Source organism: Symphodus melops, assembly GCF_947650265.1.
Source record: "Symphodus melops genome assembly, chromosome: 1".
In the NCBI taxonomy this organism is placed as follows: Eukaryota; Metazoa; Chordata; class Actinopteri; order Labriformes; family Labridae; genus Symphodus; species Symphodus melops.
In genome coordinates, this window is record NC_136691.1 from 30,127,564 (window position 1) to 30,271,742 (window position 144,179).

Sequence of the window (144,179 nt, forward strand, 5' to 3'; positions counted from 1 at the left end):
CTTTTCTCTCTGTGGATTAGAATATAAGTGAAAACAGCCTTCCTTTGGAGGATTCTCAATATCCTTAAAAAGAGAAGCATTCATCGGTAAAAATAAACAGCTATAATTATGAGTGGACTTTCCTTTTTACTGCTGCTTAGATAAATAATGGGAATATATAAAACACATAATGATTTAGAGTCAGAAGCTTTGGTCTCTAAATACAAACTGTTTGAATCATTTACATGGTTAAAAAGTGTTTTATTGGCCTCTAAATTCTGCTCTTAAAGTCTGTGATGGGTGTTTTGGTATGAGAGTCACGGCTTGTATCTCTCCTCGGTGGAGAAAAGGAGACAAGTAATCCTTAGCTTCCTTTCATACTCCTAATCCCTCCTTTTTCAAATTTCTATTCTCTGAGCATCCACCTGCTTTGGGGCCCAGCGTCCCCTGCAAGCTGCACCAGTGTCCACCTGCCCCCTGGTACCCTCCCCTCTGTGACACACACACACATCCCGCCCACCTGATGCACAGCAGCACCTCCTGCTCTCCGGGCCTGCTGTTGGGCCTGCTGGCTCTTGCTCTGCTCCGATTCAGCCTGCCTCCGGTTCAAAAGCTGGACCTTTGCCAAGTCAAATAAACTCACGGCATCCCTTTCAGTCAAAGAAAACATTTCATGCATGGACAATTACCACGCCTGCTTCGTTGTTGTTTGCTGGTCTTTTTATTACCTGATCTTTTATGGTGAGTTGGTCACTTTCCATGCAGTCTTAAAACATTTTTTTTTCCTGTTCTTTCAAATCTAATGCATGTCAGATGTTATTGTTATTGTCAAAAGCGCTCAAAAGAGGATCTAATGAGTGCCTGTTGAGATTCACTTAATATAGATGTTTACATGTAGCGTGCAGCTGCTTGGCTGTGGGGGCCATTTTCCAAGAAAGTCCACCTGACAAAGAAGTGTAGTTAAAAATAAAGTGTTTAAAGGGCACATTATGAGAACTTCAGGATGCTGCAGAATTGAAGGGAAGTCAGGAAAACAGTGCACAACTCTTCTTTACTTTTTCAAATACAGATAGTTGAATGTGGCGTGCAGCTGCGAGGAGGTAGCAGTGCGTCTCTGCCACCACCCGTGCAGAGCTCTTTTTTTTCCTCGGTTCCTGTTTTTTTATTGGTGACAACTGGAGTGCTGCGCTCAGATAGCCAGGACTGCTTTTTTTTTGTCCGTGTGAAACTAGCAAGCTTCCTGCTGTGGCTGGCTGGCTGCCAAGTCCCCAAACCCCGTCCTAACCACCCCCCCAACCCGAACGCCAAACACCTCCCATCCTGAACAGAGCTGAAACATACAACGGAAATTTCCAGGGCCTGTCCACCTAAGAGCGCGCCCCCCACCCGTCCCCTGACCCCCACCACCCTCCAGACCCCTCCTCCCGCTCCCTCCCTGCCTCCTTTTCTCCCCGTGGGCCCTGCTCCCTCCCCTGCCTTCAATCCAAAGGGACAGAGAGCAGCTGGAAGGTGAAGTGCAGCTTGTTGGCGCTGAGCTCTAAGTCGAGCCAGACACCTCTCGCGCTCCCTCCAAATCCTCCCGTCTGAACCCCCCCTGAAAACACGCCTCCTCTGTCACTTGAACCCAGGAGTGCTTGAGAGGGCCTCAGAGTACACTTGTAGGCCAGACATAAGCGCTGAAGAGACGGAGAGAACTACTCTGTTTGACAAATCAATTGTCCTGCTGTGGTTAACAGTGGTTTTAAGTGTAAGTACAATTCAATAAAGGGCCTCTGACAGGACCATTAAGATGCACAAACAGCTCTGACTTTACCACCATGAGGTGAGAGAGAAGGAACCAGAGCTGTGGAGTGGGCGAGCTCATGACACACTGTTAACACAGGTGACAAAACAACCAATCCACAATGTGCAGATGTCTTTGCTACCCTTTATGTAAGGGCATACAGCGCTGTCCTTTTGCAATTAACCCTTTGTTGGCTCTCTGATTGGTCCGCTGACCTACCAATCAGAGAGCCCCCTCTCATGATGGACAACCTGAGGAGTGCGAAGGAGAAATCCTTCCTGCATGTTATAAAGTGTCTCCAGATAACACTTGATATGAATACAAATAATGATTGATTGATTGAATGATCAGAGCAACCGTTGCTAGGCTACTTCCAGTTACACAAACCAACGCCTGGGCCAAGGATTAGGTTAGATTAGATTTATATTAGTTTCAGGTTTTTATTGTTTTTGCTGCTTAAACAGTTAATGAGGTGCTGTCTCTTACGGTGAAAATATTGAATCTAACTCCACCTCAGAGGGGTTTTTTCGCTTTCACACAACAAACGGAAACTAAAGCACATGATGCAGTGTTTGACAGTGTGGTATCCAGACCTCCCACATAACAGATTCCTTCACAAGTCCAAGCCTCAAAGTCTCAGAGTTCTGCGGCTCTGCAGTGTTTGCAGAGCAGGATGCACCGCAGACAACAATGCAGCCTCCAGGACTCTCTGAAACACACACACACACACACACACACACACACACACACATTCCTGTGGGCCGAGTGGTGGTGTTGGAAGGGGGGGGGGAACTTAACCTCTGGAGCTCAGTAGGCTTTGTCTACTTTTCCCCCACCTCCATGCCTCCCGACTACAGACCACCCCCACTCTTTTTTCTTTTTTTCACAAAGTGTTCACTTACACAACGAGCTTTTCTCCCACCACAAACAGAACATGAAAACCTTAATCTATTCCATTAAGAGTCAGGAGCCAGATTTATTCATGCCACAAAGGATATGTCTGTTAATGGATCAGTGAACCGAAACGATGTGATTCCTTAATTTCATCAATGTGAGCCATGAAATATATATTAAAAGCCATTCATTTAGCAGTCAATTATATTAATGATAGCACTCGGCGATTACTGCGGGGTAATGGGGGCAACAAAAGCACATTCCCATGAATGATGAGCCCTCCGCGGTCGTCCTAAATTGCATTACAGAGGTAGTAATGATCTGTGTTGTTATTATGTAAACCGTGGTGAATCAGTTATTCGTTCAATATGCTCTCTAATTGAATAATTAGATTCTTGTTGGTGCAAAGATGTGCATGTTTGTCTCCCCCCTGTGCTCACAGGAGGCAACAGATGGAGCATGTTATGTAATCATATTGATGTAAATTAAAATCACAGATTATCCTGAGAGACGTGTAACAAAGTGATATGCACACACATCACACGGAGGCTGATAAATACCTCGGCTCCTTTGGGAGAACAGCATCTATAGCATGGGCGACAATGACGGAGGGTTTGCTGGGTTTTTTATACGGCGTGAGACAACAGAAAGAGTGACGATTAAGTCATGTCTCATCCACCCAGGCCGTCGGCACATGTTCTGCCTGCAAACAGAAATCTATCTGGACGGAGAGGAGGGATCGACGAGTTGCTTTTATTTGCAGGGTATTTAAATCCTAAAGAGAATGCAATGGTGTTTTAACACATGCACAAAACTCCTCCACAAAATGTCTGAAACAAAAACAATAAAGTTGGGCATCATGTGACCCAATGTGTGGCTTCAACTTTAACTGGCATTGTGCCTGCAAGCTGGTAAAAGTCTGGGGGAATTCACTGATTATTTACAGTATATTCCAGACATAGACTGTAAATATGAATGGACAAAGCCTGAGTGACTTCACCCGTGTGTTCCTGCAGGGGGTGCTGGAGTCCCCTGTGTGTTCCTGCAGGGGGCGCTGGAGTCCCCCGTGTGTTCCTGCAGGGGGCGCTGGAGTCCCCCGTGTGTTCCTGCAGGGGGCGCTGGAGTCCCCCGTGTGTTCCTGCAGGGGGCGCTCTGCAGAGTTTTGCACTTTATCATCAGCTATCAACAATTTATATTGTTACTTTCTGTTACCTGCTACATTTTTATTTTTATTTTTACTTTTATTGTACATGCTGCTGGAACCTAAATTTCCTGAGGGAGTCATCCCAAAAGGATCAATAAAGTTCAGTCTAAGTCTAAGTCTAAGCTTCATTTTTGGTTGCTGCTTGTTTGTGTTCTGTCCTCTGCTAAGTGGAGCCTTATTGCTTGTCTTTATCGTTTTTATGTTTACCACTACAGATGGAAATTAGTGACTTACTAAATCTGGTGCGAACATCTTTTCATTTTTCAAATGATAGATGTCATTGTACAATGTTGGCTGAAATAACTCCCCACTAGGCAAAGCGTCGGCATGCCAACCTGGATTTTCTCTGCAGTTATTTTAAATGGTAAATGGACTTGAGCTTGTACTTTTCTTTTCTAGTCTTCTGACGACTCAAACCTGCACATTCACACACTGATGGTAGAGGCTGCTGCAGAGTAAAGAGTCCATCAGTATTAACTCATCCATTCATACACATTCACACACTGATGGTAGAGGTCACACACACTGCCAACAAAGCAGTGGGAGCAATTTGAGGTTAAGGGTCTTGTGACATGTGGCGGCAGGAGCTGGGGATTGAACCCCCGACCTTCAGGTTGAGACGACGACTCTACCAACTAAGGCCACAGCGGACGACGTGCTTTATGAAAACCCGGCGTGTTCCTGTTTCTCCTGAATGAACGTTTGTAAAAGCATGAATGAAACTTTGAGCTCTAACCAGAGCTGACTCCGCCCCTCGAGAGTCAGTGACCTTCTCTCCTTTGAGGTCATCTGTCGAGTTACTCAACTTAACCTCGGCATGGCAGACTCTCTAGCCAAGCCCCCCCCCCGAGGCACCGAGTCCTTCACTGACCCACAGAATCACAACATCCCCTTTGACTGCAGCGGGGCCTGGAAGTCATCACAGGGAGCTCTGAGGTCATCAATAATGAGTCCATTTACTTAACACCGACCCAAACACCTGATCATTTATCACGGCTGAGACATGTCAGCCGGCCTCTGATCGTGATCAGGTCACCTCCGGCTCTGTGACGGCTTCACTGACTGGATTAATACACTGAAAACACGCAGAGAGTGAAGTGTAAATGGTTTCCCAGTCCGGCTCGTTCCATGGATCATGAACGCTGCCAAACCGCGTGGTAGTTCGGTTTGTCTGTTGTTGTTTTTCTTCCTGTGCTGTTGGTCCTTTTGGACCTGTCATATAATGTTGAAAATGAAAATAGAAAGATCAAAAACAGAACATGTGAGCAATAATGTGGCAGGTACAATAATCTGGTTAACACTCAGAATCAGATAAGATAAGATAATCCTTTATTCATCTCGCAAGTGGAGAAATTTACAGAGTTACAGCAGCAAAGCAGGAAATCACACAACATTTAAAATAGATAAAAGTAGAAAAAAATAAACATGAAAAACAATAATTAAAGAGCTTGTGAAATATGCATCAAAAAAGGAACAACAGCTCCATTGATCAGGTGAGTTGACGTACACACAAGGAATTATAAACTGGAAATGAACTAAATCTCAAAGGAAGGAGGAGGAACCGAGTGTGAACTGTTCTTATGACGGGTGTTTTGGCGTGCAGTGATCTGCAGCGCATGCCGGAGGGGCGGAGCTTGGACAGGTTGTGTCTGGGGTGTCTGAGGCTACCTGCCTGTTTCCTGACCCTGGACCGGTATAAGTCCTGGACGGGGGGGAGGTCGACCCCGATGATCTTTTCTGCCGTCCTGACTGTCGGCTGCAGTCTGTGTCGGTCCAGTTTGGTTGCAGATCCAAAGCAGACAGTGATGGAGGTGAACTTCCTCAGCTTGCTCAAGGGCAGCTCAGCAGTGCTCAGGAAGCTCCAGACTTTAACCCTTCGGTCCCCACAGACTGAGCTGCTGCTGCCCAGACGTCTTCTCTCCCATCAGGAGAACGATTCCTGACATCTGCACGAAACACACCAAGGACACAGAGGGACGTTCTTTCATTGTGTTCCCTTTGGCGACGCAGAAGAGATCCAAACGCTTCAACAACGCGTCTGAAGACGGACTTTATTAGACCAGGAACACGGCGGCCTCAGTGAGTGTGGCTGGAGCTTTTCGACCTCTTCCAGCCTTTCTCTCTCTCTCTGTGCACCTTGGTCATCGGTCAAGTTGAGCCAGAAAAACTCGACTCCGCTTCTCCATTTGACAATGCAGAAAAATAAAATGTGAAGAGTTAAGAATTAAAACGGAGAACATCACTTCAAAATCAATCTTGCTCGAACCCGAGGTTTTTGTGTTGGGCTCCTGAAAACACTTCACACAAAGACAGTGAGTTTCATTAACACGGAGAAACATGTTCTCAACAGCAGAGATCTGAGAGCTTTACGTTGAGGGTTTTATTATCCTCCTGACCTGGCTGTTCACAGCGGCTGAGGCTAAGAAGAGAGAAAGAGAGCGAGCGAGGAGAGAGAACCACCTGGAGATGTTCTTCAGAACACATTGAGACGTAACACCGCAGAAAGTCGTCTAACCCAAAGACAGCTGTGCCTCAGGTTTGATAAATTATTAAATAAATCCACCTCACACAGAAAGTTGTCTCTACAACGAGCTGCAGACGTTAGCAGTCATATTAGTGTTAAACATGGGTCCTCCGTGACAGCGTCATATTTTACTACAGTGCAGTCACCCAAAGCGCACCAAGTCCAATCCTTACATAATGTTTCTTTGACACAAAGTTGTCGAGATAATTCAGTCAGGACCCAAATTTGAATTTTGCAACTGGCCAAAAGAAATCTGCACAACATGCAGGCCATTAGTTTGTTTAGTTTCCTGTTCTTGTAAATTCAAGGACATTTGGAAAAGAACACCGACGTGTAAGGAATGCTCCTGTGAGAGGGCGACACAGCCGAGGTTATTGCTCTTCTTTAGCGAAGTCTCTGAGGCCCTCCAGCAGAGCGAGTAGTAGCTGCCTTCAGCGCCCTTCAGCTCCATGCTCACACAGCTGAACAGTTTAAGGCGGTCGTCTCTTCGGGGACTTCTGCACGACGCTGCAGCACTTCTCTTCTTCCAGCCGTGATGGCAGAATGCCTTCTTTCTCAGGAGGCATGATGTCGATGATGTCGGCTCAGTTGGCTCCTCGGATGGACTAAGCTTCTGATATCACTGAGTCAGACCTGCAGTGTCACAGTTTGACCCAGATTCCTGTTTATTTGTTTTTAAATAAAGAAAAGGGAGTGGGCTTGGAATGAATCTCAGGCAGAGCGAGGGAAACACCCCGGACAGGTCAGTCAGCCAACACGCGCTTACACAACCCGAACGCTCACATCCTCCGATCCTCGCCCAGAGGGAACACATGCTTCTGGAATGTGAAGGAATCTCTGAACTCTGCACACCATGTCAGGCACAAGTTTCAGCCTTCTTGTGTTATGTAAAAAGATGATATGAGTCAGGACTCTGTTAACAGGCTGCATGTCAGCCCTCACTCTGAACACTGCCCGTAACAACTTACATGTTGCTGATGTACGAAGGCGCTTGACTCCTGATGCAGCCTCTACCATCAGTGTGTGAATGTGGAGGTGCACCTGGACCTGCAGTGTGAAAGACTGGAACATTAAAAACACACTGGACTGGACTGGACTGCAGAGGCTGCAGTCCTGATGGAATAAAACTGATGAAGCTGGGTCATATGTATGTGTGTGTGTGTGTGTGTGTGTGTGTGTATGTACTGTATGTATGTATGCATGTATGAAGTATATCCATGAGGGAGTTCCCTGAGAGCTACATACTGTGTGTTTCTGTCTGCATTCACATCAACACCTACTCTGCAGCAGGAGCTCAACTAGTTCATAAAGCCCCTGTAAAAACAGTTTGTAAACGTTATTTTGATCAATCATTTTGCTCCTTTTGTCAAACTACTTGGTGTTGTATTATATATCTGTGGCAAGCCGGATTAGTCACCTTTACAATGAGGTCTAACTTGTAAGGATCGTGCATTCGTGGTACGAGCAACACAGCTGAACGTGTGGTTAGCGCCCCCCAAATCCCCTGCTGTCTTCTCTTCTGGACGTCCAGGATCCAGTGGCCTGACATGAGTCCAGACCTGATCCTGATCCATCACTCGTGGGATCACCGTGGGCGTTCATGCTGGTCGACCTTCAACATCCTCTGCTTGAGGAATGGGACGCCACCCCCCAGCGAAATGTGACCAGCATGACGAGGAGGTGCTGAGGTCGTTCCCGAGGTCCCCGACCTTCTTTCCTTTCTTACTGTCGCAGAGCGCCGTCGTCCATCCGCTGCACCGAGCGTGACCGTCAACCAGGTGCTGCCTCTGATCAGCACAGCTGGAATGGCTGACTGGAGTCTGACATCACAGATTTTAAATCCCAACGAAACCAGTGTGTGTGTGTGTGTGTGTGTGTGTGTGTGTTTAGGAGCTCAGGTAAGAACACTATCATTTGTCTGTCCTGGACTTGATTCGATTCTTAGATGTGGGCTGTTCGCTGACCTCTGGAGAAGCGTGAAGTCTGACTGGTGTTGCTGGACCGGGGACGTAAACCACCACATCCTTGTTTCAGATTTTTACTCAACATTTTACAGATCTGACATGAAGAAATAAAACAGATAAGTTTAATAATGAGATCATCCTTTAAAGTCCGAAGAACCCGTCCTCATATATATTCAGAAACAGGCCCTGAAAACCATCAGAGAGCCTGTGTGTGTGTGTGCGCACTAGAGGCAGCTGTTTGAAGCAGCCACAGCAGCAGACAGACACTGAGACAGAAAAGCAAACTGAGAGAGTAGCTGGAGGGTCTCTTGTTGTTGTCCTGCCTTTGTTTGTTGCCCTCCTCCTGCTGTCTTCAGCTCCATAGGAGAGCATCAATAATAGAGGCTCACTGCATCGAGCTCAGACAGGAGCAAGGCAGCGGGACCACTTCATACCATTCAGCCACTAATTAACTAATTGGAGGAGGAAAGTCTGTAAATCTGGAAGTACAAATAAGTGATGCTGGCTCTTTGTGTGTTTGCAGAAAGTGCTCATCCGTTTCAAAACGAGCCGTAAAATCAAGAGTACAGTGAGTGTGAAATCTCCAGGCTCAGCCCCGAGTTTGTCAATGAGATCAACGCTCTCTTATTACTGACAGCAACAAGAGCCCATAAAGCGTGGATTTATTGTCTCTTTAAAGTCCTTTATTTGTGCGTGAGGCTGTAGGTGGCGAGTCAGGCGCACGAGGTCAATCAGATGAAGCTGTAAAATGAGACGTAGCGCTCATTCATGAGGACGACACAGACGACGTGTAGAGCCGCGGAGCCTCGCCACTAAGAAATGTGGACTCCATTTTTTGTGAGTCGTCCTCCCCAGCTGTCAGCTCGCTCCCTGTCCCATGGGGGGGTTGCCACGGTGACAGGAGGCCACATGTCTTGGGGGCGTCGTTTTTGGTCAAAGGACCCCATTGTTCCTGTGTTAAGCCGTCTTCACTCTGCCCGTCTGCCAGGGACAGACAGGGGCTTCACACCCCTCTCCCTTTCTCCGTCTCACACACACACACACACACACTCTCTCCCGCTCTCTTCTCCGAGGCGCAGAAACACACCACGCCCGCTAGTATAGAGGGGCAGCACACACACACACTAAAAACACAAGGTCGCTCTTTTTTAAGTTTTCAAATCAGACACACACTCATACACATGATGCCGTCGAAACACACACACAGAGGATTTGAGTGATTCTTATCCAGACGCTGCAGCAAACAAACACCTCCTTTGTTTGAAATGAGGCGCCTCAGATTTTAATTCACCCTCCTAACGACATCATCAGCTCCACTGACTTATTTTGTCTCCACGGACGAGTTTCTCAAGTTGGCAGATTATGACGAGTGACTGCAGCTGCTCAGCTCGACCACAAGATGGCACTGTAGCCCTGCGGTGTCCAGTCGGAGCCGTGTTATTAGAGGCCAAACGATCCTGTCCATTTGTCTTCCAGCGGGGAGACAGAGGAGACCTTGGCACTCGCTGCAAGCCAGAAGCCTCCAGTGTCCTTCAGCCAAGCGACTGGATGTAAAGGGAGGGAGTCAATTACCCCGTGATGGATAGATTACAGTCATGCATCATTCTGGGAGCCAACGCTCCGATGTGAACTGAATTTTGAAACTCAATTTGTTAGTGCTCCCTCCATCGCCTCCTGACAGATGGATGAGGCAGCACTGAGGAGCTGATTTGAATCTGTGGCTGCAGCAGTCACAGGTCAGAGGTCAACTTACTCCAGCTCTGACTGAAGGTCCTGGAAGAGAGAAGTGACCACACATCTCAGATGCCACATGTACGAGGGATGGATTTTATTATCTGCTTTAATGAACACGAGTCGATCTAAAGAAGAGCGCCAACATTCAGCCACGGAGCTTCATCACAAAGGTACAATTCAACATTTTAGGAAACTTTGAACTGAGGACAGAATCACACACAATCTTCGTGTTTAGTAGATTTATTCTCAGCTGCTCTCCTGAAGTTGTTCCGATATGCTCGGCACAGTGGTGCAGGTCTCCCGAGTGAAGACGTGACGTAAAAGAAAAACGACCCAGAAGGAGAGGACCAAACAATCCTCTCAAAGCGCGTCTCTATCAGTGCTACGAGGAGCTGAACAGAATCTGAACTAAAGCAGACGGTGAAGGACAATCTTCCTCCGTCCACAAAGAGCAGGTATCGACTGTAGGATGTTGATCCGGTGACTTTGGAGAGTCAGACTGAGACGCTCTGTGATTACCAGCTGAGTGGTTGGGTATTGATCAGGAGGAGGTCGGCCCAGATGATTGGGCTCTCAGTGCATTGATCCACTTGGTTAACGGAGGGAAACTGGTGGGCTCTGATCAGTGACGGGGAGCGTTGCAAAAGAGTCACACGTGGTCATTTTGAGGTCTCATGACGCGTTTTCCGGCGTCTCCTCCGGGTATGAAGGCTGGACGGGTAAAGCCGCACTGAGCCGCCGCCCCCGCGTCCTCCTGCGGGACTCTTTAGAGGACTCGGGGGAGGTCCAGGGCAGCCAGGCGAGACCTGCACAGTCGTTGGTGTTTTGGTTCCTCAGGCTGCGGCGGACTGAACGCTGCCCTCTAGTGGCCACGGGTTTGAACACATCTTCAAAGTTGAAGTCAGCCTGCCACGGGGCGAGGTCGAGCTTCGCTGCTTCTCCTTCCTCCTGGCTCTCAGAAGTCCATCTGCCGTTGTTCCCCTCCTGGGATGCTGCTGCGTCTCCCTGGCCGGACTCTGACTCGTGCACGTCACGGCTCAGCTGCTGCTCCTCCACCTGAAGAAATGAGCGGTGCAAGGAGCTCCTTCGGCCCTGCTTGGATTTTCTTCGGGTTACTTCTGGTGGCGGACTGAGACCTGAGTGGAAACACTCGAGCTTATTAGCAGAGTCTGTGCAGGTCGTATCTGCAGAGGTGTGGGCTCCTCCCTGCTCGAGCTCCGCAGTGGTTTGGTCTTCACAGGGCTCCTCCGTCTTTCCCCCAGTCTGCATCCGAGTCTCCTCGAGGAACAGGAACTCATCAGCAGCAATGAGGACGTTCGTCTTCTTCAGTCCTCCCCCCGACAGCCTCCTGCCCCTCCGTGTGGCGTTCACCTGCCCGCAGTCTGAGGACGGGCTCGACTCTTCTGAAGCAGCGTCGTCCCCGATGGCCTGATGGTCCGTCAGCTCAGCGTTGATGTTTGTCTCACCGTTTGGTGCTGTTGGGAGAAGCTACGGTCACCACAAGTTCTGACTGTTCAGAAAACTAAAACGTGTTCATGTCGAGCGGTCTGCACGTTCTACCTGTGGTTGGAGTCGGCGCTGCAGCTGGAGACTTGGCGTTTAAAGACGACCTCTCGGTGATGGGGCTCAGGGTGGGGTCCTTGGAGGCGTACGCGCGGGAGCCGTACAAGGAGCGGTCCACGTCCCTGTTCCAGCGACGCCCCGCTGCAGAGTTCACCTGTGGAAAGACCATTTGGAGATTTGTACCCTGAACTGTGCTGTATGATCTCAGGGTGTAACCCCGCCTCTCACCCAACCACAGCAATGATTGGTTCCAGAGACCCTGAACGTGAACAGCGTTATAGATGAATCAAAGGATGGAAGAGTCTGGAACATCGTCAGTTCGGACTACAAGCAGCCACATGTTCCACCAGCTGTTTTCTTCTTGTGTCTCTTCAGCATTTTGTCTCCACTGACCCAACTTTAAAAAACTCATTTTAAACGCGTCTCTTTCTTCAAATTCAGAGTTGGACAAAAACAGTAACCCACCTAGTGTTTAAAATGAGTACTGCAGTCTAAACTCTAATCATCACAGAGAGCTGTCTCCCCCCCTCCTCTCACACAGGTCAGCATGTGGTGGACACTGTAGCTTCAGTGTTTAGCCAGGTCAGCATGTGGTGGACACTGTAGCTTCAGTGTTTAGCCAGGTCAGCATGTGGTGGACACTGTAGCTTCAGTGTTTAGCCAGCTCTGCATGTAGAGACACTGTAGCTTCAGTGTTTAGCCAGCTCTGCATGTGGTGGACACTGTAGCTTCAGTGTTTAGCCAGCTCTGCATGTGGTGGACACTGTAGCTTCAGTGTTTAGCCAGCTCTGCATGTGGTGGACACTGTAGCTTCAGTGTTTAGCCAGCTCTGCATGTGGTGGACACTGTAGCTTCAGTGTTTAGCCAGCTCTGCATGTGGTGGACACTGTAGCTTCAGTGTTTAGCCAGCTCTGCATGGGTCTGTAAAGCTTTCTGCGTTCTAACCTCTCTCCATGTTTCATCTCCAACATTGATCCTAGTTTGAGCAGCTTTCTGCTGCTGGAGCTTATTAGAAACATGCAGAGGCTTTTTAGCTCGGGTACAATCACTTCTCTCTGAAGCAGTTCCACTGCCCGCTTCCATCGCTGCAACACCTGTTGACCTGATAACTGCTCTCATATCTGGCAAACCCAGGGGCGTCCAAAACGGCCTTCAAAGCCCCGCCTACCTTCTCTGGTCCAATCAAATCCAGAGCATTCAGGAGCAGAATCTAAAGTTAGAAGGAGGACATACTGGCTGCTGCATTGTTGTCAGAGACGACAACATGACCACACAGGAAGAGAGCGCCATCATGTTTGCTGATGATGTTTCCTTTACTCGTCACGCTGCGGCGTGGAAACAGAAACAGGCGGTTCTTGGGAGTCGCGTGGTCGGACTGAGCGGTGAAGAGGTATACAGAGAAATCAAAGGAGCACACTGGAGCCGCTCACCTTCATCTTCCCAGAGGCCGACTTGGCAGCCGAGCGCGTCGACCTCTTCGCAGGTTGGCTCTCCTCGGGCTGCTGAGGGAACACAGTTGGCATGAGGATTCATTATATGGAGCGTCTCTCTCACACACATTAAGTGGATAACCTCCGACGTGATCAAGTTCACATCCAGTGGAATTAAACAGTAGATTAGATGGGACCATGTTCTGACCCCTGAATTATTAAGAAGACAATCTGGTGTAGTACGCCGAGGTGAAAGCAGCGTGCGCTGATGAGTGCAGACCTTTCTTTTCCGGCTGCTGGAGCGAGCTGGAGCCTCGCCGCCAGATTCCCCCTTTGGTCCCGGCTGCTGTGGAAGAAAATAGTCACAGGACATTTACATGTGACGTGTTCTCATGCCCTCAAGAGGAAGGAGAATTCAGATTTGACCCTGCCGACCTTTCTCTTTCTGCTTTTGGATTTAACCACGGGAACGCCGGCGTCCAGCTGCTCCTCCTTCTCTGGCAGTGATGGCGGCTCCTCCAGCCTGGACGCCGTGCCGGCTTCAGAGTCAGACGCTGAAGAAAAACAAATCACACATCAGATGGAAACTCTTTGACACAAAAGTGACCAACGGTCAGCTCAGGCCTCGTCAACACGAGAACGATCCTCTGTTGCAGTTCGCGGTTTAGCCACTCGATGTCGCTGTTGTTACATTGACCTAGCTTTAAATAGGCTAATGTTTATGTGCTTCATTAATCAACATGTTTTTACTCACGTTAACATTGATGTTTCTGAAGAGTGTATGCACAGTCACGCTACAGTAACGGATGTAAACTGTGTTTTCAGCCGTTAGCCAGTTTGTTGCGTTCAGGCTCGAGAGGCAACAACAAGCGCTGCGTTAAAAACTGTTCATCACTGATTGGCTGCAGGATGTTTTGGTCAGTTTGGACGTTACCGTGCACAACGACACAACTTAAGTTAGAACGTTTAGAACTGTTTAGTGTGGACTTTACGCCATAGCATGTGTGTAGCTGGTGCAACAGGCCACACAACTGGAACATAACTTCATGAAGAGTACTCAAACTAATCTAAGTAAAATCTCATACAAGAACACAGTCTGGGATTTCATCTCGTAGCGTACGCTTGGTCGGTTATTTTTTGCCTGCATACGATCATCACGCCATGAGAGAGCGAGCGAGTGAGCGAGGTTCACTGGTACACCTCTCGGGTCAACAGAAGGTGTGATGCCTCCTGAAGTCTCTGTGTGCACCTGGCTGGTTGCAGCTCACCTGGGAGGACCTGAGGGAGACACTCCTCCTGGAAGGCGTCGTTTAGATTCAACGGCTGGACGTCCCACGAGCAATCTGCAAACAACAAACACAAGAAGAGTTCATAACGGAGACACAGAGAGAGAGAGAGAGAGACAGAGACACACACACACACACAGAGAGAGAGAGACAGAGAGAGAGAGAGAGAGACAGAGAGACACAGAGAGAGAGAGAGAGACACAGAGAGAGAGAGGGAGAGAGAGACACAGAGAGAGACAGAGAGAGAGACAGACAGACAGAGAGAGAAAGAGACAGAGACACAGAGAGAGAGAGAGACACAGAGAGAGAGAGACACAGAGAGAGAGAGACACAGAGAGAGAGACACAGAGAGAGAAAGACACAGAGAGAGAAAGACACAGAGAGAGAGAGAGACAGACAGACAGAGAGACACAGAGAGAGAGAGAGAGACACAGAGAGAGAGAGAGAGAGAGAGACACAGAGAGAGAGAGAGAGAGACAGAGACAGAGACACAGAGAGAGAGACAAAGAGAGAGAGAGACAGAGACACAGAGAGAGAGAGAGACAGCTCCTCATCTGCTGTGATCACTGACCTGTATCCGCCGTCACAGCCGAGTCCACTTCCTCCTGAGAAGAAACAACAACATGAAAAATCAGAACTGTTCACTTCTTACATTAACTGTTTTCATGTGGTTGTGTCACACGCAGATATATTTACACCCGAGAACACACGCCAATCATTTCTTTTTCTGTATCCGAGGTCGAATGAACTCTCCTTTAACGCTGCGTCGTGTTTAATAACAAACATCTAACAACAAAGAGCTCCACAGTTTGGTTCAGGAAGTGAAACCATCAGCCATGATGTCATCACCGCCACAGCTTGTTTAATGTTCATGACAGACAGAAACAGGCGTTACCTTTTCCTTGCCCTCGCTCGGCGTTCTGAGCGTCACTGTGAGTGTCGGCGAGGCTCCAAACGCGCTGGGGCTGCTCAGGTCCGACTGTGTTCGGGCTTCGCTTCCTTGTGGCGTCTTGAGCAGCGAGCGCAGCTGGAGGCGTTCTCCTGGTGTCTGCGCTCGGGCCGGCGTGCCCCCTTTCTGAAGCGGCGTGCTGGGAGGAAGGTTCTTATCAAAGAACTCAGGGGAGAGCGGCCCGCCAAAACGAACCCTCTTCTTGGTTTTGACGGTGGACGTTTGTGAAGAGTCGTCCTCTCCTGCAGGGACAACGAAACCTTTCATGCACAAATTACCTTTAACCCTTTGTTTCCTTTTTTGCACAGCCAATGAAAAGACAGGAAGTGAACCTCTTGGATTAACCTGGACGAGTTATCGATCATTTCAGATCATTTACATTTATAGCTAACGAGCGCTAACCAGTTAACAGCGCTGAATCATGGTGCTAAATCTAATTCATCACTGCATGCAGCCCACCTGACGACAGGCCGACCTGGAACTGAGCCGTGTAGCTACACGCCTAACTGTGCACAAGTCGTTCGCTTCAATCCGTCCATGTCTGCTGTAAAAAAAAAAAAAAAAAAAGACTTCCTGTGCTTCTGCAGCCAGCCTCTAGTGGACACTTGAAGAACTGCAGCCTGGTATCGCGGCGTGTGACACACTCCTCACTCGTGCCTTTATTGTGAGTGACGGGAGAGTGATTCACACGTGGAACGCCTTCTTCCTGGTGAGCTAATCACTCGGGCGCCATCGCCCCGATAATTATCTTTAAATGGGGATTACTTTGTTTTCATGATTGTGAGAAGTCATATAGACATCAACATGATGAAGCTGTTCCACACTGATCTGTCTTTTTCCGTCTAACCACTAAAAGTAACTTCCGAGCTTAAACAGCCGGTCCTCCAAGCACTGAAATGACAAATGCTTTGACTCGTCTCTCTGAAAACACGACCCTGAGCGTCTCCCTGTGTGCAGCCAGGATACAGCTCTGTAAACAAAGCCTCAAAGGCAAAGCTAAGCGAGGATAAAAGAGCCGTTATTGTTGCATGACCGCTGCGAACAGTACGTGTTTACCTGTGGGCTTCATCTCCAGCAGAGGGCTGAGGGAGGGGACGTGCAGGGAGGACGCCGGCTGGGCTGGGGAAGCGGCTGCAGGATCATCAGGTGGTGGATGGCGGGAGCTCTGGAGTTCAAAGACGGCGTGCTGTTTAGAGAGAACACACGAGTTGCTTTGGACGATAGTTGAAGGAGCTTCAGACAACACGGCGTTTCATAGGAGTGAATGTTGCTGCACTTTATCTGACTTTAGTGTGGTGAATTATTCAGAAGAGAAGACGACGTTTGATTTGAAGGTTTTCAGCGGCACCGAGCGATGTCGCTAATCTGACTGAAGACGTTTCTATGAGCCTAAGGCCCGGTCTTTACCCAGCGTTTGTTCCAGGCAGAAGAGTGTTGGCTCGAGCGTGCTTGCATGAAGACAGACGCTGATAAGAGGATGTGGGTACGAGACACGATGTGTAGGTGGTCAAACTGCGGGGAATGTATGAGGAAAAGAGCGCGGGGTACTGTGGCCGCTTTCTGCTGCAAACTGTCCTCGTCGAGATCATTTAGAAAGATGATGAAAAAGTTCTTTTTTTTCCTGACCAGTCAATGCAAACTGAGAAGAGAAGATAGAAGCTCTCGGTCTTAAACGCTCCCACAGAACGTTGTGTGGGACACGACAGCGTGAGTAACGTGCATCACGGGGGGAAAGATAAATCCTGAACCTGCCTGGAGTTGAGAAGCACAGGATCACTGGCTGCCACCATACCACGAGTTGTCTTAGCCGTCATGGTTAACGAGAAGAGCGACACAGCCGTATGCAAACGCAGGAAGACCTCCAAGGTCAGGTCTGACACCAGTGGGACTTTTATTCTGGATCTCACGGGGGCTCCTGTGGCTGGGGGGTCGATTTACTCGTAACAAGCCCAAACTGTCCGTGGCGTTCTGAACAACATCGACAGGAAGAGGAAAGCTCAGAGACGACATCTACAGTATGTGGTTTAAGTCCTCGTGTTGATCAGCTGTTTATTTCTGAACGTCTTTGTCCCTCACAACCTTTGTCTCTGCTGTTTCTTCCTCCTGTGCAGCATATGAAAAGAAAAAAGAATCACACTGCTTCAAGTCTATAACAAACAACAAGAAGAAGACGAAGAAGACGAAGAAGAGGAAGACGAGTCCAACAGGACAGGAAAGTAAACTTTACAGAACTTTGTTTTGCTACGCTTCAAACACACCTTCAGAGTTTGGAGAAGAAAGTTGGGAGAGGAGTTGAAAGGTGAGAGAGAAGCACTGATAAATAAATAAAAGCCTGTGATGAACAACACTTGAATGGAGCTGGGAAGTGCTTGTTTTTCTCTTTTCAGACACTTGTAGTCAAAACAGCCCGTGTAGCACGGAGCTGCAGCATTTATAGAGGAGTTAAAAATAATCAGCAGTTTCAGCGGACGCCAAGAACTGAGCGGTAAAACCTTTTAGTTAAATTATTTACGGCTGTCAGGGAAGCGGGCGCTCAGAGTGAGTGTACCTCGCGCTCCTTCAAACTGGAGTGGAGGCGAGGAGCGCTGGCCTCTCTAATCTCCAGCTCGCAGCTTTCCAGGGGGCCCAGGCGCCTCCTCTTGCTGGGCGTCACCGCCGGTAGGTGGTTCTCTTTCTCTCCATCACTGCTGGTCCCATCTGAGGGGCGAGACAGGAGCGTCATGTAAACACAAACAAACAGGACTTGGAGACGTCTCAGCTAAATTAAAACAGACTCGTCGGGTGTTTAATAAACATATCGTGAAGAAGCAGCTTGATAACAACACTTTTGACCGTGCCGCCGATCTGAGACAAGGCGAGAGGCGCGTGGTGTCGTCAGAGTCGGGCTGCGTTCATCTGAAACCCTACTGGCCCCGATCCTCACGGGGGAAGGAAGCCATTAATCGTGCGGGCTCACCGGACAGATAATCTCTTGTCTTGATGCGTCCTCCAGTGTTGCTGTCCTGCGCTGGCACGCCATCACAGCCCTCGCTCTCCGCCACATCCATCAGGTTCTGGAAGGAGGCCATCTTCTGCCTCAGCGTGGACGCCACCCGGGGAAGGAAGGGGCTACTTTTAACCAGCTGGGAGTTGAGACAGCAAAAACAAACATATTCGCTCAGTGATGCAGTTTGACAGGACGCAGACTTCTGCAGTCGCTCGGGCGCTTTCACTGAGACACCGCACATCTATCTAACGCCATCCAGGGACGTCAGGGTTTGCTGAGCTGTGCACTTTCTGACGGCTGCATCACAATAAGTGAAAGTATTCCGTCATTATATTGATCGTGCACTCGTACATTCCCTCAGACTTACCTGGAGACTGTCCCGCTGGACGAAGGAACCCAACGACCACAGAAACCTCTTCAGCCCCCTTTGCAGCATGATGAGCGCTTACACGTATAAACATGCAGAGTTTAGCAGCACGAGGCCGAGTGAGAGCTGACTCATTCTGACGGCTGTTATCTGTCATAAACACGTTATCAGAGGCAACGAGGAGCTGTGGAAGTGGTGAATGATCTCTCTAGGTCTCGACTCAAACAGCTTTTATACACGAGGGGAGGAGCCGGCCGTCCCGTCCATGTAAACACAGCTCTGACAACAACACAGCCAGACAGTCAGGACAGTAGTCCTTAGTTATGATACGAGAACACCACTTTCACACCGCTGTCGACAGCTGGAGATAAACAGAACCTCTGAACTGCCAATCACAGAAATCCTTTTTAGCGATGCCCCAGACGGGGGCCGGCGGGCAGCGGCGGAGCTGGACACGACGGCGGCTCACTGATGTCCTTGATGTGTCAGGGCCTTTCGTCTCTGTTTTCATGGTTCCAGTCACAGAACGGTAGCTGAGCTGTCCGCCTGCGGTGAACGTGGTGAAGTAAAGAGCCACAGCTGCTGGTCACTCGTTACCTTTAATAAAGGACTCCTTCAATCACAACCTTTGTTTGGTGAACAAGGCACCACTGTCTGTGATAAATACATGATAATAATGTGGCGTGGGAGAATGGATGTCATGAAGTCAGGCTCGTCTGTGTCACTATGTTTCCCAGCACAGCGTGCAGCACACAATGAACCGAGGGGAATGTTTAATCAGTGTGTGTGTGTCAGCATTTATACTGCTGCTGGACGACCAGAGAGGCACAAACAGGTGTGCGAGGTGCGTCTATGGTAAGACAACACAACAATCATGTTCAATGAGTCAACGGTCTGATCTGGTCACACATGATCTGTTGACAGTGTAAACATCTGTATACTTCTGCACCATCACCATAGATGTTAAGAACAGCATACAGTTGTTTGCGTAAAGAAGGAGCTCTCCTGTGACCTCGCCTACACCTGAACTAAACTCCTGAAGAACTGCTGCCTTCTGTTTCCTGTTCTCCAGGATGTTCTTCTCCTCGCGTTGGTTCATGTTGTGATTCTGTATAACTACACGTTTGATATAAAGACACATATTCTCATTATAGGGTCGTGTAGCGGACTCTCCCGCTGTGAGGTGCATGTGTGGGAAAAGGCTTAACCCCATCATGATGTGGAGGGGTTGATAAGAACATAAATCCCTCACCTCTGGAGCTTTGAGGGCTGGGGGAGTCTTCATCTTCTGCTGAGCCATGAAGCGGATCAGGGAGTTGGTCTCTGGGGAACCCCGGACTCCGACGCTCGACCTCCGTCGGGCCTTTATTTGTGCCACACGAGACTTCTCTGAATGAGGAGGGAGAAGAGTGCTTCATTATCAGTGTGATGCATAAACAAAATAAAAACATAAACCTGATGTTTTCACCAGGTTTTTGCCTTATTATTTGAATCTTCGTGTGGTTTAATGAGTGCGACAAACCCTTTAACACTAACATTTAAACAGAGGTCAGAGCGTGCGTCACTGTGAGGCTGTGAAGGTGAAACAACCTCTCCCCTCACCTTTGCAGGTTGGCAGCGATGCCGGAGTAAAACTCTGGACAGAGATGCCGAACTGGCGCGGCGTGAGCGCAGAGAAATTCAGGGCTGCTGCTGATTTTCCATTCATGATTTGAACAGACTCGTCGTGGTGCGAGGGGGAAAGAATCTCCTCCGGATCCTTCTCTGGGCTCCAAGTCTTCGTCTCCACGGAGGCCATCTGCAGACACGCGTGAATACAGGTTAAGATTCAGCTGCTGCAGAGTGACAGAAACATGAGCAGGGTCCACAGCAGATATCGTCGGACACACAGGATTCATTTTTCAGAGTACTGATGGGAATCGTGACGCCTTTAATCGATTAATCTGTACATCCCTACTGAGGGTTTATTAGTGAAATAGACACAAAGGTGAGAAGCTGACGTCAGCATGTTCAAACTGAACAACCTTTTGTGCACATTTGTACAATAATGGGTAAAATGTGTAGGTGAAAACATTTTAATGTTCTTTTTTTTGGTGGACGGACTCTCGCGACATTCTCCTGTAGTCTCGTGACCCCCTTTAATAAGAACAAGATAGGAGACTGTTTTTATGGCACTAAACAAAGTTATCAACCCCCTCCTGTTTTAGCAGGATGCTAACACATGTAGCAACACAACACTTAGAGTTAACTTGGAGTTTCCTGCATATCCTTCCCATGTAAATAACTGAAAGTGTTAGTAGTCGACATGTTTATATCTTTATGGTGAAATATTTTTGTTACTTTAAAGATCACCTTGTTGCTAAGCACGCGCTGCCGGTTAGTGTGCAAACAGTGAAAACAGTCAATATAAAACTTACCGTGAATCTCAGAGCTTACTGGACTACTTCTCAGTTACATATAAAACCCATACGCAACAATTTAATTTAAAAAGTCTTTTAAAAAAATTAAAAAATCTTGGTCGTATATTTAAGAAAAAAAAAAACAGTTACAAATAAGCGATTCAAATTCCGCTCCACGACAGAGGTGTGTGATGCGTCGGCTTGTATCCCTGCGCGGAAAATAAGGACCCAGCTAAACTCTAATACAACGTTTCAAAAACAATCTTTACACAACACCTTCTCACTGAGAGAAGTAACACTTTGATAAGTGGCGCAAAATTTATATTAAAAAGAAAAATTAAAAACCACAATGAGTCAATAAGCGAGCTGTTTCACTTGGAGGAACTAACTTCCGTGTTTTGAAAACGGACTGAAAGCGTCCGGAACTCGTTTAATACGAATCCACCAATAGAAATACCAGACAGAAACCACGTGCTCTCCGACAGCCAATAGAAGATGTTCTGTGATCATAGATTGGTCGACGGAGGGCGAGATAGACAGACAGACAGACAGACAGACGGTATGTACGGTGGCTGGGAAGTGTTTGACAAAGTTACGCTTGAGACATACATTTAAGAGAAAAAGGTTTTGACATTTAATGAAACAAGTTTTTAAAACCCCAGACACTTTTCTCAAGGATAAAACAAATTTAGGCTACAAGTGTGTGTGTGTGTGTGTGTGTGTGTGTGTGTGTGTGTGTGTGTGTGTGTGTGTGTGTGTGTGTGTGTGTGTGTGTGTGTGTGTGTGTGTGTGTGTGTGTGTCGGGGTGAAACACTGCCCCATGGATGACCTCGGGGGTGCAGACCTCTGCTGGACTTTGTTTACTTTAACGTCTTCTTCTTTGTTGAATTTATTGGAAGGCCATACTGTGTCAGGCTGCAATGATTCCTGTGTATTATATTGCTGACGTAGCTTGCTATGGAGATCCGGCTTACAGCCCCCTTACAAACTAAGGGAATGGTTGGCTGTGGAAAGTTCAGGGTGTACTGTACCAAACTGCACTAAACAAAACCGGACCCCCCCTCCACCCCAGGGATAATGTAGTTCTCTCAGTCTTGAGTCTGTCAGCCAGTTAAAATGATAAAATAGTTTCATAACAACCCCTACTCCCTGTAGTCAAACAGCAGGAGTTGAAGATCAATGTGGAAACAGAAAAGGGTCAAGAGTCTTAAATGTCACCGTTTATTAACGTTCATCGTTTGCTGAGCGGGCCACTTAAACAAGTGCAAGTTATGCCCACTTCTTCAACAACACCCCCTGTCAGAGAGATAATGAACACTGGCTTAATGTAGAAAGAACAGAAATACAACGAAAGCCTGAAGATCGTTTACACAGGCTGTGATTCATCATTTCTTTTATGGTGGAAACATATTCCCCATTTAGTTCAAATGAAATGGATAAATCACATTCAAAGCCCACCATGGATGCACAAAAGGAAAGCAATATCCATAATTTTCATGTTCTGTGGTAATTAAAAAAAGAAAACAGATTCTTTTTCCAGTAATCCAGCTGGACGGGAACGTTCTCCCTTGACTGCACGGCCCCATCTGCTGTCGGATGTTCTGAAAGCAAACAGCTGGAGCCCGACTGCATCCCTCTCCCAGGCTGCCGTCTCATCGCTGACCTGATGCTCAAAGTTAAAACACCCCAAAAAATCTGTCAGGAAGCTAAGCCATCAATAGATAGGAGTTATGAAGGGTGACATTGAAATTATTTGTTTAAATAAAAATGCACAGACTTTGGGCTTCAACAGCAGGATCAGAGAGGACTTTTAAAACAAGAAACTTCACAGATATGTTGTGGAGAACTCTGTCACTTATGTAAACTGGTTGAAGAGGAGCAGAATATGTGACCAAATCTCCCAACCTGCTGGTTACATCCAGTCTTGACATCCAGAGGAGAAAACTATCAAAACAAAGTAAATGGCCTGTAAACAAGCACAGCAGATTCCTAGAGTGAAAGAGTTAGATTCCTGGAGTTTATTCACACATTTAACTGTAGTCTGTGTTAAGTGATACTTTTGGGCGGTGTTAAAAAAAGTAGTTATTTCACAAGGTGTTGAGGACGGTGAATCAACGCTGCTCCTGGGTTCATTCTTAGCGGCGCTCACCTGGGACTTCATTGGTGGAGACAAAGGTGAATGTGTACTTTTACGTCTCTTCCTATATGTTAATGTAAGGAGTTTTCTGTTAATATAAAGTTGTTGGGAATATTTTCATCAACTAAATAAAATATTTGCCATCCCCTATCGATATTAAGTTGTGACATTTTGATACTTAATTTTCTGTTCTTTAGGTGCAGCAGGGTGGAGTGAGGAATTGATCTTTTCTTTCATCAAAGTGTATTTATGCTTCATGACGGTTGTGAAAGTTCACATTTTATGTTCACAAAATCGTTTACAAAGAAGTCACTGGGATTAGACTTTGAAGGTTTCTCAAGCAGCATTCACACTGGATGCATTTATTCTAAGTAAGTTGTACAATATGAATAGACCTAGTTTGTTTCTGTTCTTTTGAAATATTGAAAAAAAAAAAATTCTCAGCTGTTTTTTTTTTTATTTATGATTTTTATTGGATGACAGCACAATGCCACTGCCATTGAAGCTATGTTATTTAAGAACATATAACTTGTTATACATATGCAGCAAAGGTTTATGAATGCAATGTCTGTTTTTAATTAAAAAAAAGTTATATACTCTAAGTAATTATAAGTGTTAAACTTAAAACAATATTTAGTATTGACTGTTGGGCGGCTGTTGCTCAGCATGTAGAGTCCTCGTCTCTCAATTGGAAGGTAGGTTGAGGGTTCAATACCCAGCTCATGCGAGCAATATGCCTGTGTGTCCTTGGGCAAGACACTAAACCCCCAATCCAACCAGCTCAGGAGCTCAGAGAGTGAACACCTCATTTCCCTTTGGGGATCAAAAAAACTATATATATATATATATATATATATATATATATATATATATATATATATACACACACACACACACACATATATATATACACACACACACACAGCTAACACCTCTACTACAATCATTTAATAACTCCCAGGTGCTTTGTGCGACAGGTGGGTTATCTGACGTCAGTCTTGAGGAGCTCAGCCGTCACACACACAAACAAGCCACAAACACACTTACAGCTCTTTTTTTGGGAAACACAGCTGAGTACTCTGAGATCAGATGCAGCTGAGCCTGTTTCCTGAGTCGGGCTGTCGACCACATGAAGCATGTGGCTTCTTCTGTTGACACCAGGCGAGGAGAGGCGATGGGAGCTTCACTGTTGTTGTCAGAGGCTGGGGAAATGAAACTGCTCCAGACATCAGTCCCTATGTGAAATAATCTTATTTGTTTATGAGCTCCTGTCCAAAATTTGATGTTCACAATCTGAAAAAGATGTCTGCTCTGAGCCACCAATAACAACGCTCAGAGATGTTGAATCCTTTGTTTCCATTCAGTGATTTTCAATTTTCTTTGGTTTCAGATTTCTGATTACCTCCTCACTTTGGAGCACACAGGGTAACATTTCTTTAGGATAGGAACAAAAAACATGAAGCCACTGCAGAAGTGCAAACCGCAGTTCCTGGAGTGTCCACTTGAGGGTGGTGTAAAAGCCAAGGGACTGTCGGTCTAAATGTTAAAGTGCCCTTTTTAAAGGAGAATTAACACATAAACATGTACGCTACCCAACCCGGAAGTGATCCCAACCACATGTCCGATGTGTCCTTCAGCAAGACACCATTTTTCAGATCTTGAAATTCAAACTTTCATCTTCTCCTGTTAAGATTATTGTAACTCTTTCTACACTTGCATCAGTCAATCATCACTGAACCGTTTTAGCCCAAAATGCAGCAGCCAGGTTATTAACACGACGCAGCCGTCGTTCCCACATGCCCCCTGTTCTAGCCTCCCTTCACTGGCTTCCAGTAAGATTCAGAATCCACTACAACAGGGTTTCTTAACCTTTTTGACCTTGGGGCCCAACATTTTCAGGGCAAGGTAGTCTGGGGCCCAATCGAGTGAATGGTTCTGATTTAACTTTTGCGGTCATTTTTATTTAATAGCTATTTGTGTCACTATGTTGTAATAATGAATACTGTTCTTCATTTGTATGTTTTTTAATCAATATATCAACCTATACATGGGCTAATTATGCATAAAACCTTGCACAAGTTAAGATCATTTAATTAATTTTGCTCATATAAAATCATGTTTTAGTGCATGTTTGTCAAACAAGTAACCCAATATAAACTTAGCAACAAAAGCAATAAAATTAGGTGCTCAATGAAGTTAGGTAGATTTGGTGAAATTAAAAACAGCATTCTGTTTTGTGTAGCGCTGCCCCCGTTGCTGTCATTATTTTTTCGTTTTAAGAACCTCTCCATGACGTTTCCATTCAGATTCAGGCCCCGTTTACACGGAGACGCTGTGACAGTGAGACGAAACATTTGGACATGCGCAGTATTCGACAACAAACAACAATGGCGGCGGCTATGTGCTTCAGCAGCTATTGGCGTTGTATCGTCTTTTCAAACAGAACCTTGATATGAGACATCGTGTGTCGCCGCCGAAAGAGCAACGAATACTTGCAGCAAATAGTTCAACCTTTACCCAAGCACAGGGCGACCATACGCAGCGTTTAGGTAAGACCTGGGAGAGCTAGCCACTAAACAGGATGTTGTGGAGGAAGTGGTTATACTGCTGAGTGTCGCGTTGTAAAGTTCCACTACTTCTAACTGATGATACTGCCTCTGGTGGTCGGAGAGTATATTGCAGGCCAACGATCACGGCCCTTACGGCCCACTGATGCAAACATATTATCCCCTCGCGGCCCTGCAGGTGGCGCTCGCGGCCCTTCGAAGGGTTTGAATTGTTTGATTGCTTGTCTTTGTGAAACACTTGTGTTTTAAAAGAGCTCTATAAATAAAGTTTTACCAAAAGTTAAACTTCCTGCTGAATGTGTGTGAATGTATTAGTTAATGGGCTGTCAGCATTAACTAGTTAATTGCGATTAATTACCAGCTGCAAATGAATGAATGAATAATAATTAACGCATTATTTTTAAAATCACAATTATTCTTATGACATTTTGTCCCTTCAGGCTCCCCGTAGATAGTAGTCCTCAGTGTCTCCGTGATGTCAAAGAAGGACTCTGCTGCGTCTTTGAACGTCTCATTTCACTTCACCAAACTCTCAGAAACTGACCAGTCAGCTGATGACGTCACACATGTACCTTTAAAAATTCTAAATAATGTTATTTCAAACATGCGACCAACTAATGAAATTTAGTTTTAATTGTTTGACAGCGCTAAACTGATGGACTCGTTCCACAGCAGCCTCTACCATCAGTGTGTGTGTGTGCGCGTAAGTGTGACCTGCAGTGTAAAAGGGCTTTGAGTATTCAATTATACGAGTCACTGAGCAGACAGGCAGCTGATTGGACAGACTGGTGCTGATCAGTGGGTGTGGACTGTAGCTGTTTCCGTTCTACGTTTGTGAAGCTTTTTTACGGCCCTCATGGGCGCTGTCATCTTGGAATTTTGCAACCAGAGTCTGCGCAGTAGGGTCCGGCGGGAGGAGCCCTGGCAACACGCCCCGCCCACTTTGCGTACCGCTCTGATAGCTTACGCAGCCCAGCTACGCCAAGAACTTAAGAATCTTTACGGAGAGAAATTCATCTACCGACCATAAACGTGAGTACAAAACCACCATATATTTCATGTCAAATAACCAAACGTAGTTCATTCAGAAATTAAGAAAATCAAATTTTTATATTAATTATTGAATTTAAACGTTTTTTCGTGTCCTGTATGTCTTGTTTATTGCTACTGGATGCCTTGAACTTCCCTCAGGATCTATCTATCCATCTATCTATCTATCGATCTATCTATCTGTCTATATATCTTCTTTAACTCTGTGGGTTATTAAACCTTTTATTTTTGGCAAAAAACGAACTAAAACTATTTTAGCTAAGTTAGCAACATAAGCTGTGTACAGATCTAACATATGCTGGTGAAAATATGTTATATGATAGAAAGTAGTGGTGCACATAGTACTTAAGTTATATCTGCTGTCAGTAGTTACTTCAGTTTTATGTACATTTACAGAGTATATGTGTTTCTGTGCATAACTGTGGAGTTGGTAAATGAATCTGTTTCATTAAGGTTTCTGCTTGTATGGACATTTTCTCTGGTTCTTTTCCTTGTCTAAGATGTTTATCTCATTGTTTTTTTATTATCATCATTTTAGACACAAGGAAGAAGAAAGATGGCTGATAGATACCCCTGCCAGCCCACCTGATGGTCTCCCTTACTTTGTTCTCCTCTTGGTGAACACCTTTGGACTGTGGAGGGAAGAGAGCATGCAAACTCCTCACAGAGAGACTCCTGTCAGACAGGGATTCAAACCAGTAACCTCCTCACTTTTATAACTGAACCACCGTTCAGACTATGTGTTATAAATCAAATAAAGTATTTATTGATTTAAACCTTTTCTCTCCTGTTTTAAGCTGTATAAACATAGAACGTCTCATGTTCTTGTAGGGCAATCACAGAAGTCACAGCTGGGAAACAAATAGCTTTAAAAGTACTTGAACACTCGAGTGCTGAACATTTAATGCATGTTAGTGTTAAAGACAGCATGCACATAAAGACAGTAGAGTGGTATGATACAGACACGACTGAGAAGGCAATTACATTATTATATTTTACTCAATCACATGAAATGTAACACTAGTCTTGTAACTTTAACAAATACAGGTTGTGCTTAAAAACATAGTGTGGTATTTTAAGCTACTTTCTTTCACTTGATTGTTCAGTTAGATGGAGGTAGTATTTAAGGTTTTTGTGGGTTATACAGGTTTGAAAGAGGCAAATGAATGCACAGTATTTTAAAGTTAAAGCAGATTAATCTAAAAATAACAAAAACAAAATGTGGCTTATAAGAAAAACCTCGGTATTAAACAGCCTCTCTTTTCTTCCGTTCATGTTTTGAATGAATTGTCAAACATTGCTCAGGACGTGCGAGCTGCGTCCTCTGTGGCTCAGGTGTTTCACATCAGACCGCCGTCCAGTGTAAGATCAGACCAAACGCCCTGGTAAGAGAAGCAGTGGTCAGGTCCTCCAATCCTCCGAGGACGAGCTGGAAGAGAGAGAGAGAGAGAGAGAGCACATGAGAAAAAGGAAATCCTCAGTTTAATGTATAATATGTTGGTGAAAACAGGGAAATACCTATTAAAAGACATAAAATCTTCATTAATGATTATAGATGCAAAATAAAAAACATTGATATATAATTTTGGGAGAAACGTGATCTTTATGCCTTCTTTTATTGAGCCTGTCTGTCTCCTCCTAACCACCATAACAAGCAGCCTGTTTTGTAGTCTGTGTCAGGTTTTGTGAAGTTATAACACAATTTATTAATAAGCGTCATTAAATGTACAACATGATCAACATGTGATTATTGGATTGGTAGTGTGTGTGTAAACTCATGCTGAATATTTGACAGGTTTAAACAGCGTGATGCTTGGTTAATATTATATTACACCACCGCTGATTGTTTGTGTTCACGTTTCTGTCAGTCTCTTAAATCAGACAGAAGTTAAATCAGAGCTTACTTTAGTTTTATCCTGATATCTAGAGAAATATTCTCCCTCATTATACAGTATTATAAATATCAGCCTGCATGGTGACATGTTAATCTCTGTATAACACACTCTTTACACAGACTGTAAACATGTACACATCAGTAATTATACAGGACAGATTTATAGTATTTAGCTTTGTCTTTGTCCTTGATACTTTTTTAAAAACCTTACCAGACCTATTTCTTATTTACTGAAACATAACTGTACAGTCAATGAACGACATCTATGAGCTGATTTTAATTAAGATGTTTTGGTTTTAAATACAATTCCACTCACAACAACGATATAACAATATCAAGAAACACAGTATGTCAGTTATTAGGTTTGCTCATGTTAAAAAGTAAAATAAATAGATAAATCATACCTGATAACTAACCTATCTTAGACTGCTAATATGTTAGCTCGCTCGATAGCGCTTTAAGCAATGACACATAAATCAAACTTTATTACTTACTGTAAAAACTGCAAAGCTCCCTTAGAGTTCACAGGTCCGTGACATTAGTTTACTGCAGAAAAAACAGCTTTCACCAGCTCAAAAAAGACGAAAAAACTGAACAGAAAAGCTCCATGTCGTCCCGGCTTCACTTCACGACGTAACTGCTTATTTACAAAGAGCGCTACGCAAGATCCGCGGCTGTCAATCATCGCCATGTATGACGTCAAATCCCGTTTTTTAACCTCAAATAACTTATTTAAAACAAACTTCACAGAAAAATGAGCACTTGAACACCATGTAGGGTGATATTATCTAATGATCACAGCAGAGTTTTGGTCTGGAAAAAAATTATGTGACGAGTATTTTAACTTAACAGTTTGACCCAAGTCCCGTCTGTTATCATTGAGGAGGCGGGGTTTATGACCTATACTGCAGCCAGTCAGTAGGGGGCGATCTAAAAAAAAAAGCTTCACTTCACAGGGGACCTTGTCCCGTCCATTATTTTTACAGTCTATGGTGCTGATGGGCAGGGATCATTGATGGCAGTTCTTGAGAGCTCTAACCAGAATAGAAACCATCTTAAAAGTCGTTGATATCAAATAAAACCATCGTCGTCTATTTGAGACCATCGTCACCCTGGTTAAGGTCCAAGGTGTTTTTGAAAGTGCGGGGTCTGAAGCTTTTTCTTAAAGGTGCAAATGGACTCTACACACCGAATGGAGTTTGTACGGTTTTTTTTCCCAGGTTTATGTTTGGGCTTCTTATTCTTTTCTGCTGTTGTGTTTTGTTCCTCTGTCACTGTGTTTGATTCCCCACAGCCTCCGTACATGTGTCGCCCACACCAACCACTCCGCCCCTGTTACGCAAAGAAAGTCACACACCTCAATAATATCTCTATTTTTATTTGTGTATATATACACATATAAAAAATAAGGACATATGTACAATGATAATAAATATCAACATGTTTTTACAAGTGAAATAAGTTACTTAACATATCTTAAAACAAACATAAAAGATCAATTAACAAGACGGGCAAAAAAAATGGGGCAAAGTAGAACCAGAGCGTTAAGAGAAACAAAAACTGTGAGCAAAGAAAGCCGAACTGAAAAACCTCCTTGGAGGAAATATTACAAGCAAACACGAGTAAGAACTGAACGAATGCACATAAAGTACATCAAACATGCATTTCTCACCAGCAGAGACCTGCACACGTTTGCATTCGTAGTCTTTGCATGGTGTTGTTCAAAGAGAAAGTGTAAAAGGGAGATCTCTGAAGACAGTCTGAGTACCGGTGTGACGAGCTCGCTCGCTCCTTCAGGACACAAAGTGGAGCCAATCTATCGCTAGTCTCTGAATCAACAGATACTTATTTGGTTTTTAGGGTCAGGCGAATTAAACAGTGACTCCATGTTTTTGGTTCATCATCTCATAAAGCGAGGGGGCTAAAGAACTGGAGCTGGCAGATCACGGCTGACGTTTTAACAGAAAGTGAAAACAGGAAGTCGATCAGCCGTAAGCGATTTCTCTGCGTCTCGCTCGAGGGAGAATTTAGACCGAATACAATATTCAGAACAAATCTGCAGACATCAGCTCGGTGAAGTAAAAGTGGACGGACTGCTGAGACTTCAATATTGATCTGGAATCAAATTAATTTAAAAATTCCAAACTAGAAAAAAAAAAAAAAAAAAAGCAACTGCAGTCTACTTTGGCTTATCCGAAAGGTGAAGAGAGGCACAGAAAAAGGTTAAACACGAAATCCTGTACAACCCTTTGAACCAGATAATCAGACATGTTGAGCGTGTTTTTTTTCATTTTTTTCATTTTTTAAATAATCCAAAGAGATCATTCGTTCACAATAATAGCGTCTGTAAAAGTCTGCTCAGAATGAAAACACGCCACGAGGATGGCTGTATCAAAGACGTCCACTTGAAGAGGATCATGCAACACTGGAGGGTGGAGTGCTGACGGCTGACCAACACCTCCTCTTCATCGACGGGCTCATCTTGATATTCTACAACTCTCTCAGCACTCTGTACACAGTTGGAGAAGTGTGTGTGGGGGGGGGGCAACAGGGTGGAGGTTCTCCCCCCCCCCTTCCTTCACTCTGGACTCCTCTGGGCCAAAAGCACAGAGCTGACCCTGCTGGACAGAGAGAGAGGACACGTGTTCAGCTGGGTTAAAATGACATCATTTAGCAGGATGGAGTATTTCTTTTAAATGAAGTTATCAAAACACAACATCACAAAAAGTTTTTAAATAACTTAAAAGTATCAGTTTAACCTTGACACCACGACACAAACACGCCGCTGTTTGCTTTTTGTGCAAGACGCAGGTCTTAAAGGCACGACGTGCGTCTGCAGGTCTTCATTGAGCCGGACTGAGTCATGATGTAAATGTTATGTAAGGGTGATAGTCAGTGTGGAGGATACAGTCATTGTTTGACACAGACAGAGGTCTCCCTCAGTTCAACTCTTTTATTTCCTTTTCTTGTCACTTTCTCCCTGTGATAAAACGATCACAGCTTCAGGCAGAGCGTCTTATCTTTTCACAGTGAGTGTTTTGTCCTCCTGATGCACCTGTCCCTTCAGACTGCACGAGGTCAGCTCTCGATAAGAAGGAGGCGGAGCTACTGGTGCAGCACGTGTGATGTAACAGAAGTCGGACCAGGCCGATGACTCGGTGCTCGGAGCCCGGGCTTTCAGCTTAAACACTGAGTGAACTTCTCTGTTAGAGAGACACAAGCAGGATCTGTGGACGTGCATGTGTTGGATGTCAAGAGTGGGTGCACCAGCCTCCATGCTCAAGGACACCTCTGCAGTATCTCCCCAGATTACAGACCCACTTCCAGGTTGTTGTTTTTTAAATCTACGACTCTCTGCTTCCCGACTGAAGACGCCCCTCCAGGCTGAGCTCCTGCTGATTTTGGATTAAATCAGATTATTTAAAGTGGAAACAGGAAGTGTGTCTCTGTCCTGCGGTTCAAACAATCCACCTGTGAGCCGAGCTTTCCAACTCTAGCGCCAACACGAGGGACCTCAAAGAGTTGAGTTTGTCTTCCTGGCGTGTGCACGTTGTGATGTTCTCATGCTGGTTTGTTGCAGGTCAAGCAAACACAACGTGGAGTCTATAAACCGTCTGAACAACCTTCATGGCTTCATTTGTCCAGACAACGACGAGAGAGCTATTGATCTTCTGATCTGTTCCTCAGTAAGAAAGTAATTACCGGTACATCTTTTCCATTTTTTCCTAATTATTTAGTGATAAGTTGAGCAGCCAGATGAAATGAGGTAAATATTTGTAGCACTACACTAAGCAGCCAAAAAACTAAATAGGAAGTCGTTGAAGGTTAGACCTTCGCTCGAGTCTTTTTGCATAAATTTAATTAAGGGGAACAATACCTCTCAGTGGTGCAGCTTCCAGCCCGGCAGCAATCTGTGCGTCCATCCACGCAGTGAAGGCCTTCTTCCTCTGTCTGTTTACGTCCACAGTGGCCCGGGGTCATTCTCTGGGCGTCGGTCCGAGGGCAGGGGGGGGGGGGGGGGGAGGTGTGCGTCACAGGCACACTGATAGTCCAGGACTGTTGGCATTCAGAGGACTGAGAGTCTGTGTGTGTATGTGTGTGTGTGTGGGAGGGCAAGTTTCCTTCCTGGCAGTGCGAGTCACCACCCTCACCGAACACGTGAGATATAAAGCACTTATTGAGACATCCACAGCGGTCGTAACAGTGAGGGTTCAACTACATTCTCCAGGCCTCATGTCTTCACCTCAGCTTCAGCCAAGAGCTGGATGCAAGGGGCCTTTTTCTGTCTGAAGCCGTGAACAAACACAAGTGTTCCAACCTGCGGCTGGACAAATGTCATTTGGAGTGTGTTGGACTTGAAGGTGCGTTGGCGGGTCGTCGTGCGGAGGGGAGCCGTCAGAACACTGACGTCGTCCGTGAGACGGGAAAAGAACAACAAGAAACGTCTTCATTCAAAGCAACCGTCACAACAGATGGAAGTGGAAGGGATGGGAGATAAATACAGGGGCAAAGTCTTGAGAGATTGTCCTTCATTCAGAAACCCCCTCGCGTTTCATTTCCTCTCTCTTTGTCTCTCGCTCCTCTCGGTCCCACGCACAGCTCCTGCTACGGGGACGTGAGTGATTGTCGTCTTGCTTCCAGATTAATTAGTCTTTTTTTTTTTTTTTTTTAAGACCGCTCTCACACTCTCTCGGCTCTCGAATACTAAAAAGGGAAGACACGTGCTTCCAGTTCTTTAAGTGCAGTAAGCTGAACAAAGTCTCGAAGGAAAAGAAGGACACGGAATCAGACGGGCTCCGAGCCTCACCTGCTCCACTTAACAGAAAAAGAAGAAAACTTGTTGCGCCGTTCATTTGATTTCCATGCTTGAGGTGTTCTTCTCTGCGTTCAGCCGCTTTAAATACACAATGTACACATGTGGCGATCGCACAGTGGAAGAGGAAAAAGCCACGGACATGAGCGCATGTTGCTGGGAACACAATACTTATAGGAGCGCGTGTGGAGCGACTCTGTGAATGACTGTGTATATTCAACATGCTGTGTGCTATAAATGTCTACAGTGAGCCGACTGGGCATCGGCAGAGCGAGAGCGAGGGAGAGAGAGAGGGAGAGAGAGAGAGAGAGAAAGAGAGAGAGAGGGGAGTTGACAGCGTGTCACTGAAAGAGAGAGAGAGAGCAGGCGTCCTCGACAAGAGGGAGGTAGGTTGGTTGTTTTGTTTTCCAACTCGGGGACCGGAGACGCAGGAGGACGGGCCTAGACGGACGACTCCTCAGGATTGGCGTCCGGCAGCACGCTTCTCTGCTGCAGAGTGCGTCTCAGCTCCTCCTTAAAGGGGCTGGAGTAATCGTTCCCGCTCATGCCGAGACCCCCGAGCCCGCCGCCCCCAGCGCCGGCCCCGCTAGCCCTCTCCTCCCCTGCTGTGCTCAGGTTGAGGCGGATGTAGCCGTTGCTACCCGAGCCTCGGATGTTGGTGAGACTGAGACGGCTCGGGGAGTGGATGGGCTGGCCCGGGATGGCGCTGGGTGACGCCGTGCTGCTGACACTGGTGGGCCCCAGGGCGTGCCCGGGAACGATCTTCAGGGAGCCGTCTGAGTAGTAGTAGTTTCCTCCGGTCTCCCAGAAGCGGTCCTCGTCGCTGGGCATCTTGCTGGGCACGAAGGTGGGCGGCTCCTTGGGCAGGGTGATGGGGTAGACCAGGGTGCTCTCCAGAGGCTTCATGTCGGCTCCTTTACCCAGCGCCAGCTTCAGCCTCCTGCGCAGGTACAGCGCTGCTACGAGGAGCAGCAGGCACGCCGCCCCAAGGGTGATGACCAGCACCCAGAAGAGCCCCATGCTGCTGTCAGGAGCCCGGGCCTCCATGAAGACCGGGGCGCTGGCCACCACAGCCACCTGGTAGCGCTCGGTCTGGAACTTAACCCCTTGCTCCTCCGAGTAGCAGACGTAGCGGCCCGCTTGCATCTGGCCGGCTTCAGGAACGACCAGTGCCTTCAGGGTGCGGTCGAAGCGGGGCCCTCCCGCCTCGGGGTCCCCCAGCTGGAGCTCACGGTCGTTAAGAACCCAGAAGGGCTGAGCCAAGTTGGAGACCAGCTGGCAAGGCAGCACCATGTCAGAGCCAACCACCACGGTGACGTTCCTCAGACGGGAGTGCTCTGCCGAAGAGGAGGAAGGAGAGACGCTTTAATATCATCCATATTAATCCAATTCGTCCTAATGCTGCGAGTTCTCTTCTGCTTAATTCAATTTATTCAGCTCAGACTTAATGTATTCACTCGGTGCAGCTCAAGTCTCGACTCGCCCCTGCACTGACACTCAGTTCCCACAAGGGGCCACTCCTGAGGCGTGACCCGTACTCACCGGGGCTGGGGATGGAGACAGGCTTATCGAACTTGGCTTTTCCCCGGCTGAACCTCTCCAGCATGAGGTCCTGTGACAGGGAGGAGGTGGAGCTGCAGGGGAAAGGGCAGAACAACACAGCCCAGGGTTATTAATGCTCTCTTACTGGAACTGATGCTTGGATGGATCCACTCTGAGCCGTCTGTAATATGATCAAACTCAAAGCAACCTGGATCGATGGAGCACACACACAGCAAACCTTTTTTCACAATTACGCTGCAAATAAAATGTCAATAAGAGAAAATCATCCGTCTTTTTTTCCTTCCTCGTGAGTGTAAATATTGTCATATTCAAGTTTATGTTTGTTTCATGAGCCGGCCCGAGACATCAGCGTGTAAATCAGGAGGATTTTAGTGGACACCTGGAGGGCAGGAGCATGCAAAACAGTCTGCAATGAAGGAGCTGCTGGAAGACTCTCGTTCTAAATCGCTTGTCAATAAAGCGTTCAGGGGGCGAATGATAAGTGTTGCTCCAGAGGAGGGATGAATGTTCAGCCTTAAAGCATATATGCTGATGTGGAGTCGGTGTGTGAATGCACAGGTGCACACAGGTGCTTGACTTACCCGCGGTGGAGGTCGATGCGCACACAGGCGCGGCCCTCGCTGTCCCAGGCGCAGTACGGGTCCCGGGCCAGCAGACAGTCTGGCTGTGACTGATAGCGGCTGCAGTTGGCCAAGGGCAGCTGGAGAACCTCCGAGCGAGAGCCGATGTATAAGTACTTCTGCAGAGAGAAGAGGAAGAAGAGAGCGCGCCATCAGGCAGAGAGCGATGAAAAACAAAGATAAAGATAAACAGAGAGAGAGAGAGAGAGTCTCAGTTAGGGGTTAGAGGAGATAATGGGATAATCACTCTCAATTACAATAACATTCACCCCCGACCCTCGTCCAATCCAATCTGGGTTGTGCTCTTTTTCAGAAAAGCTGCTCTAAAATGGTGGCAGCTAAGCCGGCATTAATGAGATAAGCCGGGGGCTTCCCCGTCAAAACGCCATCGATCGGAGACCGTCGTGGAACCGTGGGGACGCGGGCGACGTCTGCGCGCGGGCCGAGCTGACGGGGAAACAACAGGGGCAGAGGTTCAATCCCCGGCGGCGTCCACGGCTTGTAATTACTGTTCCAGTGAAGAGGAGGTTTTGTATTCATGGGGCGACACTTGATCTGAGAAAGGCTAGCGTTGGTAAAAAACATCTGCAGAGAAGACTCTGTGAGGGTTTGTCTCAACGCTGCTATGATTGTGTCTGTCAGAGAGAGAATTAACAGATCAGCAGAGTCCCACTGCCGCCTCTGAATACCAATGAAGGAGTGATGCAACGGCACAGCAAGCTCCAGGAAGACCTTCTGCTAGCGGGAGACACGAGCACACGTGTGAGGCCTCGCTCACACCAGACCAGCTCATCTGACCGGTGTGAGCGCTCGGATCTGGGCTCAGTCGTTCTGGCTGTATGTGATGATGGAATACTTTTCCAGACTATATAAAAACGTGTGAGTCGTTTGGTATCTTCAAAGCTAATCTAAAAAACTCTGAAGAATGCACTCACTGATTTTCTTCAGTCATTTGTTTTCTTTTTTCTCTAATCCCCCCATGTGACTGACAAGGCCTGTTGTGTGTGTGTGTGTGTGTGTGTGTGTGTGTGTGTGTGTGTGTGCAAATTTGATGTATATATTGCTATTTGTTACATGCTGAGTGATGTATACTTTTATATATGTTGTTTTGTTACCTGCAGATGTAAATTAGCTTCAGGCTAACTCTGGTGCAATGAATCAGATGGTCTCACTTATGTTTTTTTGTTGCACATTGTCCCTCACAAATAAAGTTGAAAATTGAATTAAATAAAAGACTCAATATAAAGCATGCAGTCAGTAAAGTAGCGGCCGTGTTCTCTCTCGTGTGCATGTGTGTGAGAGGTGTGCTCACTGATGTTATGCACACGGCTTAGTAAGCTCATTCAGAAACTCAAATGTTGAGAAGCAGAAGAAGAGCTGCTCTCTCTTTGTTCACTTGTGTTGTGCTGCTGTCTGTCTGCTGTGTACACACGCACACACATCCAGACACACACCAACAAACTGAAGTGATAAAACAATACGTGAAGCAGGTTCATGATGCTTCTGTTGGGGATGTAAGGCTCCTCCTTCTAAATGATCCTGACATTTGACCTTGAAAGGTCAATAACGGACAAAAGAATGAATTTCCTTCGGGATCAATAAAGTATCTATCTATCTATCTCTATCTAAGAGGACATGTTGGAAAAACAAGGGAGGAGCTCCCGTTTTCATTCTTTCCATGAAGTTGTTCATTTTTGTCGGGGAAAAGCAAACCCGACAGTATGAATTTCCTCTGCACATTTGAATGATTATCCCGTCTGGCAAGCTTTCTCTGACTGCCAGCTTTTAATTCATTTTTTAAACACATTTGAGGCTTTTATCAGATAGCGATATGAGCGAGTAATGACACTCAAAGAGGGAGGGCGCAGGATAACACAGCCCTCTCGCTGGCTTTGAACCAGGAACGTGGCTGCTTTCTTAAGCCAGAGAAGATGACAGCCAGTTTCTCAAGCTGGCTCGGAGCGTGGCAGTCATGGATGCATCTCTTCTTGGACCAAGCGTTCGGCCCCAGCCCGGTCCAGAGCCGCCTGGGTGACATGAGCAGACATTCTGCCACATTCGTAAAGCTCCTTCAACACTTCCTCCTCGGCCTCCGTCTTACCTTGGAGTGCGAGATGGTCAGGCTGTCCACCGGCTGCACGTTGTCAAACAGCTGGATCTCCTCGATCACGTGGGCCTCCGAGCCGAAGATCACCACTCTCTGCAGCCAGCCCTCCGCTGCAGAGCGCAGGAAACACAGATTCAGTTCAGCTCACTTGTGCTGCGTGAAGCCAAACTTTCAAGTTCACTTCAGTGACATACGCTTTCTTCTTGCCCCTGGGGCAAGTTCTTCACCGCATGCATAAAAACATAAATCTTCAAACAGCTCGAGTGACTCAGGATACAAAACACACCTGACAGCAGGACAGCTCATTTAAATACCACTGATATGATATTTAACATGTTTACACACACACACACACACACACACACACACACACACACACACACACACACACACACACACACACACACACACACACACACTCATTGGAAGAGTAGAGATGTGAAACATCTGCGACTGTAAATATTAATGAGTGCAAACACACATCTGTGATGACAGCACCACATCTTACCTGGATATTAATGACATACTCAAACATTCACAAACACACACACCTGTGCATGCATGGACGTTCACACACGCTCTATTGATGCCACCAATATGAATCCAAACATTACAAAACAAGCTCGTCTGCTTCCAGCTCGTTGGTTCAGCTGCTGTCCTGCCCAAGGACACGTTGGACATGAGGCTGCAGGAGCCGGGGATCGAACCCTCAACCAACTCTACCACTAACCCTAACCCACAGCCGCCCTTTACTGTTCACACTGTCTGCAGTGGCTCTTTAGAAGGCAGGTCTTCTTCAGAGCTCTAACATTGGAATCAATGAATACAAACACTGGAGCTGTCAAAGAGAGGAGAACCATCTCCTTCTCCACAGACGTACAGCAGCTTACAGCTCAGTCCAGCTTGGTGAGGAACTGTCTAAAGGTGACTTTAAAGGAGGTGTTCCAGGTCCTTCAGGTAAGGAGACATCTGAGGACGTTTTCCAGAGGTGTGTGTGGAGCTGAGATGAGATCCTGCACTCCTTTCATGTAGGGCATTGTGAGCGAGTTTAGATCCCCTGTGATGAAAGGCGTTACAGGCACAGCTGGTGGGGTGACCTTGATGTGTGTGTGTGTGTGTGTGTGTGTGTGTGTGTGTGTGTGTGTGTCTTTGGAGGGAGCAGTATTATGTGCAGACGAGTAAAGAAAACTGTCCCAGATTATATGAAAAGCTAACCTTGTAGCTAATCGGAGGCTTGTGAGAAGGAGAGACTTGTATGTACAGCAACACAAAAAAATCACACACACACACACACACACACACACACAAACAGACACACAAAAACCTAGAAGCCCAGGCAGCAGCCTGCATGTCATCACACCCGTCTGTCGAGGCGTCAGGGACCAGTGTAGACTAATCCCTCAGTCCTGGTTTTCTAAAAAACTCTCTCCACAAGTGCTGCCTCTCTCTCTCTCTTTCTCTTTTCACATCAGCTGTCGCTATGCTGCAGCTAATAGCTAATCAAGCCCGCAGCCCAATTGGCACTATGAACGCCCGTCTGCCAAGGGGCCTGTTGAGTTTGTGCTGTGAAGCACGACAAGCGGGGATGACTGCTCTTGGCTCAGGGAGCGTGAGCGTGTGCATCTCGCTGCGTGTGCATAAATCAATTTGTGAGTGTGTTTCTCATGTGTTTGTGTGTGTCCGTGTGTGTGTGTCCGTGTGTGTGTGTCCGTGTGTGTGTGTGTGTCCGTGTGTGTGTGTGTGTGTCCGGGGGTTGGCCTCGCTGCTTGCCAGTGGAGGAGCCCTGAGCCCGCTGTTGTCGCACTCTGTCACAGTTGCCACAGTCACTCTGCTGCAGTGATCAGAATGGTAAGCGCTGCAGTCTCTCTCCATTCAGGAGCTGAGCTGCATTCAAATCCACATTCTCTGAAATCCACTGTCAGATCTGTGCTACTCAAGATTAGGACTCCAGGAGGAGCAGCCGCGCTGACATCACAGCCCGAACAGGACACCTGCATATGGGCCCGACGGCTACTGAGTGGAGATATTAATTGAGTCGCACATTGGTAGGCGTTTCCTTTGATGCGTGAAGACGGATCTCAGCATGCAAATCAGGTCCTTAATTGAAACCCAGCTGAAGTGTGGCCAGATGGCAGGTTGTTTTGTGCCACCGCATCTAATGCCAGTACCTGTCCCTGTCTGCCTCCGTGGTCTGTGTGCTCTCATCTCTTCAATGAATGCTCACTGCGAGTCCCTTCAACAGCTGCACACACACACACACACACACACACACACACACACACACAATGGGGGAATATGATGAAAGACTGTGTACCTAGGACATATTTTCACTGCCACACTGAGAACACCACACTGCAGCAGGTAGGCAACATTATGAGAACAACATAAAATACCAATCTATGCAACAACCCTGCGAGCACCATATCAGCTGTAATAGTGAGCTGAAAGGGTTCTTTCAGAACGTTGTGTTGTTGTCATCATGAGACCTCAGTGAAGTCTTTAAAGGCTTAATGACACTGGGATGTGTTTCCTCAAGTTCACAGCCACAGAACAATGTTGTTCGTACCCGTGCCGATGAAGAGCATGTTGTACGCTCGCTGGTCCAAGGCGTTCACCCGATCCACCGCCAGCTTGGTGAAGTTGACCCCCTTGGTGAGCAGCAGAGGGCGAGCCAGAGCCTTGTCGTCCATCAGCGGGTGCTTCTTGGCAAAGTTCAGCGTGGCGTCAGGCAGCTGCAGGGAGCTGTTGTAGCCGTCATCCCTGTTGGAGTTAGTAATGCACTGCAGAGGGCAGAGGAGGGAGTGACACAGAAGGAGGAAGGAGAGGAATAAAGGAGAGGATGAAAGGAAGAGAGGGAAAAAGGAAAGAGGAAGAGGAGGAAACTTCTTAGCTGCAGCTGGCACAGGTTGGCATGGCTTGTTGGCTTCGAGACGACGGCCCTCCTTCCCTCCTTTTCTCCATCTTTCTTTCACTCTCGCTCTCACCTCCGCCCGCCATCACATCTCTTTCTCTGCATCCTTTCGTCCTGGATCATTACATTCTTTGCTTTTTGTGTCGTGCCAGCTTTTGCTCCAACGCTACAGTAACCCACGCCTCCCGTTTCTACCTCCCTCCTTCTTTCATTAAACCTCCTCTGCTCTCTCATCTATTCTTGTTATGCACAAAGCAGAGCTGCATAAAACCCTTTCTCTTTTTTGTTTCCTGGGTTCTTTGGAAATATTGAAATGACTAAACATCATGCATCATATTTGTCAGCACAGACGTCTTTGTCTCTTACCGATCCAGGCCGTGGGACGGGGACAGCTCCGGTGTAGCGTCCCCACCTTTGTGATGACTCTCTGTACTCTTTGTAGGATCCATCAAACACCTTCTTCACGTCAGTGATCTGGTACTGACACACCGCTGACACGTCCACGTCACCCCTGAAAGATGGCGGCAAGGTGAGAAATAAGTGATGTCTGGCACTAAGAACTGTCAGACAGATTTCCTGTCATCAGCTTATAGAAAGTGTGACTTTGCAGGAGCAAAAATCTCCTGCTAGACTAGACTGACAATTTAAATGGATACAGAAGAAAAAAAAACATCTCTTATTTGTTAAAGGCATCAAAAAGAAACTACCGTAAATTCCGTACTATTGAGCGCACCTGGATATAAGCCGCACCGGCTAAAAATAAGTAAATAAATGTATTTGTACATATATAAGCCGCACTTGATTATAAGCCGCAGGTGTCCACGCTATAACAAGAGCTATTTACACAGACGTAGGCTACCGGTAACATCCGCAAATACTGTAGCGTCCGTACGGACGTTAAAGGACGACGAATAATAACAAATAATAACTTAATAACCCGATCACTGTCGGCCGTGACCACGCTGTTTACAGCAGAGAGCAACACATAACTTGCCGTAACAATCCAACTCTCTCCCACAGCGTTCTCTCATACAGCCACTCAACACGTTCTCGCTGGTGCATTCACTGACTCTCCACATAATCGGAATTATGAACACATTATCAACTACTGACTTTAAACATGAACCGTTACAATACGAAGCCTAGCCGACGGTGTCTGTAACACGGCTGATGAAAAAGATGACCGTAATATATTTCACAAGAAAAAGTCCATCCATTCACTGCCTCAGAATGACTTCATTACTCACTTCCTCAGTCTCTGTTGTCGCTGTCAGTGTCATCTTAACGTGCAGCAGCTCTGTTAGCTTCTTTGACAGCCAGGTCGATCGCCTTTAACTTGAAAGCTGCATCATATGCATTTCTCCGTGTGTTTTCCATGATGAGGGTGCGTGCATGAAGCGCAAAATGACTGATATTAAGATCCGACGTGACGAAGTCAAATGTTTTTGCGGCAGAAGCTCATTGTCCCCCATAAAAAATCCATGCATTAGCCGCACCGGAGTAGAAGCCGCAGTGCTCGAAGTGTGAGAAAAAAGTAGCGGCTTATAGTCCGGAATTTACGGTAAATCTTTAAACATTTTTCCTTAAAAGTCACATGATCTCCTCCTCTTGTTCAGGTGAAATCAGTGTCCTCACTCCTCTTCATCATGTGTGTGAAGTGTGTTGTTGTAAATCCACTCTGATCCTGTATTTGATCATGTCTATAAACCCCTCTATTTCAGCCCTGCTCAGAACAGGCTGTTTCTGTGTCTGTAGCTTTAAATATGTAAATGAGCTGTGTCTGACCACGCCCCCTCTCTGGAAGGGCTCGGGTGTACTCGCTGCTTTCTCGCTCCATGTCCTATTGTTTACGGTGAGAAGGCAGACTCAGAGGGCAGAACAAACACCTACTGTAGCTGTGGGAGTGTCACCCACCTGGGGGAGGGGCTACTGCCCTTTGTGATGTCATGAAGGGAACATCTCCAAACGGCCTGTTTGAGCACACATTTTCTGAAAAGTGGAGCAGGCAGAAGACGGAGAGGATGGACTTCTCATCATTGGGGGGTTAGGGTTAGAGGAACATGGAGGAGAGGAGTTTAGATCAAATGTGACCTTTAAGACTCGACAGCCTGAACTGTCTTTTATTGAGTGAGCCAAAACAAATAGCTTTAAGTAAAATCAAGTACAAATTAAAGTTAATGTGACTGACTTCCTTGATAGGCTACACAAATCAATCAGTTAGTGCTGTGACTGAAGAAATGCATTTAATTGAATGGTAAGGTTGTGTTTGTGCTATTTTAATGTTTTCTTTTCAACCTCAATTTTAAAGCCCAAGTGGATAGAGGTGAGCATTGACGCATGACCGCGGCACATTAACTCGCCCTCGCTCTCCTCGTCTCATAAATAGATTTGATTTTCAGGCTTTTTCACTCGTGTGAAAAGAACTTTTTTTTTTTCTGTCTCTCAAACCGAGTCACTAACAAATTAAACCAACAACATAAAGTGAGAGATGAGGGAAACTTTTTGCACTGAGATGTTTTTTTAAAGATATATTTTTGCCTTTATCTGGATGGAATAAATCTGGAGAGAGCGATGCAGGGAAGGCGCCACAGGCTGGATTTGAACCCAGGCCGCCTGCTTGGAGGACGATTAACCTAGAGTCGTAGTCAAGAGCACACTAATTGAGACCAAGACAGACCTGAGACCAGAGTGCTGCCAGACCGAGACCAGACCAAAACATTCAGGGGTCGAGTCAAGACGGAGACCATAAATATCACTGAACTCAATGAAACTGTCACAGCGAGAAGGTCGAGGCCGTGATCGGAGGCTAAACAAATGAATTTATATTATTTGTTCTTCTTGATAGAGCCGCGTTCCTTCTATACAATGATGATGTGGGAAAATAGTCCATCAGTGGTGGACTTGACCGGTCATGTCCACCCAGTCTGAGACCAGTACCAGCACCAGTACATCCTCCGTACATGGGCAAGCTAACCAGGACTAATCAACAGAAAGCTGTGGACCTGCACACAAGTTTCCCCCCAGTTTATTCGTTTTTTTCTTTATTTAAATGGAACCGATCTGCGGACCAGGCTGGAGTTGGACCCTGAGCCGCCAGTTGAATCAGCCGGCGATACGCCAACAGAAATACATTTCATCAGGAGGTGTGTGTGGACATGTTGCAGTCGTGACTTTTGAAAGTTTCCTTCAAAAGTGCAGATAAGTGCAGAGTCTGCTTTCTGATTCAGGATCAGCATCGTTAATGAGCAGCGCCTCCCTGACTGCTAAGGTGAATATAAAAAACAAAGGACAGCACGGATTTCTTAGCAAATTTAAAACTCGCCTATTCAGTCAGATTATGGCTCCAACTCCCAGTCATCATTTACATAATGTCCAATTATCTTAATGTTATCTCTATCAAAGCCGGGGGGGCTTTGAGGAATCCCCCAGCCAGAGACAGAAGAAGTGCTGAATGAAGAGACAAAGCTGGGAGTTCAAAGCGGCGTCTCTCTGCGATAGGATATCTTATTAAAGAGCACAAAAGACTTCAAAGGGCCAAAGACGGAGAGACGACAAAGTGTCCAACCTCCCTCCCAAAGAAAACCTCCTGCCAGCTTTGTTGATCATTAACTCATCCCTGTGTTAAACGTCACCAGTCCTCATCCCAGAAACGATACCAGCATCATTCCTTCAAACTCAGTGACCATTGTCACGAGCCGAAGTGTAGTTTAATTATCCCCTTTTTAAAACGAGTTTCCTTTAAAGGACCAATCAGAGAGCTGTGTCGAGAGATGAGTGACACTCTGTCATCAATCAGCCAATCGGAGAGCTGCTCTCCTCCTCTGTCATCAATCAGCCAATCGGAGAGCTGCTCTCCTCCTCTGTGATCAATCAGCCAATCAGAGAGCTGCTCTCTCCTCTGGGATCAATCAGCCAATCAGAGAGCTGCTCTCTTCCTGTGTGATCATGAAGGAAACCTGCTGTGTTGAAGCTTCTCTGACAACAATGCAGCAGCCAGTATGTCCTCCTTCTAACTTTAGATTCTGCTCCTGAATGCTCTGGATTTGTTTGGACCAGAGAAGCACACACACATGCACATATGCACACACACACACACACACACACACACACACACACACGGGGAACTGTGTTACTTTTGCTCGTCTACATTTCAAAGATAAACGTTGTCCTGCTGACTTTCTGGGAACGTTCTCGTCATTCCCGTCTTTTCGCTCTGAAGAAAGCTCATTTATTTTCTCTCCTTTTCTTTTATCCCATCAGAGAGACAGTGAACTGCCCTCCCGCCCCTTCCTTCTTTTGGACTGGTGTGACGAGGTTGTGCTCTTTGTCCCCCGCTGATTTTAGATAAGGAAGCAGAGTTTGTTTACCTGATCAGCCTCACTCACGTGCATTTAATATTTAATGAAAGTGTTGGCGTTAAAACATAACGCCAACATAACGGGTGGGATGAAGACGAGAGCTCACAGCACTGCAATGAGAAGAAGAAGTGGAGAGTTTATTCTAAGTAATGTGACCACTCTTACTCTGAGGGAGGGATTTTAAAAAGCTTTGGGACTTTTAATGGAGACGCGTCCTCGTCTTATTGATGTCTGCAGCGAAGGGGCCTCATTTCATTATCAGTCTGGTTCAAACAACATCGAGTTCATGTGACATTAAACCGCTAATGAATCTGAAAACACATTCAAGCACTCTGGAGGTGTATCCACTTAGAATCAGACGCTTAAAGGCTAAATGACACGGTGAATACCTGAGCACATCAAACGCATGATTGGAGCGTTCATATCAGAGTGGCTGGCTGAGCCGTGGTTTTCATAAAGTATCTGACACGTTGGTCCTTAACCCAGGATGTCATTAAGTCACCCTGACTCACCACTGGGCGTGAAAGATGCCGTAGAAGGTGGTTCCTTTCCAGTCGGGGCCCGGCAGCGTGAACACGGCCCTGAGGTTGTTGAAGGAGACGTGGCGCTCGGGGAGCGAGCACACCAGCCGGGCTTTCTGGAAGGTGGTCCACTTCTTCTGCAGGGTCCTGGTACCGCCCAGATCCCCCTGAGAGAGGAGACAACAGGTCACCATCAGAGGACTCTTTGACACCTCCACATTCACACGCTGTGGTGTAAAGTGAACATCAGACTTCTCCCATTCAGACGCCTCCATAATGTCACAGAAGGCCAAATAAGCCAATCGCCTCAGCTCCTCCTTTGTCTTCTACAGGACTTCACTTCTGCCCCTCGTTAATTATGTCACTGCTTCTTGAGCTGCCTTGTATCGGCCGCCCCTCCTGGAGACTAAATAACGGTGAATCGTCTCTCTCTTGCCTTGTTGAGCGATCCTCTTTAGAAGCATTCAGACCCTGAAAAGTCTGAAACGCAGGCTAACAATAACGCTAATGTTGGATGAATCAATGAACATTGCAGCGTGCTTCATATATTGATGAGAAGCGCTAGTGATATATCTCGTCATGATTACCTCAGTAATTAGAGAAATTGTAAAAAAAAGGAATTAAAAAATGCAAATGTGAACATCACAGCCGTGAGATTCTCAACATTTTGCTTCTGTTGCAGAAGCAACAACAGCGCGACGGGCTGAATTAGTCAGCGCTCGTGTGTGAGCATCTGTCTCTCATTTCATTCAAAGAGCGTTATTGTTCATCACGGCGCCGACGTTAAAGGGCACATCCCGTAAAAACGGAGCCTTTATGGTGCACTTGATTACACACACACACACACACACACACACACACACGTCCTCACACTGCTCACCATCTGTGTGTGTTCGGCTCGGCTCAAAGGTTACTGTAGTGATGTTGTAGATGTCAGTGTAACACGACACCTGACGTTCAGACTGACATTACAAGCCGCCATATTTACCCCCCTGTGACGATTCGCCTTTAACCCTTTACAGGCCACTCACTGAAATACTTTGAAATTCAAATATTCACCCTCAGAGTTATTGGGGGACATAACAGAACTTTATTTCTGTTATAACATCTTTCAAACGTTTTTAATTTCATTTATAAAAATAAACATTTACAAAGTTACCATATTTGGTTCAAACGCCACAACAGCAGGATGAGTGAGGTATTGTGGTCTCTTCTGATTGGCTGAGAGAAGATCACATGCTTCTCAACCTTACTGAGGTGCAGAAGGGTGGACATATGTCATGTGTACGGAAATTATCAAAAAATAGTCAGTTGCCTGATAAAGGGTTAAAGTGAACGTTATGGAGACGTAATGGGGGGACGACGTGAACCCCCCTCTGTTCTGTGTTTGGACGTAACCAAGGCGGGAAGAAGAAGAAGAAGTTCAATAATGACAAAATGTGAAACCACAATCTATACGTAAGTCAAAGTATACTGTTGGAAATATGAAATCTTTGGAAATGTTCATCATAATCTCAATCTTAGCTTCGGCATAAAGCACTTCCTGTTTGGGCAGCTGTGGTACAGGAAGTACATTTCCCTGTTTCGAATCCTCCATCGACACTTCACAAAATCCTGATTTGAATTTTACTCCTACCACCCGTCGACCCCGACGCTCAGCCACCATCGGGCCGTGTCGCCCTCCTCCGTGCTCCGACCTCCACCTCAGCGCCATGGAAGTGTGGACACCATGAAGGAGGAGTCCTTCCTGCATCTTTACTGAAGCGTCTGACTGAATATTATCAATCGTCGAGCCAACCCAAGCGGCTTCCTGCCTATGAAACGTTTGATTAAAGTACAGCACTGTACAGCTCAGGTCCTGTTTGTGGGTTCGTGGTTTAAGCTCAGTGGGCCGGAATGACGTTACATCACAAAGTAAAGGTTAACCATTGACAGACAGGGAAGCGTGGAGGTGTTGTTGCAGGTTGATCGTGTGTTTTTACATTTAGGATGGGTTGTGTTCATCTAACTGGGCCCGATCAGTCGCTGAGTGAGGTCGCACTGACACTCTAGGATTGTGGGTAGTGTAGTCATTTTCCCCCTCGATGGTGAACCAACCAGGTTTTTTACCTACAGGAGCGCAAACACTCGTTTTACACTTGTGGTCAGTCCTACCTGTGACGGTTAAGACATGATGACTTTGAATCAAATCTGTCTGAGATGCATTTTTTAGCAGTTTGTATCCATCGCCTGGAAATCGACTATTAAAACATCTGAACGTTGTAGGATCGTAGTTCTGCTAACGAGCGTTCGAAGTAACAGCCGCGTGTTTCCAGCGTGATTAACCAGACGCACAGTTTTTGTTTTACATGTGTAGTGAAACAACTTTACAGATGATCTCCTTATATGGACATCTCCTGTTGAAGTTTACAAGCCCCAAACGGTTAGCAACTGCTTTCTCACATTAGCATTAAATGTTCAGTACCAGCTGCCAAAAACAGCTGGAGAAAACAGAAAACAGCTGGCTCCAAGCCAAGCGTGCAGGAATCCCAGAGTCTGCAGTCAAAGCTTGTTTTCTGTCGCCGCGCTCTTTGAAGAAGTCCATCACACTTTGAACGCATCGTTCCCCTCATTGACCCGGTTCAGAGTCAGGACTGTTACCTTGCAGACGCGGGCCACTCGGGCCACAGTGAGCTCCGTGTCACACTCCAGCTCCAACGCTCGCTCGCTGAAGAAGAAGTAGATCTTGTCGTCGTCGCCTTCTTTGCTGCCGCTGCTCTCCCTCACCAGGGCTGAACCCACGAAGTCCGGCTCTGCACACACACACACACACACACACAGCAGTATCAGAAAGTGTATTTACACGCCACAGTAGAGACATACATCACACATCTGAAAGGACAATCTCAGCAGCCTGCAGCTGTGTTCGGACACCACACACAAACAGCAGCACACACTTCTGACACCTCTGTTTTGTTCCGTGCCGTGCGTTCTGACCTCGCCATCTATTTTCTATCATCACTTCTCTCCTTGGCCTCATCTCTCCTCCAGTCATTTCTCACTCTCCGTCGCTCCAGTCGCTTCCTGTTAGTAGCCCATTTTGTGTCTCTGGCTTCCTCGAGTCTCTCTCCACACTCAGTCCTCATTAGTTTGTGAATGATATGTTTTTTTTTTTTTACAAAGGCAAATACAGAATATTTTCCACTGAGGCTGCTCGGGGCTTTTATTTCAAGCATTTTCAAGAAATAGTTTTCTCTCTCTTTAACAATCAAGAGCACTTTTCTTCCCCAGAAGGAGCATCATTTTCAGCATGACGGTATCTGAAGCGTCACAGGACACAGAAACGGCCAATTAACATTTTCCAGCTGCACAGACGCTTTTAAAACTGAGACAAGGTCTGAAGATTCACTCATTTATCTCGGTGTAGTATTTAATACAGACAGGCACACACCTGAGCCTCATCTGTATCCTCCTCTCCTCTCACCTCGCCCTCTACCCTTCATCGCTCATCCTAATATCTCTTCTTTCATTGCCCATTTTCTCTCTGTGACTTCATCCTCTCCGCTCTCTCATTCGTTCCTTCCCCACGCTTGGCACGCTGCTTCCCTCATCTCGTCCCTCAAACAGATAACAATCCTTCCGCTGTGGCCAAGTCCTGGGCTTCATTTCCTGAAACTCATTACTGCTTATTTTGCATGTTTCTGGCTCTTAATTTTTAATGAAAAATTGTTTAAAGAAGTCAATGGTGTTATCAGCCTCGAGTTTTATCTGAGTAAATTTTAATTTGTGAACGTTCCCAGATCCTGGAAAGTGTTTGAATGAGAGCTGTGAGCAGTGACACATTAATGGCTAAATAACGTCATCATTCATCTCAGGCTATTTTGTCCCTTTAGCCGCACCGTAGATTAGCCTCCTCAGTGTCTCCCTGGAGTCACAGTGATGGAAACGTACGACACTGTCGCGTCTTTGAACGTCTCATTTCACTTTTCCTTTTAACTTTATTCGTAAGGGGACCGTGCACAATATTAAACATAACATGTTGCCATTTCATGCACCAGAGTTAGCTCAGAGCTAGCTTACATCTGCAGCTCTTGATGGTTGAAACAGTCCAGCTGCTTGCAGGGAACATTTCTTTCAGTAAACACTTGAGGAGGCGCTGGTGTACTCTGTGCTGAAGCACCAGTTAGCTCTTGCACACATCGTTGTAATCCAACACGTGCACGGCTTCATGTGAGGATGAAGCGTGCTCAGCCTACAGGTGAGTCCACGCCCACACCTCGGTGAACAACGCAGAACACGACGGCGGATTCACTGACTTTGTGGCCTTTGACTCGATGCTGGAGGCGATTAAACGATCAAATGTCTTGTCGTGCTTTTGCATGAACTGTACCGTGTCGAAGCGCACCTCTCCCAACCGTGCCAGAGCCGAGGAAGTGTACCATGCTTGACACTACATGCGCCGAGCACGGCAGAGAATTCAGCCCAAAACTGTGTTGTTTATCCAAATGTGTTTCTCTGTAAACTGCCGCCAAAGCAGGCAATGTCAGAACCAAATGACTTTGTACTGAGTTCCTTTATATGAATCTGATGCTTTACTATCACACTGTGCAATACAAGAGCAACACTGCTTATTTCCAAACTTAGTTATTCTACAAGGCCTACGGGAAAGTGATGAGGGAAACAAAAAAACACGGGTTTTCATCCTTCTTTGCTTTTTCAGTTGGCAGGTCCAAACCAACTCACCATTGAGCCAAGCAGGCAAGTATTCACTCTTCATGCTGTAGTGCTGTTGGCCCAGATTCCTCAGGATGACTGGCTCTGTACCCAGGAAGTTGTTGAGCGTTGCCGAGTACAGCTCCTTATCTGGACAAACAAAAAATGCAAGCTTTAGCTCAGGCCTGTATTTCAGCTATTGTGCAGGCTCACAATGAGAGAAGGTCAGTGGTTCAGCAGGGAGGACACAAAAGAGCGCGGAGAATGGCTGCCTGTAGGTTTAGTGAAGTGAATGCAGCATGCAAAGTTTATTGTACTTCTGGGCTCCGAGTGTGCGTTCGTGTGGCGACAGAGCAGATGGGAAATGCTGCAGGAGCGTTTTGTGCTGATGTGATGGGATGTTTTTTATGCCTCTGTTTGAGCTGTAAAAACAAGCTGCTGTTCACTTTAATATAAAGGCTGCAGAGAGGGAACAACAGGAAGGAGCTGACTGTGATGATGTTCTTATCAGTGTTTGTCTAACTGAGGACTTGTCATTCAAGACGTACCTTCATGACCGATACAACCCGTCAGAAAGACGTTCACATTGAAAAGGGCAGTGATTGTTTGGATGGTATTCATGCAAAATATGAAATAAGCTCAAAAATACACACAGTTCTACTCACCCACTATCAGGCCCGTATGCCCCTTGGCTGGGTCATATGGGCATTTACCCTTGCCATCTTCCAGGGCCGCCGTGTTGAGGGCAAAATAATCAGCATTCTGCACACACACACACACAGTTTGTTCATGGTCAGTTTATCGTGAACTACATGACACAGCTGCAAGCTCTTTCTATTGCTAGAGCCATCGCTATGCCCTCGCCATGTAGTCCTTTCACATCAGTGTCACGTCACCAAACACGAGGCAGCATTTACACGTGGAGCTAACCCAGCAGGACACGCTCGATGTTTTTCACTCTTATTCTTCTCACTGAGGTTTTTACCTTAAGGTCAGAAGGCAGACATCTCACGTCAACACCTGCCAGCCTTCGCTCGCAACAAGTCAATGCTGAGGGAAGCACACGTGACACACACACACACACGTACCACATAGGTGCATTTAGGCTGGAAGGCGTAGGTGCCACAGGTGTAGAGATGCGTGTGGTTGTAGCTCTGCAGGAAGCGGATGTAGTTGAAGCACTCGGTCTGTGAAGGGGGAAAGGGACAGTTGTTAGAATACCGTTCTCAAACCCAGAGGAGCCTGAAGTTCTCATATTAACCAGTAGGGGGCGTCTCTACTGGCTGCCCCTTGTACCAGTCTCATTTGTTATTTCTTACTGATGCAACATAATGTTTAATTTGTGAACAATAAAGTCAAATGGCGATACCGCAGGGTTTCATTTACGGCTTGGCCGAGCGGGATTGAAAAATGGAGCCGTTTACATCATATATTTGTACACTGTTGTTGACTCGGGCCCTGGATCTGTTTTTTTGTGCCTCCATTGCAGAGACCGGACAGAGTTGGAAATCACAGTTAGAGAGAGTGGGGAACGACATGCAGGAAAGGGTCCACGACTCGGACCCAGACCTGGCCCGCCCGCCCGGAGGAGCACAGCCGCCACACATGGTGCTGCGTGCACCGACCACATATCGGCGCCCCAGGCCGATTCAAAAGATCAGAAAACGGCCTTGTTAGACTTGTTGTGTTAAAGTTGGGGCTCATTGATTGCTGGTGTTAGCGTGTGCGTCAGTGTTAGCTCTTCAGATTATCCCCCCGGTACAATCGCGGTCACTACATGACGACAGCAATGCACAATAAGATGGTCCACTCGCCATCGCTAACGTCACGGTTGTTATGTCATCCCATTACATACTATTTCTTTTTCATCAGGCAGGCTTTCAGTAAGCTCCCACGTTCCTCCACAAAACACAGATTGCTCCTAATGCTCCACTGTGACTCTTTATAAATCCTCGTTCACCTGAAATTACTCCATAACCTCTGAATGCGTTCATGTTAAGAAGATAAGACCCGTTTATTTCAAGAATCTTTTCCTTGTGCACAAACTGACAAACACAAGAAAACAGTCTCCCACGTCTTCGTTTTACTCTCATGTCTCAAGTTTCTGATCTCAGCCTGTCACTGTTAAACAATCCTTCCCCGCCCTGTCCTTAATAGGCGACGTGTTGATTATCTCAGTAACCTTCCAACTGAATCCGAAACGCGACAAATTGTTTCCATTCAAAGGATATGTGCCCAATTAACTGCATAATATATGCAGTGTTTTATGGGAAGTGTCCTTTAATGCCTGCACAGTGATGAACAATAAAGCTCTTTGAATAGAATTGCAAACAGATGCTCACGCACGATGCTAGACAAATGAATAATTCAGTGCATATCCAGTTGATGCTTCAGTGCCAAAAACAATATCTGTAAGTGACGATTGAAAAAAATAAACATAAAGAGTGATTTTATTTTTAAATGCATTTTTTTTTACAGCGCTATAGCAATCAGAGAGGATAATCAGGGTGACATATGTTTGGCAGACGGGGGTTTTTTTATCAAGCTGACACGACCCAATCGTTACAGAAAGAGACTCGTCATTAAAAGTCACTGCAGGCTGTGTAACATGTGGTTCTTCTCGCACATTAAGTCAAGAGAGCTGTAAGAGTTTGAGGGCTGCAGCTATTTAAGTCGCTGAGTGAAAGAGGCGTGCAGAAGAGGCGTAACCTGCTGAATGTTCTGCACAGCCCATAATACTCCATATAGAAGAAGCCCTTTGAATGCACGTTCACGTCTACACAGTAGTTTATATCTTTTTCTTTGCTTGAAAGTTTTCTTCATGTGATGCAAAAAGCGTCATATAGCATCACATGGAGAAAACTTTCAGGCAAAGAAAAACTTATTTTTCTCGTCTCAGGGCAAAATGAGGGCTGGACTCACGACCATTCAACACTACTACCATGTTTCTAATGATACACAGCTTCATGTAAATGGGTGAAGTATCCCTTTAACATGCGTTTCGGTTGCTGCTACTGCAGAACTGTTTCCCCGTTCGCTTTCACGCCACATCAAAAGTTCCTGTCGAGCAGTAAAAGAGGTTTTACCCACATTTCCAAAAGCTCCGGGTGTTTCTATAAAGTATAAAAGAAAGCTCCTTGAAAATGCACATTATGCTCCCAGTGAGAAGCTCTTACTGGGAGTAGAATGATGAGCTGGGACCAGTTTACTGCCTGCGTTTACGAATGGAGGGAGGGAAGGAGGATGAACTTTTTCGACCTGATGCTGACGTTGCTCTGCTGTTTAATCTCATTTTAGAACATAATGAGATTTGTGATTGTGACGTCTGTTCCTTTGACGTTGATACTTCAACTGTTTAAAGGTCATTTATTATTAGAAATCCTCTTCTCCATGTTCCTCTGACTCTAACATGTGTCTCTAGTTTGCAAATCCCTTGTCTTCTGCCTGCTCCACTTTTCAGAAAATGTGTGCTCAAACAGGCAGTTTGGAGATGTTCCCTTCATGACATCACAAAGGGCAGTAGCCCCTCCCCCAGGTGTATGACACTCCCACAGCTAGGTGTTTGTTCTGCCCTCTGAGTCTGCCTTCTCACCGTAAACAATAGGACATGGAGCCAGAAAGCAGCGAGTACACCCGAGCCCTTCCAGAGAGGGGGCGTGGCCAGACACAGCTCATTTACATATTTAAAGCTACAGACACAGAAACAGCCTGTTCTGAGCACTCTGGTATTGACACCTGTCCCAAAGAAAGGAGGTGTTATTTTAAAAACTGATGGAAATTAAAGCATATTACTTAATGTCTGACAGTATGAAAGCCACTAGTTAGCTTAGCTTAGAGAGGAGTTGTACCTTCCATGCACTATTAAAGGTAAACATTGTTCACAATATTAAAAATGACTCCCTGGGGTCCAAGTGTTACTCTGACACTAAATGAGGATGCATTATGTTCCATCTTTCATATTTCATGAACACCCATGTGATATTTTATCATCCGGATCATTTTGCCATAAAACGTGTCCATGAGAGACACCGGCATCAGCAGCTTTAGCACAGATCTGCTCTCGCAGCATATCTTTTAAAAACATGTGGAAACCTCTCCCGGAATCGAAGCGCCTTAAAAGCTGCTGATGTGAACCTCGTCTGGGAGAAGCACTTCGCTCCGTGCTAATGTAATGACTGCACTTTTTCCAGTGTGCGCCCGCAGACAGACTTGACAAAGTGCAGTGAGTACAGTCCTGAAAACTAAAGCTGTGAGCGCCCTTGAGCCAGGCAGGTACATCTCTGACACCCTGTCGGCGACGAATCCATGTTACCTGGTTGTTCTTCCCCTTGGCAACACACTCCCTCTTCTTATCCTGCGGAGCGGGCCAGTCGATCTGTGGAGAGAAGAGAGAGAGAGAGATGTGAAGTGGGTAACAATCCATGAATGAATGATGCTTTCTGCCTCTGGTCAACTATACTTTATTATGTATCAATAAATCATTTTCATTTTTATGACACAGAACATGCTGAATTTTGAAAACATCGTCTTCCACATGAGAATACAAAACGGTGTGTTACGGCTGCCATCGTGCTGATCTCATGTGAACTACAGTGACAGAGTCTGTTTCCCCCGTCTGCACATAAACGCCTCAGTGTCTGAACCTCTTCGTCCTGGAAGTGTTCAGAGACCTACAAGACCAAAGCACGCAGAATAAGCTGCCCATTTAAAAAAACACTCCTCTTAATTCTTTGCACTGGTTTTGCTGAACTCGATCTATAGATTCTGAAGTTTCGACCTGGAGATGTCGTTACCATAGCAACAACCAGAATCACAGCTTTGCCCGGGGCACTTTTAAAGTTTTCATTTCTTAATTCTTTGAACAAATGAACACACTTTAGAGAAGGTGATAATAGGCCCTCATGTGAACACACAGGCTTGTTGAATTAAGCGTATAACATTACACCCTGAACTTAAGACGGTGTCTCACTGCCAGGAGCTGCAGGGACACAGCACCCCTACAGAGACCGGGATCCTTGGCAGCAGCGATTTAAAGTCGGCCCCATCAAACACTCTCCCAGGTAGTAACTGTGTGGTCCTTCCTGCAGCAAATCCCCTCATGATTATAGCATTGTTTAAAGCCTCACAGACACACTGTCATAATGCACCTGTGTGTGTAGCTTTTGTCCTCTGCCAGGTCGGACTCTGCTGAAACAAGCAGGAGGGGAGCCAATAAAGCAGAAATGTGCGGGCTCATCTCCCTCTCATGTGCTCACTTGCTCTAACCGATGGCCTCTGCTTTTTACGATGATTTCAGGAGCTCCTCTCTTTAATGACCGTGTGACACATGGCTGAACTCGGCTGCGTGGACTGAGGGCCAAAGTATGAAGTGTGTTTACGAAGAGGTTTCCACACCATTAGAAATAATTACACTGGTCATTACAGGCAGATCGCTGCTGCAGACTCACTATTAAACTCTGATATACTCGACTGGAGACAAACCAACAGCAATCAAACAATGGAGTGATCGTGGCCGTATACTGAGCTGCTTAAAGCTCATTGTGTTTTAATGTACTGCACAAAGAAGCTTCCAGACACCGTTTCAAGCTGAACATCAGGGGGGGTATCACCAACACCAGGGTCTAGACTCCATCGGGGGGGATCATCACCACCAGGGTCTAGACTCCATCAGGGGGTATCACCACCACCAGGGTCTAGACTCCATCAGGGGGTATCACTACCACCAGGGTCTAGACTCCATCAAGGGGGTATCACCACCACCAGGGTCTAGACTCCATCAAGGGGGTATCACCACCACCAGGGTCTAGACTCCATCAGGGGGTATCACCACTACCACCAGGGTCCAGACTCCATCAGGGGGTATCACCACTACCACCAGGGTCTAGACTCCATCAGGGAGTATCACCACCACCAGGGTCTAGACTCCATCAGGGGGGTATCACCACCACCAGGGTCTAGACTCCATCAGGGAGTATCACCACCACCAGGGTCTAGACTCCATCAGGGGGGTATTATGCACCACAGAGGTTTTAAAGGGAAGTAAAGTGACGTCTGCAGTTCATGGTCTCTGAAAAGGATTCTCAGTCACTACAGTCTGACTTTATTACACTCGTACTCCACGAGACCAACAGCCGCAGCAGGAAGTGGACAGGTGGCTCAGACTAATTGCAGAGGATTTAACGTCCCCTTGCTTCACATCAGGAGTTTTGCAGTAACAATGAGAAACTCAGATTTCTCTTCACTCAAACAGAACTTTCACACTTCACAACTTCAGCTTCGCTTCATCCTCCTGCACAAAGTCCGACTGAACTGATGTGAGAACGCCGCAGGTTATAATCCTTACAATTCACCTCGAGCATGTGTGTGTGTGTGTGTGTGTTTATTCCCTGTGGTCCGTGCATGGCCTGTCTGCACGCCACAGCTCCGACCTCTGTGCACGTAATGGAGCAGTCCTCCTGAAATGATAACATGTGATAACATATTCTCACAAGTGCTGAAAGTAAAAATGACTTCGTCCCGCTTCCTCTGCAACCACCTGATCCGTCATTGGATGTAGTTACAGAGGCGTCATGAGGGGAGGATGGCGGCGGCCTGAGCAGCACTGTGTGTGTGTGTGTGTGAACTTCCTGCTCTGTGTTTACACACTGTGCCTCTCGTTCCTCTGTAACGCCACGATGCAATGTGAAACCGGGAACGATGGCGTGATGATGCCGGATCTTCGTTATGGTGCTGTTGCATCGTTTGTGTAAAGGAGCTGTTACCACGAGTGTCTCTTATAAATAATAACTTTGCCTGAGATTCATTGCAGGGAGTCATTTTTTGAACCAGTTTGTTAATCAGTGAAAGGTCTCAATCCTTCAAAGTGAAGTGGGAACTTTTCCTTTTTTTTTACCTCCCTGGTGCTATTACACGGCTGCTTTATTTCAGCACTTTAAAAAGCTGGTGCTTACATGTTCTCTCATGCATATAAATGATAATAATACAGCAAACGCTTTTGGCCACAAGCAAATGAGTTTAAAAAGGCTTTAATTGGACACTGGTGCTGCACAGAGTACACGGAGGTCCTCACAAAATTGTAGAGGTGGGGGGGATATGAATATGAGAAGCAGATAGGGAATGACTTTTTGTCACATTTTGCACCTTTAAAATGCGTCTGTGTTTTACGGAAAAACTATGTAATGTAAAAAGGGAGCACGACAGAGAGGATTAAAAAGTCCTAATCCAGAAACGAATATCTCTGGAAAAAAAAAAAAGAAATGCAGAAATACAGCCGTGAAAGTAACGAGGAGCGACAGCGAGTTTGACAGCAGAGAAGAAATAAAGCGAGGTGATGTTAAAGGAAAGGGGGGGGGGGGGGGAGTGATGGGCAGATGAGGACAGAGGGTACGGACTAGTCCCTCGTCCTCACGCTGTCATTTCTCTGTGTTGGCTTCCTCCCTGCACATTGCACACCAGGGGCCGACAACAGGTGGTGCTATCATTACTGTAAGACCCATAACCCTCGCTCCTGCCTGTGTGTGTGTGTGTGCTTCTAATAACTGCTCATTAAGGAGCTAAATCAGATAACAATCCCCCGAACCGCTGCAGGCTGCTCACTACACCTTCACTGCACGGCTGTAATTGTATTGATTGCAATATGGACCAATTATTGAAGGAGAAAAGAGAAACTAGACGGAGTCTCTGAGGCTTTGCCCTCAACGTCTGAATAAGGAAGTGTCCAGCTAAGTCAGAGGTATTTATAGGGGTTTGTCCCAGAGCAATCACAGAGAAACAAGGAACTGCAAATTAAAACCAGGATAATGAAAAAACATCAGATAAAAAGTAGGATAAAAAGAGCCACAGTGTGTGTGTGTGTGTGTGTGTGTGTGTCCTCCCACACACTCACAGTGGATACGTTTGTGCTGAGAGAAGAGAAACATGGAGCCAACAGCCTCACACTTTACGATCTTTAACGTTGGCAGCTCACTAACACCATCACTGTTGGAAGCGTTTAGCAGCACAAGACGTCCAAGAGAAGTTTTAACTTAGCAAATCGTTAGAAAACATTTGAGCTCAGGCCAAAAGAAGTAAAAAAAACAAACCCATCAGTCCTCTGTGAGAGTAATAATCCTGACCTGAGAATCAACCCCATGATTCATGGAAGGAGTTGTTGGACTCCTGTGACAGGAGAAGAGAACACAACACTTCTACCACCTGACGTTCATCAGTGAGGGATACACTTCCTGCATATTATCATCTGCTCTTCAGTAAAGCTTGTTGTAAAATGGAGACTGACTGACTGATTGAACAGTCACATCTTCTCACATTCAGGTGCACAAATCAGGAGGCTCATATTTCTACCGCCGTTGTTAAAGTGAATTTGCATTCACACACTTTTGCACATGTACCTAAAGCCCCGTTTCCACACAGCAGTCCGGTACGGATCGGTACAGACCGGTACGGTTTGGTTCGATTAAACCAGATCCCGTTTGTGTTTCCACAGCCACACGTGCACTATTTGGTAGGCGGCGTGTGAGCCGAATGACGATAGCTGCTATGTAAATAGCATCACATGATAGCAGCTAACAGCTAACCGCTAACAACTAACCGCTAACAGCTAACCGCTAACTAATAAATTCAACAAAGGAGAAAAATGCTACACAAACAAAACCAACACTGGAGTTCATCTCCTCTGTCACTGTCATGTGACTCTTTATTACAAGAACTCAATCCACAAATACACACGTAAACAATCAGCTGTGTTACACTCAATGCTTTAAACACGCCAGAGTTTTGTTTGTCAGGTAGTGAAGATTCTTTCAACCAATCAGAGGACTGCAGTGTTTAGCTCCACCTTTTGGGGTCGGCTCCACATTCTTGGCCCCCCAACGGAAGGGTCCCAAAAAGTGGGACAGTACGGGTCGGTTATTTGGGAATCTTTCACATCTCCATGTATTTGTACGTGTTCACAGTCTCCACAAACACGTGGTGGAGACAAAGTTTTTCAGCCTTGAAACATCAAATTGTAAAACAGATGCAGGTCAAAGAAGAGGCGAAACCACTCTCTGCGGTTTTCTCAGCTAAAGGCAGCAGTTAATATTTTTATGATGGTTTCGACCCTTTGCTTCGATGCACTTTCAGACTGTATTAAAGCGCTTGACAGTTGTTACATTGAAGCTTCAACGAGGCCTGAACATTTAATAAAAGGGCCAGACCAATAAAATACCCAACAGCTAGACGCGTGACTCAGCGGACTTCATTATGCTTTTCTTCGGTTCTTTGATTATCTGCCAGCGTTTTGTGTGTTTGTGGCTTTGTAAAAGTCCTTGAGTCCATAAACGAGTTAAAGTCAGACGAATAAGGTCAGTCCGCCCGTTCAGCAGGCTTTTATGTGTCTTTTCTTTCCTGCTAATCCGAGCAGAACCTCTGCAATACTTCATGCTCTCCTGTAATAATTATATCACAGTTAATATCGTAATTGAATTGGGCGTGTTTAAATGGAGTGTTTGAAATGTGCCGTCGCTCCGTATTCAGCCTGAGATGAAGCTCTTTGTTCCCGAAGCGTCCGTCATGAAGCGGTGCGATATTAAATCTTGTGTCTTATCATTTCATTTCTTGCATTTCTACAGAGTCCTCTCACACTGCGTGGGCGTTTGCACTGACAGCCAGTCAGGCACTGATGTGGTTATAATTATTTTTCCTAAAATCCTCTCTCGCCTCGTCTCTTTAACTTTTGTAAATGTTAATCCTCTTAAGTGGCACAAAATAAAACCTTCCAAGTGTGTGTGTGTGAGTGTGTGTGTGTGTGTGTGTTACCTGTGGCCGGAGCTGTCTGCTGATGTCGTTGGGGTCCAGGGCGAACAAAGCCTCGCGTGCTCCGACGTACAGAACCCTCTCATGGTCGGACAGAGTCAGCATGCTGTAGTTGCAGACTCCCTGGACGCTGAACCTCGCCATGCTGTCCAACACGTCTGCGTGGAGACACACGGAGAGAGGCATCGTCACATAACACATCCGTCACATAAAGCTGCACAACACCTTTAGCTTCATTTCTTTAGCAGGATATCCTGATTGGCAGCAGGATTAAATCTCAAATGTATCCACAAAGCAAGTCGAGTGAGCTGCACAATCAAACGTAATAAAAGACGGTCAAACACGAAGGTGACTTTAAAGTCAAAACACGGACAGGAAGGAGTAAAAGGCCAACTGGGCTCAGAATGCACAGGCTCATGGCTGCCCCAGGAGGACACATGGACATATGTCTGAAGAAGCAGGGGATCAGATCCTCGACCACCGACCAGCTGAGCCTCAGTCCAGGAACCAGACGAGATGAGGTGTCCTTCTGCCGCCCAGCACACCAAGCTGGCAACATGGACTGAATCCAACAGCCAGTGGTGAGCTGACAGTGAGTGTGGAGAGGTCTTGGTCAGAGCTGTCATTAAGCAGAAGAGTCCCCGGTTTGCACTTGTTTCTCAGCTCAGTGGATTCGGGGTCAGCTACTCCTCCATAATCTGATTCTGCCTTTTCACCCATCTTTCAGTGTTTTTGTGAGCAGCACATTGATGTTATTGTTCTTACAATGTCGGCAGTTTGAATGGTGCTTTAATACTTAAATTGGTTTGGTTTTTTTATGAGCAGCTCCTGCTTTTAAAAGTTTTCAGTTGAAATTAGAATTGAATGAAACGCTCCTATTATTAACTCTGTTGTCCTCCTCTGCTTCCTGTGTGACATACTGCTCTGCATCCTAACGCACACACACACACACACACACACACACACACACTCGAGTCCTCTATTCAAGAAACAATTAAAGCAAGAAATGATCAAGCTGGAGTTAGCACAACAAGCATGCTTTTGTATTGAGAGCTCCCTCATCGTGCACTAATGAGTTTGCTGAAACCACACAAGGTATCTCGTTCAAAGATCTATTCCTGTAGGACGCAGCGCTGCACGGAGGAAAGCTTCCCAAGCTCAGTGTTTACTCAGAGAAGCTGAAGCGCCGAGGCCGGTCCTCAGGGCGGCTCTGATAACTTCCAGATCTGCACGTCACCAGTGAGATAAGGTGTTCTGTTTAGAGAGAGCTGTGCAAATAAACAAGAGGCAGCGATGCTCTGGCTCTCGTTTTGATGAAGAGCGGCGGGGCGTGTGCAGCGAAGTGACGGCAGCACGGAGCGCTCTCAAATAACACAAGAGCTTTGAATCCACACGATGCAAACATAATGTAAGACTGATAGAGATGTATGCAAGTCAGCACAATCTGCACAGTCTCCATCTTTTTACTTTGGAAGCGTCCGTCAGCTGGACTCAGTTGGTGCTTTGATGTGAGTTTGTCACGCAGCCAGATGCCAGGACGTTTGTATTCAGACACCCGCTCAATAAAGAAATCCATCACGCCGGGTCGTTGTTTGACGGAGAAACATCGGCTGAGCTTGTTTTTGGAAAACAACCTCGATTGTGTTTCGCCTCGAATCAACACAGCTTCTCTCCAAAATATTGTGAAAGGACTCGTCCAATCAGCGCGGCGGCGCTAAGAAAGAGCGGCTTAATCGGGCCAGACGGAGCATCTGCGTACAACAAAACAGGGATTTAGAGCCGGACTAAGTTGCATTACTGCAGAATGAAAGTGGGATCTGAGCGACAACGTGGACTGAATGCAAACAGCTTAAGACTGCTTATGAAGGCGTCCTAATAATGGGAGTAAATCTGCAGAGGTGATGAGATTGTTCATTTTCTGAGGCGCACATTCAGATGCAGAGCGCATTTGAATGCACGCTCTAAATGAGGCCTTTTCCTCTGATTAGACTATTAACAGATACGTGAGCCTCCTATTGATTCTTTAACAGCACACAGGTGGATCTGTGTGACCGATCTCTCCGGCCCTGCGGAGTGCATTCGAGGAATTGCAAATATTTTCGGGTTGATTTTCATTATCCTGCTCACACGCCGACAGGAACAATCTAGAAAAAGATTACAACGACATCACAAAATGTCCTCTCCACGGTCCCATCTGCAGAGTGTGTTGAAAAAGCAGACTTTATTTTTTTTTCATCAACATTTTAAAAGGATGCACCCCGTGTTGTGTTGTTCCCTCTCAAACACTCCCACATTCACACACAGGCACACACTGTTCAAATCCCCTGACTAGCATACAGACAAAGTGGTGGTGCAGAGCAGATGAGAAAGTAAGACAGAGACAAGAGAAGGAGAGAAAGGATGGTGTTTAGTTTCCATTATCCACACTGGTGTTGCTCGCAGTGTCACCTTGTTCCCCCCTCCTCCCGCTCTCACTTTATCTGCGCTGATAGAATGTGTGCGAAACGCGAGAGGACAACATCCGTCTGCACGTTATGCCATCTCCCAAATTGAATATTTCTCTTTGTTTTTTTTTTTTCCACAGCATGAATATTTTCACTTCCCTCGCCGTCTGAAAATAGCAGCCCCAAAATCCAGGGAGGCAACAGCAGGAAGTGGTGTGATTCATGGTGAGACTAACCGTGCATGGGAGGCTGCTGTGGCCTAGTTGGGACTGAAAAGACTTACACGAGTGTGTGTGTGTGTGTGTGTGTGTGTGTGTGTGTGTGTGACGAAAGAACAGAAAGTTAGTAAAGTGAGTCTCACACTAAGAGCCTGATGGTTGGTGTGTTTAAATATTTAGACGCCCTTGATGTCACAGAAAAGAAGGTCAGTTTAAGATCTTAGCAGATTTTGTGTTTGCAGCTTCAGATAAAAGGTGAGCCCTCTCTTTCTTGTTTTTACACAACAACAACCTTTTTTTACTGACTTCATGGTTCTGCACCAAACCTATAAGAAAAAAAAAAACAAAGAACGAAAAGCTCCACCTCTGACATGAAGGCGATATGAATAAGTTGTGAAAGTGACGGAGGAGCTGCGGCAGACATGCGGCTCTTCAATCCAGCAGGGGTCGCCCTTGAAAACCAAAACAAACAGCTGTAAGGCCACGCCTCCTCCGTGCTCTGTGTGTAGTTAAAAGCCTCAGAGGTGGATAATTAATGAAAGCGTGCAAAATGTTGATGAAAAGTTGAGAATAAATCGTAAATATATTTTTTAATGTTTTATGTTTTTAACATGTTTGTGAGATCCGACCCTTCACAGCTTTTTGTTTTTGCCAGATGGTATAAAACAGAATAAATGATGGATCGCTCGTTCACAGTGAATCAGTAAAACTATCAGCCCCAAATAAAACCAACTTCAGCTGATAGCGTGATGATAGTGTTTTAGCCTCAGACATGAAGAACTGTCTTTAATCTTTTAATATGAAAAACACCTGAAGAGTCTCTAACGCCTGTGGACAGACACTTTCACGTCACACACATCATGTGACGTCCCACATGATCTCATCAAAGGAAGGAAGGAAGGGAGGGAGGAGGGAAGGTTGATAAGTATAGAAGTATTATCTGAAGAGCACAAGTGTGTGTGTGTGGGGGGGAGACAGAGAGAGAGAGACAGAGAGAGTCAAAGAGAGAGAGAGAGAGAGAGTGAGTCAAAGAGAGAGAGAGAGTCAAAGAGAGAGAGAGAGTCAAAGAGAGAGAGAGTCAAAGAGAGAGAGTCAAAGAGAGAGAGAGACAGAGACAGAGAGAGAGAGAGTCAAAGAGAGAGAGAGAGAGAGAGTCAAAGAGAGAGAGACAGAGAGAGTCAAAGAGAGAGAGAGACAGAGAGAGTCAAAGAGAGAGAGAGAGAGAGAGAGAGTCAAAGAGAGAGAGACAGAGAGAGTCAAAGAGAGACAGAGAGAGTCAAAGAGAGAGAGAGACAGAGAGAGAGAGACAGAGAGAGTCAAAGAGAGAGAGACAGAGAGAGAGAGACAGAGAGAGAGAGAGAGAGAGAGAGACAGAGAGAGATCCTCAGGGGAGAACTGAGCACATCTGCTGCGTTCCACACAGCCGGGCAAAAAACTCCAGAGCTGACACACTTTTACTGAGCTGCACCCAAACAGACACACACACACACACACACACACACACACACACACACACACACACACACACACACGGTGGCTCTTCACACAAATCAGAGCACAATGAACACACACTGAATATACAGAGCTCATGTGTGATCTGACAGACACAGTGCATCTGAATAAACACACACACACACACACACACACACACACACAGACCCCAACATGAGCAGTCCTCAGGGGAACCTGCTCGCTGACTTGGACGTCTCTGCACCAACAAACTGGCCGGTTTGGAGTGATGCACTTACAATCTGCCTGCACACTGTGTCTGAGGCCTCCTGCAGCGCTGTGTGTGAGGCGTGTGCACGCCATGTGGTCCATCTGTGTGTGTGTGTGTGTGTGTGTGTGTGTTATCTTAAAGACAGTGTGTGGGTGCTTAAATATGAAAACACTGATGGAGAATATGATCTGCACAAACACAGAGGAGACAGATGTCAGGTACGAACAGAGCAGAAAGAGACGCGCTACTTTTTACACATAAAACAGAACTCCAGCATCTCCTCTGTGAATGAGTCACCACTGCTGTTTCCTGAAAATGAATCTGCACGTTGTCGAGTTTATGTTCCACATTTAAAAGCTGTTCTAAGTTTGAAACTTTGGCATGATAATAAGAAGCTGGAGAGTGTGTTTATCTGTGTGTGAGTCAGCGTGGTGTGAGTTCAATCAGAGGCCTCTGATGCTCTGAGAGACAACGCTTCGTAAAGATGATTCAATTAAAAAGTGCAAATAAAAGACATTGTGTAGAGACGGGGGGACAAAAGACAAAAGGTCAAAAGAAGAAAAGGCAGAAGATGAGACATAGTGGCTCCAGCAGGCCTGAGCGAGGTCAGTGCAGAGATCACCTGTGTGTGTGTGTGTGTGTGTGTGTGTGTGTGTGTGTGTGTGAGACTGTGATAAAACCACGCTCATAAAAACCGACACAGAGGGAGTCAGGCTCTGGCTGGGTTACATTATGTCCACAACAACACAGATAAAGAGACGTCGAGCTGAACAACTCTTTTGTTTCCCACCTTTTCTGAGACACTGAATGCATCGCAGCAGCTGACAGCATGTATGGCTGTGCACGTTCACCTTTCTGGGCTCATTAAACACAGACTCTTGACATTTCCTCGGGTCATTTCACGACGTCCTCACCGTGAGCCAGCTCCCAGCTTTCTTTTATGTTGTTTCTAACTTCTGCTCTGTAAAAAGTCTTTTTTTTTCTGCAGACGCTCAGCGCTGACATGACAGCGAGCAGGATGAGTGGGAGGGGGAGTGATGTTTATGTGCTGGGATCAATACACGACCATGTCTGCACGTAACGAGCCGGCTACGTTCTCCTCTCTTCGGTTCACATTGTGACTCCGTTGAATGATGATATTCTCATTTCAGTGTCGAAGAATCCGTGACTCTGTCCGCCACTCGTGGGTCAAGTCTTGACTTGAGCTGAAAATGGATGGATGGATGGATGGAAGTCCTCTCCCTTGGTGGACGCAGCTGTTGAGGTGATGCAGCTCATAGACAGGGCCTCCTGGTGGTGATGCAGCACAGTGCTTTTTCTCCCTCACTATCAGATACTTGTTGTGTCTGTGAGGTTTAACACTCGTGAGCGAGACGATTAGGAATAGCTTTTAATTTAATTCAGGACAGGAAGTCATAACATCTTGAGACTTGAGACGGGAAGCTGCTGCCTGAAACTCCACATTTCCCCTCAGACTTCTCTCGTTGATTTGTTAGTTTTCTCGCCGTGTGTGTGTGTGTGTCTTTTAAATTCGCTGTTTACCAGACTAAGTGTTGGCGTGTCGGACGCCGGCGTGTCCTTGAGTGCAACCGTGAGGGAGGAAGCTTCCACTAAGTCCCTGTGCGATAACGCAGCTTCAGATGAAACATCAGGAGGATAATACAGCCCAACACAAGCAGAGTGTTTATGAAAAGGATGACGTGACTGTGTGGGATTCTTGCAATCAAAAGAAACCAGACAACACTTAGATAATGAGTGTTATCACCAGAAGCAAAGCTCCATGTAGGAACCCAGATCTGATGTTTAGAAAGAGTTTAATTATCACCACATAGGCTGAAGAGAGAAACGTGCAGTGCACACTCTCTCAGATATGTCATCCAGCCCTGCACAGACTGGGCCAGACCAAACATACTTCCCATACAGGCTGAAGGAGGAGGAGGAGGGGGGGACGAGGGGGGGGGCGAGGGCCATCTGAGACGCTCCCTGATCGGAGCCTGGCCTCTGTAATCTGCCTCCTTCAGCCTTCCAGCAGAGCTCCAGCCTCTCCCTGTCTGCTATAAATACAGCAGGCCTCTGCTTATAGCTGCTAACCGCCGCTCCACTCACACACCAAGCTGTGATTAAAGGCCTATTTTGGGTCGAGCTTTGAAGCAGCGACAAATGCAGAAGGAGAGGCAGAGACAGACAGACAGACAAATACCCGCTGTGTGCCGCGCACAGCCAGCCTTCATCTGAGCAGGTACCCTCTTTGAAGGGGAGGGAAAAAAAACAACAACAACCACACAACAAGGCGCGCACGGAGACGCACACTCCCACGTGGAAGCTGCAGCTTTGTCTGCTGAACAGACGAGGAGTTCACAGGAGAGGCAGGTGTGAGACAGAATGAGAGCAGGGGAGATGTGAGGAGACGAGACGAGGAGAGATGTACGTCTTCGCTGGATGCATCCGCACACACACACACACACACACACACACACACACAGACACACACACACACACACACACCTTCAGCTCATTATAGATGATAAACATTATTGATATTACAAATCTGCACCAGAGATTTATGGGGATTCTCCAAACAGCAGCACGAGGGCTTCATGTGATCGACAAGCTCGTGACTGAACGATTTTAAAATAAAAGATGAGAACTAAACGTTTGTAAGCGTGTTTACACGGCTCCGGTGCGTACAGTAAGCTCATGCTTGTTGCCTCTGGAGCATTTTGTGTTTCCTACACAGCTTCATTGTTCTTGATAGACATGTCACGGCAATAGAGCCACTGAATGCCACTGAATCAGAAGAGCAGGATGACGGGCCGGGGGAGTGGGAGGAGAGGAAGTGGTTAAAGTGGATTAACGCAGCGATGGTAGAAGTAATGGGGGGGGGGGGGGGGGGGGGGGGGTGAAAGAGGGAGGGGTGGAACAGCCTGGCTCGGTGGGGGGGCCGGCATTGTAACCCACAACAAGCAGAACAAATCAAGAGCTGGTTGATGCCACAAGTGAGCTTTTTCCATTCCAGCGTCATGGTTCAGCTTCTCAGCCTGCTGCAGCAGCTGGAGAGAGTTAGAGCCTCTAGGAGCGCACACACACACACACACATACACACACACACACACACACACAGATAGAGGGCAGCCTGTAGGGCAGCATGGTGCTGCTGATGTATGAGCATACTATGACAAGTATTTGATGAGTCACAGGAAGGGGGGCGAGGAGACAATCTCACGCCGCATCGTCTAAAGGTCTTAAAAAAGGATCAGAGTGAAGCTCCTGAGTTTAGTGCGACCAACACCCAGGCTCCTCCAGCGTTCCCATAACGTTGTTACGAGACATTCGCTGGATTTCAGATCGCGGAACAACCGGAGGAATGTGTGTGAGCTTCCCAGCTGGGACAGCGCCACACATGGCCGGAGTGGAGACGAGCCAGCTTGGACCAGAGACTATCCACGTGTGTGTTTACAAGCTTAAAGAGGAGCACAAACACACAGTCCAGCACGGCATTCACCAATGACGTGAGACGTCCACCTCGGGCCTGACTTCTGAGAGTGAGACTGACTGAGGGTCTGTTATTGTATTTAACTCATCAACACTACATGCACTTGAGGACTTTATCTATGAAAACGTGCAGGAACACGGTGCAGGCGGGTCAAAGACACCACACCTTTAAAGGAAATAGACTTTCATTACAGTTTGATGGGTTACCACGGCAACACAATGACTGAAGTGTTTAATGAGTGCATTAGTCCAAAGCATAGTGACTGTAGGTATGAGCGACGTCACCCGTCTGTTCCTGCAGGGGGCGCTGGAGGCCGTCGAGCTGAGGCTAACTGTTACACCGCGCCCGCCTGTCAATCACGTCAGCTACACGACTCACTGAGGATCACACGTGTCGTTCATGAAGTCCAAACGGACCCGTTGTCCCTGTGAGGACAGGAACTAATCAGACCTCTTTCATTTGTTTGTAGCAGGATGTAAACATCTGTATCTGTGTGTGTGTGACTTCCTGTGTTCCTGGAGCCAGCCTCTAGTGGACACTCGATGAACTGCAGGATCTCAGAATCCAAACAAACAAGGCACTGATGCTACAAAAAGGAGCTTTGGATGACAGCATCGCTGCAGCTGCACTTTTCATTTGAACGCACGGACGCCCACCCGGCGACACATGAGCGCACACAAAGAGCCGCTATGACAACAGAGAGCACGCCGGGTCCCGATATCTGGACCCGGCTGTTAATCTTCACTGACCAATCAGAGCAGGGTCAGGGAATGAGTGACACTCATGGCAGATAAAATGCCCCCCCACCCCCATCTATCCTCCCAGTCACGCACAGCCTCTCTGCGCCTCGCTCTCAACCACTCATTACTGTAATTGGAGGGTTTGGAGCGATACGGCGGGGAGAAGGACAGAAGAGAGGAAAAAGAGAGAAAGGTTGAGAGAGAGGTTTCTGGAGGTCAGACGGCCGTCCTCTTCTACTTTCTTTCCCCTCTCGACATGTCCCGGTCATTTCTTCTTCTAAATCAGAGCTGCACATTTGCTTTGGCTTCTCCTTTAAAGACGCAGGCCTCGTTTGGAGCTTCAAAGCCGCCTCGATTTTCAAACTAAATATCAAGTTTCCAAAGGGCTCAATTTCGCCTGCCCTCTTCACCTCCCTCTTTCTCTCTCTCCTTCTCCTTTCTTCCCGTCTCTGTTCCACCACAGCTGCTGCTTTTTATCATAGTTTTGGCTTGCTGGCCTCTGTCATTGGCACAGGGCTGAGATGTGCATGTGTCATTGTGTGTCGGCGTGTATATTTGAAACCATCAGGAGGAAAAAAAAAAAACACAAAGCAGTGAGAAAGACAAAAGGAGCAGGTGATGGTGTTATCGACAGAGAGGTGAGAATAGATTAAAACAACACAATCAAGCTGCAGCCATTTCAGGAAGAAATGGAAGAAGAGAGCAGCGTCTGATCGTCTCCGAGGGGAACTTGATAAGAGTTTGAATTAAAGCTTGTAACTCGGGTACAAACCTGCAAACATTACACTGCTGTAATGAAAGATAGCCTCGCTCTGTTCACGACGCTTTTTAACAACCATTCTCCAAGCTTCTTTCAGCGAGTAAAGGAGATCGAGGATCACAGCACGCTCCCTGATTGTTTTCATGCCTTCGTGTCTGCTGTGGTGACACTGACCATGAGGAGGCTGAAGTCAAATTCTCCACCTCTAAAGTCACGTAACAAAAAGCAGCAGAGGATTAAAACGTGTGTTTTAAAGTCTCTTGTTTTTCCTGACAACAGATGGTGCTTGAATCAGCCTCCAGCAGCAACACATGCGGTTCAAAATCAGGAGGGAAGCGTGGGATTATCAGATTCAGGTATCAGGACGGAGCTGTGGTGCACACACACGACGGCAAAAAAAATCACACGTGAAGACATCGGATAATAATAATAATAAACTATGAAAAAATAAATAAATCTGAAACCGATTTATGGTCCGGTATCTTTCTTGGATCTGCAGATTTATTGTATTGATCAAACATGGTGAGATAAAGAACGTAGATCAGGTCTGAGCATGTACGTGCATCAGCGCCGGACTCTGGAGAGAGAGAGAGCGTGTACGATGACGCTCGGCCCTCTGCTGGTGACAGCCAGAAAGACAACATGCTGTGTGCCTATCTGTCTGTTATCATCTTAAGAACTAAGTCATGTCTCCATTTCAAGTGCTCACATCTGTACTCGGTATCTCTGCAGACAGGAAGACAACAGGAACTGCCACATTTTGCACTTTTGCGTCGGCCTCATTTTTTCAACGCTGCAGGTCGCCGCTTTGCACCGTCCAGTTGCCTTAGAAACTACAAAGGAGTATTAATCTGCCATAAATAGTCCCTTAAAGCACAGAGAGCACAAGGCAGCACACAGAAGAGAACAGGAAATGTATGGATGTGATGGATGAGGATTATGTGCTTTACATTTGATAAGAAGCAGAAACCAAATAACATGATATCAACATACGTGTGTGTGTGTGTGTGTATACATATCTAGTTTTTTTTGTCTCCTCCCAGAAGTTGGTGAAGGAAAGAGAGTCGGAGAGAGTAAGCAGGATGTTTGTGTTTCTTCTTCTGCAACCTCATGTAAGCCTTGTGTAATTGCCGGGTGGGGGTGGGGGGGTGGGGGGGAGGGGTAAATATTATCTCTTCTACCATCTCTGCCCTACCACCCAACTCCCTCTCTCTCACACACACACACACACACACACACATACATACACACACACACACACACACACACACACACACACATTCACACACACACACACACCCCTCCTACACTCCCCGGACTTCCAAATCCCCCAGACTGCCAGCCTAAGCAGTACACACACACACACACACACACACACACACACACACACACACACACACACACACACACACACACACACACACACACTCCCACATATATAAACAAATGGGGATTAGATAGACAGACTCACAGCTACATACACACACTCTCTCTACACAAAGAGGTATAAACACACACGCCCTCTGTGCCCCCGAAATGTTATCTCACTCCACTTTTTCAGCACTTGTCTCGTCGCTGTCTTGCAGAACCTCTCTCTCTCTCTCTCACACACACACACACACACACACACACATTAATATAGATGCTGTGTGTGTGTGTGCAGGGAGACGGCTGCATGCAGAACAGTGTGTGTGTGTGTGTGTGTGTGTGTGTCGTTCCTCTTGAGCTACTTTCAGCCCTTTTAAGCAGTTAGTGACTCGCCTCTCTCTCCCACTCTCTGTCTCTCTCTCTCTCTCTCTCTTTCTCCATTATACATCCTCTCTCTCCTCTCCAGCCCGCCCTCCCCCTCCTTCCCTCTCTCTGCAGCTTTGTTTTTCCATTCCGTCTCTGTCCTATCTCCTCCCCAGCACTGTAGCGAGAACCCATCCATATAAGTCATTTAACCAAGTATTGAGCCCGCAAAAATCTCATTTTCCTCTAACAAAGTGGAGAAACCTGTCAACGGTTGCCATAATCCCACTTGTTACCAATGCAAATCAATTTGTGTTGAGAATCTTTCTGCGCTCGAGTGCGACACTCGAATCGAGTGTGATTGAAGTGACGGGATCTGCGTTCTTCTCCTTTCATGACGAGGCTTTTTATTTCCAAGACGTTCATCACAGAAGGAGAGAAAGCTGCTGGAGAAGCGGGGAGTTATCTTGTCTCTACAGGCAGGTTTACTCTCCGGCTTTACAGAGGGGGGAAAAAAACACAACTCTCAAAGTTAGAGTGCTGCTGCAATTTGGGCTTTTTCCATACGAGACCATGTGTTTGTCCCAGTTTGCCCTCCCTGGTTTCACTTTACCAAAAGTGTGTTCCAGCCAAAGTGCAGCACAGCTCTCTCTCTCTCTCTCTCTCTCTCTCTCTCTACCCGTGTTAGCTTTGCTGTGTCATACTGGAGTATTGACGCCCTATTGATGTTTTTGACCCCATTTTTGTGTCCTCACATGCCAGTGCGAGTGCAGCATGGAGGAAGGTGCAGCTGTGCTGGAAAAAGAAGAAGAGGAGGAGGAGGGGGGGGGGGGAGAGAGAGAAAGCAGCTTTTGAAACACACCGCACACCCCTCCACCGGGCAGCATTCTCCTGGAGAGAGGCTGAAATCTCTTTGTGGAAATGCTATAAGAGCATTTCAGGCTCACACGATGAGCTGCAGCATACAATGCGAGAGAGAAAGGAAGGGGAGGAATAAAAGGCCGAAAGAAAGAAAGAGGAGGAAGAGAAGGGAAAGAAGAGAGTCAGCGATAAGAGGGGATAGGTAGTACAGAGAGGTGAGATAGCTTCTTTACTATATTTTCTACCTCTCTTTAAAGTATTCCCCTAATCCCTAAGAGAGAGACAGCAGCACTTCCCCTTGGAGGGATTAAAATAAAACAGACTATTTCTCAGCTTGCAACAATTGGGATTGTTGGGAAGAAGAAAGCTGCTGCTGGCTGCAGAGGAGGGCCGAGATAAAAGAGTGCAAATACAGTTGAGCACGAGGATTAGACGGATGTATTGTCTCGCTGACAGTCGAACACCGCCTCTAAACAAAATCTGAAATCATCCACTGATGGTATAATGGCAAATCTGTGCCTGATTGTTATACTGGAAGACATTTGTCTCCACTGTTATTATTAAGCAGACAAATCGTCCCAGCGACTAAACATGGAGGTTTCAAGCAACAGTTGTCAGTTCATGAAATCTGTGTCAACGGCTGGCTGCCGACTTCGTGCTGCAGGAAGAAAATCTCCAAAGCAAGGTTCAACACTTCGGTGCACATGGATGGAAAATGAATATGTCAATACTGGAGCCATGCGGAGAGCAGAGGAGCTTTAAATGTGAGGCAGCTGCTTTATTTAACTATGTCAGGTCCTTCTTCCTCCGTCCGCCTCTGGAGTGTCAAGCGCTTTAGTAAAGAGGATTAGTTTGAGACAGGTCTGAATGCATCCTTGAGTCAACTGTTTGAGATTATTGTTCTTTTAGTGAGCATGCTCACAAGCCTGTGACTGCACAGTACAGAGAGAATTAAAAACTGCATGGCTCACATGTTGCCCTCTGAACACGTTCATGTAAGATAACATCTCTACACACGTTACCTTTAAACTAACTGGACTCACTGTCAACATGTTTCACTATGAGCAGCGAGCTCACTCCGCTTGTCAAACTGTAAATTGGCAACTTTTACAGTTAGACTGTAAATCGCACCGACCCATTTCCACCCATCACTCAGAGGGGACATGCACAGCAGCCGCAGGAGGCTGCACGACACGGGGATCGAACCTGACCTATTCAACAACTGAGCCACCGCCCCACTTTAGGCACGAGGGCTGCAGGTAGTGATCAACAGTCTGTATAGGTTTATGTTGGGAGTCACGTGTTGGCTCAGAGGGAGTCGAAAGATTCACTCACCGTGGTATCGAACAGTTTTACGTGGGACCGGGTTCCAGTTGAGACCCAGAGACTTCTCCCATCCCACCAGCAGCACCAGGAGCAAGACCCTGGTCCCGCTCATGGCTCCCGTCTCAGCTCCCTTTTGTCGGACCTGGCGTTGAGTAATAGATGGAGGGATCGATCAGATGATCGGGGGGACTTTAAGAGAGCAGCTCGGCTCCTGGCGGCCTGCCGAGAGAAACAAAAAAAAAAAGCAACACATCAGCTGGAAGCTTTTATTGGCCTGGTGGTTTATCAGAAAGGACTCTGTCGGAACGCGAGTTAAAACTGTAAAAAAGAAAAGTCAGTTCACGGGGAGATCTATTTCTCGCTTTCAAAACATGTACTTTAAATTGAACATGGTCATCAAATTCAAAAATAAATGTAGAACAAAAATGAGTTATGCAAATCGTTAAAGCCACCCAGGACCAGCACTGTGTGTGTGTGTGTGTGTGTGTGTGTGTGTGTGTGTGTGTGTGTGAGCCAACTAAAACAAAGCAAACATTTTAATGACTTTTGGCCAGGGTTGGGTGGGGGGGGGGGGGGGGGGGGGGGGGCAGGAAACTTTTACTCTGAGTGATAATCCAGCTATCACCACTCAAAGAGCTCTGCAGCAGCTTATCGCTGCTCTCTTGTCTCAGGCCCGTTCAGCAGCACCGTATTAAACCGCCGCTCAGTTATCAAAGTTAATTGGCGCTGGCGACGCATCAAACAGCAATGTGTAGGGAAATGAATGTCAAGCAAGGACAATCCTGCAGCTCTGTGTTGTAAGTGAATCAGTTTATACCTAATGAACATGTCAAGTGCCGGGGCTACAGAGCCACATCACGGTCCAATCACAGCGCAGGATGATTGACTCGTCACGCCGCTGCATCCTGCATCCTCACCACGCCGTGGATCTGCATTTGTATTCCCCCGAGGAGCTGCCTTATGTCGTTGATTCATTCTGGATGAACTCAGTGACATCAATTTGTGGCGTGCATTTTTCTGGAGTGCCTTTAAAATTGAGCTGAAAACGACTCTTTGGACAAATGGGCTGACGGTCGCCCGGGAACAGCGTTATTTAAATTCAATTCTCTGTCATTAGAAGTTTGTTTTATTGCATGTAGAAAGTTGAGCTACGAGAGTAACTTTTAAAAAATCACTATATTTTTTTGGTAATGAGCTGCAGGGTGGTGCAGTGGTCTTGTTGCCTGCAGCGAGGAGGTTGCTGGTTTGAATCCCCGTCTGACAGGAGCCTCTGTGTGGAGTCAGTGCATGCCTGAGTCCTCGGCTTCCTCCCACAGTCCAAACACAGGCTGCTTAGCTTAACTGGTGTCTCGCTCTGTGATTGACAGGTGAACCGTCCCCCCCCGACCCCGAACAGAAACAGCCATATGTACGTAGATGATGGATGGAATATTTAGATATAACGAGCGACTGCTTTCTGTAGTTTGGTGTTTGCACCCACCTGTTGGAACAGGTCCTCTGCTTCCTTCAGTGACAGTGAACGCTCCTCTAATCAACAATCTGAAGAGTTGAACAAAAGGCGGACTCACATGGTCACCCTGTGCAAATTAAAAGATTCACCGCAGACAAGAAGGTCGAATTTCTTCTTTCTTTATTTAATCAGTTTCGCCCGCGTGGCTTCGTCAGGTTTGTGAATTAATTCAACCTTCCTGTGTACGGTGAGTCTTCTTGACTTTTTGTAATAAAAGGGTCCATTCAGTGAAGTGACAAAGACACAGTTCATCCCTGACTTTAAAGCTCCACTCAGACGCTTTCTGATTCGAATGAACGCTCACGCTGCTGTGTGACGGACAAGAGCAAAAGAGATATTTGAGAAGTGATTTAAATGTGTGTTAAACTGCAGAGTGAACCATCAGCTGTCCACACAGTCCGTGCACGCTGCGTCCGAGGAGCACAGCCATGACACGCGGCTTCGTCCTGTGGACGCTTCAGTTTGTAAAAGATGTGAGATGATTCTGAAATGTTTGCTGCTGTGTGCGTTTTTGTTTGTTTGTGTATCTCGAAGCAGGAAAGTCAAACAGCAGCATCCGTTATCCAAACAGTACGGCTCAGCTAGCTGGAATAATAATAAAGTCTCGGACTGTTTTTTTTTTTTTTTTTAAGTCTAAAATGTGGAGGAGAAAAAAGAGCCTGCAGCCGCCTCCTCCTTTATCTCTCTCTCTCTCGCCCCTCTCCCTCTCTCTCTCTCCCCCTCTTTCTCTCTCTCTCTGTCTCTCTCTCTCTCTCTCTCTCTCTGTGTTTTGCATGTCTTTGTAGTCTCAAAGTAATTGAAAGAACAAATGCGCAGCACGCTCTCCTCTGAGGCGTCCGTGGCGTCCTACTTGGTCGTACCGGAGAGTTTCCCAATAAAGTGTGGGAAACATGTTCATCAGATCCTGTTTTTTTTAAGAGTCACTAAACGCTCTCTCCTGAATGTGGAGGGAAACACTGCCTTTGATGACGCTCACTGGAGAAGGGAATCTGTTGACTTTTAAACAGGCACAACATGTCACACTGCATTTACTTTAACACAAAACACAGACCGAAATAAAAACTGCCCATACTTCGAAATGAAGTCTCCCACGCCGCCCACCGCCATCTACTCCCACACGTGAATATTTAATATCAGCGCTGGCAAACAAACACTCGGCCTCTTCGCCGGATTGGCAGGAGAGGTAATTGAGATCTGGAGATGTGTGTTAGTTTGTGCATGTGTGTGTTTGTGTGCCCACGTCCAACCAATACGACCGGTATTGATTGGACTTTTGGAAGGAAAATAAGAAGAGGCAAGAAAATGCAAACGCCCCCCCCCCCCCCCCGCCCCTGCCCCGCCTCCGGCTCCTGATCAGATCACGGCGACGTGCTGCTCAACGAGCGTGCTTAAACACTGGGCTTTTGCTGAGAGCTCTCCAGGCCTCGCAGTGCTGACGATACCAGCTTTATTGGATCGATGCTGGAGGCCAGGACGGCCAACGCTCGAGTGAGCCCAGATTGAGATTGAGATGGAATGAGGGAGCGAGGGAGCGAGGGAGGGAGGGAGGGAAGGAGGGAGGGAAGAGTTATAGTGAAAGAAAAAAAACATGTTTGAAGCCATCGCAGGAGAATTTCTCCTTTTTGTTCCTCCCTCAGCATCCGCTCCTCGGTCTCTGTGCCGAGCGGCAACACAGTGAAGTGGGCATCCTGAAGGCCGGATTAAGTGAAGAGGCTGCGTGTCAACACTACAGAGAGGAAGAAGAGGAGGAGGAGGGAGTGAAGGCTTCTACTGAGCCTGAACATCTCCAGTCTGCTCCTCACTCTCCCACTTTCTGCTCTTCACATTCTGTCGCCGACTTTTCTGTCTTTGATCATTTTCACTTTTGATCATTTCCTGTTTTTGCCTCGTGTGTGGAGCTCATGTTGTACTTCACAGACTAGGCCATCAATACCTGTGGTGTCTGTTTCAGTGTCAGATTAAACCTGCTGACTGCTGCAGCTCAGGTTCAGACCATATCACAATCACCATGCTTCACTTTGACCGCTCGAAAGACAAACATCTACAGATCCATCCAGTTCTGAAAGTCCACCTGCAGACTGGGTTTCCAGTGAAACCAGCCTTTTGTCTTTTTTCTCCTCTTAGAATTGAACATATTTTTTCTCCACACTTTAAATCCAGACCACCACTGGCAGACTGTTTCTGTCTCGTCATCACTGTGAGTGGATAAAAAAAGAACAAATAACTTCCGTTCATCTGTATTTGGATTTTCCTCCCTCAGTTCCGTGACGTGCTTCCTGCACACGAGTAGATCGTCTTATCTCCATCCCTCGACGTCTTGGTCTCTGAGCAATCTGGACTGGGATGTTTTCTTGACTACGACTCCAACAAAACCACTCATAGTCCACTACATATCCCATAATGCACTCCATTCATTAGTATACAACTGTTTGGCTCAGTGTGAAAGGACACACTTAACTGCTTAGTCCCACTTTAGAGGATGCATCCTTCGAAGGATGGATCGTCGCCTCCTTCTCTTCCTGAACTCGTCCTCATCCTCCTGCTGCGCTGCCACAAACCAAGGCTGTTTTAGTGAACACGCACGTGATCAGATGTGCACTTTACATCACATCGGATCTTTGTTGTTATTCATCCCTGAGGGGAAAGTCTGATTTTACACTCTGTTATTGAGAGACTTGGCTTGTTGGGGGTTCGGTGCCTTGCACAATGGCACCTCAGAAATGACCTCTCCAGCCACCAGACCCTCCAGACTGATCTCATAAACCTCTCCAAATAATGCACACATGATTATTGAACAAATATCAGACGGTACTGCTCATGATTGAAACGGATACCAACATGAGATCGGAGCGGCTCGAACAATCAGCTGAAGACAGATGAGCTGCTGCTCTGTAGTTTTCTCTCTGCTGCTGAGATTGCACACTGAATCTTGGAGTCACATCAGCTGAGAACTTTGTGAGAAGCCGCGGGGAGACGGCTGGAGTCGGTCTATGATGTGTTTTTCTCTTCTTTCTATCAAACCGGCGCTGATGATCCCCTCGCTGTGTCGTAAGAAGCCAGATTGAGTCTGGCTCTCCCCTGGTGAAATTAACTCTCCGGCTCCGTCTCTCACCACGGCCTCTTTAAGGTCCCGCCGTGTCGCATAACTCTGCAGGCGGTATCAAATCATCTTTTTAGCTGCTGGTGTTGTTGTTGAGCCTGGTTTAGCTAATGAGCTGAGACACGGCAGCCTAATAATATCAGTCAGCACTCCACAACGGAGAGCTCGTTAAAACATGGAGAGAAATAGGCCACATGTTCTGATTAGCTCGCTGAGCTCCTGTGTGTGTGTGTGTGTGTGTCTGTACTCGCACACAAACACGTGTGTGTTTCTTTTCTGAATGATCGCTTGTGTGTATTTCTTGGGATTGTGAGAGGAGTCCCCGTAGGGAGGAGCAGGCGGCGGGTCGTTTCTTCGAAATGAGCGAATCTCAGTGAAAACCTTTTCAACCCCCCGTCTGTCCTCTTTTCTTCTTCGCTGCATGTCTGTGTTTTTCATCGTCCTCTTCCTGCCCTACATTTACCTCACCCCTCCTTTTTTTCCAGCATCCTTTTCCTGCCCTTCCTCACACGTTACTAGTGCGCGCGCACACACACACACACACACACACACACACACACACACACACACACACACTGACCTCTGGTGCAGTCCCAGCTGATTGCTAGTCCTTTCAGGCTTTGTTTGACTCCTAACCCGGGCCTCTGACCCTTTTGTGGGTTACACAGAGTCACCCAACGCCCTCCACTCCTGCTATCACAGTAGGACAGACTTAATGTGCATTAACCCCTGACTTCCCCCGTACACACACTCAAATGCAGACGGATGGACCAAAGGACAGCTCCTGCCCTTCATCCTCCTCTCTCGCCTCCCTGCAAAACAAACATCAGCTCTCTTCCTTCCTTCCTTCCTTCCTGCAACCCCTCCCCTCCCCCTCCCCCCTTTACTGTGCCGTGAGCATTTAAAAACACACAAGTGCAAACTCTCTCTCACACACACAAAACAAGCTGTGTCACCTTAAACAGAACAAAGTGGATCAAACGATTTCACACCTCTGTGAATGGATGGGAGGAGAGCTGCTCCAGGAGTCTTAATGCCCCCCCCCCCCCCCCCCCGTTCCGCTCACTTTTAAATCTTTATTAAATGTATCTGGAGCAGCTCTGGCACACTCGTTTTTCACGTTTTCACACGCATGTGTTCAACAGGGGATTATTTGAGAAAAGGGCCTCGAGGGACAAACATGAAGCCGTTAAGCGGTTCAGTTTCATAAAGGCGGGAAAGATCCCCAAACTACCGAGCCGTTCCATCCTGCTTTTTGAGACCCTTCTGTTGGGGGGTTTATCGATCCGACCCTAAAAGGCGGAGCTAAACCCTGCAGTCTGTTGATTGGTCCTGTACGACAGCGGTCAGTGACAGAGAAGATGAACTGCTCCATGTCTTCTTCATTAGTTTTGTTTGTGTCACGTTTTTCTCCTCCTGTTGAATTTATTAGCGAGTTAGCTATTAGCGGTTAGCTGCTATGCTAACCGCACACCTGCGGCTCTTGTAAACACACTTGGTACGGCCTCAGTGTCGGACATTTCTTTTCAAATGGGAGATTTCTCTCCCATGTGCTGCACACAGTGCGACACCTCTGGTTGTGATCTGAGCCACCCTCCTATTGGACGCCTAGGAGCTGCGCTATACTTGACGGCGTCCTATCTGAAAGGCACTTTAAAACACAGATGACACTCAGTTAAAGTGAACACTAAACTGAAGGTCGTGAAGAAGCCTTCTGAGATCCAGGCCAGCTCCTTCCCATGGAGCGCTCGTGAACGCGAGGGACACACTGCGTACAGGCAGATTGTGTGACTAAAAATACAACATGTGGGTCTCATAAGAGGAACATAATGATTGCATGGTTCAGCTCTTGAGCTCTTAAAGAAGCTGAACAGTTCAAAACATGATCTCCCTCCACACAGATGGATTCCTTGCCACATGATAATTTTTGACCCAGGTTCACCCACTTTCATTTTTTGTGATTCAAATGAATCCAGAGAGTTCAAAATGTTATCTGGGAGTCTTTGAACTCGGCAGAGAGCCTTGGGAGGAGATGTATCATATGATAATTCCTCCAATTTGGATGAATATTTACAGCAGAAACGTTTTGATCAGGGATCAGGCTTTTAAAAAACGGAGGTCTTTTTAAAAACAGTGCTGGTGATTTAAATCTGAGCTCACACGCTGAGAGTCGCTTTGTAGGACAGCTTACGCATAATGTCTGGAATATAAATTCTAAACTATACAACAGATCCAGTTGTGGGGGTGCATCAAAGAGCAGATTTTTAGGGCTCTGGGTTCAAGTCCAGAGTGAAAAATATCATGTTACAGCGCTCGCTGCAAAATTGATGACGTGTGGGATGTGAGGGAAGTCAACATGGATCTCAGCCTTTTCTTGCTATTTCTTCTCATTTATTCATGCAGCGCCGCAGCGCCGCGTGAGCAACGAGGCTGAGAAACACAACTCCACCTCGCACCCAGAAGCTAAACAGCTTCACAGAGACAACGAGGGTGCAGGCGACCGAGCCGGTGCACCGGTTCTGTTCAGTGAGGAGCTAATGGAGCTAACGCAGGGACGCTCGGTGCAAGCACACTCCCGCACCCTGCAGAGACAGCAGGTGTGTGTTTGTACCTGGTTTGAAAGGTGCGTGTCAGTGATAGCATTCTCCATGAGGCGTGAACGCACCGCGCTGACCGGCTCGCATTAAAGAGCAGCGCGGTGTGTGTGTGTGTGTGTGTGTGTGTGTGTGTGTGTGTGTGTGGGCGATGTGTGCCGGAGCTGGCACAGATGAAAGACTGGTAATCAAAGAGCGGTTTGATGGGCCGCATGAAGAGCGTGCATGTAGAAGATGAATGTGCGATCACGCTCGCTGCAGCTTCCAGCGGTTCTTTAAGACATGTGAGCACACTCTGACAAGTGTTTGAAATCCTCCTTTAAAAACCGCTCGCATCAATATGAGAGCCACCCATCAACTTTCACGCTTCTGAGCACATGATTTCCCAAATTTGCACACAATTAATAATTTCCTCACCAGCGGCAAAGCACCAAGTTAATGTCATTGACTTTCCCTTCACATTGTGATTGGAATTCACTTCCCGTGCTAATTATCTAAAATTGAGGCGGAACCGAGCGCCGCATTTGACTTTAAACAACCTATTTCCACTCAATGAAAAGGATTAAAAAAAAAAAAAAAAGGGAAAAAGTCCCTGAAGAGCTGGCAGGGTAACATCTGAGCCTCCCTGCTGCCTCCCTGCAGCACCCTGCTCTTTCATGTCCCTCCCCTGGGAGACTCTCCAGGCCCTCAAATCTCCCTCTTCGCTCCTTTCATCCCCTGGAACTCCTGCTCGCTCGCCCACATTCGGCCCAGCTGCCCCTCCCCCTCGCCGCCTTGTCTGTGTCATGGTCGGCTGGCCAGGCGTGGTCGGCTTATAATACTTTGATCGGGGCTCTGATGCTCTCCATCAGTGCCAGGGGCTCCAGCTGATTACAGATGAAATGGATCTGATTTGGACTCTGACTGCGGGCCAAACACCTGCTCAGACCAGGAGACGTGATGGAGGAGGAGGAGACGGATGTCCAGCTGATCACAGAATGAGACCATCTGTGCTTTCAGGGGTCGGTGTGAAGGCACGGAGCGGCGCTCGCTCTGAGATGTTTCTCTGTTATCATTTACTAACGACTGAAGCTTCGCTACAAAGCTTCGTTAATTTGACTGATCGAATCAACCGAGTGTTTTGGAGGCAGAAATCAGGAAGCTCTGTGATTTTGGCATGATAGTTGATGTGTTTTATGATGTGATAATATAACCGGAATAAATCTGGCAAGGAAAGATGATCTGATATCAAAGCTGCATAAACATTTTAGATGGTTACAGAGAGTTTGGAAAGAAGCCGCTTAATGTGCTGAATTATAAAAAAAAGATCCATCAGCTCTCTTACACTTTATCTCTCAGCTCCTGCAGGCTCAATGCTGGCCACACAGTAACAATACTGGGGTGCAGATGGCTTAGTGGTTAGGTCGTGTAGCCCCACGTCCTGAAGCTTTAATAACACGGTTCGAGTCCGACCTGAGATGTGATGACGGCTCCCTCTCGGAGATATTTCTGCTCGACCTTGCCGGCTGTCAGGCTGCTGGATGCTGTTTCTGAGGATAACACGGAGAGACGATCACGTGCTCTCTGCCCCGCGTGCCGGCCGGGAGGGAAGCTGCTCACACACGTCATCCATGGATACGTGTTGGTGTGCTGGCCCATGATCAGCATGTGGTCACAGGTCAATCAGCCTCGCCTCAGGCAAGGGTCTGGCCTCCAAACAACAGGCTAACACACACACACACACACACACACACACACACACACACATGCATCGACACACTGAACCCATACTTTAAGTTCTTTCACCTGCAAAATGCAGGCATGTTGATGAATATGAAACTTAGCCTATGTCATTGAAACAATGCTCTGTTGTGTCATTTGCACACCTACACACACACACACACACACACACAACCTGCTCCTCACACACCACCGCTCTCATCAAATCACTCCTGCAAATATGCTCTTTTCCCTCCGCCAGCCACATCCAGACAAACATAACGGCAGACAAACTTTGTGTGTTGTATTTCAAAGCTCATTAGAAAGTATTCACTGCTGTACCATTTTGCGCCGTAATCAGCTCTGAATAATAGAACTGGTCGTATTGACGCCCGCGGGAAGCCGACGTACTGTCTCATTTCAGAACAACAACCGCTGGGCGTGTGAATGCAAAACACGATGACGCACACACACACACACACGCCCACACACACACTGTCTCCTTCTCGTCTTGGCTGCTCTCGCTGGCTGTCAGTCTCTCAAACACTCACAATGTGTTCTGGCTTGGGGAGGCCGCCTACAAAGCACCTAGGGGGGCTAATTGTCCGGTACGGCTGGTTCCCTCCCACATGCTCCGTCCTCTCCTCTCTCCTGAGCGCCGTTCTTTGTGTGTTTCTTCGGAGAGAAGTTCAGGAGTTCACGCTGCGCTCAGAGCCGTACATCCCAGCGAGGTGCCACAGGGCAGAAAGGTTACACCTAGATGGACTCCTATAGAAACGACCTACACTCCTCCGTGGAGGGGGGGGGGGGGGGCTACACTGACATCCAGATGAATAGATTGACAGAGGATGGAGGAAAAACAGGACTGAGAGAGAAACACACCACTGGCTGTGGTGTAAATGTTGAGCGGTTTAAGGGATGAAGCTCGACAAGAAGAATTCAGAAACATCTACTGGTCCGAATAACAACATGAGATCAATATTCATTATGCAATTCATTGACCCTACACAGAGCTGTTACACAAATCATTGATGTATGCAATAACCTACCAAACATATAAGCTGTTTTTACATATGCACTAAGTAGGGGGGGCAACAGAGTCTGCTATACGATGATAAAATTAGAATATTTTCTGTCAACGCTCCGTAGTTCGACAGAATCACAACATCCTGTCGTGCACCGTGCAGCAGTATTTAAACGTCACTCCCCCTCCTATCGGCTGGAGGTGAATTCTCCGGTGAATGTCCCGCTGCGTTCTCATATCAGCTCTCACTTCTGAAAGTGTGAAAGCACGATTAGATTCATGTGAGTCTCTCTCTTGTCGTGCGTTTGTGTTTTTTTTTTTTCCAGACGTTTTCTTTGTGTCTCCGGCTGTGCCATGAGCTCAGGGACAAGTCTGTGTCAAGTTTAGTCACATTTTCCCAGACTTTCATCTGAGAAGTGCCACATCTACAAACTGACATTCGTATTGTGAGAACGCACAAAAAAAAACAAGTCTGATGAGGCAAGAAGCTCCAGTTAGTCATTCAGACTGTTTTTTAAACAATCCCTGGTAGAGCCCAGTTTGTGTGCAAGACAAAACAACTTCTCCATGTGTGCTGGGATCTATTTATATCAGGGCAGGGCTGCAGGCCTGTGACGGCTAACAGGCACAAACATAAAGACTGTAATTGTATGTAGACAAAGATTCACTTTGAAATGAGATTTTTAAACAAGCTGACTTTTGTAAATGCCTGTTTAGATCAGAGGGAAGTAAACACATAGGTGTGAGCCGCTGAGTGTGTTCTCCTGCTTTCATTTCTTGTTTGTCGCCTCCATTCCCTCTGAATCCCCCTCAGGGACCTGGAGCCGCAGGTTGGGTACCGCTTGTTTCAGATAATCCTGCTCATCTTGTTTACAACCTTTGTGAAAGCATCCTGCTAGAATCCTATCACACATTCTCACATTTGTGCAAAGACTCCAACGATGATATCAAAACATTTTAAGCAGGGGCGTGTCCAGAGGCGTGTCCAGAGGCGTGTCAAGGGGCGTGTCCAGAGGCGTGTCCAGAGGCATGTCAAGGGGCGTGCCCAGAGGCGTATCTAGACAGGTGTCCAGAGGCGTGTCCAGGGGTGTGTCCAGGGGCGTGTCCAGAGGGGTGACATGGGAAGTCTCCTTGGCCACCCCGGATGCTACAGCAAAATCCTTATTGGCTATTTACTTTGCACAGAGGCGGGACTTATGTTGAAATCCACCAATCGGGTTTGATATGTGTATCCCCTTTCCTTTTCTACCAATCAATGCTAGCATGTTTTAAACTTTCTATTCTAATACTTGAGAGAGCAACTGTGCTGTTTCCATGGTAACGTTAAGTGACATCATATCTCGGTTTATAGGTCACAAGGGGGAGTTTTATAAAGGTTTTAACATTTACCTCATGCTTGATAAGGTAAGCTAGCAAACAAGAACTACGAATGCTGATTATTATTTGAAACATCGGAGGAACGAGGACTTCAAACCTTGCAGCGTTTGACCTCTCATTCTTCATTTCTGCTGTTTTGACTTTTCACTCGCGTGTCCTTCAAATCTCTGGATGGCGAGCAGAAGTTGCAAGGTGACAATATGAGTGGCACTTTGCCCTGAATTCTCTGCCACATGAAAAGAGCGTGGCCTTGAGCAAGGCACTTAACCCAGCTTGTGTCAATGTGCTCAGTGACTGAAAGAAGTCTGGACACAATGTAAAGCCTCTGGTTCTGGCCGGCTCCCAGTCGGCAGACTTAGCAGGCTGTGGGCCTGTGCATTAATGTAAGCTGAGACATGTGCATGCATGTGCACACTCAGCAAATCCTTCCCTGGATGAATACATGTATGCAACACACTGATAGCTTCAGATCAGTTAGCGAAATCAGCCTAAAAAAGCGCCCGGTGGCAGCGTGGACGGATATGATTGGAGGAGACGACAGGTGGAGTGAAAGGTGAGAGGAGTGAGCAGAGAGTGTCAGGACTGGAAGCTCTCACACACGGTCTATTAGAGTCTGATTGGGCCCATTAGGAGGGAGAGACGATATGCGGCGCTCCTCCAGCCGGGCTATGCATTAACCAGCCTACTCTCTATTTTGTTGAACACACGGGCTGATCGATGGCAATGAAGAGTGAGGAGAGGAGGAGAGGAGAGGAGGAGAGGAGAGGAGGAGGGGAGGAGAGGAGAGGAGGGGAGGGGAGGAGAGAATAGAGGTCCAGGTTTACGGGAAGATAAGGCGGGATCGATAGATAGACAAGGAGTGCTGCTGCGTGCAGAGAGATGACGGAGGAATGCGAGATGCAGCAGATTCACACTCGTTCACCTCGTCAGAAGTGATGGAGGGGAACCTGTGAGTGTGTGTGCGTGTGTGTGTGTGTGTGTGTGTGATAGGCTGTGTGTTGTACGCTGCCCTTCTGAACATGTGCTGCTTGTGTTGAGTGGATTCTTTACTTTCATTTTGAAGCTTTGCTGCTGTGAGCCTCATGACTGCTTGTTCCTCTGTCTCCGTGTTGATTATAGACTTTTGTCTTTCTTCTGTCTTGTCTGCTCTCATTGTTCTGACTTGCTGCTCCGGGGACAAATACAGTTAAAGCTGAAGTTGATGAAAATAACTAATCACACCTATCCAGTTAGTTGTAAACATGTTTATGTCCACTGTAAAAAAGGCTTGTTCAGCCTGCAGGATCTCGCACTTCCCCATTGGCTTCATCATTCAAGGCCGGAGGTTGCCGCTTGGTTACTCCATTACTTTCACAGACAGAAACATGGCAGAGGAAGGGTGTTAAGTTTCCAAAACTCAAGTTGGGGAATGAAGGTCTGTCTTTAATAAATAAAAGTGCTGCTGCACTTTGGAAGGCTCTCAGTGCAGCGTGAGGATTTACAGCAGCAGCAGCAGCAGCTTGTGTTGTATTACAGGGCTGTGTTAGTGCTCCGTAAACACAGACACAGTGATCGGCTGTGGTTCAGGGTGTGCCATAACTGCAGTACATTCATCCGTGCATGCCAGACACCTGTCACCCTGCCTTGATGTACATAACCTCAGCCTCCATCCTTCGAGCTCTTCCCCCTCCCTCCTTTATTGCCCTCTTTTCACTGTCCCCCCCCCCATCCCCCCCCCCCCCTCCAGGATCTGGGTGTCTGTGATGGCACCCTGTCAGAGAAAAGCTATTTATGATCGGCAACCAATATCCTCCCAGAGATAAACACACACGGCTTGAGTGAAAGCTCGAAGGAGAAGGAGAGAGGGCGAGCGAGATCCAGAGTTATTAGAGAGAGAGAGAGAGAGACAGAGACAGAGACAGAGACAGAGAGAGAGAGACAGAGAGAGAGAGACAGAGAGAGACAGAGACAGAGAGAGAGAGAGAGAGAGAGATAACTGTATTGTGACAGGATGTGTGTAAAGGATAAGGAGTTTTCTTCCCCACACATTTGAGTTTTAATATGTGTGAATGTGTGTGTGTGTGTGTGTGTGTGTGTGCGTGCGTGCGTGCGTGCGTGTGTGTGTGTGCGTGTGTGTGTGTGCGTGCGTGCGTGTGTGTGTGTGTGTGTACTTTGTCTCGACACTCTGCGGGCGATTTGGAAGTGAAGATATAAACTACTTTTATAACAGGAAATGAAGCGAGGTAGCACAGAAGCAGCAGCTTGACCGACACCGAGCTGACCGACACGCTCCTGTTTGATCTGAACACAAGATGGTTTCTGATCATTTGTGATGACATCATAAAGCGGTGACGTCACGTGTCGTGACTTCCTCTCGTTTACTTTGTTTCTCCTTCCTGTTTTATTTTGTCTTTCGTATCTCTGTTTCCTGTGTTTTCCTGTTTTAATTTTGAGGCGGAAACAGAAGTGAGAGACGCTCCAGCTTCAGTCTGAGCATGACTTTGACTCACACACACACACACACAAACACACACACACACACACACACACACAGCCTAAAGAGATCCACATTTACACCATGTCACAGCCCTTACCTTACATTCAGCAGCCCTCCTAACAAAGATGCAGTGAAACCTAATATCCTACCCTGACTCAACGCTCTGCTCCCTTTCCTCGACTTTTTGTTTGCTCCTCTCTTATCTTCTCGCCGCTCCTTCTCTTTGTCTCGCTGCAGAGTCTTTTCGCTCTGGCAGCACCTGAACACGTCTGTAATTTTTCCACTTCGTGTTACGACAACTGCCATTCTCTTTCACGTCTTTTGAATTTTCACTCATTTGACTTGTTTTACACACTACTTTTCTCTCGCCAGTTTTGCCGCCTGCAGAGGAAGGCACAAATATCCTGTTGTGTTTGTTCGTCTCCACCCTTTGTTCCTTTTTTACTCTTACTTGCTTTTGTTCTCCTCCCTCGTCGTGTGATTTCTCCTTTATCTCTGTTTCACTCGCCTTGCCTCAGTCCTCCTCGTGAATGTTGAATAGACGCACTCGACCCAGATGAAGGTCACATCGGGCTAAAGGAGAGAAGGAGAAGAAGAGAAGGGTAATGAAGGACGGGCAGGGGGGCAATCGTGTGTTGTTGTTTGTTTGCACGTGTGTCAGTGTGAGATGATCTCAGCTGCTGTAATCAGGGGAGAAACCCAACGACTGTGCTGCTCGCATACACAAACACAGATTCACATCCACGAGCAATTCAGCATCATTTCATGAGAGACAAATCAACCCTAAAAAGATCTGTGCATGATTACATCACAACGCAGCACAGTGCACATCAGCCGTCTATACATAGACTGTTTGATGCATCCTTCACTCTGGAAATCAAAGCCAGCGTGGAGCAGCTTGCAGCGCGTCCATGAGGTTAAACTCGTCATCATGGTGACCCCTCAAACCAGCCAGAGAAGCATCATATAGAAGCTTTTTTTTAATGTATTCAGAGACAGGAGAGAGGGAGAGAGAGAGAGAGAGAGAGAGAGAGAGAGAGAGAGAGAGAGAGAGAGAGAGAGAGAGAGAGAGAGGGACCTCAGCCTCTGTACACAGGACGTGCAAACGAACCACTATGCCACCGGCGCTCCAAACCATTTTGCATGAACATGAACAAATGAACATCTGCTTTGTTTTTCTGCATGAAGGAGATAATTATCCGTGGATAAGGAGTTACGAGCTCCTTGCATCACTGGCTCCTCAGTTACACTCTACATTCATTGTCTCTGGAGCCTCCACGTAGCGCCTGAATGCATCACGTCATCTCCGTGAAGCGAGTCTCATGGGCTCAGTTAACCGGACAGATCAGAGTGAGGTGTAAAAACATCATCTATATGACCTGAACATGCTTCAATATACTGTTTGATTCTTCTTCAACGCTAGCGCAACGAAGGCTAACAGCTAAAGCCTTCATCAATGTGTGTAATTCGCTTTAGCAGAGCATATCAAACAATAATCCTTCCTCATATGAGGAGAGTCACAAGAGTAGACGTGGACGATGATAAGTGTCCCTGTGAGGACAACGACAGGAAGTCCAACCTTATAAATCTTTTATTTAAGATCTGACTTACAAAGCAACACGCACCTGAAGCCTCAAGGCGCTCTTTCAGGGTTCAAGCTGCATATCACATAACTAACTGCCACACTGTGTGTGTGTGTGTGTGTGTGTGTGTGTGTGGAGGCAAAGATTCATGTCAACATCAATGGCTCACTAATCACAATGAGAGCGCCGAGGGCCGAGCAGACACATACGGGCCGGCGTGCGTTACACAGAGCCTCTGTCATAGTTCATTCAGCGCAGTCAATAAAGCAGACACGCTGCACACGCTGCTGCACTCTATCGACTGCAGGGAAAAGCTTTGATGTTCATCATCATGTTCACTATTTATCGATCACACACAAAAGCTTCATGCAACAGGAAATCAGAACTCTCAGATTCTCTCTCAGGTTAAAAAACAAAACAAACACTGTGCTGTGAAAACCTCGGATTCAAACCTCGTCTGATACGCAGTTCATTCATAGGGGCGGCTGTGGGTCAGTGGGAGAGAGTTCGATCCCCAAGCTCCTGCAGCTAAAATGTGTATGACTGGAGTCGAAGCAGTGTGTGAGTGTGTCGGTGTCCAACCGATTAATCAGCTGATACCGACCGATCCTGTGACTACCGTTATCGGCTAATTCTATCCCACATATCTGCCATGACACTAGACGTTTAATTGTATTCAACCAGCAGTTGTCTTTCTTGCTGTCGCCAGCAGAGGGCGCTGTATGGATTACAACAAGCAGCATCACTCTGATTCGTGTATTTTCCAGTTGAGTGACCATCTTGTCTTCATAATATATCGTTACTGCGTCTGAGGGATCACCTCAAATAGACACGTCTACGCATCAGCTGAGATTTCACTTTCAGGTTTTTGTGTCGCTCCACAATATGGATATCGGTGGAGCCCTCGTCTCCAAACAGAGCACACGTTTCGACATGGCTTTAAAAGAGAGACGAGTCCAGAACGGTTCTGGTTCGCCCCGTCAGTGTCAGTGTGAGTCCTGCTATTGACTCACTTTTCTAAAGGAAGAGAGCACCCACCCCCAGGAGGGATTTCTCCTCTTCTCATTCCTGCGAGAATATAAAAAGCTGTTCAAGTAAAGATGAGGACCTGTTTGACAGCAGGTCCTCCCAAATCAAGTCCCTTTAATTAAATGTGCTTGAAAGTGAATTTAGACGTAATGAGGAAGCTCACGGCTATGAGTAACACACCGTCTGAGCACGGTGTGTGTGTGTGTGTGTGTGTGTGTGTGCTGCCTCTGCTGGAGCGTTTAACCCTTCAGAAGCGTCTCCACCTGGGACTGAAGCTTTAACAGCAGAATAACTTTAAAGGCTGGGAGGAAAAAACAGAACTTCAAAATGAAAGTACTTCTGCTTCTGAGGCCACTGGCTGGCTTACCTACACACACACACACACACACACACACACACACACACACACACACACACACACACACAGAGCGGTATGTGACAGCGCAGCAGCATACGGGACATCATGGAGGATTTTTCCGAAATAAGTACCGTAAATTCCGGACTATAAGCCGCTACTTTTTTCTCACACTTCGAGCACTGCGGCTTCTACTCCGGTGCGGCTAATGCATGGATTTTTTATGGGGGACAATGAGCTTCTGCCGCAAAAACATTTGACTTCGTCACGTCGGATCTTAATATCAGTCATTTTGCGCTTCATGCACGCACCCTCATGATGGAAAACACACGGAGAAATGCATATGATGCAGCTTTCAAGTTAAAGGCGATCGACCTGGCTGTCAAAGAAGCTAACAGAGCTGCTGCACGTTAAGATGACACTGACAGCGACAACAGAGACTGAGGAAGTGAGTAATGAAGTCATTCTGAGGCAGTGAATGGATGGACTTTTTCTTGTGAAATATATTACGGTCATCTTTTTCTTCAGCCGTGTTACAGACACCGTCGGCTAGGCTTCGTATTGTAACGGTTCATGTTGTAAAGTCAGTAGTTGATAATGTGTTCATAATTCCGATTATGTGGAGAGTCAGTGAATGCACCAGCGAGAACGTGTTGAGTGGCTGTATGAGAGAACGCTGGGGGAGAGAGTTGGATTGTTACGGCAAGTTATGTGTTCTCTGCTGTAAACGGCGTGGTCACGGCCGACAGTGATCGGGTTATTAAAAGTTATTATTTGAACGCTCTCGTCGTCCTTTAACGTCCGTACGGACGCTACAGTATTTGCGGATGTTACCGGTAGCCTACGTCTGTGTAAATAGCTCTTGTTATAGCGTGGACACCTGCGGCTTATAATCAAGTGCGGCTTATATATGTACAAATACATTTATTTACTTATTTTTAGCCGGTGCGGCTTATATCCAGGTGCGCTCAATAGTACGGAATTTACGGTAAGTCATCCAGACCTCAGCTTTCCATTCGCTTCATCCAGGAGAACACAGCAGCCAAAACCCTGCAAGGTTGCACACACACACACACACACACACACACACACACACACACACACACACACACACACACACACACACACACAAGCATACCCATGAGGCCAAAAAAGAGAAAGAGGGTTTGATTGGAGGGGGAGCAGAGGGGTTTTTGGTTAAAAAGCAAGGTTTCAAGACACCCGCGTACACACACACACACACACACACACACACACACACACACACACACACACCTACACACAACGTGCACCTCCTGCTGCTGGCTGGCTGTGTGTTTGACAGGCAGCACAGTGAGGAGCTGAGTGGAAGCTAGCCAGCTGCTTGTGAATCAGCGGTGACTAACGGTTTAAACCTGCACATCTTCAACTAATCGCCTGCATGCTTGTTGTAAACGTGTGTGTGTGTGTGTGTGTGTGTGTGTGTGTGTGTGGGCGGTGTCTTACATATCAACATGTGTGAGTGTAGCACAGTGTGTTGATGTGCTAGCCGACGTGAGTCTTCCCCATCAGGCTCCATTGTGACAGGCCTTTAATTGCTCAGCTCCAGATTTGACATTGTCAGAGTCGACAGCGTCCTGATGAGCCGAAGAAAAGTGAGGACGCATCCATCACTTCCTGCTGTATGCCTCCACCACAGATACTCTCTCTATTTGATGGCTGCACAAGACAACGCGAGGGGATGCTAATCACATGCAAAAGGCTCAAGCTTTGAGCACTTGCCAAAGTGTGTGTGACTGCCTTGTTAGAGTGCACGGGTGTGTGTGTGTGTGTGTGTGTGTGTGTGTGTGTGTGTGTGTGTGTGTGTGTGCCAGTAATGGCAGCTCTAATCAGCAGCAGGATTGGAAGAGGCATGTGGCAATAAAGCCCAACAAAGTGCCTGCCAGTCCCTATTAGAGTCGCGCAGCCTCCCCAACCCTGCTGAGAACACACACTCATACATGCACACACACACACACACACACACCGTGCTCCATCTTGGTGGACATCTGGCCAAGGTCGGAGAAAGATTTGAGCGATGAAAGCCAACTTTCAACCCCCTGGAACACGTCACCACTTTAACAGAAGCCCACCTCCAAAGAGAGGGAGCTGAGCTCTTTGTCTTCCACGGCAAATTTAGTCCCCAAACTCTGACCTCTTTAAGTGCGTCCCATTAAAGCTGCTTGTGATTTACAGGCTGAAATCAAAAGGCGGAGGTTACTCTCTGGGACCATAATCCCCGCCGAGGGACAGCGGAGTCCATTCCTCGGCTGAGACGCCTCACGAGAGCCCGATCGATGCACGACGGAGCGTTCAGCGTCTGTCTTCATCGTGCTGCCCTGCCTGTGAAACATCCTGTCTGCTGTAATAGGTCTGATAAAGATGTAGCTTCAGAGATTAGCATTGACTAGTAATAACAATAAATAGTTTACAGATGACTTATAAAAGACGTGTGAGGGACGCTGCTGGGTTGCGAGCGGCAGAGCGTCTGGACCAAAAGCAACTGATGTTCTTCTTTTCAACACTTTTAAAAAGTCGGTGTAAAACAAGCATGAAGCAACATTTATTTTTTAAACGCTACGATCCAAAACAAGTGATTTATTTACACGCCAGCACACTGCAGTCACTGGCTGAAGTGAAGTCTCATGAGTAACTGGTGGTGTCACTTGAGTCAGTGCTGGTCCAAACATAAAGCAGGTCTGAATAGAAGACATCATGTGACCACATCTGATGCTAACACTTTGAGGCTACATTAGCTGCTAATACATACTAATACAAAAAATCCCAGTCTGAAGATTTGGTTGTGGAGGTGTTTAAGCTCGACGATGAAACGTGCAGTGCTTTATGATCACAGTAAATGAATAATGAATCATGAAGAGGTGCATTAAGATTCCCCTGATGGACGAGTTCAGTCTGCGGGCACTTTGGGAGGAAACCAGAGGGTCACCGGTTCAAGTCCCATCGATGATACGGTCTGGAAATTGATCTGGAAGCGTGAAAAGTTCCCTTCCTGATCACTGCAGCCCTGCACTTGAGAAAGGCACACACACACACACACACACACACACACACACAGGGTCCTGTTTGTGCACGTGTTGTTTTTCTTCCTGAGAGTGTTTAAAGTCGACTAAAGCTGAGGCGCTTTAACTCCCAGAAGGAAACAATCGTAGAACGCTTGCACCCGTTGTCAGGAAGGATAGTTTCGTACTGCCACACCCCTAACAAAGGAAAACTGTGGAGCTGCGGCTCACGACACAGATGCTATCGAAGCCTGTGGCTCTGCAGCCGGTCAGAACGCATGGACCGCGTCCCTGGCAGAGTGAACGTGCGAGTTTGAAGCCCGCTTGTCTCTGCAGCGTGACAAGAAAACCCCCTCTGAATGTGTTGCTGTGGGCAGATAAAGCGATTTTGAGTGGGATCCTTCCACTATCATCCACTCATTTCCTGTGTGAGGCGCAGAGCCTGCGTCGGGCGCTTTTGGCAACACATATTGGTTCGAGCTGAGGAGCTGTGATTATTATTCTTGCTGTGCCAGAACACACAGAAACCACGGAGGACTGAAAATACTGAGCGGCACCTGCACGTGTGAGAGCTAAAAAACAATAGCTCACATTTGTGAATCCATCCACAAGACAAGCACTTTATATCACAGGCAGCGAGTCCTCCAGCTTTTATCTGCTTTATAAAGTTGAAAGGAATCAAATCCTCCCAAAGAGAGCAGCAAGTTCATTCAGCTGAATGAGGATAAGTCTGTTTCTGAGTTGGTGTATTAAAGGACAGCTCTGAGAGTGCTGGCAAATCTTCATCTCTGCATGTATGCATCTGTTGACCTGAGCGGGACAATGTGACGGTAAAGCTCCTGCTGCGCTCCAGTCCCAATATTTATCTCTTAAAGAAATGAGCCAAACAAATCCCCCGTGTGTGTGTGTGTGTGTGTGTGTGTGTACGCACTCTGATCAAATCTGCAGCGCGGTATACTTGACCACTTTCAGCCCGTGAGTTCTGCTTTTCTCTCTACGCCGAGCCCTCGTGGGTTTAGAAGACACCGGAAAGTTCACCATTTCATAACGTAACAATCAAGAATTCAAAGTTAATGTATTATTTTAAAAAGAACTTCCCCCACACCGTGACCCCCCCCCCCCACACACACACACACACACCGTGATAGCCTTGAGTGCTAGCATGAAAATCCCCCAATAAAATCAAGAGGACTCAAAATGTTTTAGCACCGATATGCAAGTGTGAAAAAAACGTGTAATGGGTTGAACAAATACAGACATCTGCACACGTTTGTGTCACATGTCGACACGAGCTGAATACACATGAGCTCTTTGCAGTTTGAAACACACCGATGTGGCAGCGCAGCGCCGTGACCTTCTGAGTTTCAGAGCACAAGCGTCTTTATTTTCTTAAATGTTTGAAAGAGCAACGACAAAAGGCAGAATCCATTAACACCCTGGATGGATTTCACAGCATTAGTTCTCACTTTACATGTGATTAAACCCAGAATAAGCGCAGCGGCGACGTGTCTCCCTGAAGGAGACCCGTACAGAGGAGGTCAGGATGTCGAGTCCTGACTGGGTGATGGCGTCGGGCAGTGAAAAAGTAGACCAGGTGCAGCTTTGCTTTTCTTTTAGAGGCTCGTTCAAGGTCAGCACCAGAGCGATTTCTCCTCCTTCTCTGCTGAATAACCAGAGGCGGGGATATCCTGTTTCATTAGCTTTCCTCTCACTGCTGCTGCCGTCTGTCCGACAAAATGTAACTGACTGAGGGTCGGAGCTGCAGCTGAAATAGCAAATAGCAGAGGGTGGAGGATTATTGGCAGAAAGGAAGGTTAAAGCGTTATATACATGAGCGTGGATCAATGCATGATTCTATCCCTGTGAGTGTGACTGAGTGTGTGTGTGTGTGTGTGTGTGTGTGTGTGTGTGTGTTCTGACATGCTCCACACACGTATTCCCACTGAGCGTTCTGTGCTTTGAAAGCATCATTTGTGTCCGCCTCTGCATGCGTGTCAAGGTTTGCGTCAGCGTGCATCGTGCATTATCACATGAAGGCGCTCTACCAGCCTGCAGCACGACCCCGTCCCTGATGGCCTCTGTGCTTCTGGTGCAGCCCCCCCCCCCCCCCCCCCCCCTCTCCATGGTAACCTGCAGGACCCCTGGAGGCCCATTGTTTAGCTGGCTGCCCCGCTCAGGCTCGTGCTACAGCCTTGTGGGACGGATACAGAGGGGAGATCTGACATCACCTCAGTGTTCCTCAAACTCACCTGACTCAACACACCAAGGAGTGACCTCGCTTCACTCTCCACTGACTGACAGTCCTCATCATCGTTCGGCTTGCTATAAGACAGCTGGAGGCCTTAAGTGCTGCTGCTGCTGTTTGAGCCCTGCACTTTAAATGAAGTCCATGCTGCTGTTAGAAAAGCTGCACAAAGCATCCTGTTAGGATGTGTACTGCTTGATGAAATAAAAACAGACACAAAGAACCCTTTAAAATGATGTTGGGCACAGATTCCATTTGACAGGCAGTGTCGGGCTGGGGGCATCAGCTGCTGTTCAAAGAGCCAAATCGTTTTACGTGTTATGCATGATGCATGTTTTTGTTATTAATTTTATTAAAGGAACCAAAACCAAATCATCCACACAGCAGGAAAGGTTGAAATACGACTTTTCCTCATTTGACTGCTCGGGTCACACTTGAGATCGATTCTGGAGAGACTTCAGGGAGCTCCTGAACGCTGAATGATATTCCTCATCTATCTACTCTTGTGAGGACATCTGTGCTACCTAATACACAGCAGGTGGCTGACGTCTGCACACACACACACACACACACACACACACAGTGTGCTCACCCTGTTCAACCTGACACAATGAAGCACATAATCACATCGACGGACGCTGGGACACAAAGGAGTTAAATGAAGAAGGATAATCCGTACATCCCATCTACACACACACACACACACACACAAATCTGCATGCACGCAGAGATGCTTAACGAGTGCATGAAAACACAGCGTCAGACTGTTGCAACAGACTGACAGAAGAAAGAAGAAGGCATTAAAATGTATGTTTGAATACATTCAAGTGGAATTCCTCTCCTCTAAATAATACTCATTTGACTTGATCAAGGAGTCACAAAGGGAGAAGAAAGAAAAAGACTCTCTCTCTCTCTCTCTCACACACACACACACACACACACACACAGCCTCTGTGCTGCTCTGGATGAGGTCATCTTTATTAATAAACCCCCTGACTACAAACACACTCACATCAAGGCCCTCAGCCTCCCTCCACCCTCCCCGCCTCCCTTACCTCCTTGAGAAATGGCATTCGCCAGACAGACACAGTAGGGGGGTTGTCTGTAACCCCACACATACACACACACACACACACGCACACACACACACACACACACACGCACACACACACACACACAAACACAGTGCAAGATGGCCAAGAGACAGCATGTCAGTGATCTGTCAGAGGGTAACAGTGCAGAACAGGTGTGTGTGTGTGTGTGTGTGTGTGTGTGTGTGTGTGTGTGTGTGTGTTTTGGGTGGAAGCAGAAGAGAGGAAGGCCAGGAAGACAGGAAGTTAGTCCTGCATGCACACAAACGCACACACACACAGTAAGAAACATGCCCCGGCTCATTTGTTCACTCTGATAAAAGAGGAGAGGATCTCCAAAAGTTGGGCCTGAGGGGGGAGGACAGGTGTGTGTGTGTGTGTGTGTGTGTGTGTGTGTGTGTGTTGGAGGAAGAGTAAAGCGGCTTATATTTGCTCTAAATGAACAAACGGGTGTCTCAGTTAGCGTGTGCTCACTTGGTCTTGGTATCTGCTCGTGGTGCGATGTATGATTTGGGATTTCTGCAGGTCTGCAGCCATTTGGCACGCGTGAGCGCCCTTCAGCCAAAAAAATAAAAATCTTTCATTACAGCGAGTGGATTTTCATTTTTTGGCAGCAGGTGCACAGACTAAAATCAAAGCTGTGTGATAAATACACAAACGACTGTGTGGTTGTGTGCTGCTGCAGGTGCAAGTCGAAGGAGGAAAGGTTTCATCACTCCTCCAAACGATGCACAAAGGGTTTAAAAGACAATTTAAGATTTGAAGTGCGTTTGTATCCACGACCTGCTTCACATCAAAGTCCAGGTTATGCTAAGCTAGCCTGCTTCCTGCCTCCAGCTCTTTGTGCTGGATTCTGCGGAGACAAAGGCCCATGTGTGATGCCACACCGTGGTTTAACAGCTGGACCTGACCCAGCACCAGGAGGAGCCAACCAAAGAGCTTCCTACTCAACGACTTCCACCCTCATTTAAATCCCAGCAGACATTTCAAGCTCTTCCTGTTGATCCAAAATCTGTCCCCAGAGGTCCGGTCCTAGACTTCTCCAAAGGGCCTTTTCCTTTAGAGACGGCTCCTCTTGTCTCTGGTAGGACGTCCTCACGTGTCTCTAACTCAGTTCATCTACATGCACAGAGGTCAATTTCATTGGACGGCTGTCTTCTTCCCAACAAACTAAGGGACAGAGACAGAGTAGAGTTAAGGACATATGTCTGACTCCACTACAGTAAGGGCTGAAATATCCTTTTTCAACTAATTACAAGTAAACCGAGAACATCATGTACAAAAGCAGCTGTGGCTCAGAGTCGTCTCTCGACTGGAAGATTATTCCATCCCCAGCTCCCGAAGTGTTTAGGTGGATCCTAGTCATGAGTGGATGAGTTAATACTGATGGACTCTTTACTCTGCAGCAGCCTCTACCATCAGTGTGTGAGTGTGTGTTTGAACTCACTAACTAGTGAAGGAAGCTAACGGATCTTTGACGTTAACACATGGTACTTCCTTGTTTGTCTGTAAATGAAGTCTGGGCTTCTCTCCCTCTCTCTCTCTCTGTCATGATGAACAACACTCTTCTTGTTATTCCTCACTAACTTCTGTTGCTGCTTCCAAATTCAAGACGCGATACTTCCCATGATGCCACTCGTCCCCGAGGCTCCTCCAGGGACTGAATTACATAACATCTGGGTGTTTACTACAAAACAAACCAATGGACGCTTCATGGGCAGAACATTCGTTTAATCAGCCTTTCTCCTATGATTCTGAGGAGGACAAGGTGTGAATGACCACCAGGATGTGAGCTTGTGTCATGTGACGTGATGAACATCCTGTCACAGGATGAACTGAAAGTCACGCTGGATATTACAGGGAGCTCAGAAACAGAGCATGTGACATGTTTCGACTCTTGCTCAGTAAATGCAGAACAGCTGCTGAATCCCACCATTCGCTTTGGTTATAGGCTGCATTTAACGTTTTGGTTAAAATGCAATTTATTTCCCCAACTCAACAAGGCGCTTTTATTGTATTTGTGCGGCTTTTGGATGGCGTGTTGTGGCGAGGCAGCGAGGGTACAAAAAACACACAAATGTTCCCAGCTGGGACCTCGGAGGCCTCGTGACATCTCAAATCAGAAGTCTTTGAACACTCTTTGCTCATTTGCTGGTGTATCCTCCGAAAAGAAAAAGAGCAGTGTCCTCGTGCTCTCAGTGGAAACTATATTTAACCAGCGTGTACATCGTGTTGGACGCTCTCCGTGCTTATGGATGCAAATTCGGCGATTCCTCTAAAATAGCAGTATAAAGATGCCAGGCCCTTACATGCATCTCACACGGTGTGACTCACTGAACGGTAAACGACAGGCATCCCAGACACCATGACCAACAAGGATTATATCACCTCGTCATGAGATCACAGCAGGCCTGGAGCCAATAACACGATGTGCTTTAAAGCGTCAGGACGGCTGCAGATGAAACACTCCACTCCCAGCCTCCACTCACTTACAGTTTATCCATTTTCAATGTGAGCCTAACTGGAATCAATGGCGTGGTAATGGACAGTGAGAAGCTGTGTTCAGGTGTAACACTACCTGTTTAATGCAGTTGCTGGCCGCTCGATGCGGGCAGATCGCTCGCCTTGTAACGTTGTAAGGATAAACTCTCTTTAAAGCGTGGAGTGGGTCAGGGAGAGGGGGTTTGAGTCTGGTTTGAAAGATTGATGTCTGCAGACTGACGGCGTCCTCAGCAGACGGGGATGTAACTGAAGCCTTGAAATTCAATAGATAGATAATAAGAAAAAAACAAAAAGGTGTTATCAGGCTTAAAGGCCCTGAGTACTTTTTATACTTGAAAAGATAAATAACTACAACAATCATAAGCTGACTTTTATTTCTTTATAGAAATTAGAAAAACTGTGAAACAAATCATATCGTGACAATAAAGCTGTTACATCCCGACGACAAGATGAGATGAAAAAAGTAAAAACAGTGAAGCTGCTGTCATGTCGGAGCCCGCCTGTCTTTTAAACTAAGTATGCTTGATGATCATGTGATCACGTGATCATGTGATCATGTGTTGGCCGGATCAGTCCTGGAGCAGTGTGAGAGAATCCCTCCCATGACGAGCAGATTTTACGTCCTGTACTTTAAAAAAACACAACATCCTATTTTTCCAAACAACAGATGGAGAAGCCAATTAAATCCACTCGGTTTAACTCCAATCACAACATAAAGATCAGCTCTTAGAAACCTGCTATTTATTCATACAATCTGTCATCACACACGGCTTCGCCACTAGGACGCTTTTTTTCCGCTCTCCATCGTCCGTCACTAATTGCGAAGCGTTTTGAATAACATCAGCATAAACAAACCTGCCTTTGAATAAAGGCAGAGGGCCGTCAGCGCTTTGAATCAAAAGCTCAGCAGTCGACTTCAGATGGAAAAACGTCTTCAGGCGGGTGAATAGAAGCCACATCTGCACATAAGCAAAGAGCCAGTGGTGGGCCGACAGCGTGAAAACATGAATCTGAGAAGAGACGTGTCCAATTCAAGACACATCTCGTTTTTATGGCCGTTTGTAGAAATCAGGACACACACACAGTGAAACAGGAAAACATCCACTCATTTAGAAGAAGTCAAAGTTGTTAACAGAAGTTAACAGCTGTCAAAGTAAAACAGCTTTAAAAGAAAAAGAAAAAGAGACTTGCTTTTCACCTTGAGGGGGAAAAAAAAACCCCTCCTCGTCTGCGTCTTTAAGTCGAGGCTGCAGGAGAGGAGCGGGTCATTTTGTTGCGGCAATGGAAAATCCAAAGTAGCAGGGCGTGTGTGTGGCACACAGGGAGGGGGGACACGACAGCGGGACAAGGAAATCAAATAAAGAGTGACAATAAATGGAGTGCAGAGGAGGTCTGTGGTCACAGAGCAGAAGTCGGGGACCTGCTGACGACACCGATCACTCCGTCTCTTTCTTTTTTCATCACACACGTTGGCTGCGCTCCCTGTCCGTGTCACTCTATCTCACTTCTTCTCATCATGTGGAGACCTTTCTCCTGCTCCCCTTCACTCTTATTACAGCCTCCATTTTCTCCGTCCAGCGTTTTCTCTTTCTGACTCTGATGAGTGTCGTCTGTCTGCCTCCTTGTTTATCGTGCTCACACTGCGTTTAGCTGCCTGACACTTGGTCTCTTTTCAGCCACCCAAACTCCTCTGAGGCTCATCATATCCGCACACTGGCGATGCTATGTGTAGCTTAGCATAAACTCTGTAATCAGAGAAACAGCTTTTCTCCCTCAGTTTTAATCAATGGTTCAAAAACAGAATTCATGCGCTGAAAGGAAAACAAAACTTTTATGTTTTGCGAAGGATTATTTCCTGTTTCTATCCTAAATTATGACATTATTTATTTGTGTTTTTAACAGATCTTACTGAGACTTCTCTCTCTCTCTCTTCTGTGTTCTGATTGGTTGAGCCTTCAGCACATTTTACCATCTGTCAAACAGAATCAGCCTGACTCTATTGTTTCCTGTTTGAGTGTCTGAACTGCCCACAAGCGAATCAGTGTGACACGTCGTCTGAAAGGAGGGGGCTCCACGCGCCACTCACACTCACTTCTCACTCATCCGAGCGCGTTAGCTTGTTGGACATAACGGTGCATAAATAATATCCACATCCGTGAGTGAAAAGTTGTGCTTGGACTTTTCAACATAACCGCAGAATTTTTTTTTTTTGTTTTTTTTGGCTGACTGTGAGACGTTTAATGACGAGCCAAGAGTTTTCAACAGCTCACAAATACAAAGCGCCACACTTCAGTTTGGCCACCTTCAAAATAAAAGCACTAGATGTCATATACTGTCTGTCAGAGTAAAATGAAATTTGAAGAACGAAAAATCCGATATTTAACGGATGCAGTGAGGACGGCCAGTGTGTGATCATGCACGATGCAACGCGACATTTCTGCGGGGACACGGTGTTACGTGCCGATTCTTTCTGAGAGTCTTTAATCATGAAGCATTTCACTGGCTGCAAACAAATCTACCAGCAGGTACAAGTGAAGTCACCTGAGCCTGATTATAAACACACACGAGCAGCCATTTTCCTGGACCTACGAATGACAGGAAGTAGAACTAAAACATGTGCGACTATCAAACCTCAACAAACACGATGTCCTCCTCTTTTTGTTCCAAAGTAGAACCAAGAGGTTTATAATTCTGTAAAGTGCAGGACAGGCCTGGGCGTGTGTCAGCCGAGCTCAGCATGAAAACTACAAGCTGCTTATCGTGCCTTGTAAGAAGTAAAACGTGGATCAACCAAAGCTCATAAATGATTATCCTGTGTCTTCTTCCTAATGCAGCTAAACAGCCTCTGAAGCAGTTTCTTTGTGTGTGTGTGTGTGTGTGTGCAGAGAGTAGAGGAACAACAGTGAGAGGAAACGTAACGAACACAAGAGTCCATAATCATGAGAGTCTGATTCAGTTCTGTGCTGGATCCACCTGAAGGATCTGTGGTGTGTTGTTGTTTGTTCGGTTTGCAGAAAGGGCGCGGCGTCGTGGAGATCGGCTCCAGCTGCCAATCTCTACATGGAGCAAGCAACGTCCATTTATATATACACTGTATATATATATGTATGTGCATATATATATATACCGTCCTGTCTTCATGCTAAGCTAGGCTAACTATGCTAACCAGCTCTTTGCATAGACATGAGAGTGCTGTCTCTCATGTTGCTTGAACAAGTTTGTCCAACTTTTTCAGGTTTTTTTCTTCTCCTCCACGTCTACCTCTGCAGCCACTCATTCTAAATAAATGATGAGGAATTGACCGATCCCACATCCCTTCTGCTAGGAGCAATAAATCAATAGAGCCACTTCTAGTGCTGCTGCTGCACCGGAGAGAACACACACACACACACACACACACACACACACACACAGTGACAGAGATACACAACGATGTCTTCATAGCTGGTAACAAAAACTAAAACTGATCCTGCAGCACTTTGAAGCCTTTTGAGACAGTGCATTCAAAAAGAGTCCTTCATATAAATGACAAACTGTGTGTGTGTGTGTGTGTGTGTGTGTGTGTGTGTGTGTGTGTGTGTGTGTGTGAAATTGTGAGAAAGTGTGTGTGTGGGAGGTGTGACGCAGTATGTACGACAGAACAAGAATCTGTGAGAGCAGTGTGTATGAATGTGTTGAATGCTAAAGCTCATGTGTTTGTTGATTTAGCGATGCTCGCCCACACAGACTCACACACACAAACAAACACACACACACACACACACACACACAAACTATCTCTCTCTTTCCAAACGCCCTTTGTGTGTCAGTCTTGTCATCAGTGTGTCTGTGTTTGTGTACATCTCTTAATCTCAAAGTTTAAAAAACCAGCAGAGTTTCCAGTAAAGTCGAGAGGAAGCTCCATGTGTCCTACAACTGTGATCATGCACACACACACACACACACACACACATACACACACACACACACATACACACCCACACACTAACACACCCACCCACCCTGATACACCCACAGATACACACATATGCATGGAGGAGACACAAACACACACACAACCAAAAAGCTGATATATATAATTAATATGGCTGAGGGAGGTGCAGACACAGAGCACTCAGACAAAGGCACACCCTCACACACACACACACACACACACACACACACACACACACACACGAAGTCAAGGACAGAAACACAAACACACTCAAAGAGAGAGAGAAAGATAAAGAGAGAGAGCGAGCGAGTGAGGGCTGCATGCAGGTTAACACACATTGAGAAGGATACAGACACAAAGAGAGAGCCTCACCAGCTCTAAAAACAAAGGCATGCAGACACAAAGAAACACACACACGTGAACACAGAAAACCACACACACACTCTGCGACAGACGGCGTGGGCCTGACAGCATGCAGCAGATCCACCAGCGGCGTGCGGCGTGACGCAGCCGGCTGATGAGCAACACGATCTCCGTACACTCGGAGCGCTGAGGCAGCGTGCTGGGACAGCCGACGGAGCTCCAGAGAGGACGCTGTTGTGTTTTACATAATCCAGGAGACACGGAACAACACGGCGGCGCTGTGAAGCAAAGCGTGTGTCCGTGCAGCTGCGAGTCACAAACACAGGAACACATGGAGGCGAATGCAGCACACATGCTCTCTCACACACACACACACACACACACACACACACACACACACACATGACAGTGGGTGACGTATCAGATTCAGGATATGACACTTACCTGCACACACAGAAACCTCATTATTGTCCCTATGAGCAGCACCAGGGTCACTTCCTGTCTTCTGATGTTTGGCCGCGTAGACGCTGGTGTCGACTATTACTGGGTTAACGAGGTTTATTCTTTCATCTATGAAAGACAGTTTTTTGGCTCTAGCTGCTGCTGCTGCCGCCATGTTTGTTTTGCTGATACGTCCCTTGGCTGAAGCTGCACCTACACAGGTAGTCAGAAACCAGGATAGAGCGTATCTATCCCGAGTTCTGCAGGCAGAAACATCCGGTTTCTTAAAACCAGGATCAGGGTTTATCCCGGTCTCTAAAGGCAGGAGAGGATAAATATAACAAAGAACATCTCTGACATGCTTCTCTCCAGTAATGACACTTTGAACGCATGGATCAAATACACGTCAATGACTTACATCAAACATTTCCCTCCTTGTTAATATCTTTCATGATCGTAGGATGCAGACACACTTCTGACGCCATCTGACCGAGTGAAACGCATCAAAAATGATCTTACTGTACGAGTAAGTGACACCAAACACGTAGCAGTTACAAACACTTCCAGAGAGGTGTAGCAGCTGGTTTTGATCTTGGTGGGAAAAAAGCGGAGTCACCCAGGTGAAGTGGTTTGGTGAAGAGATGAAGAAGGATGTAATTATGCTGGGAGAAGGCTTTTTCATGTAAGCTCTGATTACCATTTATCACAGCGGCTCAGCGCTGCTTGTCAAGTCTGTATCTGTTCAAGCACGAGGATCCTACAGAGCTCACTGTGAGACAGAAACAAGACGGGGGGATTGTCATGGTAAGTTTATGTTTTTATAAAAGTCAACAAAAGACCAGTATGAGTTTGTAGTGGACTCTCAGAGAGCTGTGCAGAGAGTGAGATGATGACGCTCTCTTCCTCTGTGATCAATCAGCCAATCAGAGAGCTGCTCTCTTCCTCTGTGATCAATCAGCCAATCAGAGAGCTGCTCTCTTCCTCTGTGATGATGAAGGAAACCTGCTGTGTTGAAGCTTCTCTGACAACAATGCAGCAGCCAGTATGTCCTCCTTCTAACTTTAGATTCTGCTCCTGAATGCTCTGGATCTGATTGGACCAGAGCTCAAACTAGGATCAATGTTGGAGATGCTTTTGAAACAAGGAGAGAGGTTAGAACGCAGAAAGCTTTACAGACCCATGCAGAGCTGGCTAAACACTGAAGCTACAGTGTCCACCACATGCAGAGCTGGCTAAACACTGAAGCTACAGTGTCCACCACATGCAGAGCTGGCTAAACACTGAAGCTACAGTGTCTCTACATGCAGAGCTGGCTAAACACTGAAGCTACAGTGTCCACCACATGCAGAGCTGGCTAAACACTGAAGCTACAGTGTCTCTACATGCAGAGCTGGCTAAACACTGAAGCTACAGTGTCCACCACATGCAGAGCTGGCTAAACACTGAAGCTACAGTGTCTCTACATGCAGAGCTGGCTAAACACTGAAGCTACAGTGTCTCTACATGCAGAGCTGGCTAAACACTGACCACGAAACACACGATTAAGCCCTCATGTGATCCAACCGAGCGCTGACGGAGGAGGAAAGACACACTCACAGCCCCACACACACACACACACACACAGTGAACCACACACACACAGTGAACCACACACACACAGTGAGCCACACACAGAGACACACTGAGCAGCTAACTTAATTTCAAAATCAATTAATTAAAAAGCACGGTCCTCTCCCACAGGGAGTGAAAGACAAATTTGAGGAATTTAATCCTGGTACACAAATCAGAGCTGTTCAGCCGCTGAGATATGAGAGGACAGGCTGGATGGAGGATGGACGGTCGATGAATTTTAACAAGGAGGGCGAGGAGTCCACATGAATCCTCTCTATCTATCTATCTATCTATCTATCTATCTATCTATCTATCTATCTATCTATCTATCTATCTATCTATCTATCTATCTATCTATCTATCTATCTATCTATCTATCTATCTATCTATCTATCTATCTATCTAGCTAAATCAGCAGAGATAATGAATGATCAAGATGGAAAGAGCTGAAGTGCATGAAAGTGTGTGTGTGTGTGTGTGTGTGTGTGTGTGTGTTGTTGGGTTCATCAGCACCCCTCTCTCACTCCCTCACTGTCTCTTTCTATTAGTTTTCAGGCCTTTTTTAAAGAGACGTGGTATTGATTTTTTTTAAGCGTAGAGGCAGAAGGGGGCTCAGAAGTTATTGTGTGTGTAAGCTTTTCTGTGTGTGTGTGTGTGTGTGTGTGTGTGTGTGTGTGTGTGTGTGTGTTTGCTCTCCATGGCTGGTCTAACCTCAAGCGAAAAAATCATAATAAAGACTTTGCCTCTCTCTCCTCCGTGGTGTTCCTTAAAAAGACTTTGCCTAATAGGTATGAGACAGAAAAAAAACAACACTGTGAGATAAACTGTTCCCTATGCCACGGGCCTGAGTGTGTGTGTGTGTGTGTGTGTGTGTGTGTGTGTGTGTGTGTGTGTGTGTGTGTGAGCGGGAGTGAGAGAGAGAGAGTACTGAACAGCGTGTGCAACAGGGTAGAAGTGTGAATGTGTTAGTCCAGGTTCAGGTGTGTGTGAGACAATGCACACGGCCTTGTGTGTGTGTGTGTGTGTACTGTATGTGTGTGTGTGTGTGTGTGTGTGTGTGTGTGTGTGTGTGTGTTGCTTCTAATAAGAGAGCTATGATGACTTATAGAATATGAACATGCACTTTTAAACGTTCGGTTAGAGTACGGCCCTCCTTTCAGAGCTCAAATGCAGTTCCTCAAGTGTCCACTAGAGGCTTTCTGCAGAAGCACAGGAAGTCACATACACACCCATTCAAACAGTGAATGTTTTTGCTGACTCTCCAGTTTTGATTGGATGAAGGATAAGAGTTATTTACAATACATAGCTGACCTGATTGACAGGCTGTCAGTGGGCTGAAAACCATCAGGCTGACTGACTGAGAGGCTTTCCAGCGTGCAGACCACCATCCATCAGACTCCAGAGCAAATACACATGAGAACATATTCCCAAACCAAGCGGAGAAGTAAATCAAAATGCAGTGCATTGTGTGTTGAATTTGTTCGTCTGCAAACGATGTCAAATAGCTTTCAGCACATCAACATTGCAGGTTACCTTTCTGCCTGTGCAAGGTGTGATCATTGCTCCTGTTGACATGCAGCTTTAACCTGACACAGCCAACATATAATTTGATCTCCATCTTCAGAATACTTCCAAACTGCACCATGTTACTATATGCTATTCCTCCGCTGTTCTGTTGTTTGCTTTCAGGTGCAGCATTAGGCCTGACAGCAGCAGCCGTGACCCGAGCTTCAGCCCCAGCTTGTGTTCAGTACACAAATGAAACATGTTACTATACTTCAGCCCTGAATCGCACATTAGAGAGCCAGCTCATGCATTTGTTTTCTGAAACAATGTAAAAAGATTTTGTCCAAATGGTTCAATTTCTCATAGAGCAACATTAGCATAATAGCTTTCCTCATAAATACAGTGGAGTAGCTAGCATCAAATAAATGTAGTCAAAAAAAGAAAAGGAACCTCATAACTATACTGAAGCACAATCCTTAAGAACTAACTCTAATCCGTAGAGAGAGAGAGAGTGTGTGTGTGTGTGTGTGTGTGTGTGTGTGTGTGTGAGGCTGCATGTGGAGAGCTCTATTACAAATCTGCGCATCGGCAGGAAGTAGGATGGGGAAAAGAGAAAACCGAGGAGCAAAAGACGAGACGGATTGAAAGGGGGAGTGAGAGGAGAAGGTGAAAGGCAGGTTGGAAAATGATGGTGTTTTTCTTGACTGCTGGTCGCCTCTTATCTTGGTTTCTCAGAGCTGCGGTCTGGGCATGCAGGCTTCCAATCTCTGCCTCTCTTTAGTGTTGGGACCAAACCTGGCTACCTGTATTTTATACTTTTACCCTCTTTCCATCCCTTTGTCCACCTCTTTTCTCTCTTTTCTCTTGTACTGTGCGCCTCATCCAACTGAGCATATTTCTCTCTTTTTTCTCTTTTCATCCCTTTCTTCAGAGAGACATCGTACCGAGAGCGCTGGACTGGAAAAGAGCAGCAGGGGAGGGGGAGAGTGCAGCCAGCCGGGGGCTAAAGGTGAGTCTGTAGCAGGATTGGGATGGGTGAGGGGGCAAACTAACACACACACACACACACACACTCCCTCTCTCTCTCTTGCAGCCTCTCACCAGAACACAAGTCAACACCAACACCTCACCGACAGGATTATTATGTCTGCAGCTGCTGATACAGCTGGGCTTAGAGCTGAGAGCCTGGTGCTAGACTCGAGGTGAGGCCAATAAGGTGCTGGCCAGCGTTAGCACTAATAAACAGGCCCTGTGCTAAGCTAGCAGAGTGTAGGTGCAGACCAGCAGAGAGTGAATCAATAAACTGGATTTATACTTGATGCAAGGGGTCATCACAGGTCCTGCAGCAAATAGCGTCGATATTTATAGCTCAGGGTTGGATTTCACCCGACGACATCACCAAACTGAGTCAAAGAAAATGTATCACATGTGACCAGACTGCTTTTTATTGTAAACAATATAAGCTACTCAGGCTTTAGCATGTTCTTAAAGATCCCATATTATACTCTTCAAAAGTCCATTTTCAACCGCAGTAGCTTTTCTCGAGGACGAGGGATTTTTTGAGGAACGTGGTGCATTTCAACCGCAGGAACCCGAGTCTAAAGTTAGTTCTGGGGTAATGGATCTATACCCCTAAAAAAGAGCCTGCTCGGGGTCTCTGTCTCTGGTCAGGCACTCGCAGCGTTGTAGGTCACCTTCCACGTTTAAGACTGCAGCTACAATCACACTGTTTATATTTTCGTCATGCTACCACTCGTCTCCTTTCTAGCAATGATCCAGAAAAAACCTCCTGTTAGCTAACGTGCTAATAATGTGCGGAAGAAACAATGGTCCATTGCCTTATATGGCATTCATCTTATTATTACTGCCACCTATTGGGCTGGCGGTGTAGTGCAGCTACTTTCACTGCTTCTCCATACGCCATTGGGCTGATTCTCTTAGTGTTCTTATCTTCACTGAACCTCAGGCTGCGGTGGAAATGTGAGGAGAAGAGAGATTGTGTGAGAGGTTTCAGCAGCTTGAAGCTGAAACTGTTGGTTTCATATCAGGGAACCAACAGTGGTTTGCAGAACAGCGCCCTCTGTAGACTTCTCCTGGGACTACTCAAACGTTACATAACACATCAGCACTGTCTACTCCTTGTTACCCCTCTGTTGCTACTTCCAGAATGACTTCGCCCAACCATTCTGCCATCGTGTGTAACACATTGCCGACGAGGCGTAAAAAACCCCATCTTGAAATCTGTTAGCACCAACTGGACACCATTTACATCACACTGCATCTCTTTCAAAAGCTGTTAGCTTTGTTGTTTCTCTGGTCACTTTGAGAGGTGGCTCACAAAGTTTTCAGCCAGTCATGTGGAAGTTTCACTGCTCTGTGTGGAATAACACGTCTAATTAGCAGTAGTTTAGGACCATCTCAGTGGACATTGTAAAATCCTGCCAACAAAGTTGAATTTAAAACATGTAGTTTAAATTGCTGATTTTGTTTTGGTCAAAACAGGCTACTATAATATTATTTTAAATAAATAAAATAAAACATATTCAGTAAAATCCTCTTCTCCATGTCTCTCTAACTCTAACATGTGTCTCTATCTGTCTCCAAACCCCCCAATGATGAGAAAAGTCCATCCTCTCCGTCTTCTGCCTGCTCCACTTTTCAGAAAATCCGTTTGGAGATGTTCCCTTCATGACATCACAAAGGGCAGTAGCCCCTCCCCTTCATGACATCACAAAGGGCAGTAGCCCCTCCCCCAGGTGGGTGACACTCCCACAGCTAGGTGTTTGTTCTGCCCTCTGAGTCTGCCTTCTCACCGTAAACAATAGGACATGGAGCCAGAAAGCAGCGAGTACACCCGAGCCCTTCCAGAGAGGGGGCGTGGTCAGACACAGCTCATTTACATATTTAAAGCTACAGACACAGAAACAGCCTGTTGTGAGCAGGGCTGAAATAGAGGGGTTTATAGACATGATCAAACAGAGGATCAGAGTGGATTTAAATCTGAAGCTTATTTCAACTCGTTGAAGAGGAGGAGACAATGTGACCTTTAAAATGAATCGAAAAACCAAACTGCTTCAGTATAGAAGACAGTGGGAGTACTGTAGTTTCTCTCCTATGCAATCAGCATATCTTTTACATATCTGTAATGGTTTAGCATCGATTTAACTTGCATTAGAAATGCTATTAGTAGCAAACATCCTGCTATATGTCAGTATCTTCAGGATCAAATAACGGTCATGAGCAGTCAAGCCGGCATGAGGTTTCACTATCAACAAACACAAACAGCAGGTTCAGTATGTCTTTGCATGATACGGTGCAGTCTGTATTCACTTTGCATTCAAGGCAGAAGGAGGGTTGTGTTTGGCAAATCTTTCATACGAGGCGACAGTAACAGCGACAGGTTAGCGAGCTGCCGTGAACACTGCATCAGTTCCTGCTCCGCTGTGAGTGAAGAGAGGGAGCAGTGAGTCATGGGCTCGCATCACGCTGGAGTCATCTCACCACGATCTATGAGGCCAAATCTGATTAGTCAGTCACTTCATCTCCCTTTCAGTCATATTCTGCACATCCTGCTTGCTTTTCACACAGACATCTCAAATGAAAGAAGAGAAAAAACACCTCAGCTGTGAAGATATTTGAACAGTATTTCACACATTGACCGCCGTCCTCTTCACGACTACCAAAAGGCCCCCTCGGCACCAGAAAGAAGTACTTTCTGAGAGGAAAAGCCACACCAGGTCTGACATTGATTTCTCAACAATAAAGAGCAACATCGACTTCTCAGTAACACTCGACAGGCTGTAGTGCTGTGAGGACGTGCTGATTTAACTTTTAATTTCCAATTAGAGGTGCAACATCGGCTAAACTTGTGTTTTCCTTTGAGAGGGGATAACTTTGATTTTTCTACAACAGGAAATAAGAAAGGATGGCTCAATCTCCCAACGGCCACCAACGCTAAGCTACTCCCACACACCAGCTCAGTTCAGCTCAAATAGAGTAGCCATGTAGGGGCCCTCCCGCAGCCGATAAGCCTGCATGGGCCCCTCTGCAGCGTCGACCCCGGAGAGAGGCCATTAGCCCGGCTGCAGCTCCTTCCTGGATAAGCTGCAGCTTACCAGCCTGCGAGCAAAGGGGCAACTTTTTTATTGTCCTTTCAAAACTTTATGTGTGAGTGTGGGGAGATAACTTGGGAGGGGCTTTGTGTGCTGGATGATGGGATACAGTGTGTGTGTGTGTGTGTGTGTGTGTGTGTGTGTGTGTGTGTGCTCATGCTGTGCGCTCCCGGCACTTCCTGCCTACTAACGGCCAGTCCCACGGTAGGGAGGGCGAGCTCTAACAGACCAGAACAATGCCAAAAAAAGGCTGTCATAAAAACAAACGAACATGCTCTGGTTAGCACGGAAAAGAGAGGGGGTCGGGGGGGGGGGGGGGGGGGGGGGGGGCTGTTTTCAGCTGCACATTCACTACTGCATCATTCTCCTCACACACACACTTAGACATAATCTCAGATATCCATTCGACATGCCTGCATTTGTGATTGTTGCTCTGTGCTGGAATCCTAAACACATGTGCATACACTTTCCAGGAAACAAAGGAAGCAAGAGCTGAATATGCATATATTCTACCATACAGTAAACAATGGAATCCTCTGCATTCACACTGGGCTCCAAATAGCTTTGACGTGTCACCAAAACCAGAATAACAAAAAAAAGAGAACAATTCTGACGGTCCTCTGTACACAATACGCAGCGGGGACAACTCAGCCAGAAAACATCTGCTGAGTCGGAACAAACACGACAACAAGCAGCCGGCAAACAGGCGCGTCAGGGGCCTCACAAAAACATACTAAATGCCTTGCACGATGCCCCCAAAACACAGTTGGCTGGCTGACAAGGGTTTTGGCCGAGCAGATAAATATTTCTACCCAATTCAGCTTCATAATTTCAACCCCAGCCAAGAGAGGGCCGACCCAGGAAGCCGAATGAAACAGGAAAGACGAGTCCAGCTGTTACCTGAGGAGGAAATTACTGGACAAGTATGAAATACGATGAAGATTTCTCTCCCCAACCTTTAACTCTGACTGGAATAACAGATTGCACGGCACAAGAAACGGGAAAGATGGATGCTGCTGTATTCAGGCAGATGTTATTACATTAAGCTTTAACGAGTTAGCAAGGAAATTATAAGCTATGGCTGCCTCCATGTCTCCTGTTTCTCTCTAAAGAAACTGCTCAGCAGCTGTAATCATTCGCCTCATATTCAGCGACGAGTGTCACAGATCCTTTCATCACTTTCAAGGCAAAAAAAAAAGCAGAGAGAGCGATTTCCCAAAATGTCAAGCCTCCCCGTGAATCCGTTCAGATATCAGTGGAGCTGCCGTGAGGTTGTCAAGCAGCGAGCCAGGAGGACATCGACAGCCCCGCTTGTCCTTTTCATGCTCACTGTTTCTTTACTTCATAAGTCGCCTTCAAATCAACTTCACAAGGAGCTCTAAACATATTAAAGACACCAAGTATAAAGGATACTAGCTAGCTGTTTCTCCTCGCTAAGCTAATCCTTCCCCCGTTGTACTTTGATGTGTTTGACTCCTTAATCACTAAAAAGAGGAGCCATCTGTACGTTTACATTCAACACTAATATTTTATTGTTTTATCTTCACTTGCTCTGTCACAAGCAAAAAAACATCCAACCTTTCTAACAGCCGTCATTTGGCCTTTGCTCAGTCATATTGATTCGGCAGCGGCGTAGCATCTGTGCATAGCATAGGCACGGAGCAGCCGGAGCCACACATACACACACAGTCACACATGCACACACGAGGCGGCGCTTTACCGCTGACTGTGACTACGTTACTACCTCCTGAAGAGGGATCACTTCGTCCCACCTTTACGTCTCTGTCACATTCAAATTGAAGGCAAAAAATCACAGGAGTGTAAATATCGCAGCTCAAATGGCGTTCTGAGTCGGGCTACTGTTTCCGAAACCTAATTATGGATGGATAATGGGGGGGGGGGGGGGGTCAGGTCGTGACAGGCAGAGTGAGTCTGGCCGACAGCAGATGGCCGATAGTGGTCCGCTGGTAACAAACAAGCAGGTCAGGCCTCCCCTCCTCTTCCATCCTAACACACATAAATAATGCAGAGGAGCGGCTCCTCCAGGCGTCGTCCACAGTAACTCTCCGAGCCGTCACATGAAGCCACATACAGAGTTTGTTGTTTTGATGGAAAAAGAAGAAGCACAAATCTGCACATCATGGCAGGGGAGCTATGGATTACTCTCCATCTGTTGGTTCATTTGTTTCAGACAGCAGTGATTAGATTAGGGCGACGTCTCCCTGCACTGCATCCTGACGTTTTTAGAATTAAATTGATCAGGCTGACAGGAGGGGGAAATTATAGGTCAGAATGAAAAGCTCTGCAAACAAAACTTCCACAAGGCAAGAAGGGGAAAAAGATTTGGTGCATTCAGATAGACTTGCTCGACACATTTGCCTCCAGGAGAGTGAGCGTGCACCATATTGGATTTTCCAACAGTCTGATTTTCCTGGAAACACTTCTCCTCCCTCGGGGCTTATTCATTTATTGATTACCCCAAAGGGAGGGCTGCGTCATTCTTGGAGAGTGACAAATATTTATCGCTACCTTGTGTTTCTTTTTCTGAGAGTATACCGGTTTTTTTTGGCAATGATGTTAATTTTGACAGCAGTGCCAATAAAACTTTATTCAATGTAACTCTTTTGATGTGAGAGAACGAGCGTGATCCCGAGGCGTTCAGGGTGCTGTTATGTTATGAGACCCACCAAAAGGGCTATACGATCCTCCTCTTTGAAAGCTCGCTCTTCATTCACAGCGGGATGAATATGCACTTGTCTGTTCAATTAAAGTTGAGCTAAATAAGTGGTAAGTGCTTACACTTTGGCAATGCAAAAATGACCTCATTATGCGACTAGAATTGAGCCGAAACAAGCGAGAGGAAAGAAGAGGAGAAAAAAAACATGTGTGCATAAGTGGGAGAGAGATACAGAGAACGAGAGAGCGAGCGAGAGAGAGAGAGAGAGGGAGCTCAAAGGAAAAAGGCTACGTTGCAGAAGAGCAGAAGCTCCTCGTCTCGGAACAACTGCAATCACAGCGGCTGCCAAAAGCCTCGGGATCCTTCTTCGCGGCTGCCTGATGGAAACTTCTCAACAGGCCTTAAAGCCACTGAGAGGGGGCTGCAGGCTGTGCAGAGCCAGGCACTTATGGATGTGTGAGTTCTTGTAGCGTGTGCACAGTTTGGGCTCATTTTTCGCGCTCGCTCTTGCCGTTGCATTTTACCGGAGACGTTTTTATAAACGGCATCAAATGTGAGACACAAGACTCGCTTCAGTAGACAAATAATCCAGAACAACTGGAGGAGTATCTGGGAACACAAAATAAAGAAACACTTGAATTCTGGGCAGGTTCTCTGCATGCAGCCAGGCGTTGAGATATGAAAATCAACAAATCAAGCTTTTTTAGAAATGAAGGATTTTTGTGTGCACAAAGAAAACAGCCATGAAAACTGAAATCAGCTGCACAAAGACACCGCTGACATGACTGATGAAGATTCATTTCTGATCACTGGCTCAAGGAGCTGGTGTCCTTAAGTGTTTTTAAATCTAAAATGAAAGACTTGGAAGCGGACTCTATACGTTGTCATTGTTTTAGCCCGGCTGTCTGAACACCTGAAAACTTTTAGATTCTTAGATGGCTCTATTTTAATCCATGATGCTTTTGTGAACTGTACTTGTGTCTCAGTCTGCAGCTCTGTGGCTTTTCTGCCTGTCTCGGCCAGGTCTCCCTTGGAAAAGAGGTTTTTAATCTCAATGGGACCAACCTGGTTAAATAAAGGTTAAATAAAAAATAAAAAAATAATCAAACGGTGTGCTCACATTGGGTGTGTGCGTCGTGTTCGACTCTTCTCGGGTCGTTTGTGTTTGTTGGATCTCCAGTCCATTTCCTTGAGTGTCGAGTGATTTAAAGCATAAAGAAGGATTGCTTCTTCGAGTGACACTTTCTCCACAGAGAGGTCGATGACTCAACATTTAAAAAAGAAAGAAAGTTAGTTATTCCTAGAAACTGAACAAGTCACTTTTGTCTGCTGCACCGGCAGTCGGTGTAACTCGTGACAAGCGATTCATGCCTGACGCTTCGGTTTACAGGAAGTTAGAAAAAGTTGATTTAATGTGTTAGTTTGAGTAAAACTGGACTAAAGTCGAAATAACTCATCCAGATAAAGTCTTTAGCTTGGGCAGCTGGCTCAGTGGCAAAGTCGTCATCTCTGAACCGTTAAGGTCAGGGGTTTGATCCCCAGCTCCAGCAGCCACATGTCCAATCTCAAGTCCATTTACTGCACAACATCGCCTGAACTGGACCCAAAGTGACCTTGGTGTTTCTCTGCATGCTCCACACTTCCTGCGCCCGCAAGTCAACCATCAAACACATCAGCAGTCATGTATTCTTCTGCCTTCAGATATACCATAAAGACATGCATCGCAAATATCAAAAGTTACGGGTAGAGTACGACACATGTTTTCATCCTTACACTCAAGTTGACAGGTCGTCATTTGACTCACCAAGAGAAGCTGTGAGCATGTGAGCATGATCAACGACATGCTAATCTGTACACATGATGAGTCAGGCAGCTGTGCATACATCACACCTCGACACACACACATAACCAAAAGAGCTCCTTAAACGTGTCTGTCTGTGTCTCAGTTAAAGATTAAAAAACAAGCGTTATCTCTCTTTGACCCTGCACCATGCCGAAGCCTGTTTACACTGATGGTCTCGTAAACAAGCCCCTTGCCTTCCCTCCTTTTAAAACATCAGCTCGTCCGGCCCAGCCCCGCCTCCAGCTGTTCCCCCTCCAGCACAAACACACGTACACAAGCCATCTGCTTCTTCTCCCCAGACCCTGCATCTGGCCTGCCATGAACCATATCCCTCTCTGTGTTCGACACAAACGCACATCCAAACACACACACACACCCTGTGAAGCATCCCAAAAGATGGAGGGCAGGAGTCCAGCAGGACACACTGACCAGGATGAAGTGGGAAAAAAACTAAAGAAAATCTGCTTCTGGGGGAAAGTTTTGAAATAAAAGAGAAGGAATTAAAAAAAAAAAAAATCAAAGGGAAAAGGAAACGAAATGAAATCAATCAGCTGTTGCTCAGCAGAGGAAGTGAACAAAAAGGATTTTCAACCATCGTAAATAAATGATTGTCCGCGTATCTCACGTCTATGAGCTCTCTCAACAGCATCAGCACACACTGTATGATCTCTGCGTGTGTGTGTGTGTGTGTGTGTGTGTGTGTGTGTGTGTGTGTGCGCGCACGCTCCTGTGTGCAAAGCTTCAGTTCCATTATCAGGAATCATCCCGGTATCACGCTGGGTTAACCGTGCATTCAGCTGCTCGCCATGTGGGCCGCAGTATTGACGTGATGCACATGACACAGGGATGACAATTAAACACACACACACACACACACACACACACACACACACACAGGAGACATCTGGTGCAGTGATGGTGAAGCTGCGATGATGTAATGTTGGCCCTTTGGTGTTAAAACACACAGGTTATATCAGATACATGCACACATGCAGACAGACGCACGTGATTGGACGATTTACTAACAAAACAATGTATCGAAAAATAATACAAATATTTTGTATTACAGTATCAGCCATCGTTACGAGGGATTTCCAATCGCATAGATATTCAATAATCAGGCTTCTCATTTTGAGAGTTTTAAATTCCCTTTTTTTTCTTCGATTTAAAGTTTGTGAAAAACATAGAAACCACCAGGCTTTATTTCCGAACAGTGTGGAGAGGAGAAATTAATTGAGTGTTGAGGAAAATAACCGTTTCAGTCCTGCAATAAAGTGGCAGCTGCACAACATAACATCCAGAGGGGACGCGTGAACACAAACATGCCGGACGTAAAAGAAAATGATTTGGAAAAATGCCACATTCAGTTTGTGCTCAAACACTCAAGCGAGCAAAGCATTTCAATAAGGCAAAACTGTTCGCAGGCACGCTCACGTGAAAACCTGAATCTGTTAGTAGAAGCATGCATGTATGATGCATGTGCCCCTTTGTTTGCATGACTGCACTCTGTGTGTGTGTGTGTGTGTGTGTGTGTGTGTGTGTGTGTGTGTGTGTGTGTGTGAGGGAAGACGGGAAGGAGGCTGGTCGTCAGGATGTGGAGTCCATTGTCCGTCTGACAATGAAGAGATCAAGTCGACAGGAGTCCTGTGGCCCTCTCAATGGAGGCATTAACATCTGGGGCCAGAGGGCTGCAGCGCGTGTGTGTGTGTGTGTGTGTGTGTGTGTGTGTGTGTGTGTGTGTGTGTCTTTGTTGCAACTGCTCTGGGTATAACTGGATTTTCAGGGCTTTTTCTCAGACTGGGAATAATTGGGATGTCAGGAGGAATACTTGAAGAGTCAAACAGGTTTTCAAACATGTCCAGCTGCTGGGTTTATTTTTAGGAGCTGTGTGTTTTTTCTTTAAGCTCTCTCTGTTTGATGTAACAAATGAAAAGAGTTAATTATCCTCTGCTTCTTCCCTCTGTAATGTAAATGTCAACGCTAAAGTTAGAAGCTACCACAATATCACTTTGTTTAATCTTTACAAATGACACTACCTGATCGCCAGTTTATGAAGAATAAATCCTACTTAGAACTTCTGTAAGAAGAAGGTTTCTCCTGCACAGATTAACTCTCCTCCATCCCACATAACACGACCTCACCAACTTCTCCCACAACACTTACTGTCTTTATTCTGTTAGCCCCCCCCCCCCCATTACTCACACACCCTCCCTCTCTATGAAGTCTGTCAGTTAACTGGCAGTGGCACCATCCAGCTTGTAAACTAGGCAGACCCCCCCCCCCCCCCCTCCCAAACCCCACCACCTTTTTTTTCTTTTACACAAATCCTCCCTCATATACTGTCCAGTGAGGCCGCTTGGCACTCCATCAGTAATTGCAATAATCACTCAACTGAAGCTAATACTTACTTCATTAAGGAGGGACATACAATCAAGGGGAGGGGGAAAGCCCTCCAAAGTAATATCTCAAGGCAGTGGATTACAGTCACCATGAGGGCTTCATTTCTGTCAGATGAGCAAGCGGGAAAGAATAGAAGGGACTCGTAGCTCTGCTGCTAAAGGAAGTGGATGATGGCTGTCATACATTTCAATGTTCACTGAACTTTTAAAACCTCTGCTCCTCGGGAGAGCTTTGTGCTTCTGTTCCAGACGCGTATGTGGCCTCTGCGCAGTGAAAAAGGCAGCTCCGCCAGGCAGGAACAGGAGTCACGCATGAAGTTAGGAATAATGCAAGAATCTTATGTTGTAGTTTCAAAACCCTCACAAGCAAAGAGCGGGTCTAGAAGTTCCCCTGTAAGCACGGCAGACACCCTGGACTTAGAAATACACACTGGTTTCAAATAAGGAGAAATTAAAGGGACTAAATTGTTGACTGTGATTCCGGAGCTCATTCAGTGCAGATACACAGACTCCACTATGAGCCGTGAGTTGATTCCCTTCCAGCTGCTCTTGCCCGCACTGCGCTGTGTTTACACTGCGAGAAATGAAGATAAAGTTCCGTTTAAACACCCGAAAGCAAAAGCCTACAACCCCTAAATGATCTGTTCAGACAACGCATTGTAACCGAAGGCGTCCGATCAGAACGAAGAGGGGGGCTTCTCTGGCAACAGTTGGAGATCCGGGGTCTCCGTTGCTTCCTCTCCGGCTACTTTTCATGCAGCTGCCTCACATCTGCAAACATCATTAGGACAAATAACGGTGTTGAAGTGACCTACCTGGGTATCCCGGGGATGTTGGTAATGATCGCGTCCTGCGCTTTCCTCTCCGCGTCTGACGACAGATGATCCGGTCCACCCGCTCTCAGCTCTCTCTCCTCTCTCTCCGTTATCTGGGGGTTTGTTTTCCAATCGGAGTTATAAATTATTCCACATCCTCATCAGTTTTTTCACGAATCCTCGCGCGCTGTTTCTTTCCTCTTTTCTTATATCCTCTGGCAGATTTTTCCTAATGTGTAGACCGTCACGTCAAAATCGAGCAATATGATCCTGTCATTCGGTTTCTAACAGAGAAACTGGCTCTCCGCGCAACTCCCTCCCAAGGCTTTGTAACACGAAACCAGAGGAGGAGGAGGAGGAGGAGAGAGAGGGAGAAAAAAAAGGAAAAGAAAGAGAAGAGAGCGTGGATATAATCCGCTGAATCTATCCGCCTCTCTGCGCACAACTTTCAGCAGTCCGTACCGAGCAGACTCAGCGGAGTGGTCGTGGCGCTGCGTCTCTGTATCCCAATCTCCACTGGAACTGATGTGTGTGAGTGTGTGTGTGTGTGAGTGTTTGTGCTGCAGCAGCGTGTGTGCGCCCCCAGTCTACTCCCGCAGTACACATCACAGCAGGGACCTGGGAGGATTTCGAAAAAGGCACACAAACAGGTCTCCGCCCATTAGCTGCTCCAAACACGGGCCCCTGACGCAGACGAGGGGCCCCCAGCAGCCATTACACCGCTTGATTAAGACCGTTTCATTGTGAGGGCCTGTTTCTGGCAAAGTGCCTCTCAACCTGGGGCCTGACCCCAGACCCCTCAGAGGTCTGTTTTAACGGGCTCACCCAGACTAATTCAAGCAGAGCAGGGTGGCCTGCCTCTTAAAGGGACCATTGTTAGACTGCAAGGTCTGCTTCTTCACCACTTCCGGCTCCGCAGACGTGCCGCGAGCATCCACACACATCTGTTTCATTCTTGATGATATTCAATGTGAGACCATTATGAATAAACTAGAGCAGAACTTGAGTATTTATTCTGATGTAGTCTTTAACAATACCTTACTTTTACTCTCTGATATGTTTTATTTTCTTTGTTATGTTAAAAAGAGATTTTATTAAAGATAGGTGTAATTTGGGCTGGTAAGGTTTTTCAAAGTAAGGGTCTCTCAGGAGGACTGATATGATTCTGCATTTAACATGTTATTACATTTAATTTTATGTTATCGATCACTGCATATTAAAATATTATTAATCTAACTGTTGATTATTGTTGGTCACAGAATTTATAAAATAAGGTTTTTTTTATTGTTGCTAAAGTATGGAAACATTTAGAAGCATTTATTTTTTATATCTGCAATTATAACATAAACTGAATGTATAAAAATGTGTTAGAGGGGGGTCCCCAGCAGAGGTTGGTGTTACAGGGGTCTGTCAGTGTGCTAAAGTTTGGCTCCTCTCCGGGCCTTTAAGATCTGTGTGGAGTTGGTCATGGGTTTGTTCATCGGGCTGATCTTGAATTCTTACTAAACTGCTGCTGTTACCTAAAACACTCCGAGGTCAAAGTAAGAAAGAATAATATTTGTCTTTAAGCTCCCTTCTGCTCAAGAATGTGCTTTCATTTGTCTCAATGCTCTTTGATGTTTGAGAATCTTTACGTGTGTGTGTGTGTGTGTGTGTGTGTGTGTGTGTGTGTGTGTGTGTGTGTGGACTGTGACTGGAGGAAGCTGTTCAATCAGTTTAAAAGCCAATCAAGTTTAAAGGCTCAGGCAGTGAGATATCACCTGAATGCAGGAAACATCGTTCAAAAGTAAGGAAATGTGAGTTTGGTTGATTATTTCTTTGTTGTGACATAATAAATGAAAACATGTTTATTTCCCTTTGACATGACGGCACATTGGTAAGGAACATGCATTTGTGGGATAAGCAGCACAGCAGAGAGTATATGTGACACAAGAACACAAGTAATTGGTGTCACAGTGCAGACAGACAGAGAGGAGATTCTGCAGCCAGCATCAGTCTGGGACCGAACAAGATGACAACACTCGGCCCACAGAGCGGCCTGCCCGCCATCCTGCCCGCCGTCCTGACCTCAGCTTGGGCTGACCCTCGTGAACAGGCTGGTGACCAGCATGAGGAGGAGGTGCCAGGCTGCTGTGGCTGTGTATGGTTCTTCCACACGGTGCTGAGGCTCCTGTTTGTTAAATCATCAACATGTTGTGTTTCTTCAGACTACAGTAATCCAGTCCACTGAACCACAGCACAATCAGCTGTGTGGCTCCACATCGCAGGCTCTGCTGCTCATCCCACAAACGCATGTTCCTTACACATGTGCCATCATTTAAAAGGGAAATAAACATGTTCAGAATTTATTACATTGTTAAAAAAAAAAAAAATGTACAAAACACAAATGTCCTGTTCTTTTTGTGAGTTGTTTACGATCAGACATGAAGGAATGTTGAAACGTTGGCTTTTCTGTCAACAATGCAGCAGCCAGTATGTCCTCCTTCTCGATCCCATTTGTTTTTGTTTAAATCAGTGAAGTAAATCCCCCCCCCCCCCCCCAACATGGTCGTTCTGCCCCATGCCAATCAGTTCATCAGGCAAATTGCAGGGGCAGCACAACGTAGAGAAATGTGGGCCGGTCACTGGAGACCGGGCTCTGCTGAGGTGCCTTATAGTCAGACAGCAAAGCCCCCAACAGCTCGTAGACGCCTCTCTCTGACTGCATGTTTGTGTATTCCTGGCCTCTGTGTGCGTAGCAGTGATAGTAACAGAGTGAACAGAACTGGACTTCCCCTCTGGGATTGATGAAGAAAGTCTTCTTCTGACCACATTTCATCAATTGTTGACAAAGGCGGTTTTACCATCAGGCAGGGTTGCCTTGGGCCTCGAGCCCCGAGGGGCCTCAAGGAGCTGTACTGTCGAGGCGATATCAGGTCGGCCAGGATGCCGTCTTTCAAGGGGGGGACTGGAGAGTTTTGATTTAGTGTGAGCGGAAAATGCAGAACTGGTGTCAACCTTTCCCTCTGCTCTGCTCGCTCAGTGAGACAGCCTCTCTCTCAGTTGAACGGCTCACGCTAAGCACAACCCGCTGCATGTTTTCACAGGAGAAGGAACATGTCCAAACGTTCAGGCCCCTGCTCAAAAGCCTCTTTGGATTGTCCCAAAATAAAACAGGCCGAGGCTAAGAAGTAACTCCTCTGAAGATGTGGACTAATAAGATAAAGAACGGGTCTCCGAATCGTGGTATTAATATTTAATCAGTCCACTGTTACTTAGCATGCTTTTAATGAGCCATTCAGACAGACAGACAGACAGACAGACAGACAGACAGACAGACAGACAGACAGACAGACAGACAGACAGACAGACAGACAGACAGACAGACAGCAGGCGATGGTTAGGCAGAGAGAGAGCAGCAGATGAGAGCTAAACAGAGTCGACACTACACTGCATTAAGTAATATTGTAATAAGATGATGCTTGCAGAAAAGCACTAAGCTTATCCTCCAACCTCTCATCATTAAATATGAGGGGGGAGGGGGGGGGGGGTCACCAATAATGTCGCAGCATATCTGCTTATAGTGTGACGGCCTCTTGAAGGGATTTAGTGTTGGACTTAAAAACGCAGGGATCTCAAGAGGCCTATTTAAAGACAAGATAATATTCTCATAGCAGAAAAACAAAATGAGTTTTTGTCTCCTTTACGGGCTGAACTCTCAAAACACTGAAGGGCTCAAGTCCCCCCGCTCTCTTCCTGTCTATGTTTTCCAGTTTGTAACTTTCGCTTTAAACGCAGGTCGAGCAAAGCGTCTTGTGATGATGGTGATGATGTCATCAGGCTTGTTGTTTTCAGACTCTGAGGAGCTCGTCCAGAGCCACAGACCATGTTACACAACTTTGATCACATGCTGCTGGAACTCCTTGTGACTGAACTTGAGTTCTCCTCTAATAGGATAATTCACTGTGGAACAACATTTGAGTTGTGGAAACATCAAAAACAACAACAACAACACTTACAGTTCAGAGTGACACATGAAAGTCATTATTTTATCCATCATCCTCCCGGTGCATGCTGGGATTTCTCCCCTCCCTCACTGTGGGTCAGAGCGTGACTGTAAGACACAAAGAGCGTACAGATGCATCGCAGCATTACTTCCTCCCTGATGTGCAGGCCTTTACGAAACAAGCAACATGCCGTTGTAATAATCCAGAGCACACGGGACGACAGCGTGAAATAATGCACAAGACATGGGGTTATAATCCCCAGATTAAGTGCAGATTAGAAGGAAAATATAGAAAGATAATCTCTATAGATTCACTCAGAAATAGTGCAAATTATTTAGGTTTCTGTAGCTGCAGACACGAAGGGGCCATTAAAGCTCGGCACAAATCAATAAACCAATTTGGGCCTTTTCCCAGAGAGCGGTCCGGCACATCTTTAACTTTGTATGTGTTGTAATTCTGCCTTTTTAAAAAGCAGGCAGAATTTAGCTGCAGACGCTTACTGCTCCAGCACCTCGCAGCCCCGCCTCTCGCTAAACTGTCTGCAGCACCTCAGCTCACACGTCGGCCGATAACACAACGCTGTGAAGATAGTTGCCTCAATCCTCACGCAGACAGATTACCAAACAATCGAGGCTGAGTTGTGACGCTGGTAATCTGAAGCAGACATCGCAGTGCAGACGCCCTGGCACAGATCCGTTTGGTTGGAGACTTAATGAGTTTGGATTGAGGACACTCATTTGGAGTCGGACTCATTTAGAGCGTGCGGCGTGTTAAAAACAGCTCCGTGATGAAAAGGAGAAGTAGCACGGCCTCGGGCCACATCGAGAGGAAAGCGTGGTGCCGGAGAGGCGTGCTTAGGACGGGGCAGCGTGGCCTTCCAGGGATTTAAATATACAGAAAGGTTTTTATAAACAAGGAGGAATCAGACCTCGACCTGTTAAGAACACTCCAACATGAAAGAGAGGGATGCAAAATTAATTTGCAGGGATTATTTGCAGGCAAGGTTGGGTAAAATAGACTTCAGCTGTATTGTGTGAAAAAAGCAGTCGTGCGTGAAACTCCACGGCTGACCTGAAGTTCAATTTGCTACTGATGCACTGTGGTGCCGAGTCAGCAGTGGGTGTGGAATGAACAAGACTTTGAGTGCAACCAACAACTTTATCTGGAGGTTTCGCTTGTTCTCGGTCTCAAATCTCTCTATATGTGCCGAGCCAGTTTCACGAGCAGGACTGTGAGAGACACTCACGAGTCCACGATGCTGATCAGACTTTGAGAATTCTTCAGAGAAGAAGCTGCAGCTTCTGTTTCTTGATGTTAGATCGCTCTCAGGCTTCATGTGTGAGCTGGTCACAGCGCTCTGTTTAAACTGTCGATCATCGGAGCACATTCACAGTCTGTCGGGACGTCTCCCCCCCAACCTTTAAAAATGCATCACGACTCATGCCTGAGTGCACTGCAGTTTAATTCACACCTCCTCTCCAATGGGAGCTGCTTTTTTTTGCCCCCCCCCCCCCCCCTTTTTTTTTTTACATTTCTGTTCGAACACCTGCAGTGGGCGTGAGGAGCACTCATTTTTATCAGCGTTCTTGTTTATCAGTCAATGTACAGACGCCGACAGACTGAGAGCGAGAAACTTTCTCGCATGCTGCATCGCCGTAGCTTGGAGCAGGAGGCCTTGAGAGTGTGAAAGCATAAATTATAGGCTAATGGCTGACAGAGCGGCAAAGAAAGATAGCGAATGATAGCGACTCAGCAGCTCCCAGCTCTCGCTTACTCTGTTTCTCACTGCATCTGATAAACAATAGCAAGGATATGACAGTAATTACAGCAATCTGGTGCTGTGTGTTTTTTCTTTTAGAGAATCATTTTCCTTTAAACGCTTTAATAATACATCTCAAATAGTGAAGTGTGTGAAAATGGCAGGTTTAGACGGAGTGCCTTTGAGTGCGGGGAGTTAACCTTCTTGTGGGGATGGATGACTTCCTCTCCTGAAAACGACGAAGAGTCGAGTGTTGTAGCGTGAGTCAGACATGACGCTTTGCAGCTTAAATAAAGAAGGAAAAGCTTTATGCAGATTCTGCACCGACTGTATGTGTGAAAAGGCCGATGAAAGGGATGACTTCACCTTTTTATTGATGTGAAAGGTAAAAAGTCCCCTCATCCATGCGTTCCTTCAGTTACCTGCTGTATTCGCACCGTCCTGCTCGCTCAGGCAACTTCAGCAAATCATTTCATGTTCGTGTAATTTTGCAGCTTGTAAACACAACATCCAAACTGGGCCCGTGCTCCTGAACTCATCGCCCCGGGAAGCACACGCTCACTGTAGTGACTACGTTTACTACACTACCAGTTACCACACGCTGTTAGGAAGCTTCCTGTCCAACAGAAACTCTCTGTGATTTATATATTGTCTTCGTTGCTGCTTTGCCTGTGAGGACGAGAACATCTTGTAAGATCTAATATTACACATGTAAGGGCTTTGTTTAGCCAATCATTTCGAGCCACCGTAATTAATTAACACGTCGCATCAGTGTTGTGTGACAATTACTCAGTCAACTCCGTAGCCTGCTGTCACATATTCACAAGCCCTCTGGTCCTTTACATATGCAACATCTAATAGAAATAAGCAGGCTAAATAGCATTCACAAACACTTTAAGATGACGGTCATAAACCGTACGGCTGCTCAGCTGCACCTCTTCCTCTTCTGTAACCTTTTTTCCACACACCAAAACCTACTGTGGCGACAAAGACTGAGCTGAGAGAACACACACATACCGGCTCTAACAACAGGCATTGAACTTTCCATAACTGTGTAAAAACTCCCTTTTTTCAATAAAGCTGAAAATATTCAGTTAACAAGACATTTAATAAATGCTTGAAAATGTCCACATCTCCAGTCCACATCTAGAGAACAGTTATCATCTGTTCTGTCTCATGATTAGCACGAGCAGACATGCTAACAGTTTATGTTTATATGCCACAAAGTTTTTTCTTTGTTTCAACAACATACTCACCTTTAAGTGAAGCACGAGCCTCTTCCTGTTTGGACTTTTTCTTTCTTTTGCTAGCTCCCCAATCGTATTGATGTTTGTAAGTCGCTCTCGCTCTCTCTCTCTCTACCTGCAAACTGCCTGCCGGCCCATCTGGCTGCTGATTGGTCAGATGGTGATGCTTCGCGCTTTCAGTCATTGCGTCTCTTTTTTTTTTCCTCTCCTGTCTCACAAAATGGGGCCCCCCATGGATCGCGGGGCCCTACGTACAACACGTGTTCTGCGTGTAGGGAGGGGCAGGCCTGGGTGGCCGTGTTACCATGGTTACAAAATGATGTAAATACAGAGTAGCTCCCACAGAGCGGACGATCTCTCTCTCTCTCTCTCTCTCTGCAATCAATTCAAGATCAGCAGATGGGTTCAATATTTGCTGAGTGTATGAATCATTTCTGCCCTCACAGCGCATTGATCTGTCTGCTTTACTTTCACAAACCATCCCGCGCCTGCTATTGGAGGGAACGCTGCTTCACTGCCCTCACTACGACTTCACTGCCCTAACTTTCTCATCTTTCAATTTGTCCTGCTGCAAACCTCCATTTTGTTTTGTGTCTGTTGCGTGCCACAGTTTGATTTGGTGAGTCAAATAAAAAAGAGAAAAGAAAGGATATAAACGCTGAGCAGACATCAACCTGATGCAGATTGCAGCTTAATCCACACTGTTAGCTTTCAGGACGGACCACACGAGGCCGCCTCAGGATATCCAGCTCCTCATATCGTAAACGTAGGAGGGATTAACTTTAGTGATTCACAATTCAGGTCAATCTTCCCCGGCAACAACAGAAAAAGAGATTTGGCTGGTATTGATGGGAACTAAACCCCAAAGAGCTTCAGCTTCAAGGCAGGACAAAGAAAATCCCTGCTTTCAATATCCTCCATTGGGGGGTGGACTGAAAATGCAAAATCACAGTTTTGCTCCACTTTCAGACCGTGGATTTCACAGAAACTGTAATACCGAGGTTGTTTCAGTGACAGGCAGATACAGGAACATTATTTAGCACATGCAGAAAGCAGGCGGGGCGGTGAGAAAGTAGGCTGAAGTCTCATTACGAGGCAGGGCACAGGGCAGCTCCCATGAGCTCAGCTCTCTTTGCAAGGCTCTGTTTGGACCTTCATATCATGATGAGACGTTTGCTTTGGCAGGGACTTATACAGAGCTACGATGTATTCTCAGTGATTACCTCATTGGGCTTATGTCACCTTTCGTTGCTTGCTGGAGTTGTAAAGAGTGCCAAGAAAATCGTAGCTTTCTCAGCGTCAGCAGTGAAGTTTATTATTATCATATCTGAGGAAACAAAAAGGCAAACATGGAGCCTGTCATGGCTTCATAAAGAATATTTAAATTAAATATTTACCGTCTCTCTGATGGAGCTCAGCGGACGTTCAAGCAGCAAGACTTTTTAATCTCTCACACAATTATTCAATTTCTTGATTCAACGTAGCCCCCCCCCCCCCCCCCCCCCCCCCCGCCCCCCACCATCTCTACACAGACCCACCACCAGGGTCTAGACTCCATCAGGGGTATCACCACCACCAGGGTCTAGACTCCATCAGGGGTATCATCACCACCAGGTTCTAGACTCCATCAGGGGGGTATCACCACCACCAGGGTCTAGACTCCATCAAGGGGGTATCATCACCACCAGGGTCTAGACTCCATCAGGGGGTTATCACCACCACCAGGGTCTAGACTCCATCAGGGGGGTATCCTATCCTCGGCCTCATTACATCATGATGGCGTCTAATTCACAGACTTTGCACATTAATTGTTAAATGACACTTGTTCATTCTTAATGAAGTCTCTCCTGATTGAAGCAGATATGTGTCAGACAGCCTTCTGTCCAATCAGGCAGACAGAATTGACCTCCCAACTGGATTAGGATACCAACCATCTGCAGATCACAAAGAGATAGAAATGAAAAGTAATGAATGGTTTTAACACCCGGCAGTGAGGCAGTTTGATTCTAAACGGCGGAGATCCAAAGTTGTCATAATCAATCTAAAGGTCTTTTCGCAACGTTAGTTTTCTGACAGAAAACCGCTTTCAGACGCCGCTGATCCGTCACATTCCATCTCATTGCAATTTCATGGGTAAACATTTGCAGAACGACGTGGAGAAATCTCCCGTCTCCATCTCAAATGAACGGCCCGAAATGTTTCATTGCCTCTGCAGTCGCCTGCTGCTTAATATCTATAGAGATGAGTGTATTAAAACATGGCCCATAATATGAGCACTCCCCCCCCACATCCCCTTCAGATAGAAGATGGAGAATAACACCCATGTGTTTTTATTAAAAATCATTTATTGAAGGGCACACAAACGCACAGTATGCAACCTCCACCACCTCAATCAAAACATTAACAACAGATGACATCAAGGCTTGCGGGGAATCATGGGAGTGATTCTTTGCTACTCCCCTCCGACACCCTGATGTTAATGTGTCGATAGTAGCATGTGGGTGGCTGTGGCTCAGTGGGGGAGTCGTCGTCTCTTAACCTGCAGCTACATATCCAATTTGTCAACCCCTTAACCAGCTGCTTCATCAGTGGCTCTTTATACAGCAGCCTCTACCATCAGTGTGTGAATGTGTGTGAATGGATGAGTTAATAGTGATGGACTCTTTACTCTGCAGCAGCCTCTACCATCAGTGTGTGAATGTGTATGAATGGATGAGTTAATACTGATGGACTCTTTACTCTGCAGCAGCCTCTACCATCAGTGTGTGAATGTGTAAGAGCTTTGAGGAGCTAGAAGACTAGAAAATAAATATACATGCTCAAGTCCGTTTACAACACATTTTTTTATCAGCACATACAGCAGAAGTTTGGCAGTCATTTTGTGTTTCCATGGCAACGATAAACGTGCTGTGCCCGGTGTCATGGCGGCTGCCATGAAAGCATTACAACCTTAAAATGAAGGATTTCTCTGGCTTTGTAAACTGATGGAAGATGTTGAGGTAAAATCCTGATCCAAACATTTATGTATAACAGGTTTAGTCATTTTTTAATGAAAGGCAGGGTTGGTCATTTTTGAAAACTAGCATTCCCCTGCAAGCAGCTTTCCCCTTAGCACTCCGTCTACCCCCCCCCCAAGAACAACGAGCAGGGTACAGGGAGGCGTGTGATTGGTTGATCAGATTGGTACCTCGTTGTTAGACATTGGTCGAAGTTTTTACAGCTACTACAGATAACAGATTGTCTTTGTTCCTTTTTCAGAGAACATGAGTTATTAATTTCCGTTCAGGACCTAAAGACAATTTTAACCAAAGTCTTAAAAAGCGTATCTGGGGGAAATGACCAGCCTTGTCTTTAACTTAAAATTCAACAGTGTAATCCTTTAATTAGAGCAGTTTCGAGTAGAGTACAAGAAAAAATCTCAGCTTATTCATCCGCACTTCATCAACACGCTCCATCTTTCAGGTTTGACCTGCAGTTAAATTGGTGGAATTTGATTAGAAGGAAAATTCTGTCATGGATGTGAGGCGCTTTAGTCCAGGAGTGGGTTTTTCTTACACTACAAAGGAGCTTAATTTTCTTAAAAGTCCAGGTGATAGATCAGCCAGATGACAGAGATAAAGCACTGGTTCTGCCTTCACTTTCTTTCACTTAATTTCACAGTCGCCAAGCCTATAAATCAGTGCTGGATCTCTGCTGAACTGGGCTATCTGCATAGAGTGCCTCACTGCTGCACTGTCTCTCTAGATGGGATAACAGCATGCTAATTGGCGGTCTTACATAAAGAGGAAGACTTTCAGGCAGTTATTAAACGCAGCTAGAAACTGTGAAAGTGGGATTTCACCGGTCCCTGAGCGAGAGTGTGCCGCCTGTCACTGCAGAGGGGAAAAACTGCTGATGGAGGCAGGGTGTGGGCCCCTGGGATTCCACTACATGTCCTCCTCTCAACGTCTTCTGGTGCATCTCTGGCTCCTTAAAGACATCAAAAAAGTGACCTAGCTTTCCTCATCACTCTTCGCCAGTTTTCAGCTTTCCTCCTACACGGTACTTAATTTTTTATACGTGGGAAAGAGTTCTGATTCTGCCTGCATTCTGATTCTGTCATTTGGAGCGGTAAAAGTTCAGCATGTGTCGAAATAAAACAATACTTGATTCAACAATTGGAGTCAATTTTTTGAAAAGGCCACTTTCCGCCTCAGGCTTGTTGGTGGTTGGCCATGAATGCATGAATCATTCGTGTTCGCTTGTTTTCTTGGAAAAAGCTGGCGGGAATGTTGAATACAGTGACCAACTGTGGCATTGAGAAGGTCTCTCTGTGACCGAGCATTTCTGTTGTCCGCGGGTGGATTCAACATTTCATGCTCGCTCGGACGTAACAAGACAACAGCTGTTTCCTAAATACATGCAACTCACTGAACAGAGGAGCTTTCCAAAGAAATCCGGTTGTGTGCAGGGAACACCGAGGACAGCCGAGCATGGACTCTGTGAGTTGTCACGTAGAACAGAACAGTAGCCAATCAGGAAGCAAGCTGACTAATGCAGGAGGCACAACAAACGTAACCATGGCAACGACAACAAGCATTAAGTTAGACGGACGTTATAATTGGAGGAACAAGTCGTTGATTTGTGGGAAGAACACGAGTGTTTACAACGTGTCTGTAAAACACTAAAGGTGTCGCGGTTAGCAGGCAGGAAACAGGGGGGAGGACCCAAGTGCAGAATAAACTAAATTTATTTGAACAAAAAGGCAAAACAAAAACTTACTTAAACTAAATCCAAAACGTCTCAAAAACCAAAAATCCAAAAACCAGGAGGAGAAAACACAGGGAGCAGGGAGAGGAAACAACAGGCCACGACAACCGACATCTGACAAAGACAATACAATGAACCGACAAGAAACTGAGGCAGACACAGGTGAGACTAACGAGACAGGTGAGGAACATCAGGGTAATCACTAAGGCGGGAAACACAAGGAACAAAGAACACTGAGGACAAGTACAAAGTACAACCTGACACCACAACCAAAACCAGATATACAAAATAAAACAGGAAACACTAAAGACTAGACTTGGAAACATTAAACACCAAACTAAGAAACTGAAAACACAAGTAACAGGAAAACAAGCCTACAGACAACGTAGAAGAACACAAGGACACAGGGAAACACACTAAGGACAGAATGAAACAAAACCAAACCATGACAAAAGGTTTTCTGTACTGGATGTACCAGCTAACAGCTAACAACAGTTAGCTTCACCATCATGGTCGTGTTTGACCACACGAGGTTACAAGTTCTGATAGTGGAGGTTCGGGTTGTTTGTGTGTATTGTGCAAAAGGAAACCAATTCCTCACTACTATAAAAAGTGAACTGTTAATCAGTCCTGATGAGTCGTCATGTGGGGTCTAAGATTTAAAAAATGTTTTAGCTTGTCTCAAGCCTCAGTTAAGACTCGCCCTGAAAACCTCAGGCTGACATTTCTACACCATAAAAATGCTCTGGACACATTTTTATGTTGGATTTATTTGAATCATCAATAATCAATGACATGATGGTCACAGGAAATATTTCTTCCAGTGTGTTCTCTCTTTCTCTTCATCTCCCTCTTCTCTCTGTACAGTGTGTTTTTTGTGGCTTAATATAAACTAAGGATTACGTTTAAATGTTAAACTTAAGGTGCACAGAGGCTGATAGGACTGTCAGTAAATAAACAGATGTGTTGACTCTCCATCCAAACGCTGTCATGGGCGTGCAAAAGGAGTAGGGCGTGCAAACATGGGCGTGCAATCATGGTGCAGAAACACGTGGTTGTACTTTTCTGTCCTTCCTTTCTCTCAGTGGATGTTTGGACCTTTTACTGTTGGTGCTGAAGGTTGAAAAGTCAAGGATTCATCTTCTGGGCGCTGTGAGTCATTTTAGATATTTCACCGTCCCCTTAAAAAAACCCCAAAGTCATTTACATGATCAGATGTCCAAATTTGTCACGATATTTGAGTGTGAAACAAAGTGCTGGACCCAAGCTGGCCATGTATTTGGTTCCAACGATTGATGGATTAAGTGGAATATAACATGTTGACATCACTCAGATGGCATCGAGTTATTTTCCTCACTATCACGGACAAAGGGTCGTCAAAGGCGTCCAAGTGTACGCAACACGGTGTGGAGGATTACGAATGTGCCACATTGCTGAAATCGAGCTTGTTTGTGTTGCTTTATTTTCCGCTCCGGTGTCAGATAATGCAATCATCCTTCAATCAGTGTTCACCAGAGAAAATCTAATCACGCTGGTTCGAGGTTTCACAAAGCCTTCTGCTTTAATCCAATTCCTGACAAATATCTCTGTCACGGCGCTCAGTCTGCCACCGTGATGACCGCCCGTTTCAGCGGGCTAATTTTACAGATTCATCTTGTTAGGCATGAGACAGAGAAGAAGGCTCGACGGTGTTTGAATTCTGACGACAGCCGCTCCCAAACCCCCGCCCATCCCAACCGGAGCATTTCCCACTGCTGTGCCCCCGGGTGTCCTCTCAGACGTCTGGACTATGATAAACTCTCACAGGGATTCTTTCTGCCTGCCAAAGGCCCTCCTGCCTCGCACCATGTCTTGCATTCTCTTGAGCCGGGGAGTAGGAATGCCTTTCCGTGGCATCTTTGCAATCCTAAAGGGCAACTTGCTCAGTCGTGAAAAGCGCTCGAAATACTTACACTTCCCATAAATGCCTATAAGCTAGGCAATCTTTCATGCTTTATAATGTTGTCCTGAGCAACGCAGCAACACTGACGGCGTCTGATAGGAAAAACAAAAGACAAATGACTGACCGTGCCCTTTTCTAATCTATCAATTTCTTCCCGAGCTCTTTGTCCTTCAAGCTGAGCGCTGCACTCGGGGGCCGGGCTGTGTGCGGTAGTGATTGTATCGCCCCTGAAAATGCCTCGGACAGTGTTGAACTTGCACAGACACATTATTCAATGACCTTTAGCCAAAAACCAACTTGACTGAGATGTTCCCATAGTTCAATCTGACGTATCTGCTTCCCTGGTGCACACAGGGGCTTGTCAGGCTCCAGGAAATCTCTATCAGACACTCAGGCTAAAATCCGGCATTTGCAGGCATTTCCACGAGGCTCAGGATCATTTAGTGATCTTTAGCATTTCCTGGCTCTCTGTGGAGTGTCTCCATCCTGAGTGGACTGGTACCATTAACAACCAGACTGTGGGCACTGGCTACAGACTGAAGACCCTTTGTTAGACGAGCAGTTTAAATACCAGCATGTTGTTAATACCCCCACACGCTGATTCACACATACTGCCTCCTCACATGCACATGGAAACACACACACACACACACACACACACACACACACACGCACTCCTACCTTCGTGCTCTATCTCACCACATTTATTTCCAATGACTCCTTCGTCTCCGTGTGTGTGTGGTGGTCTGTACAGTATATAACAGAGCAGCTCTTTCTGGTGAGAAAGGTGAATAGTCCCCCCCCCCCTTCCTTTGCCACCCTTTCATAGCAATCCCAATAAACCTGGATTATTTTTATAACATAACGTATGGCTGCTGACTTTACAAGCTCCCTCCAGCTCCTGGGTGAGAGAGAGCGGAGCAAAGAGGAAAAAGGGAAAGAAAAGGCCAGGTCAAAACCGCTTCATGTCTGGAAAAGGGCAGCATATCCAAAAGCATCAATGAGGGGCCTTTTCTGCCGGGAGGGAAAATAAACACCCTGACTGATCCTTTTTCTCACAGAGGCTCATAATGGAGCTACAGGTCTCCTCCTATGCTGGTGCCCCCCTTGTGCTGGTCTTTGAATGTCTTTAGCTGATGCTAAGGTCAGGTGTAGATGTGTTTGTACGGTTAAGAATCATCTTTAGGTTCTGCAGAGGGGGGACGTGGAAGGACTTTTGAGTCCCATCAACACCTGTAAACCTCTTAACACGCCTGTCAATCAGATCAGCACTTTACTATGGATAACACACATCGTTCATGAAATCAAACAGCGATCGAGACATTAGCTAATTAACTATTGTTGTAAAAACTGTAAAAACAGGCTTTTTGAATGGTTGTGTATGTGACTTCCTGTGCTTCTGTCTTACGATGCAGTTTGAGCATCAGACAATGAAATCAGAACTCTCAGGTAGCGACGCAGGGCCTTTTCTCAACAGGATCATTTAACAGGCCTCCATTGTTTTCACCCAACATCCTGTGAGCACACTGGTTGCCAAACCTGTTTGCTTTGTGTGAAGGTGAAGAGCAGAGTGGGTTAAGTTATTGGAGATGTGGTCCAGGAGAAAGCAAGCAGAGGTCAGAGGTCAGTTGCATTTACACGCCAGGAAGTGTAACTCACAATCTCTTGGACTGCGCTCAAAAAAGTAATGTATTAATTATCTTCTTTCTGGCCATGAAAATGTATTTCACACACCGACAGTAGATTGCCTTGCTGCTACAGCTGTAAAATTGTCAGACACACCGTCGTGTCCTCCTGCGAAAGTGGAACTCCACTTAATTTGCCGTCCTCTCTGTGCTCCATGATAACATCAAAGTTGAGAGAATATTTCCTCCAGGCAAAGACAAGTTCCTCTGTCATTTCTCATCTGAGCTCAGCCCCATGTGCGAAACAGACGATGACTAATTCTGTGAAAATTAATCAGGGCGGCTTGTAGGGGGGCGGGATGTGTTTCCTGGATAATTCAACTTTAATCTTACGTTTAGAAGTGTTGATAACAAAAGTAACAACTTATTTATGTGATTGGAAACTGTAATGTGACATTACTTAAATTGAAATAGTCATTTCCTTCGCTCCATTGTGGGGCCGTTGTGTTGAAAGGATCTGTGATAGAGCTGGCGGTGTAGTTTGGGGGGTTGGGGGCTGCAGGAGCTGCTGCATCAGCATGTGTGCAGTAATGTGATAGCGAGGCCCAGCCGCACAAAGAAAACACCACCAGCTCTCCAACAATCCTCCCAGTAAGACCCTGAAGGGGGGGGGGGGGTAGACCCACTTCAATAATTACTCTGCTGAAAATATTGTAATTCTAAGTTCAGGACATAGGAACCACATTAAATGTAGAGTTGTGACCTTTAAAGAGCGATAAAGCAGCAGGGCTGAGGCAACACCTGCTTACAGAAAAGACACAGCACGGCTGATTTATGTTTTCCACCTCTCACAGTGCCACGTGTGCCCGCCTTTTAGTTCATTTTATTTCAAACCGTCAGATGTATATTTGATGCAGCGGAAGCCGAGAGCACCTGTGAGCTGTTTCTGACACTGTGTTTCTTCAAGCGCCTGCTGTCACACACTACATCACATTTATGAAGGCTTTATGTGGAGCACTCGGAGCTAGAATTGCCCTCTTAAAAGCCGGGCCTGTCCCACTTTCAACAGAGGTGCATGAATAATTTTTCAAAGTAAGAGTTGAGCAGTCAAAAGCAGAGAAGGCACCACAAGAGTTTAATGTTGCTTTAAGTTGCTCTTCACGAAGGCAGAGTCTGGCTTTTCATTTATGCATGTATACGGCTTGTTGGGGGTTTAATTATATATCAGTGTGGGTGCAGAATAGTGATAAATACATAATGAAACATGGCAGAAACATGTAGTCAGCTAAGTGTTGGGTCTATACAGAAGCATGTCCAGTCTCATTGGCAATCCCAGGTGCCCACCCCAAATCCGCTACAGAGGCGGGACTGTGTTGCAACAGGAAGCTCATTGTGTGCAGATGATTGTTTTATCTATCTATCTATCTATCTATCTATCTATCTATCTATCTATCTATCTATCTATCTATCTATCTATCTATCTATCTATCTATCTATCTATCTATCTATCTATCTATCTATCTATCTATCTATCTATCTATCTATCTATCCATCCATCCATCCATCCATCCATCCATCCATCCATCCATCCATCCATCCATCCATCCATCCATCCATCCATCCATCCATCCATCCATCCATCCATCCATCCATCCATCCATCCATCCATCCATCCATCCATCCATCCATCCATCCATCCATCCATCCATCCATCCATCCATCCATCCATCCATCCATCCATCCATCCATCCATCCATCCATCCATCCATCCATCCAGCCGAGTACAAGAAGTCTGGACACGCTTCTGGCTCTCCCAGTGTAAGTCAATGGGATCCAGTTGCTAACAGGATGCAAGATGATGCAGCAGTTAGCCACCCACAAACCTGAACACATCCCATACGAACAGCTGCATCTTACTCTACTGCACCTCAACAACACGCTTTGATGGCACAGCTGAAGAGAGACAGGAAGTGGGGGAGGACATGCAGCACAGGGCGGATTTGAACTCGGACAAGGACTATAGCTCCTGTACATGGGGTGCACAACAAACCACTAGGCCACTGGTGCCCCAGTGCTTTTTAAGTATTATATTTCAGTTTAAAAACTGTGAACCAGAGAAAGGTACTCTGTTATTACAAAAAACATTATATCCAAAGTCAGTATTTGACAACTCAACTGGGGGTGTTGACTGGAGGCTCCAGCTGTGTGTGTGTGTGTGTGTGTGTGTGTGTGTGTGTGTGTGTGTGTGTGGGGGGGGGGGGGGGGGGGGGGGGGTCAGGTTAGGACAGATGTGTTTCAGCTGGCAGGGAAAGTAAAATGGATGGAGGAGGGGCGGAGAAACTTCCCCCAAGGCTGCATTCATCGAAACACTTCCTGGTTCTGAACTTAAACCCCCCCGGGTCGTCTCGTCTGACCTGGGCTCGGTTTTCACCACGTGACCCACACACATTGTGCTGGTGTTTAGAGTATGGACCCGGATAACACGGCGCATATGGGACGAATTCAGTCTTCGACTGTGTGACATAACGACTCCATGTGACTTTGTTTTCCCCTCTCTCATACACACATTTTCAAAGTGTGCACACACACACGAGCACGTGTTCAGACACACAGTTCTGTGCTGTCATACGGACCCTGGTGGGATCAGGTGGTGATTAGAACAGAGCATGCGACCTGGATATGAACAGCACACAGACACACAGGGCGCTTTGTGAGTGGGTCGACTTCTAGTCCGAACGCTATAACACACACACACACACACACACACACACACACCCTGTGTTGTGTTTGTTTTTGCGCTGATCCAGTTTGGTAGGAAAGAGAGAGGGAAAAAATCCCTTTGAAAGCTGAAACTCTTCAGAGGGCTCGGTGCTCCGCTCGGCCTCGTCAGGCCAGCAGCAGCAGGAGAACACGGGGGTCTGTTGTCTCAGCCGGGACCCTTTGGATACATTATGAAGCTCTTCTCCCAACAGACGCAGCAGCACAGAGGCCTTGTTGTACGGAGGAGCATGTGAGCGCACAGCTGACTGTAATGTGGTGAGCAATGTGACAAGGTCGGCCTGTGCCGATAGACTCAAGGTTCTCTGTGTGGGCACTCTCACTCTCTCTCTTTTTCTTTATGCCTCCATGTCAGAACATTTCTGCTTTTACATCAGTGATGTCTGTACAAGCAAGCAAACCTGGGCTCAGCTGAGAAAGAGACAAAAGTGAAAGTGATGTCTGCTTCATAGCTCGGAGGAAATGGTTGCATCGATCCAATAGTCTGCCTCTGAGTGAAATGACTAAAATAATTGAAGAGGCATTTTATTCCAGTTTAATCTTCTACGAGGGGTTATTACTTAAGATTTTAAAGATCCACCTACTGTGCGTCTTATCACACCAGGAGCTCATTTCCATTTTTCCCACAATTCAATGGAAGATAACTCCTCAACAATGAAGTGATGGATTCCTTTTCAATACTTATTTTAATGTTAATAATCATTTATGTTTCTTTTAAATGTTGGTTTTTAAAATCTGGGCTCAGGATCATCGAGACAGGCAGCCCTATTTAACATCTTCATTTCTTCACTTCCCTCTTTGTCTGAAGGTCCACACGGACAGCAGACACCCAGAGTCCTGATCCCTCTGGTGTCCTCACGTCCTACGTGGGCTGACGTCCATCCTTCTTCTATTCTCAACCTTTACCTTCCTCTCATCCCCTCGCTCATCACTTCGATCTCTAACAATAAACTCTTCTTAATCCTTATCTTTCTGACACGTGGTCTTTGTTAGTCAAAGTACGGTTTGAAAGTTCATCCATCAAACCTGATATGTAATTTGTCGATAGCAGTCTCTGCACCCCGACAGCGATCAATAAGCCGTGAGCTGTGAAAAAAAAAGGACAGAAAAACAGCAGTGGCCTCTCGCTGCTGTAATCCTGTAAGAGCTCCGACCCATCACCGCCGCCAGGTCGGGATCATTCAACGCCGCTGGAGGTAATCCACGTCGAGCGGAGGATGGCAAAGAGAGCTCAGCACAAATGACCACTGCCAGTGTGACCGCTCGCCGGGCTGCACAGGGCAGGAGGACAAAAAGACAGAGAGGGAGAGAGAGTTCAGATCAAGCCGCAGGACAAACCACAGGAAACTTCAGGCAGCTTTTTTCAGCCACGGCAACAACTGAGGAACTCTACAGGTCTAAACAGTGACGCCCTGTATGATAATGTTATGTGTTTTCATGCTGCTGATTTGTCCCCTCTCTCTCTCTCTCTCTCTCTCTCTCTCTCTCGTGTGCTCAGGTGTGCAGCTTCAGAAGGAGCTTTACACAACCAGCCTCCAGATGTTTGTCCCCATCACGTCTCACGCTGGCTCAGAGATCTGTGTTGGTCTGGTGTTGTGTCTTTGGTCAGAGGGATGAACCTGAGACCTGCTGATGGGCCCATGAGCAGTGACGCTGCTCACACATCATAGCTGACAAAGCTAAACGACCAATGTAGAGAAGTAGTTAAAATGCCTGGCGAGCTGTGATGAGTTTTTCCAGTTTTTGAAAAGCACATTAATTCTGTCGGTGCGAAGAATCGATGCTCGAAGAAGTCACGACCACAGAGCTTCATAAGACCTGCATACATTTCAATGGGCGTGTACAAGTTCATGATAAACCGATTCAAAGGTGTCAAGGTTCACATCGGGTCTCTGCAAACATCCCTCCATGTAAATGTTGAATTGTAACCCTGAATGATCCGGAGGACTTAAACATGGACAATGTTCTTTTCTTTCAGACTGAGATCAGCTCAAATATTTACAACAGTCATCAAAGCCAGCGAAAGCCTTCAGTCACGCCGTGTGTCTTCATTGCAGCATTTGTTGTTGCCATGGAAATGACAGATGCTAGGCTACAGACCAGTGCATAAGAAAGCGTGGCCTCTCTGCTGGAAGCTGTTGCTGTTTGTGCTGCTGTGATAAAAACGTCACCAGCTCGTCTGTGGACAGGTTTTAGTTTCGCCTGGTCGTCATGACTACGGTCAACTCTGAGTTGGTTTTCATCAGGGGTGGTTGTGGAGTAGCAGAGAGAATCACTCCCATGATTCCCCGCTGGGCAGCTTCAAACCAATCACAGATAAAAGTCTGAAACGGCCTCGTTTTTTTATAGCTCTAAACTCTTTAATTTTGAATGAGAGTCACATGACCGAGCTTTAGATTGAACCAACTCATTATAGGCAGCTAACATCAGACGTGTGTGTGTCCATGTTTTCAGTCATTCACTCTGTTTCCTGTCTCTTGCTCTGGTACCATGGCAGTCGAGGGGATCTTGTTGATTTATATGCTCAGCTGACAGCCTCTCTCTAATTCATGCAGCATAAAAGTTCTGATTTTATCAACGCAGAAACATGCTGTGTATATATGCACCTCCTCTCTGCTGCTCATGTCTATGCATGTGTTTACGTCCCGTCTGTGTGTCTCAGCCTCAATTTGGGATCGCCAATATGTTCAGTGCAGAGATCTGCTTAATGCAAAGCAGCTCCGGGAATCATCTGATCTGGAGTGAGCGGGCATAAACAGGAACCCCAGGGAGCCGGTGATATGTTAAACGATCTGATTCCAACTCTGCTCAACCAGGTCCAGTCGAGGCAGGAGGAGATATGAGAGTGCGATGTTGATGTGTGTGCTTGTGCATGTCTCTGCCACAAGAGCTCCGTGTATGTGTGGGTATTATGAGCTGTGCTCGTGAGATGAATGACACTAAGCTGAGGAAGAGAGAGAGAGAGAGAGAGAGAGAGAGAGAGAGAGAGAGAGAGAGAGCTGAGGAAAAAAGGATGCAAATTACCAGGACAGGACTGGAAGAAATCGACTGGAATTGCTCCTTTGGTGTGGTGGGCGAGGCAGAGCTGCCTTTGTGTGAACAGTTCAAAGGCTGTGGACATATCTCTCTCTCTCTCTCTCTCTCTCTCTCTCTCCCTTTCTCTCTGCAGTAATGGAGCCACATGTATGCACAGATATGGTGTGATCCACACATATACACGGATAACAGGAAAGGTGTGCTTCAAGTAACACAAGATCAGAGAGAAGATGATGGCTGCGCCTGAGAAAGTGTCAGACTGAGACGTATCAGCATGTCCTCCACCTGTTCTGCTGCACCGGAGGGAGCAGAGCAAGGGGACACATACGGACAGAGCCAATGAGAAAAGATGAGAATAAAAGAGTGCACGGGGAGATAAAAGAGAGAGAGAGGGAGAAATAATAAAACAGACACAGAGGGAAAGACAGATTCTGAGGTCTAAAAACTGAGATGAAAAAGAGAAGCAGAGCCGCAGGGAAGACAGAGAGTGGCGAGAAGAGATAATGGCTGCAGAGACGTGGAGGCAGACCGAGATGGAAAGTGAAGCAGAATCTATCTTGGAGAAAAAGGAAAGACGGGTGAAGGAGGAGATAGAGAGGAAAATAAAGCTCAAGAAGCAGAGAAAGAGAAAAAGGTCGAATGAGCAGGATAGATAGGAGCGGGGTAAGATGGAGGGGAAGCGAGCGGAGGGAGGGTGGGTGGCAGAGAGACACAAGTGGATGTCTCAGGCCATTTCCTGTGATGATAGCTCGAGGCCTATTTTTCACCTCCTTGCAATCACCACACAAACCCACACCAACTCCAGTGGCAGCGCTCGCATCTCCCAACCCCATCGAGGACGCGCTCGCACACTGACTCACACGCCGGCACACGGTTTGATTGTGAAGCGTTAACCTCTGTCTGGCTACTGTAACACGCACGGCTGGAACCTCGATAATGGAGTCCTGGAGCAACACATGTTTCCCAGCCCGCTCAACAAGTGACTGCTTGAGAATAATTACATCTCATTTTATTCATTGTCACTGAATTACCTGCTTGAGTGGGCGCGTACAATGACACCCCGAGATGCGGATACATGGGCAGGGCTGGAGCTGTGGGTGACGGAGTGTCAGCGTGTGTGTGTGTGTGTGTGTGTGTGTGTGTGCTTGTTAGCGTGTTTAATGTTGGAGTGAATGGCTGCACACAGATTCATTTGTTGATCTCGCTGCTTTCTTGAGCTTCATTGGTACATCTGATTAAATGACTTTAATTATAGTTGTTAATTTTGGCGTGCGTTCATTCTTTTCTTCTTTTTTTTGTTTACAGTTTTTAAAGCCTGAATCAATTTTAAATGAACACATGAATCATGGAAACCAAAATCCACTCGAAGCGTCAAACTTTGTTATTTTTGATCTTATGTCCAAAATATGAGCTCAACTGAAAACATTCAAACCGTGTTCCTTGTTGAGTTTTCTCAGTGATCGTTTTAAACCGCACATCCACCGGTGAGGACGACAGCTTGTCATTCTGGATTTGGTGAAACAGAAGCTGGAGCTGTGCCGGGGGAGTTGCATCTGCTTCGCTCATTACCCTAAAATCTTGGTGAACAAGTTTAATCTGTAAAAGTCCGTCAAACATCCGGAGTGGCGTCCTGCCTCCCTGCATGTCAGCCTCTCTGTGCATGACGACTGAAAGACAACAGTTCGCTTTGAGCCGCGTTCGGCAAAGTTTCTTAAACAAACAATCAAAAAACACTTTACAAAGTTTATCATCCAAATTGTGGACCTGCTGTCAGAAAGTGACGCTGTCAGCTCAAGGATCAAGGATTGGTATCCCAAGATGAGCAGGGACTCGGACAGTCCTGAGACACAATAAATGAGGGTTTTATTTTGTTGCCTTCATTAGAAGGGGACAGCTGAAGAGCGAATGAAAGAGCGGGGGGATGACGTGCAGCAAAGGACCCTCGACTGCTGCTGCAGCCTCTGTATGTGGGGCGTGTGAGACATAACTGTGAGGCTCACGGGGGAGTGTTGACTGACATATCTGAAGTGTCTCACCCACACAGTCCTGAGAAATGATGGAAGCTGTAAAAGAAGTTTGATATCACTTACAGGTTTCTATCGTTATGCTTTCTCAGCATCAAGACTGAGTGCAGTCAAATTAAATCGGGAGATGTGCAGCTGTGTTTGTGTGCAGGTTCACAGCTGTCTGTCTTTAAAACGCCAAAATGTCCGGACGGCATAAAACAACGTTTGTTATACTGTAACACTTACAGGTTCATCATGTTCTCTCCCATGTATTATTAAGCAAGTATAAAACATAAATAATGCACCGAGTTTCTGAATGTAACACTCTTTGAGTCTGTTGGTGTCAATCAATCAGGATGTTGCTGTCAGGACTGTTGCTGCCATGAGTCATGGGCAGGCGTCAGACGTGTTTTTTCTCACAGAACAGTCAGTATGCAAAGTTTGGTTAGCTGTCATGCTGAGAGAGTCTGCCTTTTCTAAAGAGCTGCAGGGGGCCTCCTCCTTCGCTCTCCACGGGAAATGCAGCATCCGTGATGTTGAAAGCCGCGCATGGCAGCAGCGATAAGCACTTCCTGATGAGATCAATGAAAACAGCCAATAAGCATTCATGTGTGCCTTCATGGATGTGCAGAACACCTGAAGGTCCCGTATTTTGGGTGTGAGAGCAAAGAAGTCGATACTCTGTCCACTGTGACGTAATCCTGGATCGCATTGTTCCTCATTCGACTACAGAAACATCCAGCTAACGTGACGCTCTTAGACGTCATCACGAGGCTTCACACTCGCTTCTCACGGTGCAAAAAATTAAATATAAAGGGTAGAGTTTGAATTACCTGTAACACAAAAGATGGACATGCTTTACAACAACGACTGGTCTAAATGGTCTTTAGGTCCTGACAGTATTTAATAACTCAGGCGCTCTGAAAAAAACCAACAAAAAAAAGAAAATCCGTCATCTGTAGCTGTCGGCACATAAAAACTTCGACCAATGTCTGCCACGAGGTACCAATCTGATGAACCAATCACAGGCCTCCATGTCGCCCTGCTCGTCCTCTAATCCTTGTTTTCACTATTGCACACTCAAAGCCCGTCACTGATGACAGAGTTTATACTGTGACTTTTGTCTTTTGCTGTTGTGTGAGCAGTGAAATAGTTTTTGTTTTTTTTGTGATAAAGTTACCGCTGAATGAGACATGAGACGACGTCGTTTCTACACAATGCAAGAGATGAGCTGAGGTCTGGACCAATGGCATGCATGTAAGTGAGGGGGCGTGGCTTCAGAGGAAGCACAGAGGGGATGCTACTCTGCCTTTAAAGACTGGGATGTGTGAATATAAATCCAACAGATCATTAGCAGACACTTCAACAGTCATGATCACTGCTGGAGCGACGTGCACTGCATGGGTAAAGAAGTAGTTCATGCAGGTTATGGGGACAGCGACAGAACTCTCCTGCAGAGAGAGACTTGTTGGATGAAGAATTTGGATCAGCCCCATTTTCCACATACTTCATGCATGCCACAGTCCGTAAGCGCCACACACTATACGCAGTAAGTCTCGTCAATCGTTGTGTTTCCACAGTGAGCGCCGCAGTCCGTCTCCGGGCCGTGCCACTCGCACCGCTACGCTCTGCTCCGTTTGGGGTTATTCCCACTGGTGGTCTTCTCTTTCTGCTCTACTTTTTCTGTCTCTAAGTGAAAAACTTGATTGATGCTACCTCTTTGTTGTGTGTATGTGTGTGTGTGTGTGTGTGTGTGTGTGTGTGTGTGTGTGTGTGTGTGTGTGTGTGTGTGGCAGAGACGCCTCCCTGTACCTATTTTGGACATGTGTAATTAGTCTCACCTGTGTATGTTTGTGAAAATCCTTTTTCTTGTTTTGGACTAGAAATAAAACCCTAAACAATATTTAGATTCCTGTGTTGCTAGTCGTTACTATAAATGTCACTGAGGCGTAATGGGGGATACAGCGATCCCATCTCTCTGCCACTATGGGAGGTCGTGACAGCTTCAGGGGCGAGACGGGACCAGCAGAGCCAGCGAGGGAGTACAGCGCTGCGTGTGCATGTTTGACTGTGGATGTATGTGGAGCTCCCGCTGCGTGCTCTCTCTGGCTTCCAAACACTGTAATGCATCGTGAAATGACAGACAAACAATACATGATCAATATGAAAGCACAGAGACGTGATGACGCTGGAGCTGATTATGGCAGCGCATGGAGAAGGAAGTGATGGATGGAAGTCCTGTTTGACAACTCAGCAAACCCCAATGGTCTCTGAGGCTTAATGGATGCTTTAGCTGAAGGGGTTTTTCAGATTGCTACTCAGTTTACTCATCTGAAGAAATCGAAGCC

The 144,179-nt window shown here is 46.5% G+C and overlaps 2 protein-coding genes across 3 annotated transcripts; both read right to left on the minus strand.

The window, feature by feature from the left end:
- Window positions 1-10,170: 10,170 nt before the first annotated feature.
- Window positions 10,171-21,508, minus strand: cdca2 (cell division cycle associated 2). Its single transcript, XM_079358890.1, has 17 exons — window positions 21,081-21,508; window positions 20,266-20,461; window positions 19,916-20,052; window positions 18,267-18,432; window positions 17,859-18,007; window positions 17,372-17,413; window positions 17,160-17,278; window positions 16,718-16,931; window positions 16,367-16,496; window positions 15,257-15,552; window positions 14,933-14,966; window positions 14,344-14,418; window positions 13,511-13,629; window positions 13,356-13,421; window positions 13,076-13,147; window positions 11,643-11,799; window positions 10,171-11,557 (listed from the first exon to the last, which is right to left on the minus strand). Exons 2-17 carry the CDS (start codon window positions 20,459-20,461, stop codon window positions 10,755-10,757), a joined length of 2,775 nt encoding a protein of 924 aa, XP_079215016.1. The 5' UTR covers window positions 21,081-21,508; the 3' UTR covers window positions 10,171-10,754.
- An 8,546-nt stretch (window positions 21,509-30,054) lies between these two features.
- On the minus strand, window positions 30,055-119,468 carry sema4c (sema domain, immunoglobulin domain (Ig), transmembrane domain (TM) and short cytoplasmic domain, (semaphorin) 4C). Of its 2 annotated transcripts, none has more exons than XM_079363810.1 (17): window positions 118,704-119,468; window positions 87,611-87,732; window positions 73,390-73,599; window positions 60,091-60,245; window positions 54,608-54,670; window positions 51,384-51,482; window positions 50,961-51,057; window positions 50,326-50,445; window positions 48,244-48,395; window positions 45,595-45,770; window positions 41,091-41,235; window positions 40,380-40,593; window positions 37,808-37,923; window positions 35,668-35,825; window positions 35,066-35,157; window positions 32,588-34,860; window positions 30,055-31,328 (listed from the first exon to the last, which is right to left on the minus strand). In XM_079363810.1, exons 3-16 carry the CDS (start codon window positions 73,490-73,492, stop codon window positions 33,965-33,967), a joined length of 2,586 nt encoding a protein of 861 aa, XP_079219936.1. In that variant the 5' UTR covers window positions 73,493-73,599; window positions 87,611-87,732; window positions 118,704-119,468; the 3' UTR covers window positions 30,055-31,328; window positions 32,588-33,964. The 2 variants fall into 2 exon arrangements, with proteins under 2 accessions (XP_079219936.1, XP_079219935.1); XM_079363809.1 differs by having other exon boundaries at window positions 30,055-31,331.
- Window positions 119,469-144,179: the final 24,711 nt, after the last annotated feature.

Excerpts from the sequence above, each read along its gene's own strand:
- cdca2 (XM_079358890.1), bottom strand. The coding sequence starts at position 20,461 with ATGGCCTCCGTGGAGACGAAGACTTGGAGCCCAGAGAAGGATCCGGAG. Across the intron at positions 13,422-13,510 it reads CCAAAAGCAGAAAGAGAAAG|CAGCCGGGACCAAAGGGGGA; the intron begins GTCGGCAGGGTC and ends TTTCTTCCACAG. Across the intron at positions 11,800-13,075 it reads CGGCCTCTGGGAAGATGAAG|GTGAACTCTGCAGCGGGGCG; the intron begins GTGAGCGGCTCC and ends GTCTTTCCACAG.
- sema4c (XM_079363810.1), bottom strand. The coding sequence starts at position 73,492 with ATGAGCGGGACCAGGGTCTTGCTCCTGGTGCTGCTGGTGGGATGGGAG. Across the intron at positions 50,446-50,960 it reads GCATACGGGCCTGATAGTGG|ATAAGGAGCTGTACTCGGCA; the intron begins GTGAGTAGAACT and ends TTGTTTGTCCAG. Across the intron at positions 35,158-35,667 it reads CGCATCGACCTCCACCGCGG|CTCCACCTCCTCCCTGTCAC; the intron begins GTAAGTCAAGCA and ends TTTCCCCTGCAG.